General features: G+C 39.6%; 5 protein-coding genes and 2 long non-coding RNA genes across 10 annotated transcripts in view; 1 reads left to right on the top strand and 6 right to left on the bottom strand.

The window, feature by feature from the left end:
- Window positions 1-9,910: 9,910 nt before the first annotated feature.
- Window positions 9,911-11,708, bottom strand: LOC113038199 (putative uncharacterized protein DDB_G0290521). Its single transcript, XM_026195458.1, has 2 exons — window positions 11,184-11,708; window positions 9,911-10,199 (listed from the first exon to the last, which is right to left on the bottom strand). Exons 1-2 carry the CDS (start codon window positions 11,540-11,542, stop codon window positions 10,196-10,198), a joined length of 363 nt encoding a protein of 120 aa, XP_026051243.1. The 5' UTR covers window positions 11,543-11,708; the 3' UTR covers window positions 9,911-10,195.
- Window positions 11,709-22,135: 10,427 nt separating this feature from the next.
- On the bottom strand, window positions 22,136-26,774 carry LOC113038195 (uncharacterized). The gene is made up of 11 exons (XM_026195451.1): window positions 26,336-26,774; window positions 25,519-25,702; window positions 25,084-25,303; window positions 24,697-24,970; window positions 24,431-24,608; window positions 24,231-24,307; window positions 23,947-24,127; window positions 23,563-23,811; window positions 23,299-23,470; window positions 22,752-22,900; window positions 22,136-22,576 (listed from the first exon to the last, which is right to left on the bottom strand). Exons 1-11 carry the CDS (start codon window positions 26,606-26,608, stop codon window positions 22,347-22,349), a joined length of 2,187 nt encoding a protein of 728 aa, XP_026051236.1. The 5' UTR covers window positions 26,609-26,774; the 3' UTR covers window positions 22,136-22,346.
- Window positions 26,775-46,185: 19,411 nt separating this feature from the next.
- Window positions 46,186-59,934, bottom strand: LOC113038198 (voltage-dependent anion-selective channel protein 1-like). The gene is made up of 6 exons (XM_026195457.1): window positions 59,875-59,934; window positions 59,734-59,786; window positions 58,123-58,350; window positions 56,487-56,637; window positions 47,248-47,305; window positions 46,186-47,011 (listed from the first exon to the last, which is right to left on the bottom strand). The coding sequence occupies exons 1-6, from the start codon at window positions 59,917-59,919 to the stop codon at window positions 46,920-46,922; spliced, it is 627 nt and encodes a 208-aa protein (XP_026051242.1). The 5' UTR covers window positions 59,920-59,934; the 3' UTR covers window positions 46,186-46,919.
- Window positions 59,935-61,830: 1,896 nt separating this feature from the next.
- On the bottom strand, window positions 61,831-133,225 carry LOC113038196 (keratinocyte-associated transmembrane protein 2-like). Of its 3 annotated transcripts, none has more exons than XM_026195453.1 (3): window positions 133,078-133,225; window positions 130,632-131,587; window positions 61,831-62,087 (listed from the first exon to the last, which is right to left on the bottom strand). In XM_026195453.1, exons 1-3 carry the CDS (start codon window positions 133,199-133,201, stop codon window positions 61,959-61,961), a joined length of 1,209 nt encoding a protein of 402 aa, XP_026051238.1. In that variant the 5' UTR covers window positions 133,202-133,225; the 3' UTR covers window positions 61,831-61,958. The 3 variants fall into 3 exon arrangements, with proteins under 3 accessions (XP_026051238.1, XP_026051239.1, XP_026051237.1); XM_026195454.1 differs by lacking the exon at window positions 61,831-62,087 and adding an exon at window positions 97,443-98,077; XM_026195452.1 differs by lacking the exon at window positions 61,831-62,087 and adding an exon at window positions 129,255-129,819.
- On the bottom strand, window positions 67,712-69,379 carry LOC113038200 (uncharacterized). Its single transcript, XR_003274739.1, has 3 exons — window positions 69,366-69,379; window positions 69,225-69,277; window positions 67,712-67,845 (listed from the first exon to the last, which is right to left on the bottom strand). It is a non-coding gene; the product is annotated as an uncharacterized LOC113038200 (long non-coding RNA).
- On the top strand, window positions 85,813-88,559 carry LOC113038201 (uncharacterized). The gene is made up of 4 exons (XR_003274740.1): window positions 85,813-86,393; window positions 86,509-86,818; window positions 87,366-87,507; window positions 88,235-88,559. It is a non-coding gene; the product is annotated as an uncharacterized LOC113038201 (long non-coding RNA).
- Window positions 133,226-137,648: 4,423 nt separating the features above from the next.
- Window positions 137,649-144,179, bottom strand: part of LOC113038197 (voltage-dependent anion-selective channel protein 1) — a 9,435-nt gene continuing 2,904 nt past the window's right edge. For both annotated transcript variants that reach the window (XM_026195455.1, XM_026195456.1), the window contains exons 4-9: window positions 143,403-143,555; window positions 143,262-143,314; window positions 140,111-140,338; window positions 138,911-139,061; window positions 138,302-138,359; window positions 137,649-138,065 (exon numbers count right to left, since the gene is read on the bottom strand). In XM_026195455.1, coding sequence (XP_026051240.1) covers window positions 137,974-138,065; window positions 138,302-138,359; window positions 138,911-139,061; window positions 140,111-140,338; window positions 143,262-143,314; window positions 143,403-143,555 — 735 coding nt within the window. In that variant the 3' untranslated portion in view covers window positions 137,649-137,973. The remainder of the gene's footprint in view (window positions 138,066-138,301; window positions 138,360-138,910; window positions 139,062-140,110; window positions 140,339-143,261; window positions 143,315-143,402; window positions 143,556-144,179) is intronic.

Below are 144,179 nucleotides of genomic sequence, written 5' to 3'. Positions count from 1 at the left end.
TAGGCTTAATATCCGTCAGCCTGAATGGTTTTGGGATGTGACCTAAAGATAACGATGAGATAATATTGAGAAGCGGTTCTACAGGTAACAACGCTTTCAGTAATTTAGTGTGTAAAGGATCTTATAAACAAGTTGTTGGTTTAGATTCAGAGATAAGTTTATTTAGCTCTTCCTTTCCTATAGTTGTAAAGCACTGCTGTTATTTTTTTTGGTGCAATGGATGAAACTGAAGTATGAGATGCTGTAGAATGTATACATGTGACAATATGCATCTTGCAATTGACAAAAAATAAATAAATAGACAATGGCACAATGCAAAAGTCTTTGTGTATGCACTTCAACCTTTTAAAAAGTGAGAAAGAAACCAAACTGGACAGTCGAGTAATGTGGTCCAGGTTGAAATGTTTTATTCAACTGAAAGTACCCATACTGCTAAATATACAGTATTCTAATCCTACACTTAAAAACGGAAGACTACATCCACCAGTGGTGATCTTTTCTGCTCTCCCCAATTTGTCAGAAGCTTGTTTCCAATCTCCTTTAGTTCAGGGAAAGCTGAAAAAGTTTTGCCATTAAAGAAAACAATGACAGACAAGATACACGTGTGGTTTCACTCACACAGACAAGACAAAAAATATGAAATGCACCCAAAAGTCTGGGGTCTACAACTAAAGACGTGGTGGGCTGCAAGTGTTATTTTATACATACGGGTCCTTTGCTTCAAGCTTTGGTGGGGTGAAAACCACAGATCAGGAATGTTGTGGCCTAATATAAGTGTTGTCTGATGTAAAGGTCTCCGTTTCTAGCCCAACGCCTTCCCAAAAATTAAATATTCTGGCATGATCTCTGAAGTAGTGAGCATCACTAATGCATTATTTGACCCGAGTATACAATAGTGCTCTTCCTTGGTCAGTGCATCTAAGAGAAACAAGGTGTGTGAAAAAAAAATTAAGTTAGGATTATTGCAATCCTCAGCTTCCTATGCCTCGAACTCCAGACCCAACCCCAGTTTGTGGCCACCTGTGTTAATGTTCCTCCCATCCAGAAGAGAAGAGAGGGTCAGCTTAACATTAACATTACATAATTTTGAGCAACAAGTAACATAACTAGCTAGCCTATTCGTTCTGTAGCTAACACCTTAGCCAACACTTGTGATGCTGATCGCCCGACACTCATTTTAAAACTTTTAATGTTTAAAAACTGCATCTTAGACAACTAACGTTAGGCTAACTGAATCATAACATAATTGTTTTCACATGTAAAAGTACATGTGAAAACAATTATGTTATGATTCAGTTAGAAAATATATAACGTTAATGTTAACTAACTTAAAACGTGGGCTTCATCGTACGCTAATATATTCATTGATGGGAATTGATTTGACTATGATCTGCGCAGCATTTTATACGTGCAGAGACATTTTATGTATATTAGAAAACTCATTCTAATTCATTCCCACTCTTTTTCGGTGGTAACTTAACCCAACTCCGTGCTTCCTGTAATGAGAGCTGTCAATCAAGGTACAAGGATGACCCTGTGTGAAAGTGACCAATCATAAGAGGGTCAGTGCCCTCCTTGGTTTCCGCCCCCAAATTGTCAAAAGTCATGTAGACTCGAGGGGAGCAGAAACCAGCTGAGTGAGCAGAAATCCACTGCCCGAGCAAAACAGCACTCCGCGAGCAGGATTCCACCGTACAAGCAGAGTAAACCTATGAGAGTATGCCAGGTGCTCGCTCGCAGCTACATGTACACCTCTCGGTTGTTGAATTTGTGCGCAGGTACTTTTATCATGCCAGCTGAAGGTTCATTTTTGCACGTGTGAAATAACATAATGTGCTCGTGAGCATGTCTTACACGCTCATAACTTTTGACTAAAAAATAACGCCATAGCTGCATAGAGTACAACAGTCGGTTCCCAAAGAAGAAATTATTTAGTGATTATTAAGGGAGTTTGTAAATGTGATATTGATTTAATACAACAGTTCATTAAAGAATTTAATATTACGTGACTCATATTGTCTGACTACAACTCTATTGCCTCTATTTCGTCAGCTAAAATAGTTTCAAACAAAGTCTTAGCCGAGCCACTGCGCATCTTCGCAGGTCTTTTATTGTTTTAATACTGATGATTTTGGCATACAGCTCATGAAAACCCAAAATTCCTATCTCAAAAAATTAGTATATCATGAAAAGGTTCTCTAAACGAGCTATTAACCTAATCATCTGAATCAACTAATTAACTCTAAACACCTGCAAAAGATTCCTGAGGCTTTTAAAAACTCCCAGCCTGGTTCATTACTCAAAACCGCAATCATGGGTAAGACTGCCGACCTGATTGCTGTCTAGAAGGCCATCATTGACACCCTCAAGCGAGAGGGTAAGACACAGAAAGAAATTTCTGAACGAATAGGCTGTTCCCAGAGTGCTGTATCAAGGCACTTCAGTGGGAAGTCTGTGGGAAGGAAAAAGTGTGGCAAAAAACGCTGCACAACGAGAAGAGGTGACCGGACCCTGAGGAAGATTGTGGAGAAGGACCGATTCCAGATCTTGGGGAACCTGTGGAAGCAGTGGACTGAGTCTGGAGTAGAAACATCCAGAGCCACCGTGCACAGGCGTGTGCAGGAAATGGGCTACAGAGAAGCAGCACTGGACTGTTGCTCAGTGGTCCAAAGTACTTTTTTCGGATGGAAGCAAATTTTGCATGTCATTCGGAAATCAAGGTGCCAGAGTCTGGAGGAAGACTGGGGAGAAGGAAATGCCAAAATGCCTGAAGTCCAGTGTCAAGTACCCACAGTCAGTGATGGTCTGGGGTGACATGTCAGCTGCTGGTGTTGGTCCACTGTGTTTTATCAAGGGCAGGGTCAATGCAGCTAGCTATCAGGAGATTTTGGAGCACTTCATGCTTCAATCTGCTGAAAGCTTTATGGAGTTGAAGATTTTGTTTTTCAGCACGACCTGGCACCTGCTCACAGTGCCAAAACCACTGGTAAATGGTTTACTGACCATGGTATTACTGTGCTCAATTGGCCTGCCAACTCTCCTGACCTGAACCCCATAGAGAATCTGTGGGATATTGTGAAGAGAAAGTTGAGAGACGCAAGACCAGAAAAAAATCCAGCACTGTGGATGAGCTTAAGGCCGCTATAGAAGCATCCTGGGCCTCCATAACACCTCAGCAGTGCCACAGGCTGATTGCCTCCATGCCACGCCGCATTGAAGCAGTCATTTCTGCAAAAGGATTCCCGACCAAGTATTGAGTGCATAACTGAACATAATTATTTGAAGGTTGACTTGTTTTGTATTAAAAACACTTTTCTTTTATTGGTCGGATGAAATATGCTAATTTTTTGAGATAGGAATTTTGGGTTTTCATGAGCTGTATGCCAAAATCATCAGTATTAAAACAATAAAAGACCTGAAATATTTCAGTTGGTGTGCAATGAATCTAAAATATATGAAAGTTAAATTTTTATCATTACATTATGGAAAATAATGAACTTTTATCACAATATGCAAATTTTTTGAGAAGGACCTATATATATATATATAATTTGATATATTTTAAATGTTTATTTCAAAATTTCAAATGTCTTTTAATTTTGATGATTACAACTGACAACTAAGGAAAATCTCAAATTCAGTATCTCAGAAAATTAGAATTTTACTTAAGACCAATACAAAGAAAGGATTTTTAGAAATCTTGGCTAACTGAAAAGTATGAACATGAAAAGTATGAGCATGTACAGCACTCAATACTTAGTGGTTGCTCCTTTTGTCTGAATTAATGCAGCAATGCAGCGTGGCATGGAGTCGATCAGTCTGTGGCACTGCTCAGGTGTTATGAGAGCCCAGGTTGCTCTGATTGTGGTCTTCAGCTCTTCTGCATTCTTGGGTCTGACATATCGCATCTTCCTCTTCCCAATACCCCATAGATTTTCTATAGATGGGTTAAGGTCAGGCGAGTTTGCTGGCCAAATAAGAACAGGGCTACCATGATCCTTAAACCAGGTACTGGAAGCTTTGGCACTGTGTGCAGGTGCCAAGTCCTGTTGGAAAATGAAATCTGCATCTCCATAAAGTTGGTCAGCAACAGGAAGCATGAAGTGCTCTAAAACTTCCTGTTATACAGCTGTGTTGACCTTTGACCTCAGAAAACACAGTGGACCAACACCAGCAGATGACATGGCACCCCAAACCATCACTGACTGTGGAAACTTTACACTGGACCTCAAGCAACGTGGATTGTGTGCCTCTCCTCTCTTCCTCCAGACTCTGGGACCCTGATATCAAACAAAATGCTTATTTACTTTCATCAGAGATCATAACTTTGGACCACTCAGCAGCAGTCCAGTCCTTTTAGAAGCGAGACACTTCTGACGCTGTCTGTTGTTCAAGAGTGGCTTGACACAAGGAATGCAAAGCTGAAACCCATGTCTTGCATACGTCTGGGTGAATATCCCCCACTTTTTGAATGGGTTTTGTTTCACAATCCTCTCCAGGGTGCTGTTATCCCTATTGCTTGTACACTTTTTTCCTACCACATCTTTTCCTTCCCTTCGCCTCTCTATTAATGTGCTTGGACACAGAGCTCTGTGAACAGCCAGCCTCTTTTGCAATGACCTTTTGTGTCTTGCCCTCCTTGTGCAAGGTGTCAGTGGTCGTCTTTTGGACAACTGTCAAGTCAGCAGTCTTCCCCATGATTGTGTAGCCTACAGAACTAGACTGAGAGACCATTTAAAGGCTTTCAGGTGTTTTGAGTTAATTAGCTGATTAGAGTGTGACACCAGGTGTCTTCAATATTTAACCTTTTCACAATATTCAAATTTTCTGAGATACTGAATTTGGGATTTTCCTTAGTTGAAATATATCAGTCTGTGTGTAATGAATGAATATAATATACAAGTTTCACTTTTTGAATGGAATTAGTGAAATAAATCAACTTTCTGATGATATTCTAATTATATGACCAGCACCTGGATCATTTCAAATCTGAATATATGCTTTTATCACCTAAAACCGTGCTCTGATGTATGCAAGCATAGATGAATAATAATCATCCAAAATAATGCTAAACAGTGATTTATAACAAAAAAGCTGAGGTTTTGTTTCATGAATATGGAATCATCTGTTGATATGCATGTGTAATAAAGCGTAACAAAATCCAATATCATAATAAAAGTTATCTTTTCTTGTGTTTTTATTCAGCCATTTTGTCAGTGCCTCCGCCTGTAGGTATGTGCTTTATTATAGACTTCTATGATTGCTAATCCACAACAGATGACGATTATTAGGTTGAACGTTCAGAATACGATTCCATAGGTTATATTTCAGCATGAATTTTGCGAATTGGCAGTGACTCTTAAGTAAATTTAGTAAATTTTTGGGGAAAAGCGCATCGTTACATCGTTATCAGGAAACTTGACCCAGATCAGTTTTTCATTAAAGTAAATCGGTTCAAAGTAGGGTCTGCTCAATAATGTCAAAAATCATAATCACAAATATTTTGGTCAATATTATAATTACGATTATTTAACACGATCATGAGGGCGCCATATGACCAAAACTTTATATGAGTGATTTATTTAAAGATAGATATTAGAAGATACATATCAAATATGAATTTCCTGTAAATAAGGTTGCTACAATCATTATATCTGCACTGGCTACTTTACTGGTTTGCACTTAATCTACCATGTGCTGCTTTACTTATCTTTCTTTTTACATGACCTATTTGTATAGTTGTACTTTATATTTTATTATCTGTGTTTAATGTTCTACTGTTAGTGTTATCTGTATCCACCGGGGGTCTGAGAGTAACACAATTTCAATTTTCTGTATGTATGTACTGTACATGTGGAAGAATTGACAATTAAGCAGACTTGACTTGACTTGCTATGGCATCTACATTGTAGAGACCAGCAGAGTTTCAAACAAACAAAAAGTCCTCAAAATTATTGAAAATAATTAAACTGTCAGTAATAAAAAAGCAAAGGAACAAATACAAAAGAATAAAAAGATACAAATTGAACGAACTGTCTCAAGCAGTATGATTATTTCATTTATTCGTTATACGATTTACTATTAATGTCTCTGTCTCATTTCAGTTTAAGTTTGGCTTAAGTTTTGTATTTATTGCAGTTTATATGAAAAGGTTGATGTAGCGTTGTACACCCTACTGCAGAAATTAATAATTACATGTAAAATAAAATATAGCCCGCTGTCACTTTAAGAGCCGCACGGATCCAAATTACTGTTACATGTGTATATTCATTCTCAACTCTTTACATTAATTTATTACAGGACCGACGAATGTATACAAGAATAATCACCAAGCACAGCATTTTGACACATTTTTGCATGAACTTGCCGGTTTAGGCGCGCACCTTGAGCTAAAAGATGATTTTAAATGTCCGTGTTCTGTTCTGTCTCTGAGCGCTTATATCTTCCTGAGGAGCAGTGCAAGTTCTCTTCCATGCTTTTAAAAACATGAATAAATATACTTCGATAATTCAAGCACGTCCCATTTTGCAAATGTCACGTTACATGATATACTGATTTTCACGGGAAATTGGGCTTTTATGGAGGAACGAAAGCGCAGCGCTGCAAAAGGGGGAGGAATGGGGCGCAATAGGGCTTGGGCGCCGCGTTGCATTCTGGGAGGTGGCGGTCCTGCTGGCAGCCTCGCGAATGTAAACATACATCAAGTCGAACGAGAAGAAGCAAAGTTAGGAGAAAGACAAAAGATGGTAAAATCGTGAAAGGTTGTGGGATTTATAGGGATACGCTAAATATGGATGCCAGGGACTGGTATGTGGACAAAATCGGCACTATTAACGGTTTGGATCCATATGAAATTCCCAACAAATAGTGGAGTACCGATGGAGACTTGCTGCCGTACTTTTGCATAATAGATATCTTCGGCTACCTTGTTTGTTTTGTGAGCGCCTATACTTCAGAATAGTTCCGACGCTACAAGTCTCATGTACAGTTCACAAATGGTTGGGTATTTTCCTGTAAAATAACCCATTGGCTCTTCAATCGGACCTGTCAAGTCTCTGTGTTGTTGTCCTGTCGCTACTCCTTGCCCTTCCAGCGAAACAGCTGTTTACAAAGCATCGTTTTGCTTACTTGAAAGCAACCTTATCGTGATGTTGGGCTTTTTAAGATAGCGTGGTTGTTGTGAGAGCATGATTTCACACTAATCTGTAACTAAAGTCACGTTAGACCTAGATTCACAAATCGCTTAACGTTAGTTAATGCAGCAGTTTTGTAGTTTGAATTTTTTTATGTCAGGAGAGGGATAGCAACAAAAAGATGAATGTTGAAATGTCCCGTATTTTGAATGAGTAACCCAAGAAATGCCCCTTATTTTCAATGTTGACTTAAGCTATATAACGTTAAATGAATTTTCAGATGTTATGGTCTCCGTCGCGCCTCCAAGCAGGAAAGCGGTGTAAAGTTAATCCATTCTCATTTTATTTTCCCCATGACGATTATATGTTGCGCTATTTACACCCCACAATACAGCAACGGTTTACCATGGTTGAAATAGATTTTTAATTAATCAAATTAAGACACACGGATGAGAGGGAGTATGTCTAAACACTGCGCAGTAGTCAGAGTAGCAGTAAAGGAGGCTGTCAACGTGGTGGCCACGCCAAGTAATGACATCACGACGCCCAAGCCCTTATTATTGGATTTTCATAATCGTTGATAAAAATGAAATGATTTTTCATGAAAAAAATGAAAGACAATATATTGGATTTTCTTAGCTGAATCATCCGTTTTCTCGTCAGTCAACTGAAGCTGTTCATGTGAGTAGACGGTTGGGCACGTGCACATTCATAACAGTGCGCATACACTTTGAACTTCAATCGTGACAAATGATTCGACTACTTGCGGAATGACACGACGACATGAATCAGTGGCACAAAAAAACGTTGACAGAGGTGATCGGTCATTATGTTTAACAATACCCAACACATCCAAACCTTTTTTTTTTTTTGCATGATTTACGAGAGCATCATTTTCAGGTCGGAAAAGCCGGATTTCCGGGTTTTTCTGGAAGAATCACACCCCTGTAATAAAAGAGACACTTTTGCTTTATTGTTGAACATAATTTCTACTGATTGAAGAGGAAATCAATATATGAATTGATTGATCAATATATGTCTTCACACACACACACACACACACACACAACCTCCATGTGCTCTGATGGAAATCAGAGATGAAGAAGCTGTAATGTGTTGTAGCTGGAGCAGATTTACACAAATGCACTGATATATGACGCGTCCGTCTGCTGCTGCTACAGTCGTGTTGAGATGGAGCAATGCTTGCAGTGAATACAGTGAATAAAAACAGTTGTATACTAATATCCCATAAATCTCCTATAAAACAACTTCACTGAAGTCATAACACGAACAAAGGCGCCACAGCAAACACACTACTAAAGCACAATCCCTCTTCCCCTGATTAAATAAGACACAAAGTGTGAAGTAATCAACTCTTTGCACTTCTTTAAAACCTGTTAACCTGACCCCCCATTATGGGACTCACTGATGAAAGTGCTCTACCAAACTTATAATTGTAATAGTTTCCTACTTCAGTGTGTTACAAACATAATTGTGGTGTCTTTAGAAAGAAGACCCTTTGGGCTTCACTTTTTATCAACCAGATTTGCTAATGCTCAAAAATATTAAAAGTTATAGACACTGCCTTGAATTTCTTTTACCACTCTTAAATATTTTTTTATTTGATATAAAAATACATGAAATGAGTCCTGGAGCAATCTAGAAAAGTAATGGGTTGAAAGCCACATGTCTCATGAGTTTCTATTTCAAATCTGAATAAAATATAATAAAAAATGAGACTCCTGCAAATATTTTTATGAGACTATGTCTACATCCCCACCCCCCAAATATAAGAAAATATATTTCCCAATAGTATTGAAGGCTTCTACAAACTATTTAGTCAGTAAACATACCACTGCATAGTTTTTTTTTTTCAATTATAAAACACTAGACAGAAACTTAGACATCATATAAATGATTTATTTGAGCACTAGAAAAATACAGTAAGAATAATTTGAGTAAGAAAAATAAGAATAAGAAAAATAAAATGTTTGAAAATATAGAACATCCTGAGATTGCTAGTGATGCATATTTCACAATGAATTACGATGCAAATAAGTGCTGATGGCCACTTATACAGATGGTAATAACAAAAATGTGCCAAAGTAAATAATCCACTCACTCTATTCATTTAGTTGCGTTCACTTTGATAGCCGTCATCATTCAGTAATAGCGAGCTGATTTGGGCTCATTTGCATTAAACAGATGGTAATCATGCAGATACATTCACATTCAACATAAAACACACTCTCACATATATAAAAACTTTTGAAAAATAAAAGAAAGAAAGGAAAAAGACGATCGCTGTAAGTTCCGCCTCCATCAGCTGACAGGTGCGTCAGAGCGCGTCACCAGCTCCCAGGAGAAAGCGCCAAATTCAAATAAACTATCTTCCGCCTATTTTTCATTCATTCTTTTTTTCAGTGTATCGCCTCGTTCTGTTTGTGACTCTGTAAACTGCAAAACCATGCCGTGGTTTTACTACCAAGACGCAGTTTACGACCATGAGTTATTCCATAACGGACGCAAACAATTCTGTCGCTGAAGAAATGAAACGTAAACAAAGGAATTATGATCCATATTACAAGGTTATTGCTTCATTATAAGTCGTTCAGTGGACCCTCACCTTCCTAACTGAACTGGGATTTACAGCTGTGGATGTGTTTATGACTCGTTATTACGACGGATCTGGTATGTACAGCGTTTGTTTACATTGTTTTTTTTTTTTATGTAAACTGCTTACACAAATGTAGCAAATACAGTCTTTATAAGCTTTCCATTGAAAAACAGCGATCTGTCGTCGATGCTTGAGGCTTAGATCTTTATAATGATACATAGTTTGTCAAGATTAAATTTGTCCTGTTTCATTGAATCTATTCATAATCACTGACACGTGCGAGTGGAGAGGCTTTGAGGACGAGGGCGTTCTGGTGCAGGCTAACAGGTTTTGTCGGTCATCTTGAGCGAGGGCATGGCCTCGTTGACGTTCTGGTCGAGCCGATGATACTTCACCCCTCGAGAGCAGAAAGTGTCCCACCAGCGGTGACTCTGAGCCAACTGCATCAGCTGAAACACAGAGAAGAGGACAGATCATTCACAGCAGACGTCTGCCTGTGTCAGAAACAACACTCATTAATCTGCCCTTCATCTCCTTCACTATACATACTGTGTGATCTTATATAAACATACAGCGCTGGCCAAAATGATGAGAACAGCAGTATTTCCAGCAGCTAAACATGGGTTCAAGTCAGTTATTGTTTACGGTTTACATTTCCAAACATTCATTGTGCCGTAAATTGTAATAATGTGAATAATTGTGAATAGTTATTTATTTTTATTGGCATGTCAGTATCTAAGGCTATTTTCAGTTGCAATAATACAACAGTTGAATTAACACAAAATAAAAACAAAGAAATCTGAAAAAATACAGCAGTTTGAATTACACAACTGCCAAATAAATAAAAAAAGTATTTTGGAAAGTATTTAAGAAAAATTATAATGATTTTATTTCACATTAAAACTGTAGAATACTAATATTTATGTCACTTTTCAAAAAAATACATTACATCGTTTTTAATGTTCTGTATTTTGACAGTAAATCGCAAAGCTTCTCTTTTATTGACAAGTGATTCGCATTATAAGTTTGTTTGGTGCATGCTGAAAATTTTTCAGTTAATCGTGGCATTTCTTCACATGGAAAAAATGTACCGTATTTTTCGGACTATAAGTCGCATTTATTTAGAACCAAGAGAAAACATTACCGTCTCCAGCCGCGAGAGGGCGCTGTATGTTTTCAGTGTAGACTACAGGAGAACTGAGCAGCATAGAGCGCCCTCTCACGGCTGTAGACGGTAATGATTTCTTTTGGTTCATTTCTCTCGGTTCATGTCAAATTATTTTTATAAATAAGTCGCACCTATCTATAAGTCAAAGGACCAGCCAAACTATGAAAAAAAAGTGCGACTTATAGTCCGGAAGATACGGTAACTCGCAGAGCTATGGCAGTGATCTGAAGAAACTGTGATTAGATCAAAATACTGTGATGCTCACCTTCCTCTTGTTGTGGCAGTTGATGTACACGATGGCCGCCATAAGAGCGAAGATGACAAGATGGAAGAAGAAATGGGAATCTCCATTCTGGGTGTAGATCGGGCCGGTCTGCGGGCTTTTTGTTGTTGGGCTCGGGCCGGTCTGCGGGTGTTTTGTTGTTGGGCTCGGGCCGGTCTGCGGGTGTTTTGTTGTTGGGCTCGGGCCGTTTTGTTGTTGGGCTCGGGCCGGTCTGCGGGTGATTTGTTGGGCTCGGGCCGGTCTGCGGGTGTTTTGTTGGGCTCAGGCCGGTCTGAGGGCGTTTTGTTGGGCTCGGGCCGGTCTGCGGGTGTTTTGTTTGGCTCGGGCCGGTTTGCGGGCATTTTGTTGGGCTCGGGCTGGTCAGCGGGTGATTTGTTGGGCTCGGGCCTGTCTGCGGGTGTTTTGTTGTTGGGCTCGGGCCGGTCTGCGGGTGTTTTGTTGTTGGGCTCGGCCCGGTCTGCGAGTGTTTTGTTGTTGGGCTCGGCCCGGTCTGCGGGTGTTTTGTTGTTGGGCTCGGGCCGGTCTGCGGGTGTTTTGTTGTTGGGCTCATGCCGGTCTGCGGGTGTTTTGTTGTTGGGCTCGGGCCGGTCTGCGGGTGTTTTGTTGTTGGGCTCATGCCGGTCTGTGGGTGTTTTGTTGTTGGGCTCGGGCCGGTCTGCGGGTATTTTGTTGGGCTCGGGCTGGTCAGCGGGTGTTTTGTTGTTGGGCTCATGCCGGTCTGCGGGTGTTTTGTTGTTGGGCTCGGGCCGGTCTGCGGGTGTTTTGTTGTTGGGCTCATGCCGGTCTGCGGGTGTTTTGTTGTTGGGCTCGGGCCGGTTTGCGGGCATTTTGTTGGGCTCGGGCTGGTCAGCGGGTGATTTGTTGGGCTCGGGCCTGTCTGCGGGTGTTTTGTTGTTGGGCTCGGGCCGGTCTGCAGGTATTTTGTTGTTGGGCTCGGCCCGGTCTGCGGGTGTTTTGTTGTTGGGCTCGGGCCGGTCTGCGGGTATTTTGTTGTTGGGCTCGGGCATTTTGTTGGGCTCGGGCTGGTCAGCGGGTGATTTGTTGGGCTCGGGCCTGTCTGCGGGTGTTTTGTTGTTGGGCTCGGGCCGGTCTGCGGGTGTTTTGTTGTTGGGCTCGGCCCGGTCTGCGGGTGTTTTGTTGTTGGGCTCGGCCCGGTCTGCGGGTGTTTTGTTGTTGGGCTCGGGCCGGTCTGCGGGTGTTTTGTTGTTGGGCTCATGCCGGTCTGCGGGTGTTTTGTTGTTGGGCTCGGGCCGGTCTGCGGGTGTTTTGTTGTTGGGCTCATGCCGGTCTGCGGGTGTTTTGTTGTTGGGCTCGGGCCGGTCTGCGGGTATTTTGTTGTTGGGCTCGGGCCGGTCTGCGGGTGTTTTGTTGTTGGGCTCGGGCCGGTCTGCGGGTGTTTTGTTGTTGGGCTCATGCCGGTCTGCGGGTGTTTTGTTGTTGGGCTCGGGCCGGTCTGCGGGTGTTTTGTTGTTGGGCTCGGGCCGGTCTGCGGGTGTTTTGTTGTTGGGCTCATGCCGGTCTGCGGGTGTTTTGTTGTTAGGCTCATGCCGGTCTGCGGGTGTTTTGTTGTTGGGCTCGGGCCGGTGTTATAATCCAATTACAAGTACTTAATATTTGGAATCTCATTACATAATGCAGATTACATGTCATCTACCTGGTTAATATTCACCTGAGATATACATTTTCCAATTTTTGCATTTCCCACAGACATAAATCATGAACAATTGGGAATACCAATTTTTGCCCAATGTGTTTATTTAATAAGAACAAACTTTAATACCATAATAATGTATTACCTTTCAGAATCTAGTTTGTTTCACATATACACTGTATGATTTCCCTGCCTCTGCTTTTAAATATCCTTCTGTTGATAATTTTTCATAAGTTTTATTCCTGTTTCTGGTCAGACTGGATGCCTTTCCCATTAACAACAGCAGACAATGATGCAAGCTCTTTATTCTGGCACATTAAAGCATGATTAGATATTTTTCTGAGTGAAAAAGGTAATAAGAACACAAGAAACTGAATGCATAATGTTATAATTATGTCTATAAAAGGTAGATCAACAGTTTGACAAGATGATCTATAGATCTATGTTCACAGAAACCCAAACCGGATTGACCAGATTTACATTTTATCTCGTATTACACTTCTATTTCCAGTGCTATAATAAATAACACTATTATGGTTCATCATGGACTAATACGTAATGTAATAAAATAAAATAAAAGCTGAAATGTATGCAAGCCTGTTTTTCCATCACATTATAAAAATAAAAGGTTATCTAAATTTTGTTTCCTCATAGTTCAGAATCTATCTCACAATTGAAAAAAAAGTCAGAATTTGGAAATATAAATAGTATTGTGAGATGTAAACAATTCCAGTGTTTACAGAAGCTTGACAGTGGAGAAACTGACCATGTAACAACAGCACGAGACTTCCGGTCTCAGAATCACCAGGGCTGTGTTCAGCCCCGACAAAACGTTGCACAACGTTTTTTAAACAGAAACGATGATGCGTTGAACACACTGTTCTGATGACGAAAGAGTTGCAACTATGGCAGCTGAGAAGGCCATTATTTGTGTTCTTTGTGTTTCTTACCTAATTCAGACTAAAACACATCTATTTAGCCTCACATACCGACTTTATTTGTAGTTCATACGGTTTTAATACCCTGTATTTTCTTTCTCATTTTTAAGGAAAGCACTTAATTACCATTGTTTATTTCTATACCAAATGCAATACACTTGTAATGAAGCTAAAATATAAACAACTACATTATTATGTTGATATCCTATATTTTAACAATAAAACTTACGACAAACATGTCTTCTAACATCCTCAGTTGTTGCGTATACCGAGCTGCAATGAACACATTTGTACATTATTTTCCTTGAAGCCACTGTGCGAGTTCACTTTAATACCGCATGCTTTATATACATGTTGATTAGACTGCAGTTCTGACACACCCACCAAACGAGAAAACACATATCAAACCCCGTTGCACACCGGTGCACGCCGTTTCCAGGAAACATGACGTTCAACCCGGAAACCGTAGCAAAACGTTGCGCAATTCGCACCGTTTTAAACCTGAACATGCCCCAGAGGTCTTTCTGTTTTCTGTGAAGTATTCATGTAACGTTATGTAAACGTGCCATTTATCGTGACCTCGACACAAACATTTGATGAGAAAGACGCTTGAAGAGTAACGTTAACGTTACTTGGGATTCTGTTAACTATGTGCTCTCAAATTGTAGTTTTGTTTTTTTGTTTTGTTTATTTGATTGAATGATGGAACAACTGTGATTGATTGTTAATGTGGGTGTGTACCTGTAATGTTTCAATAAAAATCACCTTGAGTGAGCGCAGCTGTTGCTGTGCGTTCGAAGTCAGTCAAGTCGTTGCGTCGACTCTGTTAACAGGTTATGGGCCCAGATTAAGTCGAGATACACCGCGTCTGTTTGTTTTATAGCGTGCTGAAGTAGCACCATGAGTAACGCGAGAAGATCGTCAGAACATAGCGGTCGCTGGTCGCGGCTTTTGTTTGACGGGGATGAGAGAAATTATGAACTCTGGGAGATAAAGTTTTTGGGCCACCTCCGACTGCAAGGGCTGAAATGGATTATCACTATGAAGCCCGAGGGTGTTGAGACACCGGAGGAAGCTGCCGCAAATTCTGATGCATATGCAGAATTGATACAATTCTTGGATGATAAAAGTTTATCACTGGTGATGCGAGACGCAGCCGATGATGGATGTGCAGCGCTAAAGATTTTGAGAGACTATTATGCAGGTAAAGGAAAACCACGAGTAATAAGCCTGTATACTGAACTGACCTCGCTTCAAAAATCAAGCAGCGAAAGTGTGACTGAATACGTTATTCGAGCGGAAAACGCTATCACGGCATTACGAAATGCTGGAGAGACTTTGAGTGACGGGTTGCTGATAGCTATGGTTTTGAAGGGGCTTCCTGAGACTTTTAAACCATTTGCCATCCATATAACGCAAGCAGATGAGACGATATCATTTGCCGAATTCAAAACGAAGCTTCGAAGCTACGAGGACATCGAAAAGATGCGTGCCCCAGCCGCTGAGGACAATGTAATGTCAGTGCGGGCGCGACAAAGGACAGCGAGACCCGCCAACGCAGGTTCAACTGAAAGTGGAGCTCAACAGGCTGCAGCGGACGTCGTGTGCTACAGGTGTGGTCTGAAAGGACACATATCCCGCGCTTGCCAGCGCAAACTGTGGTGTAGCCACTGCAAAAGCAGTACACACCGCGACTCAACCTGCAGGAGGAGACGGCGTCAGGACGCAACATGGAGAGCCGCTGAGGAAGTGACAGACGAATACGTATTCCTGGTGACGGATGGGGCGGCAGGATCCCAGCCAAGCAGCCAGGGTATCTACACGAGGGGCCTGATGGTCGACTGCGGGGCAACCTCGCATATCGTCACTGATATTGCAAAGTTCAAAAGTTTTGATGATGAGTTCCAGTCCGGGACACATTGCATGGAGTTGGCTGACGGCACGAGGTGTAAAGGAGTGGCAGAGCGCCGAGGTGATGCAGAAGTCTACTTGATGGACAGCCGAGGACGCCACCTCAAAACTACGCTGAGACGGGCGCTGTATATTCCTTCTTACCCGCAGGATATATTCTCGGTGCAAGCAGCAGCTAACAGCGGAGCGACTGTGACTTTCAAGAAAGGCAAGAACATTCTGATGCACAAAGACGGTACAAAATTTCCTATTCATGTACATGATAGACTATATTATTTGCATACAGTACCAAATGAATGTGATGACCATGTTAAGGGATGCTATGATTTAAAAACATGGCATGAGATATTGGGACACTGTAATTTTGATGATGTTCAGAGGTTAGAAGGTATTGTTGATGGTATGAAAATTAAGGGTCCAATAAATAAACCCCCATTTTGTGAAGTGTGCACCCAAGGCAAGTTTACGCAAAGTAGAAACAGAAAGCCTGATGTGAGGGCTAAAAGACCTCTAGAGTTAGTGCACACAGATCTGGCAGGTCCAATTCAGCCAGATTCCAGAGAGGGGTATAAATATGTCCTGTCATTCACTGATGATTTTTCCAGTGCAGTGTTTATATATGCCCTTAAGAATAAAAGTGACACACTACAAGCCACAGAGAGGTTTCTAGCAGATATGGCCCCATATGGTAAAATTCAACGCCTTAGATCTGATAATGGCACTGAGTTTACTGCAAAGCATTACAAAACACTGTTGGTTAAGAATGGTATTAGACATGAGACTTCTGCACCTTATTCTCCCCATCAAAATGGTACAGCAGAGCGAAATTGGCGCACACTTTTTGACATGGCACGATGCATGTTGATAGAGAGTGGATTACCTAAAGGTTTATGGCCTTACGCAGTGCAGACAGCAGCCATAACTAGAAACAGATGTTTTAACAAACGCACCAAACAAACACCAGTTCAGATGTTAACAGGGAGAAGGCCAAATTTATCCAGGATGCAAAAGTTTGGTTCAAAGTGTTTTGTTTATAAACAAGATAAAAGAAAGCTAGATCCAAGATGTGAAAAAACTACAAATTGTAGTTTTGTTTTTTTGTTTTGTTTATTTGATTGAATGATGGAACAACTGTGATTGATTGTTAATGTGGGTGTGTACCTGTAATGTTTCAATAAAAATCACCTTGAGTGAGCGCAGCTGTTGCTGTGCGTTCGAAGTCAGTCAAGTCGTTGCGTCGACTCTGTTAACAGATTCATTTAACGTTGTTAACTGACAGACGAAGTTTTACAACGGAGCACGAACTCTTTTTGGCACGAGTAAATGACACCACTGGCCAGGGGGAACAAGCTGTTAATGTTTATAGGGAAATCCACCACTAACCTTTCGCTACAGATGCGCAGTTCATAGAAAGGATCTGCAGTGACAGTAAAACTGCCATTATTCGCATCGCGGAGTTCACAGATCCCGTCTTCCTTGCCGCCGCCATCTTCCTCGCTGACGTCATCGGCAGGCAAGTAATGGGAGTTACCAGATCAGGGGTTTTTACCATAAACAGTAAAAGAAATGGACACAGCAACCCCATTGGAACTCAATTCGCTTTGTTAAGTCTGACGTCGCGTAGCAGCGCTTCCGTGTCCAAACCGAGCAAGTATAGACCCTTTTACAGTTGGTAAACAATGTGACGTATTTGTGTGGGCGGGGCTTAGCTGGAGGCAAAGATTCCCCTCAACACTTGAACAAACGGTAGCTAGCGAGTTTTCTTAGCTTGTTTTTTTAACAATGGCTGGAGAAAATCTGAATATATCTGCTTTATCTGAATATTTAAGGTCACTCACTGTCCGGGACCGCGATAATTATTTGAAAAAGTTAACTTTAACGGACGGAACCAGATTGGTCGACCCGTACACAATCACTCATTGGATGGACGATCTGACAGGATTACCTCCGATTGAGTGGCCTGACATCTACACTTACCTGATAGAGAAACCGAGCGTGTATAGTAAAGAGAAAATGAGGGCGTATAAATCCTTAGATTAAATAAAGAGTGACATTACTGTAAAATTATTATTAAGATGTAAATAGTTTCTAGAAATAAAAATTCTGAAGACTGCAAATTAATTATAAACTTTCTGTATTTATTCTTTCTTACCATGTTCTTAAATTCCGGTCACAATTAATCACAACAATGTATATAAAATGTTCTCTGTCGATTCTGGCAACCAACAACACAACAAGACGACATTTTAAGCTCCTTGAGTAGCCGACCCTGTGTTGGTTTGTATTAGCCGCCTCCAGTTTTCCGTTTTTTTTTTGTTTTTGTTTTTAATTATTATAATGACATTTGAAACACATAATGACATCAACATATTACATGCCAGGGAGCAAAAAAATAATATACCTTTTAAAAAGATTCACAGTTTTTACAGCTTTCTTATTGGAAGAGTCCGAAATCAAATACAGATACAGTTTTAAATCTTCCAGAAAAAGGTTAAAGAAAGGCTTACATTTACAATATTTGCATTTGTGGACAAAATATTTGGCGAGAAGCAAAATAAGATTAAGTAAATAAAAAACATCTGATTGTTCTCTTTCAAAATGTATATAACCCAAAATAACATTTAATATTTCAAGGAAATGTCAGGAATTATACCACAAAAAATTCTCAAAATGTTTTCCCACAGATTCTTAGTATACTCACAATACCAAAATAAATGAGTTAAATCTTCAGCTTGGAGACCACAAAAGGAGCAATTTACATCAAAGTCCTCAGAAATAAACCTTTGTAAAAAACATTTTGTGGGATAGCACCGATGTATAATTTTATAAGACACTTCTTTGGTCTTATTATATAAAAAGAATTTTTGAGGCAAAACCCAGACCCTATCCCAGTTAATTTCACCTACATGTCTGTTCCAATAAAAGATGGCATTCGGACAAGAGACAACCTCATTCTGGAACAGAGCACAAATACTCCTATTATTTGATTTGGTGGTTAGGGATAATTTACAGACATATGTATCAAATACATTGAGACATGGCACAAACTGAGAGACCTTGTTGTTAAAACCCTTCATAAACATAATAATCCCAGAAGGGATAGCTCCAAAAACAATAGCATATTCTCTTGCTGTAATTGGGATTTTATAATGTGACAGAAACTCCTCATATTTTAATGGAATTCCTCGGTCATTGAATAACTGACTCACCAAAATAATATTTTTAACCCAATTATCAAAATAAATAGATTTGTTTTTGTACAGCAGATCTCTGTTGTGCCAAATTATATAATTGTGTGGGGAAAAATTATGCTTGTAAATTAAAGACCATGATAAAAGACATTGTTTGTGAAAGTGAGATAATTTGGAAGGAATTTTGTCAGGATTATAATTACACAAGAGCAGAAAATTTAGACTACCTAATTTAGAAAAAATAAAATTTGGTATAAAGTTCCATAAAGAGGTGGGATTTTTTAAGTGTTGTTTTATCCAATTTATTTTAAATGTATAATTAAGGGTAGAAAAGATGATAAAATTAAGTCCACCTTTTTCATAAGAATTCATAACTACAGATTTTCTAATATAGTGTTTCTTATTTTTCCATAAGAAATTAAATAAACATTGATCAACTGTTTTGGAAGTCTGAGCATCAACATAAAGAGATGTAGCAGAATAGGCTAGACGTGAGAGACCCTCTGCTTTAGAAAGTAAAGTTCTACCCTTGAGAGACAAATCTCTGTGTAACCATAGATTTAGCTTCTTTTTGGTCTTTTCCATCATTGGAGAGAAGTTATCAACACATCTATTCTTCATATCTTTAGAAACGACTATGCCTAGGTAAGTAATTTTTTCTTTCACTGGGATGCTGTCTATGTTTGTTAAACAACAATTTTTAATTGAAAATAATTCACATTTGTGAATATTTAAATGTAAACCTGATGCCCGAGAAAATAAACTAATAGTATTAATAGCTAAAGAAACCTGAGCAGAGTTGCGTAAAAAAAAGTGTCGTATCATCTGCGAGTTGACTCAGTATAATCTCTCTACCTGCAATATTAATGCCCTGTATAGCGCTTGCCCTAAGATAAACAGAAAGTAGTTGACCAGCTAATAAAAATAAATATGGTGATATCGGGCATCCTTGTCTAATTCCACATAGCATATTAAATCTAGTAGAGCCAGTCTTTAATTTGATAGAACAGTTTGCATTTGCATAAAGTGTTTCAACAGCTTTGATAAAAAAAGGACCAAAACCAAACTTTTCTAACGCTATAAAAATAAACTTATGTTCAACAGAATCAAATGCCTTATAAAAGTCTAAAAACAAAATAAAGCTCTCATCTACAATTAAATCAGAGTAATCAATAAGATCCAACACTAATCTAATATTATTTGCAATATGCCTCCCTGATAAGAAACCAGACTGGGATTCATCTACACTCTAAAAAAAAAAAGGGTTCCTCAAGGTTCTATATAGAACCCTTGGGTTCCGTACTTGGCCAATAGAACCTTTTATCAAAAAAATGGTTCTATGTAGAACCCTCGCATGCAAAGAACCCTTTTTTTATTAAAATGGTTCTATAATTCATGTTTTATGACTGAAGTTTAAACTTAAGATTACACTATAATTATCCTTACTCAACACATTCACAAAGCTTTTTGAGTCAAGACCCATGAGAATGACTGCTGTAGTCAAAAATATTAATATCTAGTCAATGTATGATGTGAGCTGTACATTAGCATGAAACTATTACTTTACATTATAGTTTACCTTTTTGACGAATCAATTTGTGAAGAAAAACAAACTAACCAGGAGTTTTCTTTATTTTGTATACCATATTGTGATGGTTTTAATCTACCTAAGGGAACATTAAAAACAAATAATCATAAAAAGCCCCCCTCCCCGGTGGCATATATGCATTACGTCATCCTTGAATTCCTATTGGTGGATGGGCGAAGATGAATCGTGAGAGGAGTTGAGACTCGAGACAAGTGACAGTTCATTTTACAAACTGAGGAGTCCGCCATTTCTGCTCGTTCATACCATAAGGTAAGTTAAGTTTTTACATTTTTGAAATGATTTTACCAAAATATTTTGTATTACAGTTAATATTTATATTTGTTAGAGTAGCCCTTGTGTTAAACACTGATACTAGAAGCAAATTTTACCTCAAAAACACTGGCGTGAAGCACTGACGGGCTTCGTCAGCCATCGGTTCTAGCCGTTAAATTAATTTTGCTCCGGTTTTTAATTTAATTAAGATACAGTCTTCCTTTATTTCCTTGTTAATGTTAATGGAATTGTTAACTACAGTAAGATAGCTGTGTTATAAGGAGACGAGCTTCGAGTCAGAAGCGTGAATTTTAACGTTCATTTCAATTAAAGGGGTGGTAAAACACGGTTTTTCGAAGGCTTGATTGTGTTTGTGGGGTGCACTGTAACATATGTTCATGCTTCGTTTTTTAAAAAAATGCATTATTTTTCATATATTTTACCTTTACTCTACACTGCTCTGTCCCTCCTTGTAAAACGGTCTGATGGTTTCCGGGTTCTATGAAGCCAGTCCCACAAAAAGAGCAATGGGCTCAGATTGGTTAGCTGGCCCAGTGTGTTGTGATTCGCTAACCGACTAGCGAATCACAACACACTGAGTGTGTTTTCCGGTAACGTCACGCCCCTTACCTTTACCAGTAGGCTGTGCTTTGGGGGTATTAGAAACAATGGCGTCAATAAAACCATACCAATTTGAGCCCGAATCGGACCCAGAAAATTTTGATGAAGATGATCGAGCATTTCCTGTTCAAGAACGGCTGTTAAATGACGTTTCAGAATGTTATGTTTTTTATTGTTGTTATATAATACTTTTTTAGATACGCTGTTATTTAATTGTACTAATTATAATAGTTGATGTTGAATTTATAACAATAATAAGTGTTTGTCTATTAACAAAAGTATTCAAGAACCTTTTTTATTTAAAAAATATATATATTTTATTAGGTGTACATGTAATAACTGTGCAAAAATGCCAACTGAAGAGGAAAACATCTGCTGCAAAGAAATACAGAAGGTAGTGTAATAAGCTAGTACCAAAATTATGCATAACGTGTTAATAGTTCTGTATAATCCTTTTTTCATATTTAAAAGATGAACATTAATTATACAGTATGTTCTCATTGTCTTACATTACTGTTTAGGTTGTAAAACGAATGATGGAGGTTCCAGACACTCCTAAATGTATGGTTGAGCATCCAGGTTTTGAACCAAACTGCTTAAATCCGTATACTTTGCAAAATATCAATAATATTTACAGAGCCGACTATGGACCAGTGAGACGCAGAAATGAAGAGGAGTAAGTATTTATTAAATTGTATGAAATTATGTTGTGTAAAATAATATAAATAAAAGACAATAGATACAATATATATTTATTTACACAAGACATGTTATTCAAAGACAAAAATTAAATCAAAATATATTTTCACATCACATATACATGTTTCCAATATACCACTGGTTTTATACACAATATTGAGGTTTTCTGTTCCTGCCATAGGCGCTTCCGTTATCTGGCCTATCGCAGCTTTGTCAGCTGGTGCTGGGGCTACCTAGGACGTAGTGTGAGGGTTGTCATCCCCTCATGTGTTGTTAACCGGATCCGCCTACAGTTTCCTGATCCAGCGGGACAGTATGTTGGGTTCCGGCCACCCCTCGACTGAATCGTGACACACGCTGGGCAATCACCTCTTCTTTGGAAGGTTTTTCATACTGTGATGACAGAGGAGGTGGAATGGGGATTGCATGCAGCTCTTCCGCATATGGCTTGGGGTCCACAAAGACTTTATGTAACAGAAGGCTCATAAGGTCATCGACATAGTCTGTAAAAAACAGAATACTGAGTCCCTCTATGGGTTTATATAATTACTGATAAATAAGCTACCTTTGTTTTATAATTAACATTTGTGTAATATTTATAAAAAAAAATTGTAAGCTTATATTTATTTTATTATAGCTTTTTTTATATTATTGTTAATAAAACATTTTACAACTTACTGTATGTTGGTTCTATTTTCACTGGCTTTGCTGTGCATTCCCCTTTTTTGGACTTTGGAAAAACGAACTTATACACAGCCTGTCCTTCAGTTGTTGTTGCCTGCTCACGGTTAGCATTTTCATTATAGTGCATTGCTGCAAGATACAGCCTGTAATCAGTGGACAATCCATAAAATATGAAAAGATTAGTAGACTGTGTTGTGACAAATAAACAAACAATTCAGAATAAGAGACAAATGTTCAATCAATGATTATAATGGTTTCTTTCTTGCAAGAAAGGCTCACAGTCGCACAGTCAGTCAAGAGAATGTGAGAGTGCTCGCCAAGATGGGAGGCTCTCGATCTCTTTATATCTCTGCTACTCATAACATAGATAACATAGGGCCACAGGCAAGGCTCCTAACCTATTTTACCTGTTTCTTCCTTATTAGCAAAGAACATTATTTATTATAGGGAAAGATTATTAATATTAATTAAATAATGAATAAAAAAAACATTTCCATAACAATTGTTAGAAACAATGTTTATAAATATTACTGAACATTACCTGCACAACATTCCTACGAAAGGGAAAATCACGTTCTTTGGGGCAAAACGCAAAATCAGACTGTGGAAAGCCTCCAGTGATGACGTCTGAAAGTTGTGGCTGAGCTTTTCTATATCCTTGAGAACTCTCTTGTTGTATAATAGCTTTTCCACTTTATGGAGCGCTATTGATCCTGTAGCCAAACAGATAAAATATGAAGAAAATCTCAAAATGTTACCATTTTACTGTCATTCTATTGTCATCTGTCTCTCTATACAGTCATACCTGGTTGGAACCATTTTTTTGGATCCCTGGAAACTTTGTCTGGGTGTTCACACTTGGGGAAGAGGTGGTTCTCATGAACATGTACATTTTGTATGTGGTTCTGCAGTGAATTCCACTTCGCCACCTTTTCTGGCCCAGACTCAGAGGAAATCGCACTCCAGTAAACATGGTTTTTGATGCTGTGCAACCATTTTTTCAGCACCTCGCAGTCCTTCATTTTTGAAAGTTTGTCAAGTTTCTTAGATAAACCTGTACAAAGTAAAAGCTTGGTTGTACAATCATTATTTCAAGAAAATCAAATTACCCCAAAAATATAAATGTACATGTTAGGTTTAACAAATAACTGAATAAGTATCAATTCATAATACAAAGATAAATAATTACCTTTCTCAAAGTGCCACACGTCATAGAACTGAGTGATATTGCGGTCCCTCAGGTACTTCTGAATCTGCGGATGGCGATCGGTGACGATGTAGTCAACAGCTAAACCATGAGACTCCAGCTTATCGAGACAACGCTTCAATCCCTCCTTTTCCATATGATAACTGCCACCAACCTCATTGCTCTGTTGTTGGGTACACAACATTTCAAATGTATAAACAGAGTAGAGTATAAGCAATAACAGATAAAAGAAAATGTAACTTTTTTTTAAATGCTTAATTACTAACCTGAACTAGTTGAAGATCCAGAATTTTGTTGGTTTCCATGTGCATAATGGTGTAGCTGCCAAATTTTGCTGAGTGTCCTATAGTAAACATCATAATCAGATATAGAACATTACTGAGAACATCAGTATCATAATATTTTAGGATAACTCAAAGACTATAAAATAAACGGTGTGATTTTTTAAAATATACTCTAAACGTACCTGGCGTGTCAGCACGCATATCTCCAGCCACAGCAACATTTCCTCCCTCTTGCAGCTGTCTTATAAGATTCAGTTGATCTTGGTTCCACTTGTGTATTATGGTAGGCTCAATGAAATTCCTGGCATGAATCCTAAATGTTACGAAATGCATCATCTGGAGCTTCATGGCTTTGAAAATCTATTAACATAGAAATCATACAGTACATACATACAGTATGTACTGAAACACAGTATTTTTTTGTGAATTTTATTGTAAATTGTAATACCTTCTCTAGTTGTTTAAAAGATCCACCGGTAAAATACGTTGCAGCAGACAATAGCAGGTTTCCAAGTGGGGTACTCCCAACAATGGGCTGGCTCTGCCAATGTCTGTAGTAGTTACACTTTTCACAAAGCTGGGTGAATGCAACAAAAGTCCCCCTTCGTCTGCTCTGGACAACACACTTTGTCTTACAAATTGGACAGGACACAAACAGCTCTCGAAGACAGCTTTCAAAAACAATGTATTTGTTATCGCTGTGGTCGGGCTGTGGATCTATCCTAAGGCAATATAAAAATAATAAATATTAGGAAGTTGCTTTCATGTTTTATATATATTTTTAAACACAAATGTATTGGTAAAACAAGTGTGTAAATATGTATTTATATCTTACGCCAATTCTGATTCTTCAGTGACAACAGAATCTGGGTTATATGTGGAATCAGTGGGTTCGACATTTAATTCTGATTCTTCTTCCTCATCTAACACCAGACGAGGTCTCTTACTGGGCCTGAAGACTGAGCCCCTTACTGGTGTTGAAGACAGCTGCACATCAGGAAACATGTCAGTTGTTTGGGTGCCCACATCATGACCATAATATGTTGCCTGAATGCCTACAAGTACAAAAAAAAAACAAAGTAAAAAATACAATTACTCATAACCATCGGTCATGCTATTACAATTTTTTTTACAGTGAGAAACACAAGCCACTTTCTAATACACATACGTTTCAGTAGCCGGTATAACAATTATAATAAAAAAAGACAATATGTACTAGAACTGCATATGATAAAGTAACACAAACACATTTAATGTCTGTATTTCATACCTTTGCTCCTTAAGTGGAAACTGCTCAATGTACCCATTGAAAGTTGTGTGCCCACTGATCGCATCTTTGGCTTTATCTCTGTGGCTACAGTTTCGGTCTCTATAGGGTCTGACTGACATCCAACTTCATTAAGTGTAGATGTAGTGGGGAGCTCTTGGGAACTCGCACCCTGCTGAGATGTTGTCTGTAAGAAATAATGACAATATGTAATCAATGATCAAATTACAGCTTAAAACATACATTTGACATGTAAAATAGTAGGAAAAAATTACTGGATAATAATCATTGGACCACAAAAAAAATAAGCTTCATAAGCAATATTTTCATATAATTGTTCTGACAAATTGTATTAGTCCTCAAAGGGATTTTTTGATTAAAGAGTGAAGATCTATAGTAATCGGTACTGAATGGAATCGTTACTTTTGTATATTTAGAACGCTTATAACCAAATATCTGTCGCTATAACTATTAACCCAAAACATTGGCTTTACTATAGTAGCCAAATCAAACACAGAACCATGTTTAGCATGCCTGCAGATAAACAAACATGTAGATAAACAATACATAAACGCTCTAATCAAAGAATAATATACACTAATTCCAAGTTCGTTGTTGAGATTAAGAAAAAAAGTTCGTAACGTTAGGGTGTTTGTCGCATAACGTTAATTATGAATAAGCATTTAACTAACTGGTTTGCAGAGCCAAACAGCGTTGTTATTTGTTCACTTCATTGATACAACGTACAATTAGCAATACAGCCAATAGCAATACAAACCAATACAGTAAAACACATCGACGAAACATAAGTCATACTTACAGCTTGTGGCCCGTAAACAGCTTCTGTTTTTAAAGTTGGAACTGCTCCATCTTTCAGGACAAGCCGTTGGGCGAATCCTGCATTGAACTCGCGAAGATTGTGGAAGCTTTCCTCGGTAAAATGTGCAGCACAGAGAGCGAGATTTGGGTAATAATTTTGAGGGACCGAGTTAAAAATAAATTTTAACCATTGATCCCTAACTTCCCCGTCCCTAGGAAGACTGAACAAAGTGGACCTGCAATCCGGATGAAAATAACAGCGTTTCGTCGGCATCGCGGCAAAGACACTCCAGCATAAACAACTCTTCTCAATCTCCACAGCAATATAAAATGGCCTCGCCCCCCACCTAATTTATTATTCTCGGAGGAGGGGTTTATGTAAATATTGGGCTTAGTGACGTCAGCAACCCTGGAGGAATGTCGTGTAGTCCCTACCGGCCGTTTGCTGTAGTCCTTAGAAATGGATTTCTTTAAAAGCAAATATCTCCCTTTGCTTAAAACTTTGAACGTTGTAACTTTGCAGATGTTGTTTATGCTCAAACAGGAAAATTACACACTAGCTAAAGCAAGAAAAGTTAAATCGTGTTTTATCACCCCTTTAAGCGCGCGCTCCTTGTTCAAATAAACGGCGCCGATTCAAATAAAAGTGAACCGGGTGGAAGACGGAGGTGAATGATTATGTTTCACACATAGGCCTACTCATTTTGCGGTGAGTATTTTTCCCAGGCCTATGTTAACAGGTGTAGAAGTTCTTAACTTTGGCCCGCAAGATACTTTTCGTGCCGTTTTTAACTCCAACCCAGACCAAACGAGGATCTTGATTAACGTTAGCTTGTTCAGGTGTGTTTCATCAGGGTTGGAGCTAAATTCAGCAGGAAAGTGGACACTGCTACAGTTCAAAACTTCTGGCCGGTCTGTAGCTATTAAAACTGTGCAAAGACACAGTTGCAGTGCAGTGTTCGTTTATGTTTACTGTGACGCATGCGCTGGATTAAAGTGATGATAGCACAAGGTTACATTTTAGTATTCAAATGTTCTAAAGCCAAAAATGTTTAACGTTAGGTGTGTTTAATGCATAGTTCGTTCACGAAGTGTTATTTATGCTTGTTTTTTTTTTTATCCCCAGATAACCATGGTTAATAAATGGTCAGTAGATGACACAAAAGAAAGTTTCAGAGGTAAGGTTACAGATGAAAATTTATAAATGTTCATTTTATGATGTTTTGAAGTTTCAACTCACAAAGTTTCTAACTCACCTGCAAGTGCAACATAACCACCAAGCAGATTTTAGTTTTACCTGTGACATTGAGGGATGTTTTAGAATATATAAAACTGTTTCAAGTTACAGAAACCATATCTATCGAAAGCACAGACAAGTTTTGCATCATCCCCTATTTGAAAAGGCTACTTTATTTGAAGATAACAATGAAAGTGAGGTGATCTGCTAGAGAACAACCAAAATTCTTTGCTTGGAATTGATTTAGAAACTGTGTTATTGGGACTGAGACAGCATGTACTGTTTTGTATTTAAGATGCTGCATGAAATGACAATGAGGTTTGGAACAGACTTGGCGAAGAACATGGAAACATCTCTGAATGAAATGGCCCCAAACATCATCAGGAGTGCAAAAGGAAGTAAAAAAAAACTACGCCAATCTCATTGGACTAGCAGAGGAAACCACAGAAGGTAACTACACCATATATCTTTCCCCATCTAACCTATCTGTTCCATGCCCAGTGTAAAGTTGCATTGTTTGCATTGTCAATGTAAAGGTTGTAGCTCCTATAAATTGTATAAGTGAAAACATGTATTAAAATAATGCAAATATTAAAGGAACAGTTAACCCCCAAATAAAAATTGTCATCCACACTCACCTCTTGTCATTTCAAATCTTTATGGCTTTCTTCTTCAGAACACAGAAGATATTTTGAAGAAGGATGGTAACCGAACAACAAATGTGCCCATTGGTTTGGTGTCTATATAATAGAAGTGAATGAGTACCAGCATTGTTCGCTTACCAACATTCTTCAAAATATTTTTTTTTTGTGTTATGCTGAAGAAAGAAAGTGTCATATCTGTGTTGTGTCATGAACTATCCATTTAAAAGAAGGAAAGAACCGATGAGATTCAAAGTAATCAAAATGGAACTGACGTGGTAGCATGTTGAATGTTCTTCAGTCATCAGCAATGTTGACATTCAAACACATTACAAAGCTTTTTATTATTAAATATATCTCAGATTGTGTTAAACTGGAGAAACAGTCATATACATTGGTTGTTTTTTTGGTAAGTAAATTATGGGGTAATTTTTAAGTCTATTTGATGACTTGTGTTAATTGGTGAAAAGCACTCAAAAGGTGAAATGTTTGTTTTACAGGAACCCAAAGGTGCTACACCAACCATAGTGTTTAACTGCTCTCCTGATCCCCTCAAGGCTGAAAGTCTCAGCATTATAATGGACAATGTGAACATCATAAGAGAGGCAGACATTGACATGACACAGGCTGTGGAATGCCTATTTGCAGTCTATTTTCTCTTTAATGTGCAATACCCGGTTGACATTAAGCACACAATGACTTTTATTCAAAAATATATGCTTAAACTTAGACAACAGCACGGCAAAAGAACACCAATACCTGTACTGAAAATGTACAGTCAACTTGTGTAAATTGTAGAGCTATTTAATAGTGGTTTTAATTGTTCATGTATTGATTTTTATCTGCACTGTTAAATATCAAAAATGATTTGTTTTTCCTCATTTCAGAGATATATGTAAAAGTGAAGTACTTTATATGTACGTAAAAAAGCTTATGTGTGTTTATTGCAAAGTGAAAATGCTTAAGTGAAATAATTCAAACTAAATGGTTAAATGTAATTAAACATCTTAAATGTGAAATTTGCTGTCTAATACAGAGTATACAGAGGTGCAATTTTAAATGACACTAATATTTTTGTATAAACAGTTGAATAAATTTAAACATTTAGAATTTTCTGGATTGTTTATATTTTCTTATTCAATAATAATTTTAACTTGTTTAATAATAAAGAACCCTTAAATGGTTCTAGAACCATCTAACTTGGATTCAAAGAACCATTTGGGGTTCTTTTTATGGAACCCATTAAAGTGGTTCTATATAGAACCATTTTGGAGTTCCATATATGAAGCGGGTGATAGAACCATTTTTGGTTCTAAATCGAACCATTTCTTTTAAGAGTGTATAATAGAATTTAATGCTTTAAGACGTTTAGCAAAAATTAAGGCTAAAATTTTATTAAGAAGACATATTGGACGCCAATTATCCTGACAAAGAACATCTTTTTTGGGTTTGGGGAGCAATGTGATAAGGCCTTGTGTAAGTGTAGGGGGGAGAGAGCCTTTTAAAATACTTTCTCTAAAAACTTACAAAAGAAAAGGTGCTAATTGTTTTGCAAATAATTTGTAGAACTCCGAAGACAAGCCATCAACTCCTGGAGATTTGTTAAGTTTAAGACAATTAATGGCTTCAGTGACTTCCTCCAAAACAAGAGGTAGATCACACATGTTTCTGTCTGCCCTGTTAATTTGAAAAAAACTAGGTAATGAATCGAAGAAACATGTAGTAGCTTCGTAATCAAAATCGGAACTATACAAATCTTTATAAAAATCTGCACAAAATTGTGCAATTTTTTTTGGACTGTCAGATATCTGTCCATCAATCTTTAGTCTATGAATTGTATTATGACTGGAATTGTGTCTCTCAAGTTTAAAAAAATAAGATGAATTTTGTTCACCATGCTCTAACCAACGCTGTCTAGATCTAATAAAAGCTCCTTCGGCTTTGGTTCTATACATCTCATCTAGCCTATTCTGCAATTTAGACAGTTCCATATTTTCTTGGTCAGTCAATGTTACTATGTTCTGAGAAAGAAATGCTATTTTAGAAATGACTTCATTTTCTTCAGACCTCTTCTTTTTAGCTAAATCACTACCATATCTTCTTAGATATTTACCCACTTCAAATTTAAACAGTTCCCAATAAAGGCTAAATCTTTTTTCTTTTGTAGCTTTACCTAAATACTCTAAAATTAAAGTTTCTAAATGAAGTCTAACAGACTCATGTTTCAAATGAGAGTTGTTTACTTTCCAAAAAGATGCTCTATAATTATAATCCTGTGTAAGAGACAAGTTAATATATATAGCTTTATGATCAGTAAGAGGGGTCACTAAAATATCAACAGATGAATTGTTAATAAATCGTTTGGAAACTAGCCAAAAATCAATCCGAGATCGACAGGAGCCTACATTATTTTGCCATGTATATGATATTTTTGAAGGAAATTTTTCCCTCCATATATCCACCAAATCAAAGCGTTCCATAAAATCTTTTAAATAATTTCCTGAGGTAGAAGAGCGAGGAGGCCTTCGATCAAGTGAGTTGTTAAGAACGGTATTAAAATCACCTCCCATAACTATTAAGGAGTCAGGATATTTATCTAGCCAAAACAGTAACCGTTCTTCAACACAATCTAGTAAGACTTCATTATCAGATTTTGAATTATAACCATAAAAGTTCAGCAAAATAATATTGGAACACTGGGAGTTGAATCCAATCACTAAGAGAAGATAATGTCCAGTATGATCATAATCACTGTGTAAGATGCTACCAGAAAAATTATTTTGAAAGGTACAAACACCTGCTGAATGTTCTGAACCATGTGAAGCCCAAAGATTATTGCCCCATTGTGATCGCCAAAAGTTTACATCCTGGATGGTAGAATGTGATTCCTGGAAAAAGACAAAATCGGTTTTAAGGGTTTTAGTAAACAAAAATAACTCCTTGCGTTTAATACTGCATCTCAATCCCCTGGCATTTAAAGAAACAAAAGATAATGACATGTCAACAACCAACCTTGAACAAAAGCTGCTTCAGTCAGCTGAACAATATTCCATGCTACTTAGCCAACAGACAATAATAAACTCTGAAAAAGTAAAACAATACAGAAAACCCGAAAATCAATACTTACAAAAAGCGAATTTCAAAACAAACAGTCATGGATTCATTAATCCATCGTCCAAATCAGTCAGACATTGCCACAGAAGGGGGAAACACCTCCCTCCCTTCAATAAATGCTCGGCCACCCACAAAGTACGCTTTCTTACCAGCCTTGCGTGCGCTATCAATCACGGGCCATAACAGCTGTCTCTTTTCGCGATCAGTTTTACACAGGTCTTCGGTGAATCGAAGCTTGTTCGCTTGCAAAAATTATGATTTTTTGGCTGCTTTCCAAACTGCGTCACGAAGTGCATGAGAGATGAATTTCATGATGATCACTCTGGAATCCTTCTGCTCTTTCCTCTTGGGACCCAGGCGATGTACTGCCTCTATGCCATCCACAAGCCTAGATTTCTCCTCCGGTAACAAAGCTTGGCAGATCTTTATAACTTCCCTCCGGACGTCTTCTGCCTCGGTCTCGCGAACTCCATATAATTTGAGGTTCCATCGCCTAGAGTACGCTTCCAATTCGTACACACGGTTTTCGATCTGATTGACTGAAGAAGTACACTTCTGTAACTTCTGTTCCATGCAGGACACGTTTTCTTTAAGCATGACAACTTCAGCGCAGGTTGATTCAATTTTTTTCTCCAATTCGTCCAATCTAGCACCCAACTTTTTTTCAATTCCGTCTGCCCGATCGTTAATGAGCTGGGAAAGCGTGGTGATGATATTGTCACCATCCATAGTGATGGAGCAGGGGATTCCCTAGGGGTAACTGGTAATTGAGGGAAGTCTTCATCATTGACAGTAATCAGCTGTTCGACATAATCATGACAAGCGTCCATTAAGACATTGGAAGAACCAAGGGAGTTAGCACCTGTATTCGATCCTCTTCTTTTTTGCTTTACAGACATTTTTCCACCACAAGTCAACCAAGTATTATATAAACAACTAACCTGAGAAGAACGATAGAAAACTGGGTCTTTATAATGGAAAAAAAACTACTTTTTCACGATCAAAATAAAAGTTGGCAAAGCAGAGCTAATTAAAGCACGTCTTCGCTATGCGCCATCTTGCCGCCCCCCAGTTTTCCGTTTGTTTTGCCTCCAGCTAGCGCCGTGACATACCTGTGACGTCCGCACAAAAGGGGTCTATAGGTCTCTGCAGGAAAGTAATGGGGAGTTACTAGATCAAGGTGTTTTTACACCATGATACCTGATTGGTTGATGTAATAGTGACGTTAGGTTTAGGGGTGGGGTTGGGTAAGGGCGATCATTTAGATTGCATGATTCAGAAACACCCAGCAGTAAACAGAGCGCCAACCTCTCGCTCTCTCTCGTGAGGCCAATAAGGAAGTGACTAAAACTGCAATTCATCGACTGGCCGCTTGAGGCTGGCTGCAAAAGGGAGTCAGTCCCATAGACTCCCCATGTTAAAATGCCCAACTTTACAGCAGAAAAAAAACATGTTTAGAGCCTGGTTCAAAAAAAGATTTTGGTCTAAATAGCAAATTTTGCCCTTCGTGACAACTGTGAGGGGGGTGAATTTGTTTTATAACTCATCAGTTTCAATTATATTAAGACTTAAAGTTCTGCATAATTAAGGGCGTGGCCACTTGAGTGACAGGTTGATTGCCGCTGCTGACACTGCCGTCGCGCTAAGTGGGCGTGGCTTCAGCAAGTAGCTCCCGCCTTTTTGCCCATTTTCGATTGTCCGGGAGAGTCGCGTGGTGACATTCTGCCAGGATGGCGAAGGCTCAAGGCGCGGTCACACTAGAATTTAAACTTGCGAAATTATTTTGGACACCGCTGCGAATATGCGCGGGAGCAAGATAAAATTTAGTCTCCTCAATTATCACAACATGGATTAATATGTGCTTGTACTGTGTCTTTTGCGACGGCGTCGAAAGCGTCTTATTATATTGTACTTTCTGTATCTCTCTCTATATAAATATATACACCCTAAGCAATAAAAATTTATAAAACGTCCTCATTCAAATGTATCATCTGTTCCTCTTTCCTGTTGACACTACAAACCATGCAGCTTCTTTTTTTTATTTAAATTTTTATAATTTTTAAATATGTATTATATTAAATAGGATGCTGCTCTACAGCTAAAGATATAGCGCTTCCTTCATTTTTTTTTAATTTCTGTACAGAGAGTTCACGCAGTGACGTGTCGATCTTCTACTGGTCCGACATCTTCACGTGATTGTGAATTTGCAGGTCAGAGTTCACCAAACTTGAACTTTGGAATGCAGCAAAATGCGAAATTTTTCACATAAGCTTGCGTTTCCGGTCTGACACATTCGCATGCGTATGAATGGAAGTCAATGGAGAGAAAATTATTGCATGATTTAGAAACACCCAGCGGTTTGAAAACACCCATAAGGTGATAAACGCCCACTTTTGCACTGTGCGTTCAATTCATCTTGTATAGATCGTATTTACGAGTTGAATGCACATGAACGCCACCACAATATCGTAAATACCAGTGGGGAGCTCGGGATTTTATTTAAGCCCCGATCTGTACGAGTTGGGGGCGTGTCAGGGATTAACATGGAGGAATATACAATACTTAAAGATATTTAGCTGTGATATTGTCAGGATTTTCTGTTTACTGCGCAGTAAGTTAATCAACGACACATAATATGATGGCTTTATAATATAACAATGCAACTTGTAACAATAAAGTTGGCAGCGGCTTCATAAATTTATTTAAAACATTAAAAAACGAAGTAACGTTATACCTAATGCACATTTCTTTGTTGTTCATTTTCTAGAACAAGAGTTTAAGAACATTGCTGTATTTTTGTGTTTTTAAAGGGTCATGAAACCCCCCGTTTCTGCACTGGTTAGTTCTCACCACAGTTTAAAAAAATGCTAAAAAAGTGGGCGTGGTGTGCAGCGGACCGGGGGAGGGGGAAGAGGGAAGACAGACAGCACACACAACTTTGCGTTCAGACAGTTTCACTTCGCTACCATCGAGATTCTGTGGCGTTTATAGAAGCCTTTTGACAGGTTGTGTCACAGAGCTATAAAAACGGTTACACTCACCAAGTGAATGAATCGCGTTTTTGCCGAACTCTTATTACAAAGAAAAAACACTCTTCTGTGATCCATGAATGTTTTTCTGTTAATATGTGCAATGTCATTTCACAGTCTGATGCGTCTTTCATAGCAAATCAACACATGTTGTTGTGAATAATTAAGCGAAGCGTCTTCTCATAGGATAAGAACATGCAATCTCATGAATAATTTAATAGACACCTACGCTCATCAATGTACTATAGTCCATTGCCACGTCACATATTGTGACGTCAACACAATCTAGATTTTAAATCCGGAAGATGAAAATAGAGCAAAAAAGCTTAAAGGGGGGGGTGAAATGCTCATTTTCACTCAATATCCTGTTAATCTTGAGTACCTATAGAGTAGTACTGCATCCTTCATAACTCCAAAAAGTCTTTAGTTTTATTATATTCATAAGAGAAAGATAGTCTGTACCGATTTTTCCCGGAAAAACACGAGCGCCTGTAGGCGTGACGTGTGGGCGGAGCTAAAGAATCACGAGCGCGAGTAGGCTTTTGCATTGAGAGCGTTTGGAAGCTGTGACATTACCGTGAGGAAAAAAACATCCAAAACAAACCATGGCTAACAGTCAGATTCAGCGTATATTTATGATCCAGAATCAGAATCCAGAGGCTGAAATTTAACAAGAGCAGCATCAGCAACGACGTCTCTATGTGGTATGTAATTAAACTGTATATATTTGCTTAGCGGTTTTGGAAAATGACTAAGTTCCACTTTGTGGTCTTTTTTTTTTTTTTTTTTTTTTTTAAGCTGTACATGTGGAAAGTGCAGTTTGATGACAACATCGCATGTTGTTTACTTGATGTGCTTATGCGCAGATAGCTAAGTTAACAACACAGAGATATTTAAAGCAGTTTTACTCACCGCATGCGGTTCCAACACACGATCGTGACCCTTTTTCGTTGGGACTGCATTATCCTTAAGAAATAAACGATGTGCAAATCCGGCGTCAAACTGGGCCTTGTTTGTAAAACAAGCATCTTCGAAATGCAGGGAACAAACAAAAACACTTGCACAACTCCGTTGATGCTCTGTAAAAATAAACTCCGTCCACTGGTCCCTTAATGCTGTTTTTTTTTTTTTTGGTAATCTGTGCAGGGTTGTCTTGCCCTGGCAACCAAAAACACACTTCTTTTGTGACAATTCGGTCTCTCGCTCTGATCAGTGAATGTCTGTGCTCTGCTCTACGGGAGCGTGCGCTCTTCCGGCAGAAGTGCCTTAGGACCCATATAAGGAAATTCCGCTCCATCTAACGTCACACAGAGCCATACTCAAAAAAAACTTTCCGAAACTTGTGACAAACCGGAAGAGGTATTTTTGGAACAGAAATACTCCTTCAAACGTACAACTTAATTTTTGAAACTTTGTCCATGTTTAGCATGGGAATCCAACTCTTTAACAGTGTAAAAAAACTCAGTATGCATGAAATAGCATTTCACCCCCCCTTTAAAATTAACCAATTTTCTCCAACAGTTAAAATTAGCGGATGCTAACATTGTCTTCTATGATGTACAACACAAACATTTCTGCTATTGTCGGAAAGTCTTTTATTTCCTGTCATTTTAATTTGAAACTATAATGATGTCATATCCTTTCCGAGCGCATCACATCCTCATTCCCGACTCCGCATTCTGTGGGATGGTGGCTCGCGTGTGCGTAACCTAATCGAAAGTAAGTTTCATCTTGCACTAAGATGCAAATATTGCCATCTGACTTGTTTAGATGTTGTATACTTTCACCTGTTTTCATGTTAAGTATATTATATGTATGGTTTGATACTTTCGTGTGTATTTCTTTAGTTAATAGGTATCACGTGAACATGTCATAAGCCTTGTTAGACTGGAGATTGTTTCCTTTACATTATCTCAGCCTTAAGCTGTATTCTCGAGTGCTATATTTCAGTTCTTATGCCCTGTAGTCCCACTGCTAAATCGTGTTTAGCCTCTGTGTCGCTGTCAGACGCACCTAGAGTGAAATTCAGTGCTCCCTGGCCATGCGCCCCTCAGGTGCTGAGCGCATGGGGTGCAGTTGCGCCCCCTTCCACTAGAGGGAAGCGAAGACCACCAAATCCATTTAGTATTCCTACGTTGCCTCATTAACCTTTCGTATGCCTGTATATTAGTTGTTTATGACTCTTTTCAGGTTATTTGACCAAATTATTATATTTCAGAATTCTGATTCCATGTTTATTATTGCATTGGATATTACTGTATACCTTTGTACATGTTTTTTATACTTTTGTACATTGTGATTATTATTTTATTCTTTGTTTCCTTTTCAGACCACACACACACACACACCCACACATATACCTATTTGTACACCAATGATTGTACCCAAACTACAATATTAAAGTTTGCTGGAACAATTTCTCCGTGCCCTTCTCTCTGACCGGAGCCCTGTCAAAGGAAACTGCCAGACCAGTATTATCCCATTCAGAGTGTCCCACTCTATCACATGGTCCTTCGAGCCGGATCTGACAGCTTTCTGGAGACAATATGGAGCCAGGACAAGCATCTGCAGATCCAGCAGTGCGTTCTCGACCCCAGCGGGAGATACAGTTACCAGCATCCCTTGCAAACTTTGAAGTTGGGTACACACCGAGAGTCACAGTACTCCCTTCCACCGAAGCTGAGGAACTCGGAGCAGCAGCCCCAGCTCAAGACATCCCAATCCCTGATCCACTTTCATTGCCATCTGTGAGAGCAGAGTCATGTCGATCCTGGGTATCTTCTCATCGTAGCAGACCAAGATCTCGAGCCAGTGCTGCCTTATCAACTAAGAGGTCCATTGCAGACGGGCTATCCGAGCTACAAAGTGCCATGTTGGAGGAACAGGTCAAGCGGATGGAATTAGCAGAAGTGCAGCGGCAGATCATGGAGCAGACGCTAGTGGATGAGCAGTGTACTCTTCTAGACAAAGAAGCCAGAGACGCCCTCTATGAGAAGGAGGAACTTCTCAGAGAACAAGAACGGCAGAGACGTCGACTGGAGGAGAAAGCAGAGATGGCATACAAGAGTAAAGAGGCTATCACCAGGCATCAGATGTTGCGACGGCGACAGAAAGAGAAAGAGATGGAATTGGCGCAAGCAGCTCTTATCACGTCTTTCCTGAAGGAAGAAGGAATTGAGAGTCCCCGTTCCTCCAGGCCCCTCAGTGAATGTGAGTACAATCTAAGGTCCTCATCAGAAGTACAGCCTCTCCTACTCCACTCACAAGATGGACATGGACTGCTCCATTCTACTCCATCTATGCATGTAATGCCACCAGTCTCCAGTATAGTCAGAAGTCCACCTGTCTCGACCAGTCTTACATCAGTCCTGCCCGCTCCACAAGTGAGTGCTTATACTACTACTAGTGTACTCTCTCAGCCACAGCCTACGTATCTTACTATGATTCCTCCTCCAGCAATCATCAACCCAGCTTCGCAGTCGGCTCCCAGATCAGCCGTGAGTGCCGTTACCTCATGTTCTCCGCCACTGTCAGTAGGACAGTATATGGCCCCACTTCGCCAGCCACACATGGTCTATAGTCAAGCCCAGGTCCAATATGTGCCTCCACCTGGTACACCTCTACAGCCAGTGCTATCAGCTGCTAACACGCTGTCCTATCCTTACAGCGCCATGCCACCTTCTCCACGACAGGGCACAGCGCCTTTAGATTACAGGACAACGCCGGGTACAGACCTCATGGAGCTCCTAGTTGCCACATCTTATGGCCTTCCTAGACCTACTCTACCTCACTTCACCTCAGGTAAAGAGTCAGACTTTGCCCTGCTTAAGATGGCTTTGGATAATCTGCTCAACACACATGCTCACCTCACAGAGCAGTTTAAATATCAAGTCCTCCTCGATCACTTGAAACTGCCAAGCGCCTACAAGCTAGCCCAAGCTTACATGTACCATCCAAAGCCATACACCTCGGCCCTCCAGGCTCTCCAAGATAAATATGGGCAACCGCGTCAGCTCGTGCAGAGTGAACTGGGTGCCATCTTAAACTCACCTCACGTAAGATCTGGAGATCCAGAGGCATTTGACAACTTTGCCCTCTCAGTACAAGGTCTAGTTGGCATGCTTCGCTCCCTCGAGGGTGAGAATGGCTATGAACTGCGATGTGGCTCCCACGTCGACAGGCTGCTAAGCAAACTGCCTACTAGCTATCGAGATGCGTTTGTGGAGTACAGCATAAACCGAGGCATCCTGAGGACCGGCACAGATCAGACCTACACGCTTGAAGACTTCTCAGTTTGGCTTCAGTTAAAGTCACAAGCAAAGCGCATTTCATCTCGAGCAGCTCTGATGTTCCAAGACCAGCCTAAGCCAGTTAAGGGCAAAAAGAAATCCCAGGGTCCTTCATCCAACGTGTTTTACAGCACTGAGAGTCAAGCTAAGGTAGCCCCTCCAGATCCTGCTCGCAGCACAAAGTCACCCAAAGGTAAACCCAGTGTGAAGCCTTACTGCCCGTACTGCGACGCCCGTGAACATTACCTCAGCTTATGCCCCAAATTCAAAATGCTCACTCCATCAGAGATTTCCGCTTGGATCAAAGACAGAGGCTGTTGGAGGTGTGGCAGGAACCATAAACCTGAGGCATGTACTCTCAAGAAGCCTTGTCAAGTGTGCAAACAGCAACACCTGACCGTGCTCCACGAAGTGTGTTCCCAAGAGGCTAAGAAAGTGTTAATGGTCAGTGCTGCTCCCGACACCATATACGTTGACCGTCCTAGTCGTCCGCAGAGAGTCATGTTGAAGCTAGTTAAGGTGCGCCTGTACAATGCCGAGCACACTCTGGAAGGTTTCGCTATTCTGGACGATGGATCGGAGAGAACCCTCATCCTTCCCTCAGCAGCCCAGCATCTCCATTTAGCTAAAGAGCCTGAAAGCTTGCCTTTACGTACTGTCCGCCATGAGGTGATCCGTCTACAAGGAGCCGCTGTCTCGTTCGACATCTCCCCAGCTCATTCTCCCAAACAAAGATACCACATCTTTCATGCCTTCACCGCTAGTGAGCTGAGTCTGTCTGAGCATAGCTATCCTGTCAAGTCACTCATGCGCAGATACTCCCACCTGCAAGGTCTTCCCCTGCCGAAGGTTGACAAGGTCCAGCCGCTTCTGTTGATAGGCTCTGACTTTCCACATCTGCTGCTTCCCAAACAACCGGTCCGAGCAGGTCCTCCTGGGAGTCCTGTAGCTGTGCGTACTGCTCTTGGTTGGACATTGCAAGGCCCCGCCAACCTTAACCTCATTGGTGAGCGCACTCACTGCTACTTCACCATGTCTACTAACTCAGAGCTGCAACGGCACGTTGAACGACTGTGGGAAGTTGACATAACCCCGTATGCCAAAGCCAAGACTGTGATCCGCTCCAAAGAAGATCAGCAGGCCCTAGAACTGCTGGAACAGCGCACAGTCAAGGCAGAGGTGGATGGAGTAACAAGGTATGCTACTCCACTACTGAGGCGCAAAGCGAGCCTCACGCTCTGGGCTCCAAAGCACACATTGCTCCCACAGCTACGGAGCACAGAACGCCGTCTAGCCAAAGACACTGCTCTAGCTAACACCTACTGTAAAGAAATACAGAAACTTGAACAGTTGGGCTACGCCAAACCTCTACCTCCTGACACAGTAGACAGCTCCACAGAGTCCTGGTATCTGCCGCACCACGTTGTCCACCACAATGGTAAGGCGAGGATTGTTTACAACTGTTCCTACCAGCACAACGGTCAAAGTCTCAACAGTCAACTGTTGCCCGGTCCGACCTTAGGTCCTACTCTCCTCGGTGTACTTCTTCGTTTTCGAGAACACAGTGTGGCTATCAGTGGTGACATCAAAGCGATGTTTCATCAAGTTCGCCTGCTACCAGAAGACAAGCCCCTTCTCCGTTTTCTCTGGAGAGGTATGAAGAGGGAGGATGAACCAACGGTGTATGAGTGGCAGGTTTTGCCATTCGGGACGACATGTAGTCCCTGCTGTGCCACATACGCCCTGCAGCGGCATGTGAAGGGTAACAGCAGCGGTTATGAGGACATCCTACACCTTGTGGAGACTGCCTTCTACGTTGACAACTGTTTGACCAGTGTCACGAACGCTGATGAAGCCAAGACCATTATCAACCGGATGCGTAAACTGCTCTCAGCTGGAGGCTTTGACATCAGGCAGTGGGCCAGTAACATCCCCACCGTTGTTGAGCATCTTTCATTGGAAGCGAAAGCAGCAAGCACCGAGTTGTGGCTCTCTCAGTCTCGACAAGATCCCGAAGAGCCAGCCTTAGGCCTTCGCTGGAACTGCCTTACCGATCGCCTTGGGTACCGCCACAGACCAGTAGAATATTCACAGCCAACTCTGAGGAACGTCTACAAGGTGATGGCAACACAATATGATCCCCTCGGATACCTAATTCCATTCACCACACGAGCGAAGATCCTGATTCAAGACCTGTGGAGAGTGGGAGTTGGCTGGGATGAACTGATCAGACCAGAGGCTCTGCTGGATATCTGGACACAATGGGAGAGTGAACTAATCCATCTTCCTCAAGTGGAAATCCCCCGATGCTATGTCCCATCAGTAGCAGACACTGGGGCACCCAGACGAGAGGCACACATCTTCTGCGACGCCTCTGAAAGAGCCTACGGGGCCGTTGCTTACCTCCGCACCCAAGAGAATCAAGGTGAAGTCCACATTGCATTTGTGATGGCTCGGTCACGAGTGAGCCCTCGCAAACAACTATCCATGCCACGCCTCGAACTGTGTGCTGCTTTAGCCGGAGCCCAGCTGGCTAAAGTCATTATGACAGAACTGTCACTCCCTTCCCAGCAAGTCACTCTCTGGACTGACGCGATGACAGTTTTAACGTGGCTCAATTCCGACTCGTGTCGCTACAAGGTCTTTGTAGGAACTAGAGTCGCAGAAATTCAAGAGCTCACTGAAAACTCGACCTGGCGGTATGTCCGCACCACTGACAATCCAGCCGATGACCTTACTCGCGGCAAACCCCTGCTCGAACTCAGCCAGCCGAACCGGTGGAGCCAAGGTCCACCATTCCTCCTACAACATCCAGACTCCTGGCCAGTGCTTCCGTTAATAGAAGCCCAAGAAGCTGACGAGGAAGAACTTCGGAAAACATTGTTCTGTGGAGCCACCACTTGCTTTCCGACCACGACACTCCAGTCTGATATAGACAACTGGGACAGTCTTCTCAAGGCTACCCATGAGAGCCTTCACGGGGCGGCTGATGACCAGAGCAGCCCCACCATGACAGCAGCTGATGTCCAAACAGCAGAGCTACATGTCCTCAGACAAGCCCAGAGTGAGTCCTTCCCTGAAGAAGTGGAAGCTCTTGCTGCTGGTAAGTCCATCTCGAGACTGAGTCGCCTGCTCATGCTTGCTCCAGAGTATGATGAAGCTGTGGGCCTGGTGAGAGTGGGAGGTAGACTACGCAGAGCAGAAGATCTTGACCCAGATGCGATGCATCCTATCATCCTCGATCCCAAATCTTATGTCACGAAGCTGCTCATTAAGAAATATGATAGTGAACTGCTACATCCAGGTCCCGAGCGGGTTTTCGCCGAGATGAGGAGAAGATATTGGATCCTCCGGGGAAGAGAGTCCATCAAGCATCATCAGCACGCCTGTGTTGAATGTCAGAAATGGCGCGCTACTCCAGTGGTCCCTCGGATGGCAGACTTACCCCCTGCCAGACTCCGCTTATACAAGCCACCTTTCTGGTCGACTGGAGTCGATTGTTTTGGTCCCTACAATGTCAAGGTGGGCCGGCGTACTGAAAAGCGGTGGGGTCTGATTTTCAAGTGCATGACGACGAGCTGTGTACATCTTGACCTACTGGAGAGTATAGACACTGATGCTTTCCTGATGTCCCTCCGCCGCTTCATCGCCCGCCGCGGAAAGCCATTTGAGATCCTGGCTGACAGAGGAACCAACTTCCGAGGTGGAGCTGCAGAGCTGCAAGCCAGTTTTGCTGCTTTAGAAGTTCCTCTTCAAGAACAGCTGGCCAGACAGCAAATCGAGTTCCGTTTCAACCCTCCTGGCTCTCCACACTTTGGGGGAACGTGGGAACGAGAGATCAAGTCGATTAAGTCAGCTCTCCAAGTCATCCTTCAGGACCACACCGTCGCTGAACCTGTGCTGCAAACTGTGCTGATTGAAGTGGAAGGAATACTCAATGCTAAACCGCTTGGGTACCTCTCCTCTGATGCTGCGGATCCGGATCCCGTCACACCAAATCTACTGTTGATGGGACGCCGCGATGCATCACTCCCACAAGCTGTCTATGCATCTAGTGACCTTCTCAGCAGAAGAAGATGGCGCCACAGCCAGATCCTGGCGGACCATTTCTGGTCCAACTTTATCCGTCGCCATCTCCCGGACCTACAGAAGCGGTCGAAGTGGCACAAGGACACTGACAATCTGGTTGCTGGCCAGGTGGTGATGGTGGTTGATTCGCAGCTACCCAGAGCTCAGTGGCCCATTGGGAGAGTGGTGAAGACCTGTTCCGGTTCGGATGGACGAGTCAGGGCAGCTGAAGTTAAGATCAAGGGACAGACCTACCTACGGCCAGTCGTGCGCCTTGTGCGGCTGTCAGCCTGGGAGGATGAAGATGACGCCAACTAAGTAGACTTTCTTTGGGATTCAAATTTATTGCTAAATTTGGGGGCGGCTATGTCGGAAAGTCTTTTATTTCCTGTCATTTTAATTTGAAACTATAATGATGTCATATCCTTTCCGAGCGCATCACATCCTCATTCCCGACTCCGCATTCTGTGGGATGGTGGCTCGCGTGTGCGTAACCTAATCGAAAGTAAGTTTCATCTTGCACTAAGATGCAAATATTGCCATCTGACTTGTTTAGATGTTGTATACTTTCACCTGTTTTCATGTTAAGTATATTATATGTATGGTTTGATACTTTCGTGTGTATTTCTTTAGTTAATAGGTATCACGTGAACATGTCATAAGCCTTGTTAGACTGGAGATTGTTTCCTTTACATTATCTCAGCCTTAAGCTGTATTCTCGAGTGCTATATTTCAGTTCTTATGCCCTGTAGTCCCACTGCTAAATCGTGTTTAGCCTCTGTGTCGCTGTCAGACGCACCTAGAGTGAAATTCAGCGCTCCCTGGCCATGCGCCCCTCAGGTGCTGAGCGCATGGGGTGCAGTTGCGCCCCCTTCCACTAGAGGGAAGCGAAGACCACCAAATCCATTTAGTATTCCTACGTTGCCTCATTAACCTTTCGTATGCCTGTATATTAGTTGTTTATGACTCTTTTCAGGTTATTTGACCAAATTATTATATTTCAGAATTCTCATTCCATGTTTATTATTGCATTGGATATTACTGTATACCTTTGTACATGTTTTTTATACTTTTGTACATTGTGATTATTATTTTATTCTTTGTTTCCTTTTCAGACCACACACACACACACACACCCACACATATACCTATTTGTACACCAATGATTGTACCCAAACTACAATATTAAAGTTTGCTGGAACAATTTCTCCGTGCCCTTCTCTCTGACCGGAGCCCTGTCAAAGGAAACTGCCAGACCAGTATTATCCCATTCAGAGTGTCCCACTCTATCACAGCTATAATCTTAGAATAAGTAGTCTGGGGTTTCATGACCCTTTAATTAAGAGACAGAACTCCGCCATCTTGCTCCGACAAAAGTGACTTGAACGCACATGGCGTCATAAGCACGACTTCCCACCTCTTGTGTACGAACTTCCCAGGAGGACTTGAACGCACCATAAAGTCTCCCAGTGTGACCAACTTAATTTTGATGCTAGATCTAGCAACAAATTTAGCTGTGTTTTAAAATGTGTTTGGCAACTTTTGAAAAGTGACTAAAAGGCGATACAAAAAGGCGTTACTACGCCGCAGAAAAAAAACAAACTACACAATAGAAACCATCACAGAAATTTTTATGATTTCTACTCATGCTGGGTATTTTGAACCCAACTTTGGGTCAAAATTGGACTAACCCAACTTTTGGGTTAAAACTTTAATGTAAAAATTTAACCCAACGGTTGGGTTAGTCCATATTTAACCCAAAGTTGGGTTGAAACAACCCAGCATTTTTTATAGTGTACTAAAAACCATTACAAACTATCAACTTTTAAACATTAAAATATGGGTTTCTGTAGTGTGTTTTGCCACTCATCCCTTAAAATGTGGAATGCTTGGCTAAAGATTAATCTAGATTCAAACAGTGTGTGAACCCCAAACATTATCAAGAAGGTTATTCTAGAGTCTACCTCCTTTAGAGGATTTTGCTATCTAAGGAACTACCAAAAGTTTTGTGACCTTAGGGAGCATGATGGATTGTAGCATGGTATAAGTTATAGACTAGTTAGGTACACAGGAGCTAAACCATTAAGGGCCTTATAGGAAAGTAGTGATATTTTGTAACTGATATGGATCTTAATAGGTAGCCAGTGCAGAGACTGTAAAATTGGGGTAATATGATCATATTTTCTTAATCTGGTAAGGACTCTACCTGCTGCATTTTGGACTACCTGTAGCTTGTTGAAGATGCTCTAGAGGTCATGAATGCATGAACTAGCTTTTTCTGCATTAGAAACAGGTAACGTTTGAAGCTTGGCAATGTTTCTAAGATGGAAGAATGCTTTTTTTCTAAGATGGGAAATATGGTTTTCAAAAGACAATTTGCTGTCTAAAATAACACCCAGATTTTTGACTGTAGAAGAAGTAACAGTACATCCATCTAGTAGATTACAGTTTGGAACTAGATTCTGTGTACAGTTTCTTGGTCCAAAAAGTAATATCTCTGTCTTGGTCATCCAATCGTTTACAATTTTAACACACTCTGTTAGCTTAGATAATTTAGAAGTTTCATCTGGTCTCGTTCATCAGCATAACAGTGGAAACTAATCCTGTATTTTTAAAAAATATATTACTAATGCACATGTATATTTTAAATAGCAGAGGACCTAGGACAGATCCTTGTGGCACTCCATATTTTACTGGTGATAATTAAGATGACTCCCTGTTCAAATAAAGTGATAACAACCGGAAAGGTAGGACCTAAACCATCTTAAAGCCTGCTCTTGAATACCTGTATAGTTTTGTAATCGATCAATGAGTATGTCATGATCTATGGTGTCGAACGCAGCACTGAGATCAAGTAAAACTAGCAATGAGATGCAGCCTTGATCTGACGCAAGAAGCAGGTCATTTGTAATTTTAACAAGTGCAGTTTCTGTGCTATGGTTGGGTCTGAAATTCTTCATACAGATAATTTTTGCAGGAAGGAGCTCAATTGAGCAGACACAACTTTTTCAAAAATTTCAGACATAAATGGAAGATTTGAAATGGACTTATAATTTTCCAGTTCACTAGGATCTAGTTGTGGTTTCTTAATAATAGGCTTAATATCCGCCAGCCTGAATGGTTTGGGATGTGACCTAAAGATAACGATGAGATAATATTGAGAAGCGGTTCTACAGGTAACAACGCTTTCAGTAATTTAGTGTGTAAAGGATCTTATAAACATGTTGTTGGTTTAGATTCAGAGATAAGTTTATTTAGCTCTTCCTGTCCTATAGTTGTAAAGCACTGCTGTTATTTTTTTGGTGCAATGGATGAAACTGAAGTATGAGATGCTGTAGAATGTATACATGTGACAATATGCATCTTGCAATTGACAAAAAATAAATAAATAGACAATGGCACAATGCAAAAGTCTTTGTGTATGCACTTCAACCTTTTAAAAAGTGAGAAAGAAACCAAACTGCACAGTCGAGTAATGTGGTCCAGGTTGAAATGTTTTATTCAACTGAAAGTACCCATACTGCTAAATACACAGTATTCTAATCCTACACTTAAAAACGGAAGACTACATCCACCAGTGGTGATCTTTTCTGCTCTCCCCAATTTGTCAGAAGCTTGTTTCCAATCTCCTTTAGTTCAGGGAAAGCTGAAAAAGTTTTGCCATTTAAAGAAAACAATGTCAGTCAAGATACAGGTGTGGTTTCACTCACACAGACAAGACAAAAAATATGAAACGCACCCAAAAGTCTGGGGTCTACAACTAAAGACGTGGTGGGCTGCGAGTGTTATCCTATACATACGGGTCCTTTGCTTCAAGCTTTGGTGGGGTGAAAACCACAGATCAGGAATGTTGTGGCCTAATATTAGTGTTGTCTGATGTAAAGGTCTCCGTTTCTACCCAACGCCTTCCCAAAAATGAAATATTCTGCCATGATCAACACTGTAATAAATAATATTGAGTTAGGTGAAAATGAAGCCATGTGCATTATAAATCAAGCCATTTATAACTTTTCAAATGCTCTTCTTTCATTCTCTGTGATCTAATAAATGCACAACTGTTGCTCTCTCTAAAGTAGTGAGCATCACTAATGCATTATTTGACCCGAGTATACAATAGTGCTCTTCCTTGGTCAGTGCATCTAAGAGAAACAAGGTGTGTGAGAAAAAAAAGAAAATTTAAGCCAGGATTATTGCAATCCTCAGCTTCCTATGCCTCGAACTCCAGACCCAACCCCAGTTTGTGGCCACCTGTGTTAATGTTCCTCCCATCCAGAAGAGAAGAGAGGGTCAGCTTAATACCTGAACCAAGGGAAGGGGGAGAAAGTTAGACAAGAAACGATCATGTCCAAAAGAGCTTACTGAAAATGGCATATACACCACTCTTCAGAAGCTTGGCATCAGTAAGATTTAATGTTTCTGAAAGGAGTCTCTTCTGCTCATCAAGGCTGAATTTTTTTTAATCAAAAAAACAAAAAGAACCATTTTATTGAGAAATATTATTGCCATTTAAAATGCTTGTTTTAACACGTACTCACCAGGCTTCAAGGTCTGGGTATATCCCAGGCCGACGAGGCTAGAATTGTTCACTTTGACCTGAAGACAAACGAAACGGCACTAGAATTGAGCTGATTACATGCATTACTGCTGTTATGATTATTCATGAGATGACAACACATTACAAGTTTATTAGTGTGCATTATAATGCATGAAGAATAACCTTTATGATGTATTATAAAGGCAGGCTTTATCTGGTGTTTCAATGCATTATATTATTGTGCATTAAAACCACGAATAGGTACGTATTATAATTTTACACTGTAACTGTTGCTATGATTATTTATCAGATTATACAATACGTTATTAGGCAGTATGCATGCTTCCATGGGGCTTTTTTTTTTTATTCTCATCAATTTTGGGTTCATTTCTGATTCGCATTTTGCTAGGCTACATCACACTGTGAAAGCTTGAAATTCGTCAACACTGTTGTTAATTTAATTTGCACATGTAACCCAGTGTAATAATTTACAAAGTGTTTTTTTTATATATATATATATATATATATATATATATATATATATATATATATATATATATATATATATATATACATATGTGCATTTCATAAATGTATATGGTTTTGGATAAGTTCTATGTTAATTAAGTTGATATTATTTTTATTTTTGTATTTTTATATTTCTATTGTTGATCCAATCATATTCACTTGTCCACGTTGGGTGTCCAAGCTATGCTCTAGATTAAGTTGAAGGGGGCGGGAATAATTGAGGGCAAAGTTGAACGAGGAAGAATTGGGAGAGCACGAGGGAGAAGAGCGTGCGATCATCTGGTGTTATATTGTTTCACAAAATATATAGTGTAACTAATGCTATAATGTGTTACAATAGTTTATGTAGTTAAGGTGTTGTCGGAATGAGAACAGAAACTTATACTACAGAGACGGTTGGCGAGTCGTCAGCGTGAGGATTACAGATGACTTGTGAGCTAACGTGAGTGCTCGGAATTCCTTTGGCCTTAAGGAAATCGCCGCGATAGTGGAGTTGACGGACATCTAACGTCGTGAGGTGAAACACGCTCTTCTGATTGGATGGTTCAAGGTATTTTTTATTTTTTTGTTTGTTGCTCAGTGTTGAGCGAAGCGGTCTTTTGTTTATTTGTTGACCACAACATACCCCAGCATCAAACAGGCCTGCAACGTGAAAATAACGAATTTTCATATTGATTGAGGTTAAGTGTGAGCTCATATTGCCGGCTTAGTATTTGTTTGAAGAGTTTAAGTTTGAGGAACAGTTTGAGGACTCAAATTTGAAGTATAACAACAGAGGGAAACAATTGTCCATTTACAATAAGAGTGAATGTGAAATGTGTACTTGATTTTATTGTTTTATTCATTTGTGTGAATTTGTAAAATTCTTATTGCTTATTTAAATAATTTTATTTTACATTTGGAAAAAAATCCTGAAACGTGATCATTTTACATTTTATCCAGTAAATTGTTATTTACAGTCTACTTGAGTGTATTCAGTTTATTATTATTTGAGTAAAAAAGGAAATATAAATATACATTGATATTTCTTTGATTGGTAACACAATTGATTTATTTACAGAAGTTAAATTCTAATTCATTATTATTTGAATTTATTTTAAAGTTTAAGGGACCCAAGGAACTAAGTAACAAACACAGTTACATAGAACAAGTTGAAGTGAGTAAATAAGAACACTCAGCTCACAATATTTGATAAACCAAAGTTTATTCATACGAACTCAGAGCGCACCATTATCTATCTACATAGGAAAGGGAAAAAAGCGCTACATAAATTGGAGGCACCGCTGGGATCCTTGCGTGTCCCATTACAGTTGTGTGTTGTAAAAGAAGAAACAAAAGTCTCCGTGTTCATCTAGTTAGCACAGTGTGACCATGACTGCTTACTCTATATATCCTGGTCTGGTGGATGAGCTTAAAGGATGGTGTCGAGGAGAAATGCTTAATGAGGCACATGCGCTGATGGTCATTGTCCCTGAAGATGTAGAAATTTCTCAAATAGAAGACACTCTCCAATCTGTTAAATGTCTGGGACGTGTGCGTGTGAGAGGACGCATGTACAACAGTAAACTGGATAGTTTGACTGTTTTATGTGAATGCAAAGAAGTTGTAGACTTTTCTAAAGTCCCTCCTAACATACTTCCCACAGGCGGACTTGTAGCCTGGCCGATTGTCATGGTGACACAAAGTCCAGTATCCCCAAGTGCTCCCTTTAGGGCAGAGCAGAAAGATTCATCTACCGCTGTGGATGATGCCAACATTCATGAATTGTTGGGTGCACATGATGGCTCGGCTGAGTCCATTATTGGTGCCGTGGGGGATCTGCTGTCTAAAATAGAAAAACCAGTTAGTGATAGCAGCAGTTATCGCCGCCTCCGTGTTTTTTCTGGGACTTTGCCAACTCCTGCCGGAGAAGAGCCTTTAGAACATTGGCTAGAACAAGCTCGTCTTATGGTTGAAGAAATCGATTGCTCAGACAAAGAAAAAAGATGTCGGATTATGGAGAGTTTACGAGGGCCAGCCTTGTCAATAATAAAAGCTGCTCGTGTAACCACTGCTGATCTCAAGCCAGAACAATGTTTAGAGGCCATTGAAAGTGCCTTTGGTTCTGCTGAATCAGGGGAAGAGCTGTATATTGCTTTTCGGTTGATACAGCAACAGCCAAGTGAAAAACTGTCAGATTTTTAAAAAAGATTAGAACAAGCATTGACCAAAGTCATACAGCGAGGTGGTCTGTCAGTTGCCGCTGCAAACCGTGTAAGAGTGGAACAGTTACTTCGTGGAGCAGTGGCTGCCGATCTTATGTTAGTTAATCTTAAACTGAGGGAAAGGAAGGAAAATCCTCCATCCTTTTTGGAGTTGTTGAGTGAGATTCGCAGTGAGGAAGAATATGAGGCATCAAGGGCTAAACTAAACTCCACTGTGCATAAGATCCAGGCTAAAGCAGAGGTAGACAATAAGCAGACGGAAATTCAGACTTTAAAAACTGAGTTAAAGGAACTGAAAGCAATGTTTGCTTCCATGGCAGCCACCCCGCAAGGAACTGTGAAAGAAGAGACATCTGCTGGTTCAAGTATGAAAGCTACAACCTTTGAAATTTGTCCAGACCCTGAAGTGACTGCGTTGAAAAAACAGGTCAAAAGATTGCAACAGAAAGTTCAAAGTAAAAAGCCTATTGCCTCTGTGGCCTCCTTGCCTGTGGAGACTTCTAGAAATTTCCCTGGTACATATAAGCCAACAACATCCAGTGATTCGGAGGAATATTACTGCTACCGTTGTGGAGAAAGTGGACACTTCGCCGCAAAATGCAGAAATGCTGAAAACCAAGCAAAAGTTGTTCGAAGATTAATCCAGTCACTGAAAAAAGCCAAAAGTAGAGACTTGCTTTCATCTGAGACAAAATCCAGTACAACCAACTGTTCAGTAAAGAAGAGTGCTGTAGACATACAAAAACAAAGGCACCTTCCAGAAGGCTTGGTTGGTCCAATGTCTGTTGTTCAGCTAAAGGTGAACGGACATGAATGTGATTCCTTATTAGACAGTGGTTCACAAGTAACCATCATCTTCGAAGCGTGGTACAAGCAGCATCTGTCTGATGTTCCAATTCACCCTGTCACAGGTTTGGCCATTTGGGGTTTAAGTGAGTCCAGCTACCCTTACTTGGGTTATGTGATGGTAGATGTTGAGTTCCCTGCCAAAATCACAGGAACTCATGAAACCCTTTCAGTCTTGGCCTTAATCTGCCCGGGACCATGTAGTCCAGATCAAACACCAGTTATTTTGGGTACCAATGCTAACCTTTTCAAGCGTTTGGCTCGTTTGTGTAGAGAAAGTACTGGAGTGGACATTGCACAGACATTGGGCATAAATGTGGATTCAGTTTCTGAAGAATTGTCATGTGACCCTGCTAAGATCTCTGGTGAAGACGAAGGAGTGGGCAGTGTAAGGTGGCTTGGTCCTGGCCCCTTGTCCTTGTCCCCAGGAGGGGATTGTGTGGCAATCTGTAATGTAGAGTTAAATGAACCATTAGGAGAAGAGGTTCTGTTGGTAGAGGCTTCTCCAGATGCCACTCTGCCATTTGGAGTGTTACTGCAGCCCATGGTAGTGCCACATTCTGAAATGGATGTTCACCATTTTCCAGTACTGATGCACAACGAATCCCTGAAGGACACAGTGATTCCAGTAGGAACAGTGGTTGGTCACTTGTATTCTGCAGAACCAGTAACATCCGCCCCAAAGACAGGAGAGTTTGATACAAACCTCATTAACTTTGGAGATTCCCCAATTCCTGAGACATGGAAGCAGAGGTTAAGGCAGGCATTGTCGGAAAGAGCTTCTGTGTTTTCACTACACGAGTGGGACGTGGGTTTGGCGAAAGGAGTGGAACACCATATTCGGCTATCCGATTCTAGGCCTTTCCGTGAGCGCTCTAGGCGTTTGGCTCCTGCGGATATTGATGATGTTCGGAAACACATTCAAGAGCTTATGAAATCTGGCATCATCAAGGAATCACGAAGTCCCTACGCCTCCCCTATTGTTATCGCCCGAAAGAAAAATGGAAGTGTAAGAATGTGCATCGACTATCGCACACTTAATGCTCGTACAGTGCCTGACCAGTATACTACTCCTCGCATTGACGATGCATTAGACTGTTTATCAGGGAGTAGATGGTTTTCCGTCCTTGACCTCAGAAGTGGTTATTACCAAATAGCTATGTCTGAAGAGGATAAGGAAAAAACTGCTTTTATATGCCCCTTAGGATTCTATCAATTCGAGCGTATGCCACAGGGCATTACTGGTGCACCTGCGACTTTCCAACGCTTGATGGAAAAAGCTGTTGGGGATATGAATCTGATTCAAGTCCTTGTATACCTGGATGACCTGATTGTCTTTGGGAAGTCATTGGAAGAGCATGAAGAAAGACTTCTGAAGGTCCTGGACAGGCTAGCACAAGTGGGACTAAAAGTGTCATTGGACAAATGCCAATTCTGCCAGACCAAGGTCAAATATGTTGGACATATAGTATCTGCCGAAGGCGTTGCAACAGACCCCGATAAGGTCAAGGCAGTCAGCACATGGCCGCAACCAACAGACCTTAAGTCCTTGAGATCTTTTCTTGGCTTCTGCGGATATTACCGTAGGTTCATAGCCAACTACGCTGCCATTGTCCGACCTCTTACTGAGCTTACTAAAGGTTATGCCCCTACCCAGCGAGGTAAAAAGTGGGAAAAAGATCGATCTAAGGCTTACCTGAAAGAGTCAGAGCCTTTCGGAAACAGATGGAACCAGTCATGCTCCGATGCCTTTGAGCAGATAATCCAGTGTCTCACTAATGCTCCAGTCCTAGCTTTTGCAGACCCCTACAAACCCTACATTTTGCATGTAGATGCTAGTCTAAAAGGACTAGGGGCTGTATTATATCAGGAGCATTCATCGGGTCTGCAGCCGGTGGCATTTGCTAGTAGAAAACTGAGTAATTCAGAGCAGAAATATCCTATACACCAGTTGGAATTTCTTGCTTTGAAATGGGCGGTCGTGGATAAATTCCACGATTACCTATATGGAGCTAGATTCACCGTACGTACGGATAATAATCCACTTACGTACGTTCTTACGACAGCTAAACTCAGTGCCACTGGACATCGTTGGCTGGCTGCACTATCCACCTACGACTTTGATGTGTTGTACAGACCAGGCAAGAACAATACTGATGCAGATTTACTGTCCCGTAATATGGCAGATGAAAAATAAGTGAGGGTTGGCAAAGCCTCTCTGAGACCGATGTAAGGGCCATATGCCAGGAAGTTCATGTTGATTTAAAGCTCAGCAAATCACCTAGGTATGTAGAGCAACTAGCAGCCTCACCTGAGTGTATACCTGATGTGTATGCTTTCCCTGTTCAACTGGAATGTGACTTCTTGGAGCAGAAATCCATAGCTGATTTGACAAGAGCCCAAAAGAATGATGTTGTCTTGGAAAAAAGTATTTGACGCTTTAAAGCAAGGGATGTGGCCTACTGAGGTAAAGGTGAATTCTGAGTTGTGGCTTATGAAACGTGAGAAGAATAGGCTTCTAATAAAAGAAGGTTTGCTTTTCAGATGCAGTAAAACACCCTCTGGAGAACAAGTTTCCCAACTTGTCTTGCCTACTGAATTCAGGGAGGATGTGTGCAGGTTGTTGCATGATTACATGGGTCATCTGGGTGTAGAAAGAACCACCGATCTTATCAGGAGTAGATTCTACTGGCCCAAAATGGCCTGCGAGGTGGAACAATATATAAAGAATTGTGGGGAGTGTATTACTCGCAAGACACCATGCAGTAAAGCAGCTCCTTTGCACCAAATTACCAGCAATGGACCGATGGATCTGGTCTGCATTGATTTCCTCTCACTTGAGCCCGACTCAAAAGGAATAAGTAACATCTTGGTAGTCACAGATCATTTTACACGGTATGCCCAGGCGTTTCCCTCAAGGAATCAGACAGCTCGCACTGTAGCCAAGATCTTAGTGGACAAGTATTTTGTGCATTATGGCTTACCTGGGAGGATTCATTCCGACCAAGGGCGAGACTTTGAGAGTAATTTAATCAAAGAGCTCTTGCTTCTGTTGGGGATTCGAAAATCACGTACCACTCCGTACCACCCTCAAGGTGATGCTCAGCCTGAGAGGTTTAATCTGACCTTGCTCTCGATGTTGGGAACCTTGGTACATGAGAAAAAACGTCAGTGGAGTCAGCATGTGGGGTATCTGGTTCATGCCTATAATAGCACGAAATGTGATGCTACAGGGTACTCTCCCTACTATTTAATGTTTGGGCGGGAAGCTAGACTCCCTATTGATCTTTGTTTCCAAACATCTGCTGATGGAACAGAGGAAAGACAACATTTTCAGTATGTCGCCAAGCTGAAAAAAAATCTAAAAGAAGCTTATCAATTAGCCTCAGAAGCTTCAAACAAAGTGCATCAACGAAACAAAAGAGCCTATGACAGCAGCATTAGATTCCAGGTTTTGGATGTTGGTGATAGAGTGTTGTTGAAGAATCTGGGACTGAGGGGAAAACACAAGCTTCAGAGTCGATGGAGTTCTTTGCCATATCTGGTAGTTGACAAAATGCCTAACTTACCAGTGTATAAGGTGAAACCTGAACGTGGTGGAGGAGTAAAAACTATCCATCGGGATCACCTATTACCAATTGGACAGTCTGTGAGAATGCTGGAGAGTCCAGGATATGCATCACCTGAAAAGACAAGAAAACATTCAAACTCAAAACAAACACACAAAAAAGTGCAAAAAGAAATCAAAAATCACTTATGTGAGATGACAGAATCCTCAGAGTCAGAATGTGAAAGGGTTAATGTGCCTTACCAGAAATATGTGCACAAGTTGCTGAAAAATAATATGACCCTGGACAGATCTTCTGATAGCGATGCAAATGAGCAAGAAGCTGGTGATACTGGTCATGAGGAAAGTGATCAGGCTGAGGAAGAGTGGACTGAAAATGATAATGTTGCTGAATCTGAGTCAGAGTCAGAAGTTGAATCAGACACTGTGACTGTTTCTAAAAGGAAGTGTACAAAACCAAAAGCGGTTATGCCTCCTAGTCAGAGATCCCATAGTAAGAGACCTGTGAAGCCTGTTATAAGACTCACTTATGACAAACCAGGAAGAAGTAGTGACCACCCAATTGAAATTGTCCATAGAGGGGTCATTATTAGACTAGGTCAGAGTTAAAATGACTAAATGAACAACCAGGGATAGACCGTAAAATTTTGATTTAAATGTCTGATGAGGACATTCAGACAATTAGAAAGGGGAGGGTGTAACCCAGTGTAATACTTTACAAAGTGTTTTTTTTTATATATATATATACATATGTGCATTTCATAAATGTATATGGTTTTGGATAAGTTCTATGTTAATTAAGTTGATATTATTTTTATTTTTGTATTTTTATATTTCTATTGTTGATCCAATCATATTCACTTGTCCACGTTGGGTGTCCAAGCTATGCTCTAGATTAAGTTGAAGGGGGCGGGAATAATTGAGGGCAAAGTTGAACGAGGAAGAATTGGGAGAGCACGAGGGAGAAGAGCGTGCAATCATCTGGTGTTATATTGTTTAACAAAATATATAGTGTAACTAATGCTATAATGTGTTACAATAGTTTATGTAGTTAAGGTGTTGTCGGAATGAGAACAGAAACTTATACTACAGAGACGGTTGGCGAGTCGTCAGCGTGAGGATTCGTGGCAGTTTCAGATGAGGATGATTACAGATGACTTGTGAGCTAACGTGAGTGCTCGGAATTCCTTTGGCCTTAAGGAAATCGCCGCGATAGTGGAGTTGACGGACATCTAACATCGTGAGGTGAAACACGCTCTTCTGATTGGATGGTTCAAGGTTTTTTTTTTTTTTTTTGTTTGTTGCTCAGTGTTGAGCGAAGCGGTCTTTTGTTTATTTGTTGACCACAACATACCCCAGCATCAAACAGGCCTGCAACGTGAAAATAACGAATTTTCATATTGATTGAGGTTAAGTGTGAGCTCATATTGCCGGCTTAGTATTTGTTTGAAGAGTTTATTAAGTTTGAGGAACAGTTTGAGGACTCAAATTTGAAGTATAACAACAGAGGGAAACAATTATCCATTTACAATAAGAGTGAATGTGAAATGTGTACTTGATTTTATTGTTTTATTCATTTGTGTGAATTTGTAAAATTCTTATTGCTTATTTAAATAATTTTATTTTACATTTGGAAAAAAATCCTGAAACGTGATCATTTTACATTTTATCCAGTAAATTGTTATTTACAGTCTACTTGAGTGTATTCAGTTTATTATTATTTGAGTAAAAAAGGAAATATAAATATACATTGATATTTCTTTGATTGGTAACACAATTGATTTATTTACAGAAGTTAAATTCTAATTCATTATTATTTGAATTTATTTTAAAGTTTAAGGGACCCAAGGAACTAAGTAACAAACACAGTTACATAGAACAAGTTGAAGTGAGTAAATAAGAACACTCAGCTCACAATATTTGATAAACCAAAGTTTATTCATACGAACTCAAAGCGCACCATTATCTATCTACATAGGAAAGGGAAAAAAGCGCTACACACAAATATACAGTTTGGTGCCACCGGTCATCATTACACCAGAGAAATGAGCAGTGAAAAATGTTGAAAAGGGGCAATGCTAACTTTAAACGTACCGAGAAGGAAGCATCAGCATCGATCTGATACTTGGCCCCGATGCCAAAGTGGGTGTTGCTGTTACCAGCGGTCCATGCTACATTGACCGCCGTCTCCAGCTTATCGTTCACTTTTTGGTAAATGGAGCCACCAAATTCTGTTCCATCATTCCTGTGATTTGAAAACACATCAGTAAAATGATCTGAAATGCATAAACTACACAGAAATTTCTCTAGGTGACCATTAGTTTTGAACGATGAATTTCACTAAATCACATAACAGCAAAACACTGACTATACTTCCATTTCCTAAGGATATTTCCATTTTAATCAAGTTTCCACGAGTCCCAGAAAACAAGACCTCATATCTTTAGTTTGTATCTCAGGTCCCACTTTATATTAGGTGGCATTAACTACTATGTACTTACATTAAAAAATAAGTACAATGTATTTTTTTGTACTACTATGTACTTACATAACAAAATAAGTACAATGTATTTATTGTGTTCATATTATATTGTAAAACACTTTTGCTGCTATTGAGGTGGGATAGGGATAAGGTTAGGGAGAGGGTTGGAGGTATGGGTAAGTTTAAGGGTGGGTTGAGGTGTAAAGTATGGGTCAACAGTGTAATTATAAATGTAATTACAGAAATTAAATACAGATGTAATAACATGTCGTTTTTTTAAATATAAGTACAATGTAAAAACATGTATGTACACTAAGTACATTGTACTAAATGATTAATTAAAATGTAAGTACATAGTAGTTAAGGCCAATTAATATAAAGTAGGTCCGTATCTCAAATAAAAGTAGGATGTTTAATGGCAATTTTTTAGATATGTAGTTTCAAATAGCAGATTTCAATTATCTAGTTTTTAACAATAGGCTTTAAGTTTTCAAGATGAAGAAATTCGGAACACAAAAATTCAATATTCTAGAACTCAAAATGCAAAATTCTAAAATTCTAAATGCTAATTTCTAAAATTCTAAAATTCTAAATGCAGAAATTCAGACCGTACAGGAAAGAGGGTCTTGAAGGAGATATTTGAAGTTTAGATATTTGAGGGAAAAGACTCTCATTTTCATTTTTTTGTAGTGCATGCAACATTTCATTCCAAGACTTTATGAATTTAAGACTTTCTGTTCCATCTTGAGATCTTTTTAAGGCCTTAATTTGAGGATGAGTTTATTAAGACTTCAAGACCCACATAAACCATGCATGCAGTTTAAAAATAATTTTTTGATATTAGGGTCAGGTATTTTTATCCAGAGTAGGATTGCAGTATTTTTACAAGTAAACATTAATTCAATGTTTGTCTTGCCATTTCTACCAAATCCAATATCAACAGATTTTTGCGTAAGAATATAAAACTGCAATCAACTATTTATCTAATAGACAAATCTGTTGATTATTGCTTTAATTAATTTTTTTTTTTTTTTAATGAAAAAGGCTGTAGTGCATCTGAGTGAGCCCTAAACACAACTAACTCACTCCTCAAGATCTGAGCTTCAGTGATGGGCTTTCCTGCAGCAAAGCCCTTCTCAAATCCAATCGCCAGGGAATAAACGCTTATATAAATAACCCACCTTTCTAACATTGCGACTGCTGGAGACAGTAGCTAATGTGTCTGACGATACTGCGTTTGGTACATACACGTTTGTGTGGAGCTGGAATTCGTCAGACTTGTAGCCCACAGCGAAGTTGCTCTGAGTGACCCGGTTCCTCCCAGCCTCGAAAGTGGTCTGGTATCCGGCCAGCCAGCCCTCGAAGCCCACGACCACGGCTCCATGCACCGCGGTGCCATTGATGTCGTAGTCCACGTCACAGCCCAGGTTGATGTGCTCATGCTGGAAGCTGCTCTTGATCTTTCCGCTCTTCTTGCTGTGGGAAGTCAGGAGAGAAGCCAGCGAAACTAAACTGAGTTTACATCAGTGCACACGGAGCCCGTATGCATTTTTTCGTATTCATCACCCTTAAAATTCATCATGCACAGAGTACAATGTATATTAATCAATCCGTTGGAAAAAAAATTCAGTACTAACTGGTGTCTTCAAGTAGTGAGGACTTGCTTCTTTAAAAGAGAAAAAGTAAAAAAAAAATAGAGTTGATTCGATTCTGAGATATATAGGATGCAATATTTGGAGGCAGTGTGTAAACGTGATTTATACAACATGAGGTCGTATTTTTATTTTTCAACGTGCACAAATTTCAGTCTCCATGTGCAATGGAAAAACCACAAAACTGAATGAAAGTCTGTTATCAGCTGATAGAGTGTTAATACAGCACTCGTTTAACTTGAGCTGCACGACTAATCAGAACAAAACAGCAAACGCGATGTGGCTTAGTGTGATCATCAAATCATTCACATGTGTATTTCTGAGTGAAGCGCAGCACTGTTTTTAGTTACACATCAGCAGCTCAAGGTGTTTTCAGCGTCTCAGTTAAATGTAAATGATCCACACTCCATCTGCATCTGTTTTAACATGCATTTGCAGACTAAACATGCACCAACCTTCTTCACAAACTTCTAATGAGAGGTGCGTATCAATGAAAGATTGGGCTCCAGGCAGTTTACTGGAAAAATAGTGTTTGGGGGTTTAGCTATAAAAAGACAATACTAAGATTTTAGTCATTTTACAAAAATAATGCAATCTTTTCTATTAAATAATTGTTATTTTTAGAGTGAAATTTTACAATGTTAAAATTTTGTTTTTCAGGAATTCTTATATATTTTTTGTGATAATAACACACATACTAACAAGTAATATTTCTCTCTTTTTTTGTCATATTAGTAATAAATAATAATTATAACAATATTCATTATCAGAAATATCATCATCATCATCATCATCTTCATATAATAATCCTAAAGCAAACCACAAAATATTTGCCAAATTTTAAATCCCTACAAATATTTTAAATTGCATTAAAACATAATAATAATAATTTTTATCAGGAGAATAAAATACACATTTAAAATAATATTGCAGCTGTCAATAAAGAGATATTTACTTTAAGTAGTTTTTACATTTTTATTAAAAATAAATAATGATTATTATTATTGTTGTTACTTTTGATGCTGTAAATCCTAAAGCATATCATAAAAAAAAAAAATATTAAATTGCAATTATACAAATTGTGCCATCGTAATTTAGACTTGCAACCAAAAACATCCCTCCCTTTATACATTGCATCTTCACTGGAAATGCCAATCCAGTGGCATGGAGTATACTGGAGCACAGACACACTAAAGACATCACGTACCCAGTGTTCGGAGAGAAGGAGGAATCAAACGTCAACTTCAGCCTTTTAGCCAGCTGAGGAGAAGAAAGCAGCATTGGTGTTCAATCACAAGAATCTGATTCATGTCTGATCAAGTGTAGCTCAGTGTTCGGGGGCCTGTACCTGGTCCTCCAGACTTATAACAAAAAAGCTGAGGTTTTGTTTCATGAATATGGAATCATCTGTTGCTTTGCATGTGTAATAAAGCGTAAGAAAATCCAATATCATAATAAGAGACACTTTTGCTTTATTGTTGAACATAATTTCTACTGATTGAAGACGAAATCAATATGCTGTCTTCTCACACACACACACACACAACCTCCATGTGCTCTGATGGAAATCAGAGATGAAGAAGCTGTAATGTGTTGTAGCTGGAGCAGATTTACACAAATGCACTGATATATGACGCGTCCGTCTGCTGCTGCTACAGTCGTGTTGAGATGGAGCAATGCTTGCAGTGAATACAGTGAATAAAAACAGTTGTATACTAATATCCCATAAATCTCCTATAAAACAACTTCACTGAAGTCATAACACGAACAAAGGCGCCACAGCAAACACACTACTAAAGCACAATCCCTCTTCCCCTGATTAAATAAGACACAAAGTGTGAATTAATCAACTCTTTGCACTTCTTTAAAACCTGTTAACCTGACCCCCCATTATGGGACTCACTGATGAAAGTGCTCTACCAAACTTATAATTGTAATAGTTTCCTACTTCAGTGTGTTACAAACATAATTGTGGTGTCTTTAGAAAGAAAACCCTTTGGGCTTCACTTTTTATCAACCAGATTTGATAATGCTCAAAAATATTAAAAGTTATAGACACTGCCTTGAATTTCTTTTACCACTCTTAAATATTATTTTATTTGATATAAAAATACATGAAATGAGTCCTGAAGCAATCTAGAAAAGTAATGGGTTGAAAGCCACATGTCTCATGAGTTTCTATTTCAAATCTGAATAAAATATAATAAAAAATGAGACTCCTGCAAATATTTTTATGAGACTGTCTACACCCCCACCCCCCGAATATAAGAAAATATATTTCCCAATAGTATTGAAGGCTTCTACAAACTATTTAGTCAGTAAACATACCACTGCATAGTTTTTTTTTAATTTATAAAACACTAGACAGAAACTTAGACATCATATAAATGATTTATTTGAGCACTAGAAAAATACAGTAAGAATAATTTGAGTAAGAAAATTAAGAATAAGAAAAATGTAAAAAAATATTTACCTTTGTTTGCCAATATAGAACATCCTGAGATTGCTAGAGATGCATATTTCACAATGAATTACGATGCAAATAAGTGCTGATGTGCTGATGGCCACTTATACAGATGGTAATAACAAAAATGTGCCAAAGTAAATAATCCACTCTCTCTATTCATTTAGACGCGTTCACTTTGATAGCCGTCATCATTCAGTAATAGCGAGCTGATTTGGGCTCATTTGCACTAAAACAGATGGTAATCATGCAGATACATTCACATTCAACATAAAACACACTCTCACATATATAAAAACTGTTGAAAAATAAAAGAAAGAAAGGAAAAAGATGATCGCTGTAAGTTCCGCCTCCATCAGCTGACAGGTGCGTCAGAGCGCGTCACCAGCTCCCCGGAGAAAGCGCCAAATTCAAATAAACTATCTTCCGCCTATTTTTCATTCATTCTTTTTTTCAGTGTATCGCCTCGTTCTGTTTGTGACTCTGTAAACTGCAAAACGTGCCGTGTTTTTACTACCAAGACACAGTTTACGACCATGAGTTATTCCATAACGGACGCAAACAATTCTGTCGCTGAAGAAATGAAACGTAAACAAAGGAATTATGATCCATATTACAAGGTTATTGCTTCGTTATATGTCGTTCAGTGGACCCTCACCTTCCTAACTAAACCGGGATTTACATCTGTAGATGTGTTTATGACTCGTTATTACGACGGATCTGGTATGTACAGCGTTTGTTTACATTGTTTTTTTTTTTTATGTAAACTGCTTACACAAATGTAGCAAATACAGTCTTTATAAGCTTTCCATTGAAAAACAGCGATCTGTCTTGATGCTTGAGGCTTAGATCTTTATAATGATACATAGTTTGTCAAGATTAAATTTGTCCTGTTTCATTGAATCTATTCATAATCACTGACACGTGCGAGTGGAGAGGCTTTGAGGACGAGGGCGTTTTGGTGCAGGCTAACAGGTTTTGTCGGTCATCTTGAGCGAGGGCATGGCCTCGTTGACGTTCTGGTTGAGCCGATGATACTTCACCCCTCGAAAGCAGAAAGTGTCCCTCCAGCGGTGACTCTGAGCCAACAGCATCAGCTGAAACACAGAGAAGAGGACAGATCATTCACAGCAGACGTCTGCCTCTGTCAGAAACAACACTCATTAATCTGCCCTTCATCTCCTTCACTATACATACTGTGTGATCTTATATAAACATACAGCGCTGGCCAAAATGATGAGAACAGCAGTATTTCCAGCAGCTAAACATTGGTTCAAGTCAGTTATTGTTTACGGTTTACATTTCCAAACATTCATTGTGCCGTAAATTGTAATAATGCAGTGAATAGTTATTTATTTTTATTTCCATGTCAGCATCTAAGGCTATTTTCAGTTGCAATAATACAACAGTTAAATTAACACAAAATAAAAACAAAAGAAAATCTGAAAAAATACAGCAATTTGAATTACACAAGGCTTTTCAAATTAATGCGTGATAAAAAATATTTTCTGGTAAAATCTTACTAAACTAATCCCTGAGTGATAGTAATTGCTAAAAGTATTATCTTCACTATGGATAGAAAATATTAGTTTTTATTTATTGGGTTAGGGTTAGGTATTAAGTATTACTTATAGGGTTAAGTATTACTACTGCCAAATAAAAAAAAAAAGTATTTTGGAAAGTATTTAAGAAAAATTATAATGAATTTATTTCACATTAAAACTGTAGAATACTAATATTTATGTCACTTTTCAAAAAAATACATTACATCATTTTTAATGTTCTGTATTTTGACAGTAAATCGCAAAGCTTCTCTTTTAATGACAAGTAATTCGCATTATAAGTTTGTTTGGTGCATGCTGAAAATGTTTCAGTTAATCGTGGCATTTCTTCACATGGAAAAAATGTACCGTATTTTTCGGACTATAAGTCGCATATATTTAGAACCAAGATAAAACATTACCGTCTCCAGCCACGAGAGGGCGCTGTATGTTTTCAGTGTAGACTACAGGAGAACTGAGCAGCATAGAGCGCCCTCTCACGGCTGGAGACGGTAATGATTTATTTTGGTTCATTTCTCTCGGTTCATGTCAAATTATTTTTATAAATAAGTCGCACCTGACTATAAATCGCAGGACCAGCCAAACTATGAAAAAAAAGTGCGACTTATAGTCCGGAAAATACGGTAACTCGCAGAACTATGGCAGTGATCTGAAGAAACTGTGATTAGATCAAAATACTGTGATGCTCACCTTCCTCTTGTTGTGGCAGGTGATGTACACGATGGCCGCCATAAGAGCGAAGATGACAAGATGGAAGAAGAAATGGGAATCTCCATTCTGGGTGTAGATTGTGGGCCGGTCTGCGGACAATTTGTTGGGCTTGGGCCAGTCTGCGGGCGATTTGTTGTTGGGCTCGGGCCGGTCTGCAGGTGTTTTGTTGGGCTCGGGCCGGTCTGCGGGTGATTTGTTGTTGGGCTCGGGCCGGTCTGAGGGCTTTTTGTTGTTGGGCTCGGGCCGGTCTGCGGGTGTTTTGTTGTTGGGCTCGGGCCGGTCTGCAGGTGTTTTGTTGGGCTCGGGCCGGTCTGCGGGTGATTTGTTGTTGGGCTCGGGCCGGTCTGAGGGCTTTTTGTTGTTGGGCTCGGGCCGGTCTGCGGGTGTTTTGTTGTTGGGCTCGGGCCGGTCAGCGGGTGTTTTGTTGTTGGGCTCGGGCCGGTCTGCAGGTGTTTTGTTGTTGGGCTCGGGCCGGTCTGCGGGTGTTTTGTTGTTGGGCTCGGGCCGGTCTGCGGGTGTTTTGTTGTTGGGCTCGGGCCGGTCTGAGGGCTTTTTGTTGTTGGGCTCGGGCCGGTCTGCAGGTATTTTGTTGGGCTCGGGCCGGTCTGCGGGTTTTTTGTTGTTGGGCTCGGGCCGGTCAGCGGGTGTTTTGTTGTTGGGCTCGGGCCGGTCAGCGGGTGTTTTGTTGTTGGGCTCGGGCCGGTCTGCAGGTGTTTTGTTGGGCTCGGGCCGGTCTGAGGGTGTTTTGTTGTTGGGCTCGGGCCGGTCTGCAGGTGTTTTGTTGGGCTCGGGCCGGTCTGCGGGTGATTTGTTGGGCTCGAGTCGGTCTGCGGGTGTTTTGTTGTTGGGCTCGGGCCAGTCTGAGGGCTTTTTGTTGTTGGGCTCGGGCCGGTCTGCAGGTGTTTTGTTGGGCTCGGGCCGGTCTGCGGGTGTTTTGTTGTTGGGCTCGGGCTGGTCTGCGGGTGTTTTGTTGTTGGGCTCGGGCTGGTCTGTGGGTGTTTTGTTGGGCCCGGGCCGGTCTGCGGGTGTTTTGTTGTTGGGCTCGGGCCGGTCAGCGGGTTTTTTGTTGTTGGGCTCGGGCCGGTCAGCGGGTGTTTTGTTGTTGGGCTCGGGCCGGTCTGCGGGTGTGTTGTTGTTGGGCTCGGGCCGGTCTGCGGGCGTTTTGTTGGGCTCGGACCGGTCTGCGGGTGTTTTGTTGTTGGGCTCGGGCCGGTCTGCGGGCGTTTCGTTGTTGGGCTCGGGCCGGTCTGCGGGCGTTTTTTTGGGCTCGGGCCGGTCTGCGAGCGTTTTTTGGGGCTCGGGCCGGTCAGCGAGTTTTTTGTTGGGCTCGTGCCGGTCTGCGGGTGTTTTGTTGTTGGGCTCGGGCCGGTCTGCGGGCGTTTCGTTGTTGGGCTCGGGCCGGTCTGCGGGCGTTTTTTTGGGCTCGGGCCGGTCTGCGAGCGTTTTTTTGGGCTCGGGCCGGTCAGCGAGTTTTTTGTTGGGCTCGTGCCGGTCAGCGGGTTTGTTTGTTGTTGGGCTCGGGCCGGTCTGCGGGTGTTTTGTTGGGCTCGGGCCGGTCTGCGGGTGTTTTGTTGGGCTTGGGCCGGTCTGCGGGTGTTTTGTTGTTGGGCTCGGGCCGGTCTGCGGGTGTTTTGTTGGGCTCGGGCCGGTCTGCGGGTGTTTTGTTGTTGGGCTCGGGCCGGTCTGCGGGTGATTTGTTGTCTCGTGTTACACTTCTATTTCCAGTGCTATAATAAATAACACTATTATCATGGACTTCCGGTCTCAGAATCACCAGGGCTGTGTTCAGCCCCGACAAAACATTGCACAACGGTTTTTAAACAGAAACGATGATGCGTTGAACACACTGTTCTGATGACGAAAGAGTTGCAACTATGGCAGCTGAGAAGGCCATTATTTGTGTTCTTTGTGTTTCTTACCTAATTCAGACTAAAACACATCTATTTAGATTCACATACCGACTTTATTTGTAGTTCATACAGTTTTAATATCCTGCATTTTCTTTCTCATTTTTAAGGAAAGCACTTAATTACCATTGTTTATTTCTATACCAAATGTCATACACTTGTAATGAAGCTAAAATATAAACAACTACATTATTATGTTGATATCCTATATTTTTACAATAAAACTTACGACAAACATGTCTTCTAACATCCTCAGTTGTTGCGTATACCGAGCTGCAATGAACACATTTGTACATTATTTTCCTTGAAGCCATTGTGCGAGTTCACGTTAATACCGCATGCTTTATATACATGTTGATTGGACTGCAGTTCTGATACACCCACCAAACGAGAAAACACATATCAAACCCCGTTGCACAACGGTGCACGCCGTTTCCAGGAAACATGACGTTCAACCCGAAAACCGCAGCAAAACGTTGCGCAATGCGCACCGTTTTAAACCTGAACATGCCCCGGAGGTCTTTCTGTTTTCTGTGGAGTATTCATGTAACGTTATGTAAACGTGCCATTTATCGTGACCTCGACACAAACATTTGATGAGAAAGACTCTTGAAGAGTAACGTTAACGTCACTTGGGATTAATTTAACGTTGTTAACTGACAGACGAAGTTTTACAACGGAGCACGAACTCTTTTTGGCACGAGTAAATGACACCACTGGCCAGGGGGAACAAGCTGTTAATGTTTATAGGGAAATCCACCACTAACCTTTCGCTACAGATGCGCAGTTCATAGAAAGGATCTGCAGTGACAGTAAAACTGCCATTATTCGCATCGCGGAGTTCATAGATCCCGTCTTCCTTGCCGTCGCCATCTTCCTCGCTGACGTCATCGGCAGGCAAGTAATGGGAGTTTCCAGATCAGGGTGTTTTTACCATAAACAGTAAAAGAAATGGACAAAGCGACCCCATTGGAACTCAATTCGCTTGTTAAGTCTGACGTCGCGTAGCAGCGCTTCCGTGTCCAAACCGAGCAAGTATAGGTGCACTAATAGTATTTCTTGATTTTTATAAAGCATTTGATACGGTAGAACACTATTTTTTTATTTAAATCACTTCAGACTTTTGATTTTGGACAAAATTTTATATCTATAGTTGAAATGCTTTATAAAAATATTGATAGTTCTGTGATATTATATCCCAACACAACCAAAAGATTCCCTGTACTGAGATGAGTTCGCCAGGGTTGCCCTATTTCACCATTTTTGTTCCTGCTGGTGGTTGAATTACTATCATTACATATTAAACACAGTCCTATTATTAAGGGATTGTCTATTTTCGGTAAGGAAATTATAGTAACTCAACTAGCGGATGATACAGCTCTCTTTTTGAATGACAAACATCAAATTGATAAAGCTATAACACTAATTGACCAATTCTCTGCTGCTTCGGGTTTAATGCTTAACAAATCTAAATGTTAAGTCCTATGCCTGTATCAGACTGAAGAGAAAAAAATGTTTAATTTACCTGTTAAGAAATGTGTAAAGTATTTAGGTATTCATATCTGCAAGGATCACAAACAACGTCAACAACTAAATTTTTCATCTAAATTGAAGAAATCTAAAACAATTTTAAATGTATGGCTTCAAAAAATATTTCTATTTTAGGAAGGATTCTTTTGACTAAAGCAGAAGGGATTTCAAGATTTGTTTATTCTGCTCTCTCTCTTAATGTTCATGATTCAATATGTAAAGATATAAATACCATATTTACAAATTTTGTGTGGAAAAACAGACACCATCACTTTAAAAAAGCGGTGCTCTCTGGTTCGAAGGATGAAGGCGGATTTGAATTTTTGGACTTCTGTGACTTAAATTATACCTTTAAGGTGAAATGGTTGAAGGAATGTTTGAGGACACCTGAATCATTATGGTATTTTATCCCCAATAACATTTTTAATAATGTAGGAGGCCTAAAATTTTTATTGAAATGTAGCTACAATATTACAAGATTGCCACTAAAACTATCCCAATTTTATCAACAAGCTCTTTTGGCTTGGAAGCTCTGTCATTCTCACAACTTCTCTCCACACAAGTCCATCATATGGAATAATGAATGCATTACTAAGGGGAACAAGTCACTCTATTTGCAGAAATGGATCGATAGAGATATTATATTTTTAAAAGATCTTTTTGATGGTAATAATCAATTATTTAAGTATGAAACTTTTCTAAAAGAGAACGCATTTCCAATAAAATTCAAAGAATATAACTCTGTTTTCAAGTCTATACCTAATGGCATATTAGAACTAACAAAACGAAGTTTCTGGTTTAAATACTTCTCTTTATATAAACGGTATGGATATTATGAGTAGCAATTGTACTAATAAGCACATTAAAAAAGGTTTTTCAAGTTTAAAGAAAATAACACCTCGTGGACAAATTTTCTGGAATTCTCATTTTCCTGAGATCAATTGGCATGAGGCGTGGCTTGTTCCTTTTAGATTTTGTATCACAAATAAAGTTAGGGAATTACATTCTGGTATCCGGCCAGCCAGCCCTCGAAGCCCACGACCACGGCTCCGTGCACCGCGGTGCCATTGATGTCGTAGTCCACGTCACAGCCCAGGTTGATGTGCTCATGCTGGAAGCTGCTCTTGATCTTTCGGCTCTTCTTGCTGTGGGAAGTCAGGAGAGAAGCCAGCGAAACTAAACTGAGTTTACATCAGTGCTCAGGGAGCCCGTATGCATTTTTTCGTATTCATCACCCTTAAAATTCATCATGCACAGAGTACAATGTATATTAATCAATCCGTTGGAAAAATAAATTCTGTACTAACTGGTGTCTTCAAGTAGTGAGGACTTGCTTCTTTAAAAGAGAAAAAGTAAAAAAAAAGAGTCCATTCGATTCTGAGATATATAGGATGCAATATTTGGAGGCAGTGTGTAAACGTGATTTATACAACATGAGGTCGTATTTTTATTTTTCAACGTGCACAAATTTCAGACTCCATGTGCAATGGAAAAACCACAACACTGAATGAAAGTCTGTTATCAGCTGAAAGAGTGTTAATACAGCACTCGTTTAACTTGAGCTGCACGACTAATCAGAACAAAACAGCAAAAGCGATGTGGCTTACTGTGATCATCAAATCATTCACATGTGTATTTCTGAGTGAAGCGCAGCACTGTTTTTAGTTACACATCAGCAGCTCAAGGTGTTTTCAGCATCTCAGTTAAATGTAAATGATCCACACTCCATCTGCATCTGTTTTAACATGCATTTGCAGACTAAACATGCACCAACCTTCTTCACAAACTTCTAATGAGAGGTGCGTATCAATGAAAGATTGGGCTCCAGGCAGTTTACTGGAAAAATAGTGTTTGGGGGTTTAGCTATAAAAAGACAATACTAAGATTTTAGTCATTTTACAAAAATAACGCAATCTTTTCTATTAAATAATTGTTATTTTTAGAGTGAAATTTTACAATGTTAACATTTTGTTTTTCAGGAATTCTTATATATTTTTTGTGATAATAACACACATACTACCAAGTAATATTTCTCTCTTTTTTTGTCATATTAGTAAATAAATAATAATTATAACAATATTCATTATCAGAATTATCATAATCATCATCATCTTCATATAATAATCCTAAAGCAAACCACAAAATATTTGCCAAATTTTAAATCCCTACAAATATTTTAAATTGCATAAAAAAAATAATAATAATAATTTTTATCAGGAGAATAAAATACGCATTTAAAATAATATTGCAGTTGTCAATAAAGAGATATTTACTTTTAGTAGTTTTTACATTTTTATTAAAAATAAATAATGATTATTATTATTGTTGTTACTTTTGATGCTGTAAATCCTAAAGCATATCATAAAAAAAAAAATATTAAATTGCAATTATACAAATTGTGCCATTGTAATTTAGACTTGCAACCAAAAACATCCCTCCCTTTATACATTGCATCTTCACTGGAAATGCCAATCCAGTGGCATGGAGTATACTGGAGCACAGACACACTAAAGACATCACGTACCCAGTGTTCGGAGAGAAGGAGGAATCAAACGTCAACTTCAGCCCTTTAGCCAGCTGAGGAGAAGAAAGCAGCATTGGTGTTCAATCACAAGAATCTGATTCTCGTCTGATCAAGTGTAGCTCAGTGTTCGGGGGCCTGTACCTGGTCCTCCAGACTTATAACAAAAAAGCTGAGGTTTTGTTTCATGAATATGGAATCATCTGTTGCTTTGCATGTGTAATAAAGCGTAACAAAATCCAATATCATAATAAGAGACACTTTTGCTTTATTGTTGAACATAATTTCTACTGATTGAAGACGAAATCAATATGCTGTCTACTCACACACACACACACACACACACACACAACCTCCATGTGCTCTGATGGAAATCAGAGATGAAGAAGCTGTAATGTGTTGTAGCTGGAGCAGATTTACACAAATGCACTGATATATGACGCGTCCGTCTGCTGCTGCTACAGTCGTGTTGAGATGGAGCAATGCTTGCAGTGAATACAGTGAATAAAACAGTTGTATACTAATATCCCATAAATCTCCTATAAAACAACTTCACTGAAGTCATAACACGAACAAAGGCACCACAGCAAACACACTACTAAAGCACAATCCCTCTTCCCCTGATTAAATAAGACACAAAGTGTGAAGTAATCAACTCTTTGCACTTCTTTAAAACCTGTTAACCTGACCCCCCATTATGGGACTCACAGATGAAAGTGCTCTACCAAACTTATAATTGTAATAGTTCCCTACTTCAGTGTGTTACAAACATTATTTTGGTGTCTTTTGAAAGAAAAACCTTTCGGCTTTACTTTTTATCAACCAGATTTGATAATGCTCGAAATATTAAAAGTTATAGACACTGAAGTGCCTTGAATTTTTTTTTACCACTCTTAAATATTTTTTTATTTGATAAAAAAATACATGAAATGCATCCTGGAGCAATCTAGAAAAGTAATGAGTTGAAAGCCACATGTCTCACGAGTTTCCATTTCAAATCTGAATAAAATATAATAAAAAATGAGACTCCTGCAAATATTTTTATGAGACTATGTCTACACCCCTCACCCCCCGAATATAAGAAAATATATTTCCCAATAGTATTGAAGGCTTCTACAAACTATTTAGTCAGTAAACATACCACTGCATAGTTTTTTTTTTTCATTTATAAAACACTACACAGAAACTTAGACATCATATAAATGATTTATTTGAGCACTAGAAAAATACAGTAAGAATAATTTGAGTAAGAAAAATAAGAATAAGAAAAATTAAAAAAATATTTAACTTTGTTTGCCAATATAAAACATCCTGAGATTGCTAGAGATGCATATTTCACAATGAATTACGATGCAAATAAGTGCTGATGTGCTGATGGCCACTTATACAGATGGTAATAACAAAAATGTGCCAAAGTAAATAATCCACTCTCTCTATTCATTTAGACGCGTTCACTTTGATAGCCGTCATCATACAGTGATAGCGAGCTGATTTGGGCTCATTTGCACTAAAACAGATGGTAATCATGCAGATACATTCACATTCAACATAAAACAAAGTCTCACATATATAAAAACTTCTGAAAAATAAAAGAAAGAAAGGAAAAAGATGATCGCTGTAAGTTCCGCCTCCATCAGCTGACAGGTGCGTCAGAGCGCGTCACCAGCTCCCCGGAGAAAGCGCCAAATTCAAATAAACTATCTTCCGCCTATTTTTCATTCATTCTTTTTTTCAGTGTATCGCCTCGTTCTGTTTGTGACTCTGTAAACTGCAAAACCAAGCCGTGTTTTTACTACCAAGACACAGTTTACGACCATGAGTTATTCCATAACGGACGCAAACAATTCTGTCGCTGAAGAAATGAAACGTAAACAAAGGAATTATGATCCATATTACAAGGTTATTGCTTCGTTATATGTCGTTCAGTGGACCCTCACCTTCCTAACTAAACCGGGATTTACATCTGTAGATGTGTTTATGACTCGTTATTACGACGGATCTGGTATGTACAGCGTTTCTAATGTTCATGTTTTTTATGTAAACTGCTTACACAAATGTAGCAAATACAGTCTTTATAAGCTTTCCATTGAAAAACAGCGATCTTTATAATGATACATAGTTTGTCAAGATTAAATTTGTCCTGTTTCATTTAATCTATTCATAAATCACTGACACGTGCGAGAGGAGAGGCTTTGAGGACGAGGGCGTTTTGGTGCAGGCTAACAGGTTTTGTCGGTAATCTTGAAAGAGGGCATGGCCTCGTTGACGTTCTGGTCGAGCTGGTTCCAACTGCATCAGCTGAAACACAGAGAAGAGGACAGATCATTCACAGCAGACGTCTGCCTCTGTCAGAAACAACACTCATTAATCTGCCCTTCATCTCCTTCACTATACATACTGTGTGATCTTATATAAACATACAGCGCTGGCCAAAATGATGAGAACAGCAGTATTTCCAGCAGCTAAACATGGGTTCAAGTCGGTTATTGTTTACGGTTTACATTTCCAAACATTCATTGTGCCGTAAATTGTAATAATGCAGTGAATAGTTATTTATTTTTATTTCCATGTCAGCATCTAAGGCTATTTTCAGTTGCAATAATACAACAGTTAAATTAACACAAAATAAAATCTTACTAAACTAATCCCTGAGTGAGAGTAATTGCTAAAAGTATTATCTTCACTATGGATAGAAAATATTATGGATAGTTTTTATTTATTATACTGGAAAACAAAATAAGTATTACTACTGCCAAATAAAAAAAAAATCAAGTATTTTGGAAAGTATTTAAGAAAAATTATAATGATTTTATTTCACATTAAAGCTGTAGAATACTAATATTTATGTCACTTTTCAAAAAAATACATTACATCGTTTTTAATGTTCCGCATTTTGACAGTAAATCGCAAAGCTTCTCTTTTATTGACAAGTGATTCGCATTATAAGTTTGTTTGGTGCATGCAAAATAATTTTTCAGTTAATCGTGGCATTTCTTCACATGGAAAAAATGTACCGTATTTTTCGGACTATAAGTCGCATTTATTTAGAACCAAGAGAAAACATTACCGTCTCCAGCCACGAGAGGGCGCTGTATGTTTTCAGTGTAGACTACAGGAGAACTGAGCATCATAGAGCGCCCTCTCGCGGCTGTAGACGGTAATGATTTCTTTTGGTTCATTTCTCTCGGTTCATGTCAAATTAATTTTTATAAATAAGTCGCACCTGACTATAAATCGCAGGACCAGCCAAACTATGAAAAAAAGTGCGACTTATAGTCCGGAAAATACGGTAACTCGCAGAACTATGGCAGTGATCTGAAGAAACTGTGATTAGATCAAACTACTGTGATGCTCACCTTCCTCTTGTTGTGGCAGGTGATGTACACGATGGCCGCCATAAGAGCGAAGATGACAAGATGGAAGAAGAAATGGGAATCTCCATTCTGGGTGTAGATTGTGACCTTGCTTTGATCAGAAGGTGGCTCATTGAGGATTTGGTCTGAGGGTGCTTTGTTGTTGGACTCGGCCCGGTCTGAGGGTGCTTTGTCGTTGGACTCGGCCCGGTCTGAGGGTGCTTTGTCATTGGACTCGGCCCGGTCTGAGGGTGTTTTGTCGTTGGACTCGGCCCGGTCTGAGGGTGCTTTGTCGTTGGACTCGGCCCGGTCTGAGGGTGCTTTGTTGTTGGACTCGGCCCGGTCTGAGGGTGCTTTGTTGTTGGACTCGGCCCGGTCTGAGGGTGCTTTGTTGTTGGACTCGGCCCGGTCTGAGGGTGCTTTGTCGTTGGACTTGGCCCGGTCTGAGGGTGCTTTGTCGTTTGGCTCGGCCCGGTCTGAGGGTGCTTTGTCGTTGGACTCGGCCCGGTCTGAGGGTGCTTTGTCGTTGGACTCGGCCCGGTCTGCGGGTGCTTTGTCGTTGGACTCGGCCCGGTCTGCGGGTGCTTTGTCGTTGGACTCGGCCCGGTCTGCGGGTGCTTTGTTGTTGGGCTCGGCCCGGTCCGAGGGTGTTTTGTCGTTGGTCTCGGCCCGGTCCGAGGGTGTTTTGTCGTTGGACTCGGCCCGGTCTGAGGGTGCTTTGTCGTTGGACTCGGCCCGGTCTGAGGGTGCTTTGTCGTTGGACTCGGCCCGGTCTGAGGGTGCTTTGTCGTTGGACTCGGCCCGGTCTGAGGGTGCTTTGTTGTTGGACTCGGCCCGGTCTGAGGGTGCTTTGTTGTTGGACTCGGCCCGGTCTGAGGGTGCTTTGATGTTGGACTCGGCCCGGTCTGAGGGTGCTTTGTCGTTGGACTCGGCCCGGTCTGAGGGTGCTTTGTCGTTGGACTCGGCCCGGTCTGAGGGTGCTTTGTCGTTGGACTCGGCCCGGTCTGAGGGTGCTTTGTCGTTGGACTCGGCCCGGTCTGAGGGTGCTTTGTTGTTGGACTCGGCCCGGTCTGCGGGTGCTTTGTTGTTGGACTCGGCCCGGTCTGAGGGTGCTTTGTTGTTGGACTCGGCCCGGTCTGAGGGTGCTTTGTTGTTGGACTCGGCCCGGTCTGAGGGTGCTTTGTTGTTGGACTCGGCCCGGTCTGAGGGTGCTTTGTTGTTGGACTCGGCCCGGTCTGAGGGTGCTTTGTCGTTGGACTTGGCCCGGTCTGAGGGTGCTTTGTCGTTTGGCTCGGCCCGGTCTGAGGGTGCTTTGTCGTTGGACTCGGCCCGGTCTGCGGGTGCTTTGTCGTTGGGCTCGGCCCGGTCGGAGGGTGTTTTGTCGTTGGACTCGGCCCGGTCTGAGGGTGCTTTGTCGTTGGACTCGGCCCGGTCTGAGGGTGCTTTGTCGTTGGACTCGGCCCGGTCTGAGGGTGCTTTGTCGTTGGACTTGGCCCGGTCTGAGGGTGCTTTGTCGTTTGGCTCGGCCCGGTCTGAGGGTGCTTTGTCGTTGGACTCGGCCCGGTCTGAGGGTGCTTTGTCGTTGGACTCGGCCCGGTCTGCGGGTGCTTTGTCGTTGGACTCGGCCCGGTCTGCGGGTGCTTTGTCGTTGGACTCGGCCCGGTCTGCGGGTGCTTTGTCGTTGGGCTCGGCCCGGTCTGAGGGTGCTTTGTTGTTGGACTCGGCCCGGTCTGAGGGTGCTTTGTTGTTGGACTCGGCCCGGTCTGAGGGTGCTTTGTCGTTGGACTCGGCCCGGTCTGAGGGTGCTTTGTCGTTGGACTCGGCCCGGTCTGAGGGTGTTTTGTCGTTGGACTCGGCCCGGTCTGAGGGTGCTTTGTTGTTGGACTCGGCCCGGTCTGAGGGTGCTTTGTTGTTGGACTCGGCCCGGTCTGAGGGTGCTTTGTCGTTGGACTCGGCCCGGTCTGAGGGTGCTTTGTCGTTGGACTCGGCCCGGTCTGAGGGTGCTTTGTTGTTGGACTCGGCCTGGTCTGAGGGTGCTTTGTTGTTGGACTCGGCCCGGTCTGAGGGTGCTTTGTTGTTGGACTCGGCCCGGTCTGAGGGTGCTTTGTTGTTGGACTCGGCCCGGTCTGAGGGTGCTTTGTTGTTGGACTCGGCCCGGTCTGAGGGTGCTTTGTCGTTGGACTCGGCCCGGTCTGAGGGTGCTTTGTCGTTGGACTTGGCCCGGTCTGAGGGTGCTTTGTCGTTTGGCTCGGCCCGGTCTGAGGGTGCTTTGTCGTTGGACTCGGCCCGGTCTGCGGGTGCTTTGTCGTTGGACTCGGCCCGGTCTGCGGGTGCTTTGTCGTTGGACTCGGCCCGGTCTGCGGGTGCTTTGTCGTTGGACTCGGCCCGGTCTGCGGGTGCTTTGTCGTTGGACTCGGCCCGGTCTGCGGGTGCTTTGTCGTTGGGCTCGGCCCGGTCTGAGGGTGCTTTGTTGTTGGACTCGGCCCGGTCTGCGGGTGCTTTGTCGTTGGGCTCGGCCCGGTCTGAGGGTGCTTTGTTGTTGGACTCGGCCCGGTCTGAGGGTGCTTTGTTGTTGGACTCGGCCCGGTCTGAGGGTGCTTTGTTGTTGGACTCGGCCCGGTCTGAGGGTGCTTTGTCGTTGGACTCGGCCCGGTCTGAGGGTGTTTTGTCGTTGGACTCGGCCCGGTCTGAGGGTGCTTTGTCGTTGGACTCGGCCCGGTCTGAGGGTGCTTTGTCGTTGGACTCGGCCCGGTCTGAGGGTGCTTTGTCGTTGGACTCGGCCCGGTCTGAGGGTGTTTTGTCGTTGGACTCGGCCCGGTCTGAGGGTGCTTTGTTGTTGGACTCGGCCCGGTCTGAGGGTGCTTTGTTGTTGGACTCGGCCCGGTCTGAGGGTGCTTTGTTGTTGGACTCGGCCCGGTCTGAGGGTGCTTTGTCGTTGGACTTGGCCCGGTCTGAGGGTGCTTTGTCGTTTGGCTCGGCCCGGTCTGAGGGTGCTTTGTCGTTGGACTCGGCCCGGTCTGAGGGTGCTTTGTCGTTGGACTCGGCCCGGTCTGCGGGTGCTTTGTCGTTGGACTCGGCCCGGTCTGCGGGTGCTTTGTCGTTGGGCTCGGCCCGGTCTGCGGGTGCTTTGTCGTTGGACTCGGCCCGGTCTGCGGGTGCTTTGTCGTTGGGCTCGGCCCGGTCTGAGGGTGCTTTGTTGTTGGACTCGGCCCGGTCTGAGGGTGCTTTGTCGTTGGACTCGGCCCGGTCTGAGGGTGCTTTGTTGTTGGACTCGGCCCGGTCTGCGGGTGCTTTGTTGTTGGGCTCAGCCCGGTCTGCAGGTGTTTTGGTGGAATGAATGGAATGAGAAAATTTCAATCAATCATTTTAAAAAGACAAAAACCTTCCAAAGAGACAGAAATATATGGTTAAATAGTCAATTTAGTGATCAAATAATTAATATATAAATTATAATTTTTTTAAAAAGAAGAAATGTAACAATTTTTGTGCTTAAAATTATTTTGTAATGTGTTATAATCCAATTACAAGTACTTAATATTTGGAATCTCATTACATAATGCAGATTACATGTCATCTACCTGGTTAATATTCACGTGAGATATACAATTTCCAATTTTTGCATTTCCCATAGACATAAATCATGAACAATTGGGAATACCAATTTTTGCCCAATGTGTTTATTTAATAAGAACAAACTTTAATACCATAATAATGTATTACCTTTCAGAATCTAGTTTGGTTCACGTATACACGATCTGATTTCCCTGCCTCTGCTTTTAAATATCCTTCTGTTGATCATTTTTCATAAGTTTTATTCCTGTTTCTGTTCAGACTGGATGCCTTTCCCATTAACAACAGCAGACAATGATGCAAGCTCTTTATTCTGGCACATTAAAGCATGATTAGATATTTTTCTGAGTGAAAAGGTAATAAGAACACAAGAAACTGAATACATAATGTTATAATTATGTCTATAAAAGTCAGATCAACAGTTTGACAAGATGATCTATAGATCTATGTTCACAGAAACCCTAACCGGATTGACCAGATTTACATTTTATCTCGTGTTACACTTTTATTTCCAAAGCTATAATAAATAACACTATTATGGTTCATCATGGACTAATACGTAATGTAATAAAATAAAAGTTGAAATGTATGCAAGCCTGTTTTTCCGTCGCATTATAAAAATAAAAGATTATTTAAATTTGGTTTCCTCATAGTTCAGAATCTATCTCACAATTCTGACAAAAAAAGCCAGAATTTGGAAATTTAAATTGTATTGTGAGATGTAAACAATTCCAGTGTTTACAGAAGCTTGACAGTTGAGAAACTGACCATGTCACAACCAACAGCACGAGACTTCCGGTCTCAGAATCACCAAGGCTGTGTTCAGCCCCGACAAAACATTGCACAACGTTTTTTGTGTTGGTGTTTCTTCGTGTTCGGCCATTATTTGTGTTAGTGTTTCTTACCTAATTCAGACTAAAACACATCTATTTAGCCTCACATACTGACTTTATTTGTAGTTCATACGGTTTTAATACCCTGCATTTTCTTTCTCATTTTTAGGGAAAGCACTTTATTACCATTATTTATTTATATACCAAATGTCATACACTTGCAATGAAGCTAAAATATAAACAACTACATTATTATGTTGACATCCTATATTTTTACAATAAAACTTACGATAAACATGTCTTCTAACATCCTCAGTTGTTGCGTATACCGAGCTGCAACGAACACATTTGTACATTATTTTCCTTGAAGCCATTGTGCGAGTTCACTTTAATACCGCATGCTTTATAAACATGTTGATTGGACTGCAGTTCTGATACACCCACCAAACGAGAAAACACATATCAAACCCCGTTGCACAACGGTGCACGCCGTTTCCAGGAAACATGACGTTCAACCCGAAAACCGCAGCAAAACGTTGCGCAATGCGTACCGTTTTAAACTTGAACATGCCCCGGAGGTCTTTCTGTTTTCTGTGCAGTATTCATGTAACGTTATGTAAACGTGCCATTTATCGTGACCTCGACACAAACATTTGATGAGAAAGACGCTTGAAGAGTAACGTTAACGTCACTTGGGATTAATTTAACGTTGTTAACTGACAGACGAAGTTTTACAACGGAGCACGAACTCTTTTTGCCAAGAGTAAATGACACCACTGGCCAGGGGGAACAAGCTGTTAATGTTTATAGGGAAATCCACCACTAACCTTTCGCTACAGATGCGCAGTTCATAGAAAGGATCTGCATTGACAGTAAAACTGCCATTATTCGCATCGCGGAGTTCATAGATCCCGTCTTCCTTGCCGTCGCCGCCGCCATCTTCCTCGCTGACGTCATCGGCAGGCAAGTAATGGGAGTTACCAGATCAGGGTGTACAGCCCCCTATTGTGAAATTGTTTATTTCATGTGTAATGTTTGTCTATATCATGTATAATGTTTGTTTTATACATGTAATTTTGATCTTGTTAATTAATAAAAAAAATAATAAATAAACAGATCAGGGTGTTTTTACCATAGACACCATGTCTCTTCTCTGAATTTTGTGCAAAACTTGATTATTATTCCCCTTTAAAGGTTCTTTTGTCATCAATGGGCTGATTTTAGTTTTGTTCACGCTCCCTATACTTCAAAGATACTGTGTTTTGCGAATTCCAAATTTTTTCCCCTCAAAGTTCATTAACGTCGTTGCACAACACGTGGATTTGAGCTTTCCTGTGTGGCGTCATGATGGAGGTGGACGATACTTCGAAATTTGAAAGTGTTAAACGTATACATAATTATTCTAAAACTGCCCATGATCTGGATTCATTGGATGTGTGTCTTCCCGAGTCTCCAGCGGCAAGCCTGTTACCGAAAATGCGACGCCCGTCCTCAGACCCCTCTAATGCCGTTTTGCTGGAGGCAATGGGCTAGTTGCATATCTCCGCCATCTTGGATTTCCGGTCTTGCGAGTGTGTGCGTAGGTATTTCCGGCTGTGCTTAAAGTCAGTGCAGAGAACCAGAGAAGTCCAAATATTACCTCCTATATGTTTACGGGATTTATAATATCACTTCATATGCAAATAAGATATACACTGCTATTATCACTATACTACAAATGTTAACTGAGCCAGTGGATTTGAAACCGGTGTATGTTTCGGTCCTGTTGAATTAAATACACTAATGTTCACTATTGTTCACGAGATGAAAGTTTAACTCATGGTGTGTATACACAGCTATATGATGTATTTTATCTTACCAAATATGTAAATGTACAAATTACTTATTTCTTGAAGATGTTTGCATTGTTATTATTATTTTTATATGAAATATTTACCTCGTGAGACGTGGGCTGCGATTTATCTTCAGAAGTATCCATTTCTCAATTGTACACATACATCAGTCCGTTTTATCGTTATTTTCACAAGATTATTTTACACAGTAAAAAATACGTGACTTTTAATATCTGTTTAATCTGATAATTAATGCAAAACAATAACAATGGCTACTCCTAGACATATAATGATTTATGCTGCAGATCTTTCACAAAACAAATAACCAGATAAAAACACATGAATGCAAACAGCGATCTTTTATTTAAGGCAAACCTACCATAATTATACTACGTTTAATTGTACAGTTAGTTATAAATTGTTATCAAATAAAGTTAATAAAACGCTTTATCAGAAATCTCTGTGCGTCTTGTTTGACAGTCAGAAACAATTATCTTACATAACAGAACAAAACCAGCTCTTCGAAAATGAAAAGTATTGCATATTTGAGAGGTTTGTGTTTGAAAAAAGAAATCCCTGTGGACCTGAACTGACGCTGATCCACATAATCAACAGAAGAATAAAGCAATCTCCGCGTTGTATCTTGATGAATTTCCACACAGAGGTACGCAAAATATAGGGAGGATGTTTCCCCATGTTTTTGATATACCACTATGGGCTGTTAAATTTGAAAATCTTTAATTATATACATCTAGCCAAGTTTCATATGTAAGTTTCCCTTACAGTCAGTGCGAGCGTCGCAAGACCGGAAATAAGTACGCACACACTCGCGTCGCTGAAGCTCACCGGCGCCATCTTGTGCAACTAGCCCATAGAGAGACTGGGTAAGAAGCAGGATGACTTTCTGGAGAAACTTCTGGAGGTCGAGAAATCGGTTGCATCCAATTCCACCCTCATCTCCGAGCTCACAACACGGGTTGACGCCGTTGACAAAAAAACAGAGACTACAGCTGTTAAATCTGATAAAATGGACTCCCAGCTATCTTCGCTGGCTGCAGAAAATAAACGCTTATGGGGTAAAGTGGATGAGCTGGATGCTTACAAGAGGCGTTGGAATCTGAGGATTTCGGGTGTGCTGGAGGAAGTTGGGGAGAATGTCAAGATGGTAACAATGGACATTTTTCTTCAGGTGTCACCAGGCTTAGCAGATGTTCTGCAGTCTTCGACTGATGTTGTGCACAGGCTTGGCCCCAAACTGGGCAATGCACGCCCGCCATAGACTGTAAAAAAATATGGACGTAGTGTCCGTGACGTCACCCATAGACTCCTCAATAGCGATTTTGAAGCCTAAAGTGTGCAGAGCGGGCTGTCGACATCTTGTCAGCCGCGCGACTCTCCCGGATAATCGAAAATGGGCAAAAAGGCGGGAGCTGATTGCTGAAGCCACGCCCACCTAGCGCGACGGCAATGTCAGCAGCGGCAATCCACCTGTCACTCAAGTGGCCATGCCCTTAATTATGCAGAAATTTAAGGCTTAATATAATTTAAACGGATGAGTTATAAAAAAAATTCACCCCCTCACAGTTGTCATGAAGGGCAAAATTTTCAATATAGACCAAAATCATTTTTTGAACCAGGCTGTAAACATGTTTTTTTCTGCTGTAAAGTTGGGCATTTTAACATGGGGAGTCTATGGGACTGACTCCTTCTGCAGCCAGCCTCAAGCGGCCTGTCGATGAATTGCAGTTTTAGTCACTTCTTTATTGGCTTCACGAGAGAGAGCGCGAGGTTGCCGCTCGACGCCCGCGTACGACAATTTCTCTCTCGATCTCACCGCGGTCGTGTCTGGGCTGATGCAAGACGATCAGAAGTGCTCAAACAGAAGAAGATTAGGATCTCAGAGGACCTGACGCAGAGGAAGAAGGAAGCACGGAACAAGCTGTGGCCTTTGGTGGAGAAAGCCCGAAAGGAGGGTCGCCGTGCTGGCTTCAGGGGGCCAAATGCTATCGTGGATGGAAGGAGGTTTTCTGCAGACGATGTCTGATTTTTGCCGTTTTGTCTGAACTTTTGTTAATCGAGACATTTATTGACATTAGCAAAATTCTGACAAATTTGTATGAGCATTAATATGTTAAGGTAAGCAAAGGAGGGAACATAACGGATAGCCTAAACCGTTATTAAGGGGTATGGATATGTTTCAAGTTTTGCAAGTTTTATTCTGTATTACATTTCATAACTTTGTTACGATTGTAGTTGTATAGTATTTTTATTTTATTTTTCTCTTTTTGTTACTGTTCATATGGCGGTTAAACTGTCTTGTTTTTCTCTTAATGTACGGGGGATTCGTGATTTATCTAAACGCAAGGCTTTATTTTTATTTTGTACGTCACAGAAAAGGGATGTTTATTTTTTTCAAGAAACACATTCTGGTTATGAAGATGAAACATTTTGGCGCAATCAGTGGGGAAGTAAGGTTTTATTTTGTCATGGTACTAATCACTCCGCTGGAGTTTTGATTTTATTTGACCATAATTTTAGTGGCTCGATTCTGCAGTCCTTTTCTTCTACCGAGGGTAGATGGATTATTGCTGTCATTCTTCTAGGGGATTTTTTCTTTATCTTGGTTAATGTTTATGGTTTTAATAATCATACACAAAATAACTTATTTTTTCAGGATCTGTCTTCTAAAATTCTTGATTTAAAGGGAAATATCCATCTGCTGCAGTAATAGTTGGGGGAGATTTTAATGAAGCTCCTGACCTATGTCTGGATAGATTTCCCCCAAAACGAGAGTCATGCAGATGTAAAACTATTATTAATGATTTTTGTAGTAACCTTTCTCTTTTGAATGCTTACAGGTTTATGCACGATAAAGATTGTTCATATACTTGGTTCAGTAAAGATCTTTCGAGAAAATCGCGTATAGATTACTGGCTTACATCAGACTTTATATCTTCTTTTATTAAGTCCAGTAGTATCTTTCCTGCTCCCCTCACAGATCATGCTTTTATTGATCTTATTTTGTCTGATTCTGGTACTGGTTGTCACAGAAACCCTGGATATTGGAAACTAAATTGTTCTCTACAGATTCCCTCTTATTGTTTGGGTATTAAGAGCATCATTGAAGAATTTAAAGCAAAACCTGATGTTTCAATATCTTCTAATTGGGAAATGTTTAAGTACGAGTGTAGAAAATTTTCTATTCGATTTAGTAAACAGTTAGCCAAGGCAAAATCTTTAAAGTATACCTCCATATTAAGTGAAATGAATCAAATTTTAGGCAAGCAACAGACTAGTGAAGATGATAAAGTAAAACTGCACAATCTTAAGGAAGATTTAAATAACTTTTATGTAGAAAAGGCTAAGGGTGCCTTTATTCGATCCAGAGTAAAGTGGCTAGAATTCTGAGAAAAAAATTCAGCATATTTTTTTAATTTAGAAAAGAAAAGAGGGGAATCTAAGAAAATATGTTCTCTAGATATTGAGGGCAATTTGGTCACAGATGAAGCTAGAGTTTCTAATTTTTATTCACAGCTTTATTCTTCCTCGTTTAATCCTCAGTTTGCTGATAGTTTTTTTGAGAGAGTTCAAGCATTCACACCTATTATAAGTGATGGAAATCGGTCGTCTTGTGAGATGGATTTGCCTATGGAAGAGTTGGATATGAGAATCCAGAAAGCCCCCCTCAATAAAAGCCCTGGTCCAGATGGACTCCCTTTTGAATTTTATAGGACCTTTTGGCAAGACATAAATAAGCTTGTTTTTGAAGTTTTTAAAGACTGTGTAAAGAAAGTTGAATTGACTGAATCCATGAAGCAGGGCTTGATCACTTTAATCCCAAAGCCTAACAAAGATTCCTCATATTTAGATAATTGGCGCCCAATTACTTTACTTAATTCGGATTATAAATTATTAGCTTCCCTTTATGCAAATAGACTGAAACCATGTTTAGAAGAAATTGTCTCAGTTTCCCAATCTGGCTTTATGAAAGGTAGGCATACAGCAAATAACATTCGGCTTGTTTTAGATATGTTAGATTATAATGAATTGATCAATGATGGTGCAATCATTTTATTTTTAGACTTTTATAAGGCCTTTGACACGGTCGAGCATGAGTTTATGTTTGAATCTTTGCGCAAATTTGGTTTTGGCTCTTCCATTATTAGAATAGTTCAGACTTTTTACAAAAATATTAACAGCAATGTGTCATTGGTGAATGGTGTTTCTCCCCGGTTTACAATTAGCAGGGGCATCAGACAAGGGTGTCCTTTTTCACCATTTTTATTTTTATTAGTCACAGATGTTCAAGGTATTGTTGTAGCTGAACACACTTTTTTAATTAGTCAACTGGCGGATTACACCTGTCTGTTTTTAAAAGATGAGAAACAGGTTCCTGTGATTTTGGAAGCTTTAAAAACCTTTTCTAGTGCTTCTGGTCTCACAGTTAATAGAAATAAAAGTGAAATTATACCTATTCACAGTCTTGAAAAACATCATATAGAAGGTATTGAGGTCAAAAGTTCTGTTAGATATTTAGGCATTTTAATAAGTAAATCACCCGAAGATAGAATTTTAAATAATTTTTCACAACGGACAAAAAAATTGAAGAATGTCTTCAATTGCTGGCTACAAAGAAATTTAACTATCTATGGTCGTGTCCTGATAGCTAAAGCTGAAGGCATTTCTAGGATTGTTTACCCAGCTTTGACCTTATACGTCAACCCGAAAACTTGCTCATCTATTGACTCTATACTGTTTAAATTCTTGTGGAAAAATATGTGAATGCTTTGGACTTCAGTACTCTCAATCAGGTTTTCAAGATCGGCTGGATTAAACGTTGCCTGAATGCTGATTCTAATTTGTTATGGTTTCACATACCTAAATTTATATTTTGAAAAATGTGGAGGGTTGATTTTTTTATTTTCTTGCGATTTTAAATGCAACAAACTTCCGCTCAATCTTGCTAATTTTCATAAGCAAGCCTTGGAGGCCTGCAAGCTTGCCTTTTGCCACAATTTTTCCCCTCATAGGAGTATTATATGGAACAATCAGAATGTGCTTTGTGGAAAAAAATCTATCTTTATTAAGGATTGGGTTGACAAAGGTGTTATTTTTATTTTGGATTTATTGAATAAGGATGGTAACTTTTATTCCTACAATTTATCAACCTTTTTGGAGTAAATTCATCACCTAAAGTTTATAACTGGGTTACTAATTCTATTTCACCTAAACTTTTGCATATGGTGAGGTCATTCTGTAGCTACAGAATATCCGTTTGTGAAAAGCCCCAATTGTCTATTGGAGGTTTGGAGCTTTCCAATGTCAAATGTAATAACTTTTGGATTAGAAAATGTCTTATTAGGAAGTCTAGTTGTCATCCCAAAGCTTTTTTTAAATGGAAATTGAATTATCCTTCTGTTTCTACAATTAATATATGGATTGGCATTAATAAGTTTAAAAGAGTGGAAAGAGCTTCACTTTAAAATTCTACATAATTACTATGCCTGTAACTCTCTCCTTTCTAAATTTAACTTCGACATATCTTCTCACTGCACATTCTGTAATTCTAATCTTGAAACAATACCACATCTGTTTTTTGAATGTGATTATGCAAAAGAGTTCTGGAAAAAAGTAGCCTGGCTTATATTTTCTGCTTATTACAAACTCTTTACATTTAAGGTTGTGAATGTGCTGTTTTTGATTTGGGACACCGGGTCAAAGGTGGATGGATGGATGACAGATTAAAATTGCTTACTTTATGTGGCGCGTTTCATCTTCATAAGTGTAAAGTAACTTTTTCAAAGCCCAATTTTAAGCTTTTTTGTGTTGATCTAAAATTATTTTATGACTCTCTTTGTTTATCAGCTAATAAGAAAGCTGCTAAAACTTCTTTGCTGCTTAAAGAAATTATTGTTTCATTATAAGTTACTTCCTGAATTTCTGAACTTTTATTATTTATTTGTTTATTCCCAGTGTTATTTATTTCTATTTACTTTTATTCATCTTTTGTATTTGTAATGTCTATGAATCTTTTGTGAATTTTTTTTTTTTCTTCGTAGACTATCCCTTATCTACTGCCTTGCTTTACTCGGAGTGTATTGTATTATTTTTTATTTTATATTTTGTGTTTGATTCTGTATCCCCTCTGCAATGTTAAAAAAAAAAAGTAAAAGAAATGGACACAGCGACCCCCATTGGAACTCAATTCGCTTGTTAAGTCTGACGTCACGTAGCAGTGCTTCCGTGTCCAAACCACTGGTCTATAAACTGGATTGCTCATGACGTCATTAACGTGAAGCCGCCGCGCCGCCATATTGGTAATCCCTAGTGTGGGAAAAAGTTCAGTTGAATTAATAGGAATTTGTATGATTTTAATGAGAAAACATCACCTAACAAGTCAGCGTTTATAAATATGAAGTATCTTTGTACATTATTACAATGCGAACACTAGGCATGAAAACTTTTTGATAAGTCCATGTGTCAGACACTTCACTATCTTGAGGTCAAAAGTTAGCTTATCTTGAGGCCACGAGTTAACTTATCTTGAGGCCACGAGTTAGCTTATCTTGAGGCCACGAGTTAGCTTATCTTGAGGCCACGAGTTAACTTATCTTGAGGCCACGAGTTAGCTTATCTTGAGGCCACGAGTTAGCTTATCTTGAGGCCACGAGTTAGCTTATCTTGAGGCCACGAGTTAACTTATCTTGAGGCCACGAGTTAGCTTATCTTGAGGCCACCAGTTAGCTTATCTTGAGGCCACGAGTTAGCTTATCTTGAGGCCACGAGTTAACTTATATTGAGGCCACGAGTTAGCTTATCTTGAGGCCACGAGTTAGCTTATCTTGAGGCCACGAGTTAGCTTATCTTGAGGCCGCGAGTTAGCTTATCTTGAGGCCGCGAGTTAGCTTATCTTGAGGCCACGAGTTAGCTTATCTTGAGGCCACGAGTTAGTATCTTGAGGCCACGAGTTAGCTTATCTTGAGGCCACGAGTTAACTTATCTTGAGGCCACGAGCTAGTATCTTGAGGCCACAACTTAGTATCTTGAGGCCACGAGTTAACTTATCTTGAGGCCACGAGTTAGTTATTTTAATTTTTTTTGACTAAGTGGTTCCAGAAGGGCTCCGTAGGATTCTGCTTCTCCACAAGTCTCTCATGAGCAGTCAAATCGGTCCCGCACTCCATCCATGGACTCCAGTGACTCACAGGACACAGTCATTATTGAAGAAACTTCCTCAAGTAAACGAATGAGGCTAGACGAAGAAGCTAAAAAGGTGGGTATCAATTTTTTTTTACTTTTATATTTTTGGGGAATAAAGACTGGTAAAACTTATAAATGTATTTTTAAAAATGAACATGAATTTGATATTTATTATTGATTTAAGTTGATCAATGAGAATCAATTTTGAAAACTAATTTATATGTATGTTTTTATTATAATCTTTAAGTTGGTGGAAACCATTCTTGTCCAGAAACCTGTTGAGGAGTGTATAATAACTGAGTACAACCGAACTAAGTCTTTGGGGGATGAAACAAGGAGGAAAATGGTTAACATCTTGGCAGCTCACATGACAGAAAAGAATGGGTAATCTTCATAATCATCACCTGGTGTATTAATGGTCTCTAGTTTTAAAATGTCTTGATGTTGTTTAAAGTCAGGCAAAGGACACAAATTTTATTTATTTTATTTTTTACTGCAGTACGTCACCAACAAGGCAGGTGAAAGAAAAATATGCCAGAGGAATTGTGGCTTTGTTCCCGTACCTCAGTGACCCCTTTTCCAAAAATGGCTACATTAGTGTCTGCTTTGAATTCTAATTCTGTGTTGAAATTTTTTCACACTTCGGGACAGGTGGTGTATTTTGCTGTTGAATTTATATACTTTTTATCTGTATTTTTCTCCTTCTAATGAACATTACTATGATGGCGAAAGCGGTACTGAGTACTTGGCATGGAGAATCAAAACTATACAGAGAGGCTTAGCTAAAGAACGATGTGCATCATTTGAAGGTACAGGTTGAAAATCTCCTACCTTTTTTTTTTTTTTTATAAATATATTTTTTTGTCATCTTTCATGGGAGTTCTGTTGCTACGAAGTTGCCTTTTTAAAGGTCCCCTTCTTCGTGATCCCATGTTTTAAACTTTAGTTAGTGTGTAATGTTGTTGTTAGAGTATAAATAATATCTGTAAAATTCTAAAGCTCAAAGTTCAATGCCAAGCGAGATATTTGATTTAACAGAATTCGCCTACAAAAAACGACACGTTTGGACTACATCCCTCTAGTTCCTGTAGTAATGACGTCACTAAAACAGTTTTTGACTAACCACCGCCCACATGAATTCACAAACAGGGGGCGTGGCCCTGTTGCGCTCTGACGGAGAAGGAAGAGCTGTTTGTGTTTGTCGCCATGTTGTTGAAACGCTGGTTTTTTTTCATCTCTGAGTTCAATCATCTTTGTTTGGGCTTCCCAGGAACGCTGTACTTTGAGATTAATGGTTACAATTTATGTTTAACTCGGTTCCCGAAAATTATAATGCACATGTAAAACTCTGTGCAGCTCATTTGGCTGAGGACGGCTTGCTGAGGACAACTTTCTCAATCTCAATCAGTTTAATGCTGGATTTGCACAAAGACTATTCTTGAAAGATGGAGCAGTTCCCTCTTTGTCTGGAGAAGGCATTGTTTATGGACCACAACCGGTAAGTGTATTTTATTATTTAAGTTGATGCGTTTAACAGTTTCTGTAACTTATTACACAAAGGGCAACGCTGTTTAGCTTTGTTAACTAGATGTTAGGGCTGTGCAAAAAAACGAATGCGATTTTCATGCACATCTCGTCAGTAAAAACGCTCCTGTGATTATAAGTACATCTCCAGCACGTGCGTTCTAGCCCAATCGCGTTACCAGGAGGGCAGCCTGCTCTCAGCTGCTGTCGAATCACAGCACAGGTACCGCTGGCCCAATCAGAACTCGTTACGTATTTCTGAAGGAGAGGCTTCATAGAACAAGGAAGTCATCAGCCCGTTTCTGTGACAGTGAAAACAGCAGTATACAGATAGGTGAATTGTGTGAAAAATACTGTGTTTTTTTACACGCGAAACATGAACACATGTTATATTGCACATTGTAAACACAATCAAAGCTTCAAAAAGCGTGTAAAACGGGACCTTTAAGATTAAACTTCGTTTATCATTCTTTAAGCAGTGTTGAAGCTTTTAAAATGATATATTGATGGTCTTTCCACGATTCAAAGACATTTAAGGCTTGGTAAAGTGTGTATAATCATAAGTTTTTATCAATTTAACATTACAACAAAATTTACTGATGTCTAAATATGTTTATTCAATGCATACATGGGTTTATATAATTATTTGTCTATTACTTAGAACAAAATATTTTGGGTCATCCTTTTCTGCCTCTTCTTAGATTGAGCAAGACTTTGTTCTGATGTTTGGAGAAGGAGTGTCAGGAAAGCTACTGGAGAACTGGACCACTGCATTCAAGAAAAAAGTGATTCAGCAGTGCAAAAAGCTTCCCAGCACCAGTGATTTGGAAGAACTTCTACTATAGCAGCTGAATCTCCTACTGGTGACTCAGAGGGTGCTAATTTTGGTATGATGTGTAAGATACATTTTTCACTTGAAATATTAATTTGAAGTAGTGTTGAACAAATTTTCCAAGGAACTTGAAGGTGAACGATTTAGTCCCCATACTTTTTTTTTTTTATGTTCTCAAAATTCCAGTTTGTTTTAGTGGTCAAATTCTTCTTACATAATGTGTGTTTAAACAGTTTGGGACAGTGAACTCGCTTCAATTATACTTCTGTTGTGAGTGAGACTGCTTAGGCAGAAGGACAAATTAGTTCTCAAACATTTGATCAGATTGCCAGTGTTGTAGAGGTAGCCACAACATCTGTATTGTTAATGTCAAATAAGAGCACTTTGGATATGTGTGCTTCGGCTGTTGCGCAACTAAAAGTTGCTGGGTTAAGTCAGTCTGCTGTAAGTGGTTTTGTTTCATCTATGGAGGAAATTGTTTTTGAGATTCACAGTCAGGCCAAGGATGCAGCTTTGCTCTGTCTGCCTCCACATGACATTGCTACTAAAAGGAAAATAGAAAATTCAATTGAACATTTGGAAAATCCATTCACTTTCTTGAATTCGGAAGCCAAACGAAAGAGACTCTTAACCTGTTAACTGTCACTCACGTTTTTGAAGATAGACATGAATGTGCATGATACAAACCTAAATTTTTATAATTCATGACTGAAAACATTTTGTAACATGATTTTGATGTACCATTTACATGGTAATGCAATGTCTGATTTTAAAATGGGTTTTGAAGGATGAATTTTGAGATTTTATGTTTTCAAGTGATATATAACTTCTGATGATTTCTAAAATGTGATAGAGAAAAAGGCAACGAGGAAGTCTTTTTTTTAAACAAAGGTCAAAGCTCCTTTTGTAATGTAGATTTCTGAGGGTGCACTCTTGTCATAAATTCATCTATTACTTTTCCTACATAATTTTCAACAACAAATATTGGTAAAATATATATTTGGGAGTCTTAGACCTTTCCAACGATATATAGTTTGTCAAGATTAGATTACATTTGATTGTAATATAGTATAGTCAACGTAGGCGTCCCGTATACGGGACGGGGTGACAATTAACAGGTTAACAGAGAAATGGGGAACTGTTGAACCAACGGAAATAGTGCTTGGCACAAGATTTGACAGCAGAAGAAACAAAACCACAGGAACATTTGATCAAGTTGTTGTAACAGATAAATTTGCTTATATTCCCATTTTAGAAACCCTAAAGGCCATTTTACAAAATCGGCATCTTACTGATTTGTTTAAACCCAGGCATGTTCCAAAGGAAGGCGTTTATTTTGACTTGAGTGATGCAGCACATTTCAAAAGTAATCCTTTATTTTACACAGACAAAGATGCCTTACAAATTCAGTTATTTTATGATGATTTTGAGACCGCTAACCCTTTTGGTTCCAAAAAAGGTATACACAAATTGGGTGCTATCTATTTTACATTAAGGCATTTTAACTCCTCATTAGATAATATTCATTTATGTGCCCTCTTTCATGCACAGAATATAAGACGTTATGGTTTTAATTCTATAATCGAGCCTTTATTAAATGATCTAAAAGTGCTTGAGATTGAGGGAGTTAAGAATCCAGTATGTGGAAGTTGTATTAGGGGTACAATTGTTCAAGTCACAGGGGATAACCTTGGCTTACACAGCTTATTAGGGTTTCTGGAGTCATTTGGGGCTCAATATTGCTGTCGTTTCTGTGTTCTTGAAAAAGATCGCTTTCAGTTTGTGTTTTCTGAAGATAACCCTGAGGTTGTACTAAGAACAACTGAGATGCATGCTCTGCACTGTAAAAGATTACAGGACGACTCTACACTACTTCATGTTTATGGCGTCAAACGGGTCTGTTTGTTAAATTCACTGAAGTATTTCAACACAGCCAACAATTTTGCTGTGGATATAATGCACGACATTCTCGAAGGTGTCGCTCAGCTAGAGGTAAAACTTGTTTTGCAGTACATTCAGCATAATTTTCTGAGTGCTGATGATCTTGCTGGTAGAATACATGCTTTTGATTATGGCTACAATCAGCAGAAGAACCGTCCTCCGTCAGTCAAATTGTTTGGTGGAAGCAACGATTTGGGTTTAAATGCCATACAATCTTGGTGCTTGTTGCGCAACATGCCTCTGTTATTTAGTGATTTAGTGCAGAGAGATGATAAACACTGGTGTCTTTTGCTTTTACTTCTGCAGATTGTTAACATTATATTCTCACCAGTCCTAACAGAAGGCATGACCATTTATCTTAAACATTTAATAATTGAACATCACCAGTTATTCAAAAAATTATTTCCCGAAAAAAATCTTTTACCAAAGCATCACATAATGATACATTACCCACAGTGTATAAGAAAAATTGGACCAATTCTGCACATGTGGTGCATGCGTTATGAAGCTAAACACAAATTTTTTAAAACTCAATTAAAAAGCTTCTAAAACATCACCAAAACATTGGCCAACAAGCACCAGAGTTGTATGGCAATGCACTGGGAGTCTTTTAGCCAGTACAGATTGACTCTTGGTCCAGGGAAGATGGTGGAACTCGGTGAACTTAAAGGTGGCATGGAGATGGCTTCCAAGCTAGGAGTGGATATATCATAACGTGTCTATTCTGTAAAGTGGATCAAACATCATGGCACAGAGTATCGCCCTGATTTTATTATCTGTACTGAAGTAGCATGTGAGATGCCAGTGTTTTATAAGATCAAGACTATTGCTGTGAAAGATGAAAATGTACTTTTATGTGGAGCATTGATGGAAACACTCTGTTTTGATGACCATTACCATGCATTTAGTCAGACTGCATCCAGACAGAGTTCTAAAGTCAGTGAATGTTAACGAGCTGTGTTATTTCAAACCATTTGATCTCCAAATGAAGTATGGTACAACAGATTCTGCACTGCATATAGTGCCCTATTGCCATTTTATGCAGATGTGATGTTTTTTTGTGAATGTATTTAAAGCCTGACCGTGTTTTAATAAATGTTTTAAACGGTACGTTGAAGTTGTTTTCTGTTCTGTTCTCTGGAGTTATTTGATCAGCATTTTAACCTATAGCAACACCAAATGGATTTTAAAAGTGTACTCACTGAGTGGGATTTGTTTTTCACTAAGAAAATTTAAATAAACTCTACAAAAGTCAAATAATAACACCAATTGGTGTTAATTTACCCTAAGTGTTAAATTGTGGTAACACTATCCAGAGTTAAATTAGTTTAGTGTTAAATTGTAACAACACTATTCAGTGTTGAGCAGTGTTAATTTTTAACTCCAAAAAGAGTTAATTTTACTCTGAAAATTGAACACTGTGACGAGAGTCATTTTATCACAAATTCTGAGTGGGACCAAATACACTCGGGTCCAGTGTTAAATTTAACTCTTAAAGAGTTAATTTAACACTGCAAAATTTACTGTGTAAGAGGGTCAGTGCCCTCCTTGGTTTCCGCCCCCAAATTGTCAAAAGTCATGTAGACTCGAGGGGAGCAGAAACCAGCTGAGTGAGCAGAAATCCACTGCGCGAGCAAAACAGCACTCCGCGAGCAGGATTCCACCGTACAAGCAGAGTAAACCTATGAGAGTATGCCAGGCGCTCGCTCGCAGCTACATGTACACCTCTCGGTTGTTGAATTTGTGCGCGAGTACTTTTATCGTGCCAGCTGAAGGTTCATTTTTGCACGTGTGAAATAACATAATGTGCTCGTGAGCATGTCTTACACGCTCATAACTTTTGACTAAATAATAACGCCATAACTGCATAGAGTACAACGGTCGGGTTCCCAAAGAATAAATTATTTAGTGATTATTAAGGGAGTTTTTAAATGTGATATTGATTTAATACAACAGTTCATTAAAGAATTTAATATAACGTGACTCATATTGTCTGACTACAACTCTATTGCCTCTATTTCGTCAGCTAAAATAGTTTCAAACAAAGTCTTAGCCGAGCCACTGCGCATCTCCGTTCAAACACAGCGGTGTTTCGTTTATACAGGTCCTTCTCAAAAAATTAGCATATTGTGATAAGTTCATTCTTTTCCATAATATAATGATAAAAATTTAACTTTCATATATTTTAGATTCATTGCACACCAACTGAAATATTTCAGGTCTTTTATTGTTTTAATACTGATGATTTTGGCATACAGCTCATGAAAACCCAAAATTCCTATCTCAAAAAATTAGCATATCATTAAAAGGTTCTCTAAATGAGCTATTAACCTAGTCATCTGAATCAACTAATTACCTCTAAACACCTGCAAAAGATTCCTGAGGCTTTTAAAAACTCCCAGCCTGGTTCATTACTCAAAACTGCAATCATGGGTAAGACTGCCGACCTGACTGCTGTCTAGAAGGCCATCATTGACACCCTCAAGCGAGAGGGTAAGACACAGAAAGAAATTTCTGAACTAATAGGCTGTTCCCAGAGTGCTGTATCAAGGCACCTCAGTGGGAAGTCTGTGGGAAGGAAGAAGTGTGGCAAAAAATGCTGCACAACGAGAAGAGGTAACCGGACCCTGAGGAAGATTGTGGAGAAGGACTGATTCCAGACCTTGGGGAACCTGCGGAAGCAGTGGACTGAGTCTGGAGTAGAAACATCCAGAGCCACCGTGCACAGGTGTGTGCAGGAAATGGGCTACAGAGAAGCAGCACTGGACTGTTGCTCAGTGGTCCAAGTACTTTTTCGGATGAAAGCAAATTTTGCATGTCATTCGGAAATCAAGGTGCCAGAGTCTGGAGGAAGACTGGGGAGAAGGAAATGCCAAAATGCCTGAAGTCCAGTGTCAAGTACCCACAGTCAGTGATGGTCTGGGGTGCCATGTCAGCTGCTGGTGTTGATCCACTGTGTTTTATCAAGGGCAGGGTCAATGCAGCTAGTTATCAGGAGATTTTGGAGCACTTCATGCTTCCATCTGCTGAAAAGCTTTATGGAGATGAAGATTTCGTTTTTCAGCACGACCTGGCACCTGCTCACAGTGCAAAAACCACTGGTAAATGGTTTACTGACCATGGTATTACTGTGCTCAATTGGCCTTCCAACTCTCCTGACCTGAACCCCATAGAGAATCTGTGGGATATTGTGAAGAGAAAGTTGAGAGACGCAAGACCCAGCACTGTGGATGAGCTTAAGGCCGCTATAGAAGCATCCTGGGCCTCCATAACACCTCAGCAGTGCCACAGGCTGATTGTCTCCATGCCACGCCGCATTGAAGCAGTCATTTCTGCAAAAGGATTCCCGACCAAGTATTGAGTGCATAACTGAACATAATTATTTGAAGGTTGACTTTTTTTGTATTAAAAAGACTTTTCTTTTATCGGATGAAATATGCTAATTTTTTTTTATAGGAATTTTGGGTTTTCATGAGCTGTATGCCAAAATCATCAGTATTAAAACAATAAAAGACCTGAAATATTTCAGTTGGTGTGCAATGTATCTAAAATATATGAAAGTTTAATTTTTATCATTACATTATGGAAAATAATGAACTTTTATCACAATATGCAAATTTTTTAGAAGGACCTATATATATATATATATATATATATACACATATACAGGTGCCGGTCATATAATTAGAATATCATCAAGTTGATTTGTTTCACCAATTCCATTCAAAAAGTGAAACTTGTATATTATATGCATTCATTCAACACAGACTGATATATTTCAAATGTTTATTTATTTTAATTTTGATGATTATAACTGACAACTAAGGAAAATCCCAGTATCTCAGAAAATTAGAATTTTACTTAAGACTAATACAAAGAAAGGATTTTTTGAAATCTTGGTCAACTAAAAAGTATGAACATGAAAAGTATGAGCATGTGCAGCACTCAATACTTTGTTGAGGCTCCTTTTGTCTGAATGACTGCAGCAATGCAGCGTGGCATGGAGTCGATCAGTCTGTGGCACTGCTCAGGTGTTATGAGAGCCCAGGTTGCTCTGATTGTGGCCTTCAGCTCTTCTGCATTCTGGGGTCTGACATATCGCATCTTCCTCTTCACAATACCCCATAGATTTTCTATAGATAAGTTAAGATCAGGCGAGTTTGCTGGTCAATTAAGAACAGGAATACTATTGTCCTTAAACCACTGTGTGCAGGTGCCAAGTCCTGTTGGAAAATTAAATCTGCATCTCCATAAAGTTGGTCAGCAGCAGGAAGCATGAAGTGCTCTAAAACTTCCTGGTATACAGCTGTGTTGACCTTGGACCTCAGAAAACACAGTGGACCAACACCAGCAGATGACATGACACCCCAAACCATCACTGACTGTGGAAACTTTACACTGGACCTCAAGCAACGTGGATTGTGTGCCTCTCCTCTCTTCCTCCAGACTCTGGGACCCTGATATCAAACGAAATGCTAAATTTACTTTAATCAGAGATCATAACTTTGAACCACTCAGCAGCAGTCCAGTCCTTTTAGAAGCGAGACACTTTTGACGCTGTCTGTTGTTCAAGAGTGGCTTGACACAAGGAATGCGAAGCTGAAACCCATGTCTTGCATACGTCTGTGTGTAGTGATTCTTGAAGCACTGACTCCAGCTGCAGTCCACTCTTTGTCAAGTCAGCAGTCTTCCCCATGATTGTGTATCCTACAGAACTAGACTGAGATACCATTTAAAGGCTTTCAGGTGTTTTGAGTTAATTAGCTGATTAGAGTGTGACACCAGGTGTCTTCAATATTGAACCTTTTCACAATATTCTAATTTTCTGAGATACTGAATTTGGGATTTTCCTTAGTTGTCAGTTATAATCATCAAAATTAAAAGAAATAAACATTTGAAATATATCAGTCTGTGTGTAATTGAATGAATATAATAAACAAGTTTCACTTTTTGAATGGAATTAGTGAAATAAATCAACTTTTTGATGATATTCTAATTATATGACCAGCACCTGGATAATTTCAAATCTGAATATATGCTTTTATCACCGTAAAACTGTGCTCTGATGTATGCAAGCATGGATGAATAATAATCATCCAAAATAATGCTAAACAGTGATTTATAACAAAAAAGCTGAGGTTTTGTTTCATGAATATGGAATCATCTGTTGATATGCATGTGTAATAAAGCGTAACAAAATCCAATATCATAATAAGAGACATTTGCTTTATTGTTGAACATAATTTCTACTGATTGAAGAGGAAATCAATATGCTGTCTACTCACACACACACACACAATCAATCAATCAATCACCTTTATTTATATAGTGCTTTAAACAAAATACATTGCGTCAAAGCACTGAACAACATTCATTTGGAAAACAGTGTCTCAATAATGCAAAATGATAGTTAAAGGCAGTTCATCATTGAATTCAGTGATGTCATCTCTGTTCAGTTTAAATAGTGTCTGTGCATTTATTTGCAATCAAGTCAATGATATCGCTGTAGATGAAGTGACCCCAACTAAGCAAGCCAGAGGCGACAGCGGCAAGGAACCGAAACTCCATCGGTGACAGAATGGAGAAAAAAACCTTGGGAGAAACCAGGCTCAGTTGGGGGGCCAGTTCTCCTCTGACCAGACGAAACCAGTAGTTCAATTCCAGGCTGCAGCAAAGTCAGATTGTGCAGAAGAATCATCTGTTTCCTGTGGTCTTGTCCTGGTGCTCCTCTGAGACAAGGTCTTTACAGGGGATCTGTATCTGGGGCTCTAGTTGTCCTGGTCTCCGCTGTCTTTCAGGGCAGTAGAGGTCCTTTCTAGGTGCTGATCCACCATCTGGTCTGGATACGTACTGGATCCGGGTGACTGCAGTGACCCTCTGATCTGGATACAGACTGGATCTGGTGGCCATGGTGACCTTGGAACATGAGAGAAACAGACAACACACACACACACACACACAACCTCCATGTGCTCTGATGGAAATCAGAGATGAAGAAGCTGTAATGTGTTGTAGCTGGAGCAGATTTACACAAATGCACTGATATATGACGCGTCCGTCTGCTGCTGCTACAGTCGTGTTGAGATGGAGCAATGCTTGCAGTGAATACAGTGAATAAAAACAGTTGTATACTAATATCCCATAAATCTCCTATAAAACAACTTCACTGAAGTCATAACACGAACAAAGGCGCCACAGCAAACACACTACTAAAGCACAATCCCTCTTCCCCTGATTAAATAAGACACAAAGTGTGAAGTAATAAACTCTTTGCACTTCTTTAAAACCTGTTAACCTGACCCCCCATTATGGGACTCACTGATGAAAGTGCTCTACCAAACTTATAATTGTAATAGTTTCCTACTTCAGTGTGTTACAAACATAATTGTGGTGTCTTTAGAAAGAAAACCCTTTGGGCTTCACTTTTTATCAACCAGATTTGATAATGCTCAAAAATATTAAAAGTTATAGACACTGGAGTGCCTTGAATTTTTTTTTACCACTCTTAAATATTTTTTTTATTTGATATAAAAATACATGAAATGAGTCCTGGAGCAATCTAGAGAAGTAATGGGTTGAAAGCCACATGTCTCATGAGTTTCTATTTCAAATCTGAATAAAATATAATAAAAAATGAGACTCCTGCAAATATTTTTATGAGACTATGTCTACACCCCCACCCCCCGAATATAAGAAAATATATTTCCCAATAGTATTGAAGGCTTCTACAAACTATTTAGTCAGTAAACATACCACTGCATAGTTTTTTTTAAATTATAATATATAGAATATAAAACACTAGACAGAAACTTAGACATCATATAAATGATTTATTTGAGCACTAGAAAAATACAGTAAGAATAATTTGAGTAAGAAAAATAAGAAAAATGTAAAAAAAATATTTACCTTTGTTTGCCAATATAGAACATCCTGAGATTGCTAGAGATGCATATTTCACAATGAATTCCGATGCAAATAAGTGCTGATGTGCTGATGGCCACTTATACAGATGGTAATAACAAAAATGTGCCAAAGTAAATAATCCACTCACTCTATTCATTTAGACGCGTTCACTTTGATAGCCGTCATCATTCAGTAATAGCGAGCTGATTTGGGCTCATTTGCACTAAAACAGATGGTAATCATGCAGATACATTCACATTCAACATAAAACACACTCTCACATATATAAAAACTGTTGAAAAATAAAAGAAAGAAAGGAAAAAGATGATCGCTGTAAGTTCCGCCTCCATCAGCTGACAGGTGCGTCAGAGTGCGTCACCAGCTCCCCGGAGAAAGCGCCAAATTCAAATAAACTATCTTCCGCCTATTTTTCATTCATTCTTTTTTTCAGTGTATCGCCTCGTTCTGTTTGTGACTCTGTAAACTGCAAAACCATGCCGTGTTTTTACTACCAAGACGCAGTTTACGACCATGAGTTATTCCATAACGGACGCAAACAATTCTGTCGCTGAAGAAATGAAACGTAAACAAAGGAATTATGATCCATATTACAAGGTTATTGCTTCGTTATATGTCGTTCAGTGGACCCTCACCTTCCTAACTGAACTGGGATTTACAGCTGTGGATGTGTTTATGACTCGTTATTACGACGGATCTTGTATGTACGTTCTGGTGCAGGCTAACAGGTTTTGTCGGTCATCTTGAGCGAGGGCATGGCCTCGTTGACGTTCTGGTTGAGCCGATGATACTTCACCCCTCGAGAGCAGAAAGTGTCCCACCAGCGGTGACTCTGAGCCAACTGCATCAGCTGAAACACAGAGAAGAGGACAGATCATTCACAGCAGACGTCTGCCTGTGTCAGAAACAACACTCATTAATCTGCCCTTCATCTCCTTCACTATACATACTGTGTGATCTTATATAAACATACAGCGCTGGCCAAAATGATGAGAACAGCAGTATTTCCAGCAGCTAAACATTGGTTCAAGTCAGTTATTGTTTACGGTTTACATTTCCAAACATTCATTGTGCCGTAAATTGTAATAATGTGAATAATTGTGAATAGTTATTTATTTTTATTTCCATGTCAGCATCTAAGGCTATTTTCAGTTGCAATAATACAACAGTTAAATTAACACAAAATAAAATCTTACTAAACTAATCCCTGAGTGAGAGTAATTGCTAAAAGTATTATCTTCACTATGGATAGAAAATATTATGGATAGTTTTTATTTATTATACTGGAAAACAAAATAAGTTAGATCAAGATTAGATCAAACTACTGTGATGCTCACCTTCCTCTTGTTGTGGCAGGTGATGTACACGATGGCCGCCATAAGAGCGAAGATGACAAGATGGAAGAAGAAATGGGAATCTCCATTCTGGGTGTAGATTGTGACCTTGCTTTGATCAGGAGGTGGCTCATTGAGGATTTGGTCTGAGGGTGCTTTGTTGTTGGACTCGGCCCGGTCTGAGGGTGCTTTGTTGTTGGACTCGGCCCGGTCTGAGGGTGCTTTGTTGTTGGACTCGGCCCGGTCTGAGGGTGCTTTGTCGTTGGGCTCGGCCCGGTCTGAGGGTGCTTTGTTGTTGGACTCGGCCCGGTCTGAGGGTGCTTTGTTGTTGGACTCGGCCCGGTCTGAGGGTGCTTTGTCGTTGGACTCGGCCCGGTCTGAGGGTGCTTTGTCGTTGGACTCGGCCCGGTCTGAGGGTGCTTTGTTGTTGGACTCGGCCCGGTCTGAGGGTGCTTTGTTGTTGGACTCGGCCCGGTCTGAGGGTGCTTTGTCGTTGGACTCGGCCCGGTCTGAGGGTGCTTTGTTGTTGGACTCGGCCCGGTCTGAGGGTGCTTTGTTGTTGGACTCGGCCCGGTCTGAGGGTGCTTTGTCGTTGGACTCGGCCCGGTCTGAGGGTGCTTTGTCGTTGGACTCGGCCCGGTCTGAGGGTGCTTTGTTGTTGGACTCGGCCCGGTCTGAGGGTGCTTTGTCGTTGGACTCGGCCCGGTCTGAGGGTGCTTTGTCGTTGGACTCGGCCCGGTCTGAGGGTGCTTTGTCGTTGGACTCGGCCCGGTCTGAGGGTGCTTTGTCGTTGGACTCGGCCCGGTCTGAGGGTGCTTTGTTGTTGGACTCGGCCCGGTCTGCGGGTGCTTTGTTGTTGGACTCGGCCCGGTCTGCGGGTGCTTTGTCGTTGGACTCGGCCCGGTCTGAGGGTGCTTTGTCGTTGGACTCGGCCCGGTCTGAGGGTGCTTTGTCGTTGGACTCGGCCCGGTCTGAGGGTGCTTTGTCGTTGGACTCGGCCCGGTCTGAGGGTGCTTTGTTGTTGGACTCGGCCCGGTCTGAGGGTGCTTTGTTGTTGGACTCGGCCCGGTCTGAGGGTGCTTTGTTGTTGGACTCGGCCCGGTCTGAGGGTGCTTTGTCGTTGGACTCGGCCCGGTCTGAGGGTGCTTTGTCGTTGGACTCGGCCCGGTCTGCGGGTGCTTTGTTGTTGGACTCGGCCCGGTCTGAGGGTGCTTTGTTGTTGGACTCGGCCCGGTCTGAGGGTGCTTTGTCGTTGGACTCGGCCCGGTCTGCGGGTGCTTTGTCGTTGGACTCGGCCCGGTCTGCGGGTGCTTTGTTGTTGGACTCGGCCCGGTCTGCGGGTGCTTTGTTGTTGGACTCGGCCCGGTCTGCGGGTGCTTTGTTGTTGGACTCGGCCCGGTCTGAGGGTGCTTTGTCGTTGGACTCGGCCCGGTCTGAGGGTGCTTTGTTGTTGGACTCGGCCCGGTCTGAGGGTGCTTTGTCGTTGGACTCGGCCCGGTCTGAGGGTGCTTTGTCGTTGGACTCGGCCCGGTCTGAGGGTGCTTTGTTGTTGGGCTCGGCCCGGTCTGCAGGTGTTTTGGTGGAATGAATGGAATGAGAAAATTTCAATCAATCATTTTAAAAAGACAAAAACCTTCCAAAGAGACAGAAATATATGGTTAAATAGTCAATTTAGTGATCAAATAATTAATATATAAATTATAATTTTTTTAAAAAGAAGAAATGTTACAATTTTTGTGCTTAAAATTATTTTGTAATGTGTTATAATCCAATTACAAGTACTTAATATTTGGAATCTCATTACATAATGCAGATTACATGTCATCTACCTGGGTAATATTCACGTGAGATATACAATTTCCAATTTTTCCAATTTTTCCAATTTTTCCCATAGACATAAATCATGAACAATTGGGAATACCAATTTTTGCCCAATGTGTTTATTTAATAAGAACAAACTTTAATACCATAATAATGTATTACCTTTCAGAATCTAGTTTGGTTCACGTATACACGATCTGATTTCCCTGCCTCTGCTTTTAAATATCCTTCTGTTGATAATTTTTCATAAGTTTTATTCCTGTTTCTGTTCAGACTGGATGCCTTTCCCATTAACAACAGCAGACAATGATGCAAGCTCTTTATTCTGGCACATTAAAGCATGATTAGATATTTTTCTGAGTGAAAAGGTAATAAGAACACAAGAAACTGAATACATAATGTTATAATTATGTCTATAAAAGTCAGATCAACAGTTTGACAAGATGATCTATAGATCTATGTACACAGAAACCCTAACCGGATTGACCAGATTTACATTTTATCTCGTGTTACACTTTTATTTCCAAAGCTATAATAAATAACACTATTATGGTTCATCATGGACTAATACGTAATGTAATAAAATAAAAGTTGAAATGTATGCAAGCCTGTTTTTCCGTCGGATTATAAAAATAAAAGGTTATTTAAATTTTGTTTCCTCATAGTTCAGAATCTATCTCACAATTCTGACAAAAAAAGCCAGAATTTGGAAATATAAATAGTATTGTGAGATGTTAACAATTCCAGTGTTTACAGAAGCTTGACAGTTGAGAAACTGACCATGTCACAACCAACAGCACGAGACTTCCGGTCTCAGAATCACCAAGGCTGTGTTCAGCCCCGACAAAACATTGCACAACGTTTTTTGTGTTCGTGTTTCTTCGTGTTCGGCCATTATTTGTGTTAGTGTTTCTTACCTAATTCAGACTAAAACACATCTATTTAGCCTCACATACTGACTTTATTTGTAGTTCTTACGGTTTTAATACCCTGCATTTTCTTTCTCATTTTTAGGGAAAGCACTTAATTACCATTATTTATTTATATACCAAATGTCAAACACTTGCAATGAAGCTAAAATATAAACAACTACATTATTATGTTGATATCCTATATTTTTACAATAAAACTTACGACAAACATGTCTTCTAACATCCTCAGTTGTTGCGTACACATTTGTACATTATTTTCCTTGAAGCCATTGTGCGAGTTCACTTTAATACCGCATGCTTTATAAACATGTTGATTGGACTGCAGTTCTGATACACCCACCAAACGAGAAAACACATATCAAACCCCGTTGCACAACGGTGCACGCCGTTTCCAGGAAACATGACGTTCAACCCGAAAACCGCAGCAAAACGTTGCGCAATGCGCACCGTTTTAAACCTGAACATGCCCCGGAGGTCTTTCTGTTTTCTGTGAAGTATTCATGTAACGTTATGTAAACGTGCCATTTATCGTGACCTCGACACAAACATTTGATGAGAAAGACTCTTGAAGAGTCACGTTAACGTCACTTGGGATTAATTGTTGTTAACTGACAGACGAAGTTTTACAACGGAGCACGAACTCTTTTTGGCACGAGTAAATGACACCACTGGCCAGGGGGAACAAGCTGTTAATGTTTATAGGGAAATCCACCACTAACCTTTCGCTAAAGATGCGCAGTTCATAGAAAGGATCTGCAGTGACAGTAAAACTGCCATTATTCGCATCGCGGAGTTCATAGATCCCGTCTTCCTTGCCGTCGCCGCCGCCATCTTCCTCGCTGACGTCATCGGCAGGCAAGTAATGGGAGTTACCAGATCAGGGTGTACAGCCCCCTATTGTGAAATTGTTTATTTCATGTGTAATGTTCGTCTATATCATGTATAATGTTTGTTTTATACATGTAATTTTGATTTTGTTAATTAATAAAAGTTTACATCAAAAAAAAAAAAAAAAAAACAGATCAGGGTGTTTTCACCATAGACATGTCTCTTCTCTGAATTTTGTGCAAAACTTGATTATTATTCCCCTTTAAAGGTTCTTTTGTCATCAATGGGCTGATTTTAGTTTTGTTCACGCTCCCTATACTTCAAAGATACTGTGTTTTGCGAATTCCAATTTTTTTTCCCCTCAAAGTTCATTAACGTCGTTGCACAACACGTGGATTTGAGCTTTCCTGTGTGGCGTCATGATGGAGGTGGACGATACCTCGAAATTTGAAAGTGTTAAACGTATACATAATTATTCTAAAACTGCCCATGATCTGGATTCATTGGATGTGTGTCTTCCCGAGTCTCCAGCGGCAAGCCTGTTACCGAAAATGCGACGCCCGTCCTCAGACCCCTCTAATGCCGTTTTGCTGGAGGCAATAGAGAGACTGGGTAAGAAGCAGGATGACTTTCTGGAGAAACTTCTGGAGGTCGAGAAATCGGTTGCATCCAATTCCACCCTCATCTCCGAGCTCACAACACGGGTTGACGCCGTTGACAAAAAAACAGAGACTACAGCTGTTAAATCTGATAAAATGGACTCCCAGCTATCTTCGCTGGCTGCAGAAAATAAACGCTTATGGGGTAAAGTGGATGAGCTGGATGCTTACAAGAGGCGTTGGAATCTGAGGATTTCGGGTGTGCTGGAGGAAGTTGGGGAGAATGTCAAGATGGTAACAATGGACATTTTTCTTCAGGTGTCACCAGGCTTAGCAGATGTTCTGCAGTCTTCGACTGATGTTGTGCACAGGCTTGGCCCCAAACTGGGCAATGCACGCCCGCCATAGACTGTAAAAAAATATGGACGTAGTGTCCGTGACGTCACCCATAGACTCCTCAATAGCGATTTTTGAAGCCTAAAGTGTGCAGAGCGGGCTGTCGACATCTTGTCAGCCGCGCGACTCTCCCGGACAATCGAAAATGGGCAAAAAGGCGGGAGCTGATTGCTGAAGCCACGCCCATCTAGCGCGACGGCAGTGTCAGCAGCGGCAATCCACCTGTCACTCAAGTGGCCATGCCCTTAATTATGCAGAAATTTAAGGCTTAATATAATTTAAACGGATGAGTTATAAAAAAAATTCACCCCCCTCACAGTTGTCATGAAGGGCAAAATTTTCAATATAGACCAAAATCATTTTTTGAACCAGGCTGTAAACATGTTTTTTTCTGCTGTAAAGTTGGGCATTTTAACATGGGGAGTCTATGGGACTGACTCCTTCTGCAGCCAGCCTCAAGCGGCCAGTCGATGAATTGCAGTTTTAGTCACTTCCTTATTGGCTTCACGAGAGAGAGCGCGAGGTTGCCGCTCGACGCCCGCGTACGACAATTTCTCTCTCGATCTCACCGCGGTCGTGTCTGGGCTGATGCAAGACGATCAGAAGTGCTCAAACAGAAGAAGATTAGGATCTCAGAGGACCTGACGCAGAGGAAGAAGGAAGCACGGAACAAGCTGTGGCCTTTGGTGGAGAAAGCCCGAAAGGAGGGTCGCCGTGCTGGCTTCAGGGGGCCAAATGCTATCGTGGATGGAAGGAGGTTTTCTGCAGACGATGTCTGATTTTTGCCGTTTTGTCTGAACTTTTGTTAATCGAGACATTTATTGACATTAGCAAAATTCTGACAAATTTGTATGAGCATTAATATGTTAAGGTAAGCAAAGGAGGGAACATAACGGATAGCCTAAACCGTTATTAAGGGGTATGGATATGTTTCAAGTTTTGCAAGTTTTATTCTGTATTACATTTCATAACTTTGTTACGATTGTAGTTGTATAGTATTTTTATTTTATTTTTCTCTTTTTGTTACTGTTCATATGGCGGTTAAACTGTCTTGTTTTTCTCTTAATGTACGGGGGATTCGTGATTTATCTAAACGCAAGGCTTTATTTTTATTTTGTACGTCACAGAAAAGGGATGTTTATTTTTTTCAAGAAACACATTCTGGTTATGAAGATGAAACATTTTGGCGCAATCAGTGGGGAAGTAAGGTTTTATTTTGTCATGGTACTAATCACTCCGCTGGAGTTTTGATTTTATTTGACCATAATTTTAGTGGCTCGATTCTGCAGTCCTTTTCTTCTACCGAGGGTAGATGGATTATTGCTGTCATTCTTCTAGGGGATTTTTTCTTTATCTTGGTTAATGTTTATGGTTTTAATAATCATACACAAAATAACTTATTTTTTCAGGATCTGTCTTCTAAAATTCTTGATTTAAAGGGAAATATCCATCTGCTGCAGTAATAGTTGGGGGAGATTTTAATGAAGCTCCTGACCTATGTCTGGATAGATTTCCCCCAAAACGAGAGTCATGCAGATGTAAAACAATTATTAATGATTTTTGTAGTAACCTTTCTCTTTTGCATGCTTACAGGTTTATGCACGATAAAGATTGTTCATATACTTGGTTCAGTAAAGATCTTTCGAGAAAATCGCGTATAGATTACTGGCTTACATCAGACTTTATATCTTCTTTTATTAAGTCCAGTAGTATCTTTCCTGCTCCCCTCACAGATCATGCTTTTATTGATCTTATTTTGTCTGATTCTGGTACTGGTTGTCACAGAAACCCTGGATATTGGAAACTAAATTGTTCTCTACAGATTCCCTCTTATTGTTTGGGTATTAAGAGCATCATTGAAGAATTTAAAGCAAAACCTGATGTTTCAATATCTTCTAATTGGGAAATGTTTAAGTACGAGTGTAGAAAATTTTCTATTCGATTTAGTAAACAGTTAGCCAAGGCAAAATCTTTAAAGTATACCTCCATATTAAGTGAAATGAATCAAATTTTAGGCAAGCAACAGACTAGTGAAGATGATAAAGTAAAACTGCACAATCTTAAGGAAGATTTAAATAACTTTTATGTAGAAAAGGCTAAGGGTGCCTTTATTCGATCCAGAGTAAAGTGGCTAGAATTCTGAGAAAAAAATTCAGCATATTTTTTTAATTTAGAAAAGAAAAGAGGGGAATCTAAGAAAATATGTTCTCTACATATTGAGGGCAATTTGGTCACAGATGAAGCTAGAGTTTCTAATTTTGTTTCTAATTTTTATTCACAGCTTTATTCTTCCTCGTTTAATCCTCAGTTTGCTGATAGTTTTTTTGAGAGAGTTCAAGCATTCACACCTATTATAAGTGATGGAAATCGGTCGTCTTGTGAGATGGATTTGCCTATGGAAGAGTTGGATATGAGAATCCAGAAAGCCCCCCTCAATAAAAGCCCTGGTCCAGATGGACTCCCTTTTGAATTTTATAGGACCTTTTGGCAAGACATAAATAAGCTTGTTTTTGAAGTTTTTAAAGACTGTTAAAGTTGAATTGACTGAATCCATGAAGCAGGGCTTGATCACTTTAATCCCAAAGCCTAACAAATATTCCTCATATTTAGATAATTGGCGCCCAATTAATTTACTTAATTCGGATTATAAATTATTAGCTTCCCTTTATGCAAATAGACTGAAACCATGTTTAGAAGAAATTGTCTCAGTTTCCCAATCTGGCTTTATGAAAGGTAGGGATACAGCAAATAACATTCGGCTTGTTTTAGATATGTTAGATTATAATGAATTGATCAATGATGGTGCAATCATTTTATTTTTAGACTTTTATAAGGCCTTTGACACGGTCGAGCATGAGTTTATGTTTGAATCTTTGCGCAAATTTGGTTTTGGCTCTTCCATTATTAGAATAGTTCAGACTTTTTACAAAAATATTAACAGCAATGTGTCATTGGTGAATGGTGTTTCTCCCCGGTTTACAATTAGCAGGGGCATCAGACAAGGGTGTCCTTTTTCACCATTTTTGTTTTTATTAGTCACAGATGTTCAAGGTATTGTTGTAGCTGAACACACTTTTTTAATTAGTCAACTGGCGGATTACACCTGTCTGTTTTTAAAAGATGAGAAACAGGTTCCTGTGATTTTGGAAGCTTTAAAAACCTTTTCTAGTGCTTCTGGTCTCACAGTTAATAGAAATAAAAGTGAAATTATACCTATTCACAGTCTTGAAAAACATCATATAGAAGGTATTGAGGTCAAAAGTTCTGTTAGATATTTAGGCATTTTAATAAGTAAATCACCCGAAGATAGAATTTTAAATAATTTTTCACAACGGACAAAAAAATTGAAGAATGTCTTCAATTGCTGGCTACAAAGAAATTTAACTATCTATGGTCGTGTCCTGATAGCTAAAGCTGAAGGCATTTCTAGGATTGTTTACCCAGCTTTGACCTTATACGTTCACCCCGAAAACTTGCTCATCTATTGACTCTATACTGTTTAAATTCTTGTGGAAAAATAAAACCGAGTATGTTAAAAGAAAGACTCTGATAAGATATACTCTGGAGGGAGGTGTGAATGCTTTGGACTTCAGTACTCTCAATCAGGTTTTCAAGATCGGCTGGATTAAACGTTGCCTGAATGCTGATTCTAATTTGTTATGGTTTCACATACCTAAATTTATATTTGAAAAATGTGGAGGGTTGAATTTTTTATTGTCTTGCGATTTTAAATGCAACAAACTTCCGCTCAAGCTTGCTAATTTTCATAAGCAAGCCTTGGAGGCCTGTAAGCTTGCCTTTTGCCACAATTTTTCCCCTAATAGGAGTTTTATATGGAACAATCAGAATGTGCTTCGTGGAAAAAAAATCTATCTTTATTAAGGATTGGGTTGACAAAGGTGTTATTTTTATTTTGGATTTATTGAATAAGGATGGTAACTTTTATTCCTACAATGAATTTATCAACCTTTTTGGAGTAAATTCATCACCTAAAGTTTATAACTGGGTTACTAATTCTATTTCACCTAAACTTTTGCATATGGTGAGGTCATTCTGTAGCTACAGAATATCCGTTTGTGAAAAGCCCCAATTGTCTATTGGAGGTTTGGAGCTTGCCAATGTCAAATGTAATAACTTTTGGATTAGAAAATGTCTTATTAGGAAGTCTAGTTGTCATCCCAAAGCTTTTTTTAAATGGAAATTGAATTATCCTTCTCTTTCTACAATTAATATATGGACTGGCATTAATAAGTTTCTGTTACCTAACAAGTGGAAAGAGCTTCACTTTAAAATTCTACATAATTACTATGCCTGTAACTCTCTCCTTTCTAAATTTAACTTCGACATATCTTCTCACTGCACATTCTGTAATTCTAATCTTGAAACAATACCACATCTGTTTTTTGAATGTGATTATGCAAAAGAGTTCTGGAAAAAAGTAGCCTGGCTTATATTTTCTGCTTATTACAAACTCTTTACATTTAAGGTTGTGAATGTGCTGTTTTTGATTTGGGACACCGGGTCAAAGGTGGATGGATGGATGACAGATTAAAATTGCTTACTTTATGTGGCGCATTTCATCTTCATAAGTGTAAAGTAACTTTTTCAAAGCCCAATGTTAAGCTTTTTTGTGTTGATCTAAAATTATTTTATGACTCTCTTTGTTTATCAGCTAATAAGAAAGCTGCTAAAACTTCTTTGCTTCTTAAAGAAATTATGGTTTCATTATAAGTTACTTCCTGAATTTCTGAAGTTTTATTATTTATTTGTTTATTCCCAGTGTTATTTATTTCTATTTACTTTTATTCATCTTTTGTATTTGTAATGTCTATGAAATCTTTTGTGAATTTTTTTTTTTTTTTTTCGTAGACTATCCCTTATCTACTGCCTTGCTTTACTCGGAGTGTATTGTATTATTTTTTATTTTATATTTTGTGTTTGATTCTGTATCCCCTGTGCAATGTTAAAAAAAAAAAGTAAAAGAAATTGACACAGCGACCCCATTGGAACTCAATTCGCTTGTTAAGTCTGACGTCACGTAGCAGCGCTTCCGTGTCCAAACCACTGATCTATAAACTGGATTGCTCATGATGTCATTAAAGTGAAGCCGCCGCGCCGCCATATTGGTAATCCCTAGTGTGGGAAAAAGTTCCGTTGAATTAATAGGAATTTGTATGATTTTAATGAGAAAACATCACCTAACAAGTCAGTGTTTATAAATATGAAGTATCACTGTACATTATTACAATGCGAACACCCTAGGCATGAAAACGGTTATTTTTTAAATGTCAGGAATTTCCCCTACTTATTAAAAAGCTACGTTCATTACAGTAGTGAGCATCATGAACATGATAAACATCAGACGGACACGACCTCAACACATATAACTAACTACAAAGTGTTCGTTATGAAATCGGAATTTATTCAGAGAAATAACTGACTATAGACTGTTGGCGCTGCCATCTCAATTAGAGCTAGGTTACCGGTTCATGACGAAGGATTACAAGACTCACAACTCAGACATTATCTGGCGTTTAGCCTGCACACTCAAACAAGAGAGCAGCGGCCTTTTTATTAGTGATTGCACACCTGTGATCCACCCACTTCTTGATTACAGTCAATTAGAGAACATATACAATTACATAAGTCAACACCCCCACTTGTTCTTAAATTGACAGAATATAAACACAGTGCATCACATACATGCATTTAGATAAATCTTCATACTCCAAATAAAAAACACAGAAATTTATCCATTTTAGCTTTAGACACAGATTTTGTTAAAATGTCTGCCACCATATCAACTGTAGGACAATAATGAAGAATTATTTTGCCATCATTCAGTACAGATCGAACAAAATGATACCTGATGTCAATATGCTTACTCCTTTGTCGACACACCGGATTCTTTGTAAGTGCAATAGCACCCTGATTGTCCTCAAAAATAGTCACTGGTGAATATTCAAGTACATTGTCCATTCCATTGATTAGATTAGTCAGATACAAGCTTTCTTGCGCAGTAGCTGATAAAGCCATATATTCGGCTTCACATGTGGATAAAGCAACAGTTTGTTGTTTCTTAGACTTCCAAGAAATAACAGGCCCATTCTTAGACAAACTGAAACAGTATCCAGTAATACTATGCCTGTCATTCAAGTCTGCTGCCCAGTCTGCGTCGCTATAAGCCACAAGTTCAAGATCTACATCACTTCTATTATAACATAATTCCAAGTCTGCTGTACCTTTCAAATACCTCAACACATGTTTAGCAGCCACCCAATGTTGTTCTTTTGGTGCCCTTAGATATTGTGACAATTTACTAACGATGAAGCTCAAATCAGAACGAGTACTTGTCATCATATAGATTAAACTGCCAATCACTTCTCGATACCTCTTTAGGTCGACAGGTTCACCATCATTGTCAAATTTTACTTTCATTTCACATGGGGTTGATCTTGGTTTGCAGTGAGTCATATCAAATCTCTCCAAAATTTTTAAAATGTATCTTTCTTGATTCATTTTTACTTTACCATGTTCTTGCGTAAAGTCAATGCCTAAGAAATGTTGAAGTTTTCCTAGATCTTTAATTCTGAATTTAATTCCCAACATTTCCTTCACATCTCTGAGTATTTGATCATTACTCGCTGCAATGAGAAGATCATCAACCCAAATAATCAGTATGACTCTTTCTTTATCAGTTTGTTTACTGTAAACACAATAATCTGCTGAATTTTGAACAAAGTCATTTTCAGTTAAGAAATCATGCAACATCTTGTTCCAATTTCGTCCTGATTGTTTCAGACCATACAGTGATTTATTGAGCTTACATACCAATTCTTCTCCTGTTTTTGACTCAACTTCAAATCCTTCAGGTTGCTTCATATAAATTTCACAATCTATAGGAGCATGCAGATATGCAGTTTTAACATCCATCTGATGTAAATTCAAATCATATTGTGCTGCAAGCTGCATTAAAACACGCACTGAAGTCATATCGGCAGTAGGTGAAAATGTCTCATTATAATCAATACCTGCCACTTGACTATAACCCTTTTCCACATACCTGGCTTTATATACTCTCCCATCAGGATTTTCCTTTATAGCATAAACCCATCTCCCCCCTACTGCCTGTTTACCTTCTGGTAGGGTTGTTAATGTGAAAGTGTTATTCTCTTTCAGAGAATTCATCTCATCCTCCATAGCTTCAACCCACTGCTCTGATTTTAAAGAGCCCAAGGCTTCCTTCAGTGTCCGGGGAGCACCACATGCAACACGATAGCAATAGTCAATAGTCAATGGCTGATCTGCATCATCTTTAACTTCATAATCATAATCTGCAAAGTACTGAGGGGGTCTTCTTTCTCTTTTTGGATATCTAGTACCTGGATCACTCTCTTTTTCACCCTTTGCACTGACTTCACCTTCAACTTTCATTTCTTGTGGAACTACTTTAGCCCTGTCTAGTTTTGGTAATAAGGTTTCAACCTCCTTCCGGTATTGCAAATATTCATCCACATCCTCCACTGTCTGAGTATCCCTTTCATTTGTACTTTTTGTGACAAACTTCACCAGTCTACTCTTAAGTACTCTCCCTGTGTCTGGATAGAAAACAAGATAAGCAGGGCTATTTTTGTCATAACCAACAAATATACCCTTGTCACATCGCACATCCAACTTTTTCTTGTTATACTTGTATGCATAGCACTCTAACCCAAACGCTCTCATTTTGGATAGATCAGGCTTCTTTCCAGTTATCAGGTAGTATGGAGTTTGTCCCAGACGTCTATTATAACATCTGTTTCTAATTATAGCAGCGGTTTGTACCGCATATGTCCACAACTCCTTTGGTAATTTACTCTCAATGAGCATACATCTTGCCATTTCAAACAAAGTCCTCCAAGCTCTTTCAGCTGTCCCATTTTGATGGGGTGAATAAGGAGCTGAGGTTTCATGTCTAATGGCATTCTTGCGGAGCAATGACTGAAATACGGAAGATGTAAATTCTGTTCCATTATCTGATCTTATACATGTAATCTTACCATACGGTGTAATATCAGCAATGAATTTCTCGGTGGCTACGGCAGTGTCACTTTTGTTCTTCAAAAAATAGGTAAAGACAGCTCCTGAATAGTCATCTGTAAATGCTAAGGCAAATCTGAAACCATCTTTTCCTGCTGGTTCTATAGGACCAGCCAGATCTGCATGAACAAGTGCAAACACATCTTTTGCCTTCTCATCTGGATCTCTATTTCTGTTCTGAGCAAATTTGCCTTTTACACACACTTCACATTTCAAATTGGATCTGTCAATTTTACCTCTAATTTTCATCCCTTCTGTAACATTCTCCAACTTTAACACATCCTCATAATTACAATGACCCAGTATTTCATGCCATGTCTGAATATCATAGCACGCGTTACACTCATCAATCTCATTAACAACAGGACTCAAATAAAACAATCTGTCATACATATGAATATCAAAAATTGTACCATTTTTGTGAATGAGTCGGTTCTGTCCCTCTTTAAAGATTACTGTTGCTCCGTGTGAAATTGCCGCTTTGACAGAAAAGATGTCTTGAGAAAATGGCACATAAAGTGCCTCCGTCAACATCATATCCACAATGCGACCATTGCTATTTCTCAAACGCAATTTAGCGGTACCCTTCTTCATCGCGATTCCACTGGCCCGTTTTCCATCAGCCAGCTCCAGAATGTGGCTCTGTGGCTTGAAACTTAAATCGAAATCAACGAACTTCTCAATGTCCGTAACGATATGTTTAGTAGCTCCAGAATCCACCATGAGACCTTTCATTTCCACGCCACCATCTGGGACTTTATTCACCTGCTCCACCATAAACGCAAATGTGTGATCCTCCTCTTCGTCCACCGTTTGCTTCACTTTATCCCGCTTTCTTCGACGACAATGCACGTCTATATGTGAAGTGCTTTTACAGAAACTACACCATTGTCTCCGTTCCCCGCGCTCCCCATCAACCACCGTGCACTCCGCTGCTTTGTGACCCTTCCGGCCGCAATTGTAACAGGTGAGTCTCATACACCAATTATCCCTTCCTTTAATTTTCATTATGCTATCTTCTCCCGAACTAGCAATGCCGAACTTCTCGGTGCTTTCATAGCTCCTCAGTTTCGCTTTAAAGTCAGCAAATGTTAGTTTTTCATCACTCTGCGTAATAAAAATAGAGAATGGTTTGAAAGTATCGGGCAAACCCTTTAGAATCATGGCAGTCAATAAATCATCGCTCAAAGTCTCTCCCGCATTCCGCAATGCTGTAATTGCAGTCTCTGAACGAATAATGTAATCTGTAACGGTTTCGTTTACACCTTTCTGAAGAGATGTCAACTCCGTATACAAACTTATCACACGTGGCTTCCCCTTACCAGCGTAGTGATCTCTCAAAATCTGTAATGCCTTTCTGCCATCATCCGCAGCCTCTCTCATCACAAGCGACATACTCTTGTCATCTAATAATTGGATCAGAACTGCATATACCTCTTCATTTTTACTGTCGTCTCTCTCCTCCGCACCCTCATCATTCACGGCCGGTGCTTCACTCAATATGATGGATTTCAAACCCAGAAGACGCAAATGTGCCAGGAACTTGGTTTCCCATAGTTCGTAATTCTTTTCCTCTCCGTCGAAACATAAACGATTCCATCGGTTCCCAAACTCTTTACTGGGCCCATAACCTGTTGGCGCTGCCATCTCAATTAGAGCTAGGTTACCGGTTCATGACGAAGGATTACAAGACTCACAACTCAGACATTATCTGGCGTTTAGCCTGCACACTCAAACAAGAGAGCAGCGGCCTTTTTATTAGTGATTGCACACCTGTGATCCACCCACTTCTTGATTACAGTCAATTAGAGAACATATACAATTACATAAGTCAACATAGACAATACGGATTTAAGAAATAAATACAAAGCTTTATTTCCCAGATAGTAAATTATTTTTTATTTTTTTTCAGTATAGAGAAATATTAACAACATAATTGTATAATTCATTGTAATATATTAAAATCCACTTCTGATACTAATACGTTCATGTTTAATAATTCCTGAATAACTTTGTTCATAAAGAAATAAGCCATTTTTGTGTTTGATCAGTTACCTGTGTCATCAGCGCGCAGCAGACACACCCACCTACACGATTTAAATATATCGCTTATCCTGTCCCAAAAGACCGTAAACACTGCATATAACATCTAAAGTAAACCTTACTTCCTTACACATAACATAAAAATGAGTCCCGTTTGACTGATCAGCTTCAAATCGAGTTATTTTAGGAAAGCGGTTTGAATGTAACTCAATGATGCTCTCTGCTGGTAGGGATTAGTAAAATGGCGGATCGAACACTTCCGGTGGCTTCACAGCCCGTTGGCAGTTTAGAACGCGATGAGCGATCCAGTTATATATATAGATCAGTGGTCCAAACCAAACGCTCTATCAGTTACCACAAGAAGACAACAAAAGGTGCTAATATAAACTCACAATGTGATAGAATACTAGCGAAAAAGTTATAATCTTAACCTTTAACTCCACACCGAAGTCCCAGATAGCCAGACAATGAAAATATCTAAAAAAAAATATAAAAATTATTTGTGTTTGGGACACTGTGAGCACGGAGACTGTAGTGTATATCGTAAGCTTGAAAGCGTTTAGCTTACATTATTAATATGAATAAACAGTGCTCATAAACGGCTGCTGAGGTCGTATTCTCAAGTGAAGCGAGTCGAGGCTTGGACCCGGAAACAGCGCTTCTTACGTCGTCACTTAACAACCGAATTGAGACAAGTGAAGCCCATTTTTAGCACTTACGTTTCTGACGCGCAGACTCAAACTAAGCTTGATGACGTCAGCAACCTGTCTGACAGATGTAAATCTTCTAAGTGGCTGTGCGTGAAAACTGCCATCGTTAATGTTGGAGAGACGCCGAGCTTGAGCGGGGAGTTCTTTGGCGTGAGTGAGCAGGAGTAAGTATTCTGATTAATTATTTTGTATAGTATTTTAAAATGTAACGCCAGTACGCCATATTAAGTTAATTGCCTGCGAGCTTCTCCTCCTGTCTGTATGGTAATTTCTCTACTGTGCGACAGAGAGTCGAGTGGTTATTACGCAATCATTAGCCTATTTTTACAAAAACTGTTTCTACGGGGCCATAATGTAACCTAGAAGGTAATGGAGCCCTTTATACATTGTCGTGTATCTTTAGAAAATAAATAATGGACAAATGGAGTCTTTAAACGCCTCAGATGTAAAGTTATTCTCTGTCAAAGTGACGCCAAAATGAATGCAATGTCAATGGGATGCTAACGCTAGTGAAGTTCTGCTACAAGATGGCAGCTCGCGGCTACGGAGCCCCTCTGGTCACACTTTGTCAAAAAAATATATATATAACTAACTCGTGGCCTCAAGATAAGCTAACTCGTGGCCTCAAGATAAGCTAACTCGTGGCCTCAAGATAAGCGAACTCGTGGCCTCAAGATAAGTTAACTCGTGGCCTCAAGATAAGCTAACTCGTGGCCTCAAGATAAGCTAACTCGTGGCCTCAAGATAAGCTAACTCGTGGCCTCAAGATAAGCTAACTCGTGGCCTCAAGATAAGTTAACTCGTGGCCTCAAGATAAGTTAACTCGTGGCCTCAAGATAAGCTAACTCGTGGCCTCAAGATAAGCTAACTCGTGGCCTCAAGATAAGCTAACTCGTGGCCTCAAGATAAGTTAACTCGTGGCCTCAAGATAAGTTAATCGAGGCCACGATTTAACTTATCTTGAGGCCACGAGTTAACTTATCTTGAGGCCACGAGTTAGCTTATCTTGAGGCCACGAGTTAGCTTATCTTGAGGCCACGAGTTAGTATCTTGAGGCCACGAGTTAACTTATCTTGAGGCCACGAGTTAGTTATTTTTTTTTTTTTTGAACATTAGAAAAACATTACATGTGAGAAGAGACATTACAAAATCTTTTTTTAGAAAAAAAAAAAAAAAAACATTTTACATATTAGATGTGAGCATGGTGTATAATTCTAACATGACACCCTCACATATTGGTCAAAGCACAGCACACAACCACAATTATTATCCAGCAAAGTCTTCAGCTCAGTCTCATGACCGGTGTGGACAGTGTCCGGCGATGGGAGTGGATTCTCAGGATCTTCCATCTCAGGTGCAGGTGTAATGTCTGACAGTAACAATATAAAGAAATCGTGTCATATCACAACCTCTATTCCTAAGGATTCCAGATTGTCTATACACAGGGGGCAACATACACTACCATTCAAAAGTTTGGGGTCAGTAAGATTTTAAAATGTTTTTAAAAGAAGCATCTTCTGCTCACCAAGGCTGCATTTATTTGATAAAAAAATAATAATAATAAAAACAGTAATATTGTGAAATATTATGACAATTTAAAATGACTTCTCTATTTTAATATATTTTAAACTAATTTATTCCTGTAATCACAGCAGGATCACACTCCAACATTTCATAGGCAGGTTTGACTGCAAACACAGTCACCAAATAAATTGCAATGTAGCCTAGATGTACAACATTTAAAACTGATTAATGTTACGCTTTAATACACTGGTAACTTAAGCTCATTTTCTAGCCATGTCATGCTAGTTAACAGTTAACATTTACAGAGAGTTAATTGTAACTTACTTTGTGAAAATGCTTTGAACACCATCATGTGTGGTGGAGTGTTATCGAAGGTAAGCTTGGCCTCCTTACCGCTGCTATCCACAAGCGTGTACGTCTGCAGACTGCAAGAGGGGGGCGTAACTTGAAGTAGGAGGCGTAACTTGAAGTTGTCCAAATCACACAGAACCACGTGAGACCTCAAAACGATAAATTGTTGGCAATATGGCGGCACAGAGTAGAATATTGGTTACGTTTTAAGGGAGGCAGGGATTTTAGGCATTTGATTCATGATGTGTGTGTAGATATTAATGTTAGGGGACAATGTGAGAGTGTACGTTTTAGTAGGAAAACGTATTATCTGACCCACACTCCGGAACAGAAGAGGGCGGTAATGCACCAATAAGCTGGATGCCAACCGCCGTTAAACTGGAAAGAAGACGAATATGACAGTTTGCTGTGAGAGACAACGATGAGAATATATATTTTTTCCGAAATAATTATTTCAATTGAAGTGTATAAGTCATTTTCATACAGTGGTATTGTTTTTTGAGTTAATAATTTATTAAAACTAAGGCGTAAAGTAAGCAACATATAAGCAAAAGGTCTAAAGACGCCATCCCCAGGTATTACAGGCTCAATCTGTCTGTGACCTACATAAAATAGCATATTTGTGATTTAGCTGTAAACATGTTTTATAATGCATAACTAACAGTGAAGCTACACGACTCAATAGTAGATTTACATAAACTATATATACTTCTTGAAGACTATTACTAAAATGTCTATTTATGATCTGACTGGATAATGTTTGATAAGTATTGTAGATGAGCACATCAAACAGACATGAAACAGGTGTCTGAGTGATATGTGTGTGTGATATTGTGTAGAATTCACTTTTGTCAACACTGCTATAGATGAATGTGAGTCATGTAAACAAACAAATCTACATAAAGTAACTAAACATAAGTTATCTATTTTATTTGTCCATTTGCAATATGGATAATTTAAGGAACATTTGTGTTGGATAAAAAGTGAGTTACATCAGTTATTAGTTCAACATGTAAATGCAGTATATCACAGATATATGACAGAGGAGACTGACTCTTGTCTGGATGTTACAGGGACAGATGAGACACACGTGTGTTTATCTGCCATCAAAGGATTTGTGTAAGTACACTACAAAAATAAATGAAACATTTTAAGTCTTAAGTTGTATTTTATTTTAATAAATGTAATTTATCCTTACCCTCTTCATCCTTAGTAACCCCAGAGCCAGTGAGAGCATCTAGCGAAAGACCACAAGACACTGAGGATGTGATTTTGGTAAAGTTTGTTCAGCTGGTTAATGTTTAAACAATGAAGGCCGACTTTCAGAAGCTTCAAAAGTATCATCAAAAAATGTGATGGAGCTTTTATCTGAAGTGATTGACAGTGCTCTTATTACAGGGGCCTACAATCCCCTGATCAACCTGGAGAAGAGAGCCTTGCTCAAGGACACACTGGTGTTCCTGTGGCTCAAGTGGTAGAGCATTGCGTTAGCAGTGCAAGGTTTTGGGTTCGAATACCAGGGAACACATGTTAGGTAAAAACTGTTAGTCTGAATGCACTGTAAGTCACTTTGGATAAATGTATAATTTATTTATAAATTTGAACCACTTCAGTGGTTTAGCCCACTACAAAAGTAATAAATCAATGCATGTACTTGTAAACTCTATGTAAATGTTTTTCAGGTAGTCGTGCTCATGGGGTGCAGGCACACAGAAGTTTGGAGCAGACACAGCAGTCAGATTGTCCTGCACGTGTTCCTCTGCTCTCGCTTCAAGGTTGTGTGGTTCAGAGAGCCGTCATCATGGTCTTCCTCATCCTGTTGCTCAACGACATCCCCGTTGAGAAGAGTGAGATCGTGGAGTGCAGCAGAACTGTATCAGCTGTGTTCAGATGGCAGGAGGATGTTGGGTTCACCATCTGTAAATACATGATTGTTAGAACAATAAGTTTGAATGAAGCTTTGTATCATGTGTTGTTGACTTGTGCATGTATGCATTTATTGTGATGCTAACTTTTATACATTATTTTAGTCATTTAGACATGTTTTTTTTGTTCTCAGTAAATAAAATATAAATATTTTATCCATTCATGTATTAACCTCTTAAGCACAAATGCTATTTTGGGGATTTCCGTTTTTCCATTTTCCTTCCTAATTTTGAATGCTTCCCTATTCATATGCAAAAGTGTAAGATCACAAAGTTTGGTATCATTTTAAAGGAAACCCTTTGAAATTACATAAAACACTGTTGAAATTGATAAAAATGACAATATATGCTGTCTGTGTTATGATAAAAGGGAAAAAAACAAGGCGCTTTTTTATTTTATTTGTGTAAACTGAAGTTTGAAGTTTGAGTATAGCTCAGGCAATGAAGGGCCTAGCAACTTCAGACCAATTTCTTGTTTTCTAAGAAATTTCTTTCTATCTTAATCTATGCAAAAGTTATTCTATTCCAACTGAAGGAAGGAATAATACCATTTTTGTATAAAATTTTAGTCTAAATAAGTATGAAGTCATCTTTTGCACACTTGCAGTATGGAATAATGTGATATCTGTATATTATTTTACAGAAAACACTCAGAAGTTACATAAAAAGCTGCTGTTTGTGACAAATAGTATTATTTATGTTGTTTCACATATGATGAACCATCTCAATACAATGTGCTTTTTTTGTGTGTGTGTTTTCTGAACAGTCTTTGAAAGAGAATAAGTCAAATTGCACAATAGCGACATGCATAAAATTATAAAAAATATCTGGTCTATCACATTCTAAAATAGAATCCACAATCTCCAGCTTCATATCATTTCATTTATGTCTATTCTGCATCGTGTAAAGATTGGGAGATCTCGCCTGTCTCAAGCATGTATAATATTTGATATTTTATAAGCGTGTCTGTTTGTTATGATTCAAAACCAGCGCTAAATCTCTTCCCCGAAGCTTGTACGTGAACTTCGGAGCGTCAACAAACTAATTTATGTTCATCCACCCAGTACTGTACTGTTTACTGTACCTTCACTGAGATGCGGTCAAATACTGTACAATAATGAAAATAAACAGATTAGCTTATGCTTAGCGGAGCTTCGAGGCTTCAAAATAAGGAATCAAATGTATAAAAGCAAGTATCACGCGTATACGCTTACCAGATGCGCGTCCTGACCTCTCCATGGCGACGGTGGTCATACATAACTTGTATTATGAATATTATTCATTGTTAATCCGGAGATTCTTCCGCTTGTAGTATTCCCTCGCGTGCTCTTTGTTTAGAAGCAGCCAAAAACACAATTTCCCATCGGCCAGCGCTTCAGTGACGTCACCCCGGCGGAAACAGGACGGGGCAGTCAGTGTCCACTCCCAGCCCCCGCTCTTGTGGATGTTCACACCTGTGACTGGACGAGACGGCTTCTGAGTGACAGCTATTAGGACTAATAGCGCTTCACAAAAGAGATCAGATGTCTATAGCAGAAGAAAGGCTTTAGGCGCATCAATAGCCGCATTTCCACTGTCGGGCCAGTGCGAGCCAGGGCTTAAAGCGGGCCGGGCGGGGCTCATAGCCCCGGGCCAGTAGCACCGAGGCCAGAGTAGCGGAGGGTTTCCATAGTGGAGCTTGAAGCACCGCTGCACGTCACTAGAACACGCCCTTTACACGCCTCTCAGAACAACGTTATGCAACCTCATTATTTCACCATCAAAGAGAAGTTATCAGAAAACTAAGAAATAAGTCACTGGAACATGCGCGATCACAAAACCAACATGATAAAAGCGCCCGTTTGTTTGCATGCTTTGTTATATATTCAAATTCAAAAACAAAGATGTTTTAACTATAGAATACGTGATACATTGATCATATTGATTTAATTTATCAAGACTCAAAATTAATCACACATAAATACACTTTCTATTTTATTTATTTATTTTTAACGCTTATGAAAATAGCCTGCTTATTCAGTCGAGTCTGTTTCTGTTTATTTGTAGTCACAGTAGCCTATACGTCACATTATAAGAATGAATGATAATATCTTTATTTTTTTATAAAGGCTCCCGAACAAAAACATTATTATATTTTTATGATAGGCTACGTGGAGCTAAACTCTCGAGATGAGGCTTGTGACAGATAATATAAGTTAGCCTACTAAATAATTACACGATTGTGATAGAGAATAAGAAGCTGAAGTCTGATTTCTTCAAGCAGTTATATTTACCATGTTTCATGTTAATGCCCAGCGTGCATAGTCTTTTACATCGCTTATAAATATTTCTGCCTTGTTTAGTGATAATAATCCACATCGGATCAAGTTATTTCAAACACTTAATGCTGACTAAAAGTGAGTTTTGAGCTCAACTGATTTTTAAAAGTCTTTAATACCCGTGTTAAAGCTGTTATCTTTCTGAAATAATCCGCGCTGACGCTCTCTAGACACGGAGAAACTCCGCCTTTGTTCATAACTCCTCCTCTAGCCCCAGCTGGCCCGCTTTGGCCCAAGGTTTTCGTCGGGCCAAAAAACCCTGGCCGTTGGCCCCGAGGAAGCCCCGGCGAGGCACGAGCCCCGGAAGTGACAGTGGAAACGCGACTGGGCCTGGCACGCACTAGCACGCCCGGTCCTAGCTCGATAGTGGAAACACGGCTAATATGAGTTAGAGATCTGGTCAGCGCTCAGATCTGGTCAGTCCTCTTTTGCGCACTTGTACAGAACGCTTTATATCTCAGCAAAGGAAGCATGCAGAAACGTAAAAATGGTCTTGTTTGAAAGAAGAGATTCTAATCTAAAAGATTATATCGAGTATATAGGTATGTGTGGCTGTTTGCGGCTGACTAAAATGGATAAATAATAATTTGCAATGAGGTGAGAAATGTTACATCGTGATTCTGTTGAAGATCATTCGATCTGTGATTGTCACACAATAAAATGATCTACATCATCAGATTCCTGAGAATGAGAGCTTTCTTGTGATATATGACTTGACTGTTTTGTGAAAAATATTTTAAATACACATTCTTATGAAAAATTATTCGCAATCGTTAGATGGAAATTTATAGGGGGGGGAAATATAATTTCTTAGCTTAATTTGACTACTTTATGTATCATAAAACCCCAATTAATGGTATTCTTTGTAAAGAAAACACTCTAAGCTTTCAAATGAACCCATATATGGGCTGAAACCATATAAGGAAGGCGTTGCAAATGAAACGGGAACATTTTGCATGCTAATTTTGGACCCAGTACCGGGTCTGCAGAGTCTAAGAGGTGTATTAATTGCTTGACTGAAAATGGATGTATTCACATCGACTGCATTTATTTAACTAGTATATATTCGTGTATAGCTGTGTCACAAAAGAAAATACATTTTGCTTTTTTTTACTAAAATGTCATTTTAAGAAAAAAAATATATAATTATTGGTTGGCATTTATCGTTATTATTGCATGGTAAGTGTTGGGGTGGGCAAAAGATGCAATTCATTATGGGGTAATGTTAATTTTCGAGTAGTAATACTTACATTTTTAGAGTGTCAAATCAACAGTCTTCTCCAAAGGTGAGATCTTCGAGCAGCTGATCGAAGTACCCTTTGTGCAGATATTGCAGAGTCGCTGTGAGGTGTTTGTGCACCTGACCCACTTTTTTATTATTATTTCCAAATTATTACATAAAAGATTTTTGGGTTTTCTAATAAAAAACAAATGCTTTAAGGATAACACTTGATCACATTAGTGGAGTTAAAAATAAAAAAAAATTAAATCAACAGTATTGGCTATACTACAATCACAAAATAAAAAGGCAGCCGTTTCTGCAACATGTTCTTCATTATCAATTACAAATACAATAAGTAAACCTGTCACTTATGTCTTTTACGTTTTTGTGCTTGTTTTAACTTTGTAGGTCACATGATCAACATAGCTGATGATGATATACAATTTGGATTCATACTTCATACATATGCATTTAGGCTGTAGAGTATAAACTCTTTTAGCGCTCCTTAAATTAGTACTTATTGAAATTAAGTGCCTAATTAAGGGGTATGCGGTTTCTAACGCATCCCGACAAAATCTCGTTTTGAGATCTCGCGTGGTTCTGTGTGATTTGAACAACTTCAAGTTACGCCCCCGCCCCGCCCCGTCTTGCAGTCTGCAGACAGACCCTTCTCGCTATCCATGCCATTCGTCGCCTTTTTGTCACCTCTGAAACATGGCTTGTACTATTATTTTTCCACGCTGGAAAACGATAAAATGATATTCCATTCTTAAGCTTTATGCCACTTCTATCGTGAGAACGACTATTGCAGTTTATAGGTAGACAGCATCTTGAACACTGTTCTTCCCTCATGCAAAGAAGTCTAGCGCCTAATGCTTGTGCTGCGGATTCCCAAAATGCTTTGCGTTCACCACTGGGAAAACGTCATGATGACAACACATTAGCGATCTCTTATGTCTTGCAGTTATCTTAACTCAGTAATTTGCCATCTAACTTAATGTTAACCATTATAATTAAAACACTCTTACTTCTGTAAAGCCGTCACAATTAATTATATGATCATCTAACGCATTCTCATCCCGCAACTCCTTGCCGTCAACTGGGAAATACACATAAATACATACAGCCAGACGGAGGTACCGTGACCTAAGCCTAGAACGCCCTCTGCTGACGTTTTATCGTAGGCTACACAGACATGCTTTTCCAAAATGTGAAACACTTCAATAATTAATGAACCAGTCTGCACACTACTATAGGCTATCTTAAAATCAGAATCAGAAATACTTTGATCTTTATTGATATCGATAACCCGGGGGACAATTCTTGTGTCACAGTTGATGTGCACATCAAGACATTTAAAGGAATATAAATAATAATAGAAGTTGGTAAATAAACTAGTAGCCTATATACATGTAAAAAGTATAAAAATATGCTATAAAATATGAAGAAGAATTATAAAGGACTATGGAAATGCAGCCTACAAGATTTACATTACTGTATTAACAGAATTGAATTGATTGTGATGAACAGTACTAGTAAATAAATAGAAACGGAACTGCAGCAAATTCTATTACACTGAATATTAAAACAGATAATATTGCACAGAATGTGAAGTATTACATTGCACTACAGTACAGGGTCCAGTTTAATAACAAAGGGTCCATGTGTCAGACACTTCACTATCTTGAGGCCACGAGTTAGCTTATCTTGAGGCCACGAGTTAACTTATCTTGAGGCCACGAGTTAGCTTATCTTGAGGCCACGAGTTAGCTTATCTTGAGGCCACGAGTTAGCTTATCTTGAGGCCACGAGTTAACTTATCTTGAGGCCACGAGTTAACTTATCTTGAGCCCACGAGTTAACTTATCTTGAGGCCACGAGTTAGCTTATCTTGAGGCCACGAGTTAACTTATCTTGAGGCCACGAGTTAACTTATCTTGAGGCCACGAGTTAGCTTATCTTAAAGCCACGAGTTAGCTTATCTTGAGGCCACGAGTTAGCTTATCTTGAGGCCACGAGTTAGCTTATCTTGAGGCCACGAGTTAGCTTATCTTGAGGCCAAGAGTTAGCTTATCTTGAGGCCACGAGTTAACTTATCTTGAGGCCACGAGTTAGCTTATCTTGAGGCCACGAGTTAGCTTATCTTGAGGCCACGAGTTAGCTTATCTTGAGGCCACGAGTTAGCTTATCTTGAGGCCACGAGATAGCTTATCTTGAGGCCACGAGTTAGCTTATCTTGAGGCCACGAGTTAGCTTATCTTGAGGCCACGAGTTAGCTTATCTTGAGGCCACGAGTTAGCTTATCTTGAGGCCACGAGTTAACTTATCTTGAGGCCACGAGTTAGCTTATCTTGAGGCCACGAGTTAGCTTATCTTGAGGCCACGAGTTAGCTTATCTTGAGGCCACGAGATAGCTTATCTTGAGGCCACGAGTTAGCTTATCTTGAGGCCACGAGTTAGCTTATCTTGAGGCCACGAGTTAGCTTATCTTGAGGCCACGAGTTAACTTATCTTGAGGCCACGAGTTAGCTTATCTTGAGGCCACGAGTTAGCTTATCTTGAGGCCACGAGTTAACTTATCTTGAGGCCACGAGTTAGCTTATCTTGAGGCCACGAGTTAACTTATCTTGAGGCCACGAGTTAGCTTATCTTGAGGCCACGACTTAGCTTATCTTGAGGCCACGACTTAGCTTATCTTGAGGCCACGACTTAGCTTATCTTGAGGCCACGAGTTAGCTTATCTTGAGGCCACGACTTAGCTTATCTTGAGGCCACGACTTAGTTTATCTTGAGGCCACGAGTTAGCTTATCTTGAGGCCACGAGTTAGCTTATCTTGAGGCCACGAGTTAGTTATATATATATTTTTTTGACAAAGTGTGACCAGAGGGGCTCCGTACAGAAGTGCTCCGTACATAATGATACATTACCCACAGTCTATAAGAAAAATTGGACCAATTCTGCACATGTGGTGCATGCGTTATGAAGCTAAACACAAATTTTTTAAAACTCAATTAAAAAGCTTCAAAAACATCACCAAAACATTGGCCAACAAGCACCAGAGTTGTATGGCAATGCACTGGGAGTCTTTTAGCCAGTACAGATAGACTCTTGGTCCAGGGAAGATGGTGGAACTCGGTGAACTTAAAGGTGGCATGGAGATGGCTTCCAAGCTAGGAGTGGATATATCATAACGTGTCTATTCTGTAAAGTGGATCAAACATCATGGCACAGAGTATCGCCCTGATTTTATTATCTGTACTGAAGTAGCATGTGAGATACCAGTGTTTTATAAGATCAAGACTATTGCTGTGAAAGATGTAAATGTACTTTTATGTGGAGCATTGATGGAAACACTCTGTTTTGATGACCATTACCATGCATTTAGTCAGATTGCATCCAGACAGAGTTCTAAAGTCAGTGAATGTTAACGAGCTGTGTTATTTCAAACCATTTGATCTCCAAATGTAGTATGGTACAACAGATTCTGCACTGCATATAGTGCCCTATTGCCATTTTATGCAGATGTGATGTTTTTTTGTGAATGTATTTTAAGCCTGACCATGTTTTAATAAATGTTTTAAACGGTACGTTGAAGTTGTTTTCTGTTCTGTTCTCTGGAGTTATTTGATCAGCATTTTAACCTATAGCAACACCAAATGGATTTTAAAAGTGTACTCACTGAGTGGGATTTGTTTTTCACTAAGAAAATTTAAATAAACTCTACAAAAGTCAAATAATAACACCAATTGGTGTTAATTTCCCCTAAGTGTTAAATTGTGGTAACACTATCCAGAGTTAAATTAGTTTAGTGTTAAATTGTGGTGACACTATTCAGAGTTAAATTACTTCAGTGTTAAATTGTAACAACACTATTCAGAGTTAAATTACTTCAGTGTTAAATTGTAACAACACTATTCAGTGTTGAGCAGTGTTAATTTTTAACTCCAAAAAGAGTTAATTTTACTCTGAAAATTGAACACTGTGACGAGAGTCATTTTATCACTAATTCTGAGTGGGACCAAATACACTCGGGTCCAGTGTTAAATTTAACTCTTAAAGAGTTAATTTAACACTGCAAAATTTACTGTGTAAGAGGGTCAGTGCCCTCCTTGGTTTCCGCCCCCAAATTGTCAAAAGTCATGTAGACTCGAGGGGAGCAGAAACCAGCTGAGTGAGCAGAAATCCACTGCGCGAGCAAAACAGCACTCCGCGAGCAGGATTCCACCGTACAAGCAGAGTAAACCTATGAGAGTATGCCAGGCGCTCGCTCGCAGCTACATGTACACCTCTCGGTTGTTGAATTTGTGCGCAAGTACTTTTATCGTGCCAGCTGAAGGTTCATTTTTGCACGTGTGAAATAACATAATGTGCTCGTGAGCATGTCTTACACGCTCATAACTTTTGACTAAATAATAACGCCATAGCTGCATAGAGTACAACGGTCGGGTTCCCAAAGAAGAAATTATTTAGTGATTATTAAGGGAGTTTGTAAATGTGATATTGATTTAATACAACAGTTCATTAAAGAATTTAATATTACGTGACTCATATTGTCTGACTACAACTCTATTGCCTCTATTTCGTCAGCTAAAATAGTTTCAAACAAAGTCTTAGCCGAGCCACTGCGCATCTCCGTTCAAACACAGCGGTGTTTCGTTTATACAGGTCCTTCTCAAAAAATTAGCATATTGTGATAAAAGTTCATTATTTTCCATAATATAATGATAAAAATTTAACTTTCATATATTTTAGATTCATTGCACACCAACTGAAATATTTCAGGTCTTTTATTGTTTTAATACTGATGATTTTGGCATACAGCTCATGAAAACCCGAAATTCCTATCTCAAAAAATTAGCATATCATTAAAAGGTTCTCTAAATGAGCTATTAACCTAGTCATCTGAATCAACTAATTAACTCTAAACACCTGCAAAATATTCCTGAGGCTTTTAAAAACTCCCAGCCTGGTTCATTACTCAAAACTGCAATCATGGGTAAGACTGCCGACCTGACTGCTGTCCAGAAGGCCATCATTGACACCCTCAAGCGAGAGGGTAAGACACAGTAAGAAATTTCTGAACGAATAGGCTGTTCCCAGAGTGCTGTATCAAGGCACCTCAGTGGGAAGTCTGTGGGAAGGAAGAAGTGTGGCAAAAAAACGCTGCACAACGAGAAGAGGTGACCGGACCCTGAGGAAGATTGTGGAGAAGGACTGATTCCAGACCTTGGGGAACCTGCGGAAGCACTGGACTGAGTCTGGAGTAGAAACATCCAGAGCCACCGTGCACAGGTGTGTGCAGGAAATGGGCTACAGAGAAGCAGCACTGGACTGTTGCTCAGTGGTCCAAGTACTTTTTCGGATGAAAGCAAATTTTGCATGTAATTCGGAAATCAAGGTGCCAGAGTCTAGAGGAAGACTGGGGAGAAGGAAATGCCAAAATGCCTGAAGTCCAGTGTCAAGTACCCACAGTCAGTGATTGTCTGGTGTGCCATGTCAGCTGCTGGTGTTGGTCCACTGTGTTTTATCAAGGGCAGGGGTCAATGCAGCTAGCTATCAGGAGATTTTGGAGCACTTCATGCTTCCATCTGCTGAAAAGCTTTATGGAGATGAAGATTTCGTTTTTCAGCACGACCTGACACCTGCTCACAGTGCCAAAACCACTGGTAAATGGTTTACTGACCATGGTATTACTGTGCTCAATTGGCCTGCCAACTCTCCTGACCTGAACCCCATAGAGAATCTGTGGGATATTGTGAAGAGAAAGTTGAGAGACGCAAGACCCAACACTCTGGATGAGCTTAAGGCCGCTATAGAAGCATCCTGGGCCTTCATAACACCTCAGCAGTGCCACAGGCTGATTGCCTCCATGCCACGTCGCATTGAAGCAGTCATTTCTGCAAAAGGATTCCCGACCAAGTATTGAGTGCATAACTGAACATAATTATTTGAAGGTTGACTTTTTTTATATTAAAAAGACTTTTCTTTTATTGGTCGGATGAAATATGCTAATTTTTTTCGGGTTTTCATGAGCTGTATGCCAAAATCATCAGTATTAAAACAATAAAAGACCTGAAATATTTCAGTTGGTGTGCAATGTATCTAAAATATATGAAAGTTTAATTTTTATCATTACATTATGGAAAATAATGAACTTTTATCACAATATGCTAATTTTTTTAGAAGGACCTGTATATATATATACAGGTGCCAGTCATATAATTAGAATATCATCAAGTTGATTTGTTTCACTAATTCCATTCAAAAAGTGATTATGCATTCATTCAACACAGACTGATATATTTCAAATGTTTATTTCTTTTAATTTTGATGATTATAAATGACAACTAAGGAAAATCCCAAATTCAGTATCTCAGAAAATTAGAATTTTACTTAAGACTAATACAAAGAAAGGATTTTTAGAAATCTTGGCTAACTGAAAAGTATGAACATGAAAAGTATGAGCATGTGCAGCACTCAATACTTTGTTGAGGCTCCTTTTGTCTGAATGACTGCAGCAATGCGGCGTGGCATGGAGTCGATCAGTCTGTGGCACTGCTCAGGTGTTATGAGAGCCCAGGTTGCTCTGATAGTGGCCTTCAGCTCCTCTGCATTCTGGGGTCTGACATATCGCATCTTCCTCTTCACAATACCCCATAGATTTTCTATAGATGGGTTAAGGTCAGGCGAGTTTGCTGGTCAATTAAGAACAGGGCTACCATGATCCTTAAACCAGGTACTGGAAGCTTTGGCACTGTATGCAGGTGCCAAGTCCTGTTGGAAAATGAAATCTGCATCTCCATAAAATTGGTCAGCAGCAGGAAGCATGAAGTGCTCTAAAACTCCCTGGTATACGGCCGTGTTGACCTTGTACCTCAGAAAACACAGTGGACCAACACCAGCAGATGACATGGCACCCCAAACCATCACCGACTGTGGAAACTTTACACTGGACCTCAAGCAACGTGGATTGTGTGCCTCTCCTCTCTTCCTCCAGACTCTGGGACCCTGATTTCCAAAGGAAATGCTTATTTACTTTCATCAGAGATCATAACTTTGAACCACTCAGCAGCAGTCCAGTGCTTTTTGAAGCGAGACACTTATGACACTGTCTGTTGTTCAAGAGTGTCTTGACACAAGGAATGCGAAGCTGAAACCCATGTCTTGCATATGTCTGTGTGTAGTGCTTCTTGAAGCACTGACTCCAGCTGCAGTCCACTTTGTGAATCTCCCCCACATTTTTTAATGGTTTTGTTTCACAATCCTCTCCAGGGTGCGGTTATCCCTATTGCTTCTACACTTTTTTTCTACCACATCTTTTCCTTCCCTTTGCCTCTCTATTAATGTGCTTGGACACAGAGCTCTGTGAACAGCCAGCCTCTTTTGCAATGACCTTTTGTGTCTTGCCCTCCTTGTTAAACACCTTAATGGTCGTCTTTTGGACAACTGTCAAGTCAGCAGTCTTCCCCACGATTGTGTATCCTACAGAACTAGACTGAGAGACCATTTAAAGGCTTTCAAGTGTTTTGAGTTAATTAGCTGATTAGAGTGTGACACCAGGTGTCTTCAATATTGAACCTTTTCACAATATTCTAATTTTCTGAGATACTGAATTTGGGATTTTCCTTAGTTGAAATATATCAGTCTGTGTGTAATGAATGAATATAATATACAAGTTTCACTTTTTGAATGGAATAAGTGAAATAAATCAATGTTTTGATGATATTTTAATTATATGACCAGCACCTGGATAATTTCAAATCTGAATATATGCTTTTATCACCTAAAACCCTGCTCTGATGTATGCAAGCATAGATGAATAATAATCATCCAAAATATGGCTAAACGGTGAACAAAAAAGCTGAGGTTTTGTTTCATGAATATGGAATTATCTGTTGATATGCATGTGTAATAAAGCGTAACAAAATCCAATATCATAATAAATAAAAGAGACACTTTTGCTTTATTGTTGAACATAATTTCTACTGATTGAAGAGGAAATCAATATATGAATTGATTGATCAATATATGTCTTCACACACACACACAACCTCCATGTGCTCTGATGGAAATCAGAGATGAAGAAGCTGTAATGTGTTGTAGCTGGAGCAGATTTACACAAATGCACTGATATATGACGCGTCCGTCTGCTGCTGCTACAGTCGTGTTGAGATGGAGCAATGCTTGCAGTGAATACAGTGAATAAAAACAGTTGTATACTAATATCCCATAAATCTCCTATAAAACAACTTCACTGAAGTCATAACACGAACAAAGGCGCCACAGCAAACACACTACTAAAGCACAATCCCTCTTCCCCTGATTAAATAAGACACAAAGTTTGGACAAAATCAAGTAATCAACTCTTTGCACTTCTTTAAAAGATGTAATTTTCGGTCATCTTGAGCGAGGGCATGGCCTCGTTGACGTTCTGGTCGAGCCGGTGATACGTCACCCCTCGAGAGCAGAAAGTGTCCCTCCAGCGGCGACTCTGAGCCAACTGCATCAGCTGAAACACAGAGAAGAGGACAAATCATTCACACCAGACGTCTGCCTCTGTCAGAAACAACACTCATTAATCTGCGCTTCATCTCCTTCACTATACATACTGTGTGATCTTATATAAACATACAGCGCTGGCCAAAATGATGAGAACAGCAGTATTTCCAGCAGCTAAACATGGGTTCAAGTCGGTTATTGTTTACGGTTTACATTTCCAAACATTCATTGTGCCGTAAATTGTAATAATGCAGTGAATAGTTATTTATTTTTATTTCCATGTCAGCATCTAAGGCTATTTTCAGTTGCAATAATACAACAGTTAAATTAACACAAAATAAAAACAAAGAAATCTGAAAAAATACAGCAGTTTGAATTACACAAGGCTTTTCAAATTAACGCATGATAAAAATATTTTCTGGTAAAATCTTACTAAACTAGTCCCTGAGGGAGAGTAATTGCTAAAAGTATTATCTTCACTATGGATAGAAAATATTATTTATCGTTTTTATTATACTGGAAAACAAAATAAATACTACTACTGTCAAATAAAAAAATCAAGTATTTAAGAAAGAATTATAATGATTTTATTTCACATTACAGCTGTAGAATACTAATATTCATGGCACTTTTTGAAAAAACACATTACATCGTTTTTAAATGTTATTTATTTTGACAGTAAATCGCAAAGCTTCTCTTTTATTGACAAGTGATTCGCATTATAAGTTTGTTTGGTGCATGCAAAATAACCGAAATGTAAACTCGCAGATTAGGCAGTGATCTGAAGAAACTGTGATTAGATCAAACTACTGTGACGCTCACCTTCCTCTTGTTGTGGTAGGTGATGTACACAATGGCCACCAGAAAAGCGATGATGACCAGATGGAAGAAGAAATGGGAATCTTCATCCTGTGGGGTGTAGATTGGGACCTTGCTTTGATCATTAGATTCTTCAGTGAGGATAGGGTTTTTCCTCTCATCCTCATCCTTGATGTTTGGAGGTGGCTCAGTGAGGTTTTCACTAGAATGCTCATCATCATCATCATCATCATCGTCGTATCCAAAGCCCATGTCTGAATCTGGAGATGTGGTGCGGTCGCTTGTGTAATCGGAGGTGCTCTCAGTGTTGTGAGCCGCAGGGGTGGACACAGCTTTGGGCTGGTCTGCAGGTGTTGTGGTGGGCTTGGGCTGGTCTGCAGGTGTTGTGGTGGGCTTGGGCTGGTCTGCAGGTGTTGTGGTGGGCTTGGACTGGTCTGCAGGTGTTGTGGTGGGCTTGGACTGGTCTGCAGGTGTTGTGGTGGGCTTGGACTGGTCTGCAGGTGTTGTGGTGGGCTTGGACTGGTCTGCAGGTGTTGTGGTGGGCTTGGACTGGTCTGCAGGTGTTGTGGTGGGCTTGGACTGGTCTGCAGGTGTTGTGGTGGGCTTGGACTGGTCTGCAGGTGTTGTGGTGGGCTTGGGCTGGTCTGCAGGTGTTGTGGTGGGCTTGGACTGGTCTGCAGGTGTTGTGGTGGGCTTGGGCTGGTCTGCAGGTGTTGTGGTGGGCTCGGGCTGGTCTGCAGGTGTTGTGGTGGGCTCGGTCTGGTCTGCAGGTGATTTGGTGGGCTCTGGTGGTTTGTCAGTAGTCTGGTCTGGAGTGGTGGGAGCGTCAGCTGCTTTGGTCCTGATGTTGACATTCTTCATCTGGCCTGATTGACTCTGATGACTGTCGCTTGATGCGCTCTCATCTGGTGCTAAAGTGTCATTTCCAGGTTTATTTCTTGTCTTATTAGTCGCGTCAGCTGTGGATGAAAAACAAACCACATTAATAGCAATTACTGTGATGCTTTAGATTACAAATTGTATTCCATTACTGATTCCAAATTACATGACGAAGTTGTAGTTAGTAACAATCGATTACATAACCTAATCGGACTACTTTCTGATTGCTTTTAGATTTGCCAACTCAACTATCACATTGATTTCAACAGGATGATCTTGTACTGCATTGATATAGAAATACAAAACTGAAAGAAAATATATCGTGTTCGATAAACATTACATTGTGTCAAGGATTCGAGTTTGTGAGTTCGGTGAAAATCTGATATTTTAACTACATCATAAAAATTGAAAATTAAAATCAATCATTTTAAAAAGACAAAAACCTTCCAAAGAGACAGAAATATATGGTTAAATAGTCAACTTAGTGATAAAATAATTCATTTATAAATTATCATTTTTCAAACAAAAGTAGAAAAGTAACCAATTTTTGCATTTCCCACAGACATAAATAATGAACAGTTGGGAATACCAATTTTTGCCCAATGTGTTTATTTAATAAGAACAAACTTTAATACCATAATAATGTATTACCTTTCAGAATCTAGTTTGTTTCACATATACACTGTCTGATTTCCCTGCCTCTGCTTTTAAATATCCTTCTGTTGATCATTTTTCATAAGTTTTATTCCTGTTTCTTTTCAGACTGGATGCCTTTCCTATTAACAACAGCAGACAATGATGCAAGCTCTTTATTCTGGCACATTAAAGCATGATTAGATATTTTTCTGAGTGAAAAGGTAATAAGAACACAAACTGAATACATAAGGTTATAATTAGGTCTATAAAAAGGCAGATCAACAGTTTGACAAGATGATCTATAGATCTATGTACACAGAAACCCAAACCGGATTGACCGGATTTAAATTTGATCTCGTAATACACTTCTATTTCCAAAGCTATAATAAATAACACTATTATGGTTCATCATGGACTAATATGTAATGAAATAAAATAAAATAAAAGCTGAAATGTATGCAAGCCTGTTTTTCCGTCACATTATAAAATAAAAGGTTATTTAAATTTGGTTTCCTCATAGTTCAGAATCTATCTCACAATTCTGACAAAAAAAAAGTCCGAATTTGGAGATATAAACAGAAATGTGAGATGTAAAAAATTCCAGTGTTTGTTTACAGAAGGTTGACAGTTGAGAAACTGACCACGTCACAACAGCACGAGACTTCCGGTCTCAGAATCACCAGAGGTCTTTTTGTTTTCTGTGGAGTATTTATGTAACGTTATGTAAACGTGCCATTTATCGTGACCTCGACACAAACTTTTGATGAGAAAGACGCTTGAAGAGTAACGTTAACGTTACTTGGGATTCATTTAACGTTGTTAACTGACAGACGAAGTTTCACAACGGAGCACGAACTCTTTTTGCCAAGAGTAAATGACACCACTGGCCAGGGGGAACAAGCTGTTAATGTTTATAGGGAAATCCACCACTAACCTTTCGCAACAGATGCGCAGTTCATAGAAAGGATCTGCAGTGACAGTAAAACTGCCATTATTCGCATCGCGGAGTTCATAGAGCCCGTCTTTCTTGCCGCCGCCATCTTCCGCGCTGACGTCATCGGCAGGAAAGTAATGGGAGTTACCAGATCAGGGTGTTTTTACACCATGATACCTGATTGGTTGACGTCATAGTGACGTTTGGTTTAGGGGTGGGGTTGGGTAAGGGGGATCATTTGATTGCATGATTTAGAAACACCCAGCAGTTTGAAAACACCCATAAGGTGATAAACACCCACTTTTGCACCGTGCATTCAAGTCAAGTCGTATTTCCGAGTTGAATGAGACTTAGGTCTCTGCAGAGCAAAAGTGGGCGTTTATCACCATTTGGGTGTTTTCAAACTGCTGGGTGTTTCTGAATCATGCAATCTAAATGATCCCCCTTACCCAACCCCACCCCTAAACCTAACGTCACTATTACATCAACCAATCAGGTATCATGGTGTAAAAACACCTTAATCTGGTAACTCCCATTACTTTCCTGCAGAGACCTACACTTGAGTTGAATGCACATGAACGCCACCACAATATCATAAATACCAGCAAGTGGGGGGCTCGGGATTTTCTTTAAACCCCGATCTGTACGAGTTGGGGTCGTGTCAGCCCTTACGAAAAATAACCATGGTTTTATTATAGTAAAACTGTAGTAACCCATGGTTTTTTGGCGTGTTGACCACCATTTGTATAACCACAGATTTACTACAAATACCATCGTTGAACTATGGTTAATATAGCAAAACCATGGTTATTTTGTGGTTACCATGGTTTAACTATAGTAACCATGGTTTTTTGGATTTATTTGTAGTAAAACCATGGTTAATTTTCGTAAGGGGGATTAACATGGCGGAATATACAAGACTGTATTTAGCTGTGATATTGTCAGGATTTTCTGTTTACTGCGCAGTAAGTTAATCGACGACGCATAATATGATGGCATTATAATATAACAATGCAACTTATAACAATAAAGTTGGCAGCGGCTTCATAAGTTAATTTAAAACATAAAAAAACGAAGTATACCTAACTCACATTTCTTTGTTCTTCGTTTTCTAGAACAAGAGTTTAAGAAAATTGCTGTATTTTTGTGTTTTTAATTAAGAGAAAGGACTCCGCCATCTTTCTCCGACGAAAGTGGCTTGAATGCACATGCCGTTGTAAGCACGACTTCCCACCTCTTGTGTACGAACTTCCCAGGACTTGAACGCACCATAAAGTCTCCCAGTGTGACCAACTTAATTTTGATGCTAGATCTAGCAACAAATTTAGCCGTATTTTAAAACGTGTTTGGCAACTTTTGAAAAGTGACTAAATCGATACAAAAAGGCGTTACTATGCCGCAGAAAAAAAAAACTACACAATAGAAACCATCACAGAAATTGTTATGATTTCTACTCACTATACAAAAAAGGCTGGGTTATTTCAACCCAACTTTGGGTCAAAATTAGACTTACCCAACTTTTGGGTTAAAATTTTAATGTAAAAATTTAACTTAACAGTTGGGTTAGTCCATATTTAACCCAAAGTTGGGTTGAAACAACCCAGCATTTTTTATAGTGTACTAAAAACCATTACAAACTATCAACTTTTAACCATTACAATATGGGTTTCTGTAGTGTGTTTTGCCACTCATCCCTTAAAATGTGGAATGCTTGGCTAAAGATTAATCTAGATTCAAACAGTGTGTGAACCCCAAACATTATCAGGAAGGTTATTCTAGAGTTTGGGTGCCACATGTGAAAAATCTCTACGTCCTTTAGAGGATTTTGCTATCCAAGGAACTACCAAAAGTCCAGCGTTTTGTGACCTTAGGGAGCGTGATGGATTGTAACGTGGTATAAGGCTAGTTCGGTACACAGGAGCTAAACCATTAAGGGCCTTAAGTAGTAATATTTTGTAACTGATATGGAACTTAATAGGTAGCCAGTGCTGTAAAATTGGGGTAATATGATCATATTTTCTTGACCTGTTAGGACTCTAGCCGCTGCATTTTGGATTACCTGTAGCTTGTTGGAAGATGCAGGACAACCACCAAGAAGTGCATTACAATAGTCCAGTCTAGAGATCATGAATGAATGAACTAACTTTTCTGCATCAGAAACAGGTAATGTTTGTAGCTTGGCAATGTTTCTAAGATGGAAGAATGCTTTTTTTCTAAGATGGGAAATATGGTTTTCAAAAGACAAATTGCTGTCTAATATAACACCCAGATTTTTGACTGTAGAAGAAGTAACAGTACATCCATCTAGTAGATTACAGTTTGGAACTAGATTCTGTGTACAGTTTTTTGGTCCAATAAGTAATATCTCTGTCTTGGTCATCCAATCGTTTACAATTTTAACACACTCCTAGCTTAGATAATTTAGAAGTTTCGTCTGGTCTCGTATATCATCAGCATAACAGTGGAAACTAATCCTGTATTTTTTAAAATAATATTACAAATGGAAAACATGTATATTTTAAATAGCAGAGGACCTAGGAAAGATCCTTGTGGCACTCCATATTTTACTGGTGATAATTAAGATGACTCCCTGTTCAAATAAAGTGATAACAACCGGAAAGGTAGTACCTAAACCATCTTAAAGCCTGCCCTTGAATACCTGTATAGTTTTGTAATCAATCAATGAGTATTGTAAATTACCCGGAACATTTGTACCAGGAACTTTTTTACCCCCAGACCTGTTGCTTTCTGCGTTTCCACCGCGGTGTAAAGTACCAGGAAGATTAGGCAAATAGACTGGTGACGTAGGTCTGCGCGCGTTTCTCAATACAAAGTACCGCTGATTTAAAAACAAAACAAAAAAAAGTACGCTGATTTTGGACGTGCATCCTCCGTAGTTAGTTCAGACTTTGTGCATTCGTCTCGGGAGTGTGATGTCCTCGACGACGCAAGTCCGGTAAATCCATAAACAGCAGGGTACTTGATAACTTCAGTCAGCTCGTCTTGGCTACTGCAATTTTCCTTACTGTATATTTACAATAAATTGAAATAGGATATCAAATACCACTGCCTCCTTTGGTTTTCATTTAAGCATAATAACAGCTGCAGAAATGTACTTAGTTCAGGGATATGTGTAACGTTATATACAGCCATTACAATTAAACTAAATATTATATAGACTTGCCTTTTTTATTTTCATTTTAACATCTAGAAAAATTGAATACAGACCAAAGAAAACCGGTTAGATTTACCCCGCAGCTGAATTATATTTTGTTTAACCACTAAAGAGACATCAGAGCCAGCGGCACATATCAGAAGGTCTATCCGAGGTGAGGCTGCTTCTCGTCGGACAGATGATCACTGAGCTCCCGCTGATCGTATGGAGCTCACAGTCTCCAAGATCGGAGAAACACTTTTTTTAAATAGGCGCTGTCTTTATAAATAAACCACAGATTTGATTTTTAAACAACTACATTCTTGCCTGAAATACTTTTAAAATTACATTTCATGACACAATAACAGTAATATTTTGAAAATGTTGATCTGAATAAATGGTGGTTGAACTCAACCAATGCTGCGTGAACTCAAGTGCAGTTTCTGTGATATGGTGGGGCCTGAAACCTGACTGAAATTCTTCATACAGAATTTTTGCAGGAAGGAGCTCAATTGAGCAGACACAACTTTTTCTAAAATTTCAGACATAAATGGAAGATTTGAAATGGACTAATAATTTTCCAGTTCACTAGGATCTAGTTGTGGTTTCTTAATAATAGGCTTAATATATGCCAGCCTGAATGGTTTTGGGATGTGACCTAAAGATAACGATGAGATAATATTGAGAAGCGGTTCTACAGGTAACAACGCTTTCAGTAATTTAGTGTGTAAAGGATCTTATAAACATGTTGTTGGTTTAGATTCAGAGATAAGTTTATTTAGCTCTTCCTGTCCTATAGTTTTAAAGCACTGCTGTTATTTTTTTGGTGCAATGGATGAAACTGAAGTATGAGATGCTGTAGAATGTATACATGTGACAATATGCATCTTGCAATTGACAAAAAAATAAATAAATAGACAATGGCACAATGCAAAAGTCTTTGTGTATGCACTTCAACCTTTTAAAAAGTGAGAAAGAAACCAAACTGGACAGTCGAGTAATGTGGTCCAGGTTGAAATGTTTTATTCAACTGAAAGTACCCATACTGCTAAATATACAGTATTCTAATCCTACACTTAAAAACGGAAGACTACATCCACCAGTAGTGATCTTTTCTGCTCTCCCCAATTTGTCAGAAGCTTGTTTCCAATCTCCTTTAGTTCAGGGAAAGCTGAAAAAGTTTTGCCATTAAAGAAAACAATGTCAGTCAAGATACACGTGTGGTTTCACTCACACAGACAAGACAAAAAATATGAAATGCACCCAAAAGTCTGGGGTCTACAACTAAAGATGTGGTGGGCTGCGAGTGTTATTTTATACATACGGGTCCTTTGCTTCAAGCTTTGGTGGGGTGAAAACCACAGATCAGGAATGTTGTGGCCTAATATTAGTGTTGTCTGATGTAAAGGTCTCCGTTTCTACCCAACGCCTTCCCAAAAATTAAATATTCTGGCATGATCAACACTGTAATAAATAATATTGAGTTAGGTGAAAATGAAGCCATGTGCATTATAAATCAAGCCATTTATAACTTTTCAAATGCTCTTCTTTCATTCTCTGTGACCTAATAAATGCACAACTGTTGCTCTCTCTGAAGTAGTGAGCATCACTAATGCATTATTTGACCCGAGTATACAATAGTGCGCTTCCTTGGTCAGTGCATCTAAGAGAAACAAGGTGTGTGAGAAAAAAAAAAAAAAGAAAAGAAAATTTAAGCCAGGATTATTGCAATCCTCAGCTTCCTATGCCTCGAACTCCAGACCCAACCCCAGTTTGTGGCCACCTGTGTTAATGTTCCTCCCATCCAGAAGAGAAGAGAGGGTCAGCTTAATACCTGAACCAAGGGAAGGGGGAGAAAGTTAGACAAGAAACGATCATGTCCAAAAGAGCTTACTGAAAATGGCATATACACCACTCTTCAGAAGCTTGGCATCAGTAAGATTTAATGTTTCTGAAAGGAGTCTCTTCTGCTCATCAAGGCTGAATTTATTTTAATCAAAAATACAGAAAGAACCGTTTTATTGAGAAATATTATTGCCATTTAAAATGCTTGTTTTAACACATACTCACCAGGCTTCAAGGTCTGGGTATATCCCAGGCCGACGAGGCTAGAATTGTTCACTTTGACCTGAAGACAAACAAAACGGCACTAGAATTGAGCTGATTACATGCATTACTGCTGTTATGATTATTCATGAGATGACAACACATTACAAGTTTATTAGTGTGCATTATAATGCATGAAGAATAACCTTTATGATGTATTATAAAGGCAGGCTTTGTCTGGTGTTTCAATGCATTATATTATTGTGCATCAAGTTAAAACCACAAATAGGTACGTATTATAATGTTACACTGTAACTGTTGCTATGATTATTTATCAGATTATACAATACGTTATTGGGCAGTATGCATGCATTAAGAATACCCTTATTATGTATATGTGTTACTGCTTCCATAGGGCTTTTTTTTTTTTATTGTCATCAATTTTGGGTTCATTTCTGATTGCATTCTGCTAGGCTACATCACACTGTGAAAGCTTGAAATTTGTCAACACTGTTGTTAATTTAATTTGCACAAATATACAGTTTGGTGCCACCGGTCATCATTACACCAGAAAAATGACTGCATTGAGCAGTGAAAAATGTTGAAAAGTGGCAATGCTATCTTTAAACGTACCGAGAAGGAAGCATCAGCATCGATCTGATACTTGGCCGCGATGCCAAAGTGGGTGTTGCTGTTACCAGCGGTCCATGCCAGATTGACCGCCGTCTCCAGCTTATCGTTCACTTTTTGGTAAATGGAGCCACCAAATTCTGTTCCATCATTCCTGTGATTTGAAAACACATCAGTAAAATGATCTGAAATGCATAAACTACACAAAAATTCCTCTAGGTGACCATTAGTTTTGAACAATGAATTTCACTAAATCACATAACAGCAAAACACTGACTATACTTCGATTCCTAAGGATATTTCCATTTTAATCAAGTTTCCACGAGTCCCAGAAAACAAGACCTCATATCATTAATTTTTTATCTCAAAAGTAGGATGTTTTTTGGCAATTTTATAGATATGTAGTTTCAAATAGCAGATTTAAATTATCTAGTTTTTAACAACAGGCTTCAAGTTTTCAAGATGAAAAAATTTGGAACACAAAAATTCTATATTCTAAAACTCAAAATGCAAAATTCTTAGTCAAAATGCTAATTTCTAAAATTCTAAAACTCAAAATGCCGAAATTCAGACTGTACAGGAAAGAGGGTCTTGAAGGAGATATTTGAAGTTTAGATATTTGTATTGGGGGAAAAGACAACCATTGGGAAAGATTCTCCTTTTTTGTAGTGCATGCAACATTTAATGCCAATTTAAGACTTTCTGTTCCATCTTGAGATCTTTTTAAGGCCTTAATTTGAGGATGAGTTTATTAAGACTTCAAGACCCACATAAACCATGCATGCAGTTTAAAAATCATTTTTTGATGTTAGGGTCAGGTATTTTTATACAGAGTAGGATTGCAGCATTTTTACAAGTAAACACTAATTCAATGTTTGTCTTGCCATTTCTACCAAATCCAATATCAACAGATTTTCACGTAAGAATATAAAACTGCAATTAACTATTTAGCTAATAGACAAATCTGTTGATTAATAAAAAATAAAAAAAATGAAAAAGGCTGCAGTGCATCTGAGTGAGCCCTAAACACAACTAACTCACTCCTCAAGATCTGAGCTTCAGTGATGGGCTTTCCTGCAGCAAAGCCCTTCTCAAATCCAATCGCCAGGGAATAAACGCTTATATAAATAACCCACCTTTCTAACCTTGCGACTGCTGGAGACAGTAGCTAATGTGTCTGACGATACTGCGTTTGGTACATACACGTTTGTGTGGAGCTGGAATTCGTCAGACTTGTAGCCCACAGCGAAGTTGCTCTGAGTGACCCGGTTCCTCCCAGCCTCGAAAGTGGTCTGGTATCCGGCCAGCCAGCCCTCGAAGCCCACGACCACGGCTCCGTGCACCGCGGTGCCATTGATGTCGTAGTCCACGTCACAGCCCAGGTTGATGTGCTCATGCTGGAAGCTGCTCTTGATTTTTCCGCTCTTCTTGCTGTGGGAAGTCAGGAAAGAAGCCAGCGAAACTAAACTGAGTTTACATCAGTGCTCAGGGAGCCCGTATGCATCACCCTTAAAATTCATCATGCTCAGAATCCTTGCACACTTAGCCCAATGAGTTTTAATCAATCCGTTGGAAAAAAATTCAGTACTAACTGGTGTCTTCAAGTACATTTACATTTATTCATTTATCAGACGATTTTATCCAAAGCGACTTACAGATGAAGACAGTGGAAGCAATCAAAAACAACAAAAAGAGCAATGATATATAAGTGCTATAACAAGTCTCAGTTAGGTTAACACAGTACACGTAGCATGGGATTTTAAATAATATAATACATAAAAAGAAAACAGATAGAATAAAAAATAAAAAAAGAATAGAGCAAGCTAGTTAGAAGTCTTTACACATACACACACACACACACATACATATACAATTGCATAATAAATGAAAAGAAAATAGAATACAAAAAGATTAGAAAGGTAGTTCGATTTTTTAAAGAATAGAATTAGAACAGTGAGTGTTAAAGTTAGAGGGTCAAATAAAGATGGAAGAGATGTGTTTTAACCGATTCTTGAAGATGGCTAAGGACTCAGCTGCTCGGATTGAGCTGATTGAGTTGGGGAGGTCATTCCACCAGGAGGAACATTTAATTTAAAAGTCCGTAAAAGTGACTTTGTGCTTCTTTGGGATGGCACAATCAAGCGACGTTCACTTGCAGAACGCAAGCTTCTAGAGGCACATAAGTCTGAAGTAACAAATTTAGGTAAATGGGTGCAGAGCCAGTGGTAGTTTTGTAGGCGCACATCAATGCTTTGAATTTTAAGCGAGCAGCTATTGGAAGCCAGTGTAGACTGATAAACAGAGGTGTGACGTGTATTCTTTTTGGCTCATTAAAAATTAATCTTGCTGCCGCGTTCTGAATTAATTGTAAAGGTTTGATAGAATTGGCTGGAAGACCTGCCAAGAGAGCATTACAATAGTCCAGCCTGGACAGAACAAGAGCTTGAACAAGGAGTTGTGCAGCATGTTCCCAAAGAAAGGGCTTGATCTTCTTAAAGTTGAATAAAGCAAATCTGCAGGATCTGACAGTTTTAGCAATGTGGTCTGAGAAACTCAGCTGTTCATCAATCATAACTCCAAGGCTTCTGGCTGTTTTTAAAAGGAGTTATGGTTGATGTGCCTAACTTGATAGTGAAATTGTGATGGAACGATGGGTTTGCTGGAATCACAAGCAGCTCTGTCTTGGCAAGGTTGAGTTGAAGGTGATGGTCCATCATCCAGCAAGAAATGTCAGTTAGACAAGCTGAGATGCGAATAGCTACCGTCGGATCATCAGGATGGAATGACAGGTAGAGTTGAGTGTCATCAGCATAGCAGTGGTATGAAAAGCCATGTTTCTGAATGACAGAACCTAATGATGCCATGTAGACAGAGAAGAGAAGTGGTCCAAGAACTGAGCCCTGAGGCACCCCAGTAGTTAGATGTTGAGACTTGGACACCTCACCTCTCCAAGATACTTTGAAGGACCTATCTGATAGGTAAGACTCAAACCATTGAAGTGTTGTTCCTGAGATGCCTTTCGCCAGTAGCGTTGATAGGAGGATCTGGTGGTTAACCGTGTCAAAAGCAGCGGACAGATCAAGCAGGATAAGTACTGAAGATTTGGATTCTGTTCTTGCCAGTCTTAGAGCTTCAACAACTGAGAGCAAGGCTGTCTCAGTTGAATGTCCATTTCTGAAGCCAGATTGTGAGGACTTGCTTCTTTAAAAGAGAAAAAGTAAAGAAATATAGAGTCCATTCAATCCTGAGATATATAGGATGCAAGTTTCGGAGTGTAGACGTGATTTATACAAAACATGGGGTCGTTTTTTATTTTTCAACGTGCAAAAATTTCATCAGCTGATAGAGTGTTAATACAGCACTCGTTTAACTTGAGCTGCACGACTAATCAGAACAAAACAGCAAAAGCGATGTGGCTTACTGTGATCATCAAATCATTCACATGTGTATTTCTGAATTCTGCAGCACTGTTTTTAGTTACACATCAGCAGCTCAAGGTGTTTTCAGCGTCTCAGTTAAATGTAAATGATCCACACTCCATCTGCATCTGTTTTAACATGCATTTGCAGACTAAACATGCACCAACCTTCTTCACAAACTTCTAATGAGAGGTGCGTATCAATGAAAGATTGGGCTCCAGGCAGTTTACTGCAAAAATTGTGTTTGGAGGTTTAGCTATAAAAAGACAATACTAAGATATTAGTCCTTTTACAAAAATCATGCCATCTTTTCTATTAAATAATTGTATTTTTTTACAGTGAAATTTTACAATATTAAAATTTTGTTTTCAGCAATTCTTATATATTTTTTGTAATAACACACATACTACAAAGTAATATTTCTCTTTTTTTGTCATTTTAGTAAATAAATAATAATTATAACAATATTCATTATCAGAATTATCATCATCATCATCATCATCTTCATATAATAATCCTAAAGCAAACCACAAAATATAGGCCAAATTTTAAATCCCTACAAATATTTTAAATGGCATTAGAAAAAAATAATAATAATAATTACCATTTTTATCAGGAAAATAAAATGCTTATTTAAAATAATATTGCAGTTGTCAATAACGAGATATTTATTTTTAGTAGTTTTTCTTATTATTAAAAATAAATAATGATTATTATTATTATTGTTACTTTTGATGCTGTAAATCATAAAGCATATCATAAAATATATATATATATATATATATAAAATTGCAGTTATACAAATTGTGCCATTGTAATTTAGACTTGCAACCAAAAACATCCCTCCCTTTATACATTGCATCTTCACTGGAAATGCCAATCCAGTGGCATGGAGTATACTACTGGAGCACAGACACACTAAAGACATCACGTACCCAGTGTTCGGAGAGAAGGAGGAATCAAACGTCAACTTCAGCCCTTTAGCCAGCTGAGGAGAAGAATGCAGCATTGGTGTTCAATCACAAGAATCTGATTCATGTCTGATCCAGTGTAGCTCAGTGTTCGGGGGCCTGTACCTGGTCCTCCAGAGTGATCTCCGTGCCCAGAGTGTTGTCCGTGTTCCACTTCTCAGTGAAGGTCAGGCCGTGTTCTGCCCACTTGTACTTGGTCTCCAGTGTTCCTGCTACCTTGCTGGTCTCAGTGTTGGCCGAGCCGGAGCTCTTGAACTCCTACAGCAGCACAACAACAGAGTCACACTGCAGTTAGAATCTACAATTTTAGAATTTTCAAATTTTTTAAATGTGAATTACAAAACAGAGAGTTCCGGTCCTTGATTCTGATTGGCTGAGCCACGTTCGAAGCATAACTCTTCAAACACACACCTTTGTTTACGTTTGTGTGTTGCTCGGCAACAACTTTGTAGCAACCACAGCTGTTTCTGGGGAGCTTCATTGTTTGGTGGAAGAATACTGTTTTTATTCATATCAGTAAACTTTATATGTTGTTTTATTTTGTGAAGCGGTACTGTGTGTATTGAATAACCGTTTTATAAAAGCAGTAATCCCCGTGAAGCCGTGGTTTACAGTAAATTTATAACACCACAGCTTCTTGGGGCTTATTGCTTTTAGTATTTCTAAATTCATCATCTTGAAGCTTATTATTAAAAACTGGATACTTGCAGAACTAAACATCTGCTATTTGAAAATACACATCTATTAAAATGCCCATAACATTGTTATATTTTGTGAAATACCAAAATGTACAGAATTTGAGTACTTCAAAACTATATAAATGCATTATAATGTTATAAGTTTGCTGACAACTCCAGTTGTTTGGTCATATTTCTGGCTGTG

This window comes from Carassius auratus, chromosome 21 (genome assembly GCF_003368295.1).
Source record: "Carassius auratus strain Wakin chromosome 21, ASM336829v1, whole genome shotgun sequence".
In the NCBI taxonomy this organism is placed as follows: Eukaryota; Metazoa; Chordata; class Actinopteri; order Cypriniformes; family Cyprinidae; genus Carassius; species Carassius auratus.
Note: the sequence above shows the minus strand (reverse complement) of the source record. Positions and strands in the feature narration are given on the sequence as shown.

Coding starts and splice junctions, on each gene's coding strand:
- LOC113038195 (XM_026195451.1), bottom strand. CDS start 26,608: ATGCCGACGAAACGCTGTTATTTTCATCCGGATTGCAGGTCCACTTTG. Junction 22,901..23,298: donor TTCGTAGGAATGTTGTGCAG/GTAATGTTCAGT, acceptor CACTGATTACAG/GCTGTATCTTGCAGCAATGC. Junction 22,577..22,751: donor GAAAATAGAACCAACATACA/GTAAGTTGTAAA, acceptor TGTTTTTTACAG/ACTATGTCGATGACCTTATG.
- LOC113038199 (XM_026195458.1), bottom strand. CDS start 11,542: ATGCCCGCAAACCGGCCCGAGCCAAACAAAACACCCGCAGACCGGCCC.
- LOC113038196 (XM_026195452.1), bottom strand. CDS start 133,201: ATGACGTCAGCGCGGAAGATGGCGGCGGCAAGAAAGACGGGCTCTATG. Junction 131,588..133,077: donor CTGCGCATCTGTTGCGAAAG/GTTAGTGGTGGA, acceptor TTTCATCCACAG/CTGACGCGACTAATAAGACA. Junction 129,820..130,631: donor CCTACCACAACAAGAGGAAG/GTGAGCGTCACA, acceptor TCTGTGTTTCAG/CTGATGCAGTTGGCTCAGAG.
- LOC113038198 (XM_026195457.1), bottom strand. CDS start 59,919: ATGAAACAAAACCTCAGCTTTTTTGTTATAAGTCTGGAGGACCAG. Junction 56,638..58,122: donor TTCCAGCTCCACACAAACGT/GTATGTACCAAA, acceptor TTCAAATCACAG/GAATGATGGAACAGAATTTG. Junction 47,012..47,247: donor TACCCAGACCTTGAAGCCTG/GTGAGTACGTGT, acceptor CCCTTGGTTCAG/GTATTAAGCTGACCCTCTCT.